The sequence below is a fragment of the Choloepus didactylus genome, chromosome 5 (genome assembly GCF_015220235.1).
Source record: "Choloepus didactylus isolate mChoDid1 chromosome 5, mChoDid1.pri, whole genome shotgun sequence".
In the NCBI taxonomy this organism is placed as follows: Eukaryota; Metazoa; Chordata; class Mammalia; order Pilosa; family Megalonychidae; genus Choloepus; species Choloepus didactylus.
The window spans coordinates 96,213,408-96,357,586 of record NC_051311.1 but is presented as its reverse complement, the minus strand read 5'-3'; the positions used below and the strand labels follow the sequence as shown (position 1 = coordinate 96,357,586).

At 36.0% G+C, this 144,179-nt stretch overlaps 1 protein-coding gene, 1 long non-coding RNA gene and 1 pseudogene across 5 annotated transcripts; 1 reads left to right on the top strand and 2 right to left on the bottom strand.

Moving 5' to 3' along the window:
- Window positions 1-24,152: 24,152 nt before the first annotated feature.
- CD36 (CD36 molecule) lies at window positions 24,153-93,349 on the bottom strand. 4 transcript variants are annotated; one of them, XM_037836518.1, is made up of 16 exons: window positions 92,960-93,349; window positions 70,826-70,906; window positions 63,453-63,546; window positions 62,759-62,967; window positions 53,074-53,234; window positions 47,934-48,081; window positions 47,337-47,516; window positions 45,885-45,976; window positions 43,711-43,757; window positions 38,665-38,734; window positions 31,774-31,961; window positions 30,813-30,931; window positions 29,634-29,707; window positions 29,011-29,065; window positions 28,197-28,361; window positions 24,153-26,332 (listed from the first exon to the last, which is right to left on the bottom strand). In XM_037836518.1, exons 4-15 carry the CDS (start codon window positions 62,876-62,878, stop codon window positions 28,197-28,199), a joined length of 1,419 nt encoding a protein of 472 aa, XP_037692446.1. In that variant the 5' UTR covers window positions 62,879-62,967; window positions 63,453-63,546; window positions 70,826-70,906; window positions 92,960-93,349; the 3' UTR covers window positions 24,153-26,332. The 4 variants fall into 4 exon arrangements, with proteins under 4 accessions (XP_037692446.1, XP_037692445.1, XP_037692443.1 ...); XM_037836517.1 differs by lacking the exon at window positions 92,960-93,349 and adding an exon at window positions 72,591-72,716; XM_037836515.1 differs by lacking the exon at window positions 70,826-70,906.
- Window positions 48,671-52,686, bottom strand: LOC119534765 (annotated as a pseudogene).
- A 4,089-nt stretch (window positions 93,350-97,438) lies between the features above and the next one.
- On the top strand, window positions 97,439-101,159 carry LOC119534318. The gene is made up of 3 exons (XR_005217006.1): window positions 97,439-97,557; window positions 100,417-100,543; window positions 100,946-101,159. It is a non-coding gene; the product is annotated as an uncharacterized LOC119534318 (long non-coding RNA).
- Window positions 101,160-144,179: the final 43,020 nt, after the last annotated feature.

Below are 144,179 nucleotides of genomic sequence, written 5' to 3'. Positions count from 1 at the left end.
GAGAGGAAGCCAATGAAGCAAGAAGTTGAAAGCAATGAAACCCAGAAGAGAAGGGAGAGACCAACAGACACCGCCATGTGCCTTGCCATTTGACAGAAAAATCCAGGTATCTTCTTGATGATGCCTTGATGTGGACATTTACATGGCCTCAGAGCTATAAGCTTATAAACCAATAAATCCTCGTTGTTAAAAGGCAGTCCATTTTTGGTATGTTGCAATTTGGCAGCCTTAGCAAACTAAAACAACAGGTTTGTTGGGAAAGTTGATCTCAGTGATAGGTTATCCTGAGTGATTGTAGTGCCAGAATCCATTATGATTCCCAAGTAGCTTTGCCTTCATCACATACAGAAGAAGGAAAAATGAGTAGGACACTCACTTGGGAAAGTACTTGGCATTTGGGTAGTTGGGCCTCTTCCTTTTAAGACTATTAAAGAGCCTGCAACTCAAACTGGCAGGAAGGAGACTGTTGAAACTAGTTAAGGAAGTAACTCTTCAGGCAGAAGTTCAGACACCCACTTTCAGAATACTGAAATGCCATAAAGGACTGACCAAGTAAAGCTCTGCTTCTGGTGAGTATCCCTGAGGTCTCAAGGTGAAGTTCTTCAATGCCTCAACTCTTCCTAATGGTGCCACAAGAAGGGAAATCACCAAACTGCATGACCTCTTTCACTTACCACCCCATCCCAGTCACACAGGAGGGTCCAATCTTTGCTTGATTATGGATAGAAGGAGAAAGGAAAAAGGTTTGTAATTTCAGTTGGGTAGGGGTGAGTACAGGAGCATATGCCTGTATATTAGTGCTAAGTTGGACTTTATAGGCTTCCTCAAGCTCATCAGGATAAGATAAAATGCAAACACTTAGGTTGTAGTTAAAGAAAACTAGTTAGGAGACTTTCTCAATGTCATAACATCCTGGTTACCTGCTTTTAGTTTTTAGGCATAAATATATATATATATATGTATATGATGCAAATTTGCTGTTGACAATTTTTTCTCAGCCAGAAAGAGTTACAGTTACTCCTTTTACACTTCCTAGCACTTAATTCACCCTTTGACCTGGTACCCATCACCACCTCTAAAACTGCTCCTCTCCAAGGTCTTCTAGAAGGATGGACAGCTGTTGATCACCAGTGTCTTAAAGCACACTCTTCTTTTGGCCTCCATGGAGGTCCTCTTCCTACTATTCTGGACATTCCTTTAGATTTCTTTGGAATTTTTTTTCTTTTCCAGCCCATCTTTTAAAGTTAGTGCTCCTTGTTATTCTGTTTCAACTGCTTTATATTTTCACTTTATAAATTTCCCTATGATGATTCCATACCTTCCACAGCTTCAATCCTATCTTTGTCTAGCTCCATCTCTAATCCCTTTGTATATTCTATATGCATCTGAACAAATTAGCACTTCTAAGTGTGCGCATCACTTTACCCAACCAAAACCTTTTCTATTTCTGCACTGCTTATGTTAGTGACTGTCACATCCATCCATCAAGCTGTCCAAACACCCAAATAAAAACCCTCTTACATCCCACAACTCAATCAACAGATCCTATTGATCCAATTCTCTTTAATACCGTCTACTTTCCTTCAAGCCAAACTGCAACCACCTTAGTTCAGATCACTAATATCTTTCACTTAGGCTGTTTTAACATCCTGTACTGTAGTCCATTCTCCACCCAGTAGCTAGAATAATCTTTCTAAGATATTGGGTTGCATCTACTGCCCACCTAAAACTGTTCAATGTCTTCACATCTGCCCTCAGGAAGTCCAGTGCTCCTTAGCCTGCCTTACATAATCCTTCCTTGTCTCTCTACCGTTCACCTCTTCAGCTTCAGCTCTTGCCAATACCCAACTTTCACTTGTGAATTCAGCCATACTAAACTTGTTTTTGTTCCTCCAGTAAATCTCTCTTTCTAAAGCTTTTCATATGGTGTTAATTCTGCTTAGAATTCACCCTGCTTTGATTTCATTACAGCAATTTTTTTTTATCTTTACTAGCTTTTTCCAATTCTCTCAATCTGAGTATTTCCATAGCCTTGTGTCCTGCTCTGATCATAGCAGTTAACAATGTATTGCAATTTCCTATTTACTTACTTTTTCCCCTCTAGATTGACAGCTACTTAAGTTGGTCTTGTTCACAGCTGGATAGATGATGGAACCATCACTAATAGAATAAAGGAAAAAGACAGGCTGAGGAAAGGTAATTAATTGAACACTTATCTATCTGCCTTCTCTAATCTCTCCATTATGCGCAGAGTATAATTTTTTGTTTCTTTTATATTAATTTATACAAAACTAAAAATAGTACATTTTTTATTTAACAAAACTATCAGATTGAACCTCAAAATCTGAAAAAGAATGAGAAACAACTGTTTGGGATGGGAGTTATGAATTTCATGGAAAAATATAATAAGAAAGGTTCAGTTTTTACTCGATGGTATGAATCAAATTTAATACAGCATTTTCCATATGTCACATGGAAATTTTGAAAGTGTTGGGACTTTAAAAACTACCAGGGGAAAAAAAGCTATAAATATCTTTTAAGAAGAAGGTTAAAAGAGGAAAATCAATAAACAAATGTGCTTGTTGATAGAACCCATAGGAAACCATTCTGTTTTTCTTAATTGGAAAATCAGAGTGTTCTTATTTTGAGAAATCTTATTTTTATCAGCTATTGTGATATTAATACAATGTAAACATATCAGCAGTCCTTCTTATGCTTCAGCTTGGAATAACTCATATTACTAATTTTAAATGCCCCCAAGTTTAAAAACATATCATACACATAGCATCAAATACTTACTTACATGGCTTATTTCCTGCTGGGTTCTATTAGATCTTGACGCACTCAATTAAGCCATTTATCTCCTGTATTATTAAATTTCTTTTGTGTTTATGTCTTATCTCACTAACTAGATAACTACTTCCTTGAAGGCAGAAATCTGGGCACTTACAATTCTTCCATTTCTGCCATAACAAATAGCATGGTTCCAAGCATATAGCAGATATTCAATAAATTTGCTTTGATTAATTGAGTACATTCAGAAGCTTTCTTCTGTTTAATGTTTGCTGTATTAATCAACATCTATAGCTCCATTGAATCATGGCCAGATAATTATATCAAAGCCAAAGTGCTACCTCTGATGATGCTTTCCTGCAGGCTTGTGCCTCCTTAAAACTTATCCAGGCTTCTTGGTCAGCTCAGGTAAGATGCCCATGCACATGTACATGTGAACACACACACACACACACACACACACACACACACCATTATTAGGGGGTTGAAGCTGGAAGATAAAACTGATATTATGGGGGCAAGATGGCAGACTGGTGAGCTGTATGTTTTAGTTACTCCTCAAGGAAAGTAGGTAGAAAGCCAGGAACTGTGTGGACTGGACACCACAGAGCAATCTGACTTTGGGCATACTTCATACAACACTCATGAAAACGTGGAACTGCTGAGATCAGTGAAATCTGTAAGTTTTTGTGGCCAGGGGACCTGCACCCCTCCCTGCCAGGCTCAGTCCCATGGGAGGAAGGGCTGTCAGCTCCGGGAAGGAGAAGGGAGAACTGCAGTGGCAGCCCTTATCAGAAACTCATTCTACTGATCCAAACTCCAACCATAGATAGACTGAGACCAGACACCAGAGAATCTGAGAGCAGCCAGCCCAGCAGAGAGGAGATAGGCATAGAAACAAACAACACGAAAAACTCCAAAATAAAAGCGGAGGATTTTTGGAGTTCTGGTGAACATAGAAAGGGGAAGGGCAGAGCTCAGGCCCTGAGGCTCATATGCAAATCCCGAAGAAAAGCTGATCTCTCTGCCCTGTGGACCTTTTCTTAATGGCCCTAATTGCTTTGTCTCTTAGTATTTCAATAACCCATTAAATCTCTGAGGAGGGCTTTTTTTTTTTTTTTTAATCCTTTTTTCTTTTTCTAAAACAATTACTCTAAGAAGCCCAATACAGAAAGCTTCAAAGACTTGTGATTTGAGTAGGTCAAGACAAGAGAAGAACTAAGAGAGCTCTGAGACAAAAGGCAATAATCCAGTGGCTGAGAAAATTCACTAAACACTACAACTTCCCAAGAAAAGGGGGGTGTCCGCTCACAGCCATCATCCTGGTGGATAGGAAACACTCCTACCCATTGCCAGCCCCATAACTCAGAGCTGCCCCAGACATCCCAGTGTGACGGAAGTGCTTCAAATAACAGGCACACACCACAAAACTGGGCGTGGACATTAGCCTTCCCTGCAACCTCAGCTGATTGTCCCAGAGTTGGGAAGGTGGAGCAGTGTGAATTAACAAAGCCCCATTCAGCCATCATTTCAGCAGACTGGGAGCCTCCCTACACAGCCCAGCAACCCAGAACTGCCCTGGGGGGACAGCACTCACCTGTGACATAGCACAGTCATCCCTCAACAGAGGACCAGGGGGTGCACAGCCTGGAAGAGGGGTCCACTTGCAAGTCTCAGAGCCATACACCAATACCAAGGACTTGTGGGTCAGTGGCAGAGACAAACTGTGGCAGGACTGAACTGAAGGATTAGACTATTGCAGCAGCTTTAAAACTCTAGGATCACCAGGGAGATTTGATTGTTAGAGCCACCCCCCCTCCCTGACTGCCCAGAAACACGCCCCATATACAGGGCAGGCAACACCAACTACACACGCAAGCTTGGTACACCAATTGGACCCCACAAGACTCACTCCCCCACTCACCAAAAAGGCTAAGCAGGGAAGAACTGGCTTGTGGAGAACAGGTGGCTCGTGGATGCCACCTGCTGGTTAGTTAGAGAAAGTGTACTCCACGAAGCTGTAGATCTGATAAATTAGAGATAAGGACTTCAATTGGTCTACAAATCCTAAAAGAACCCTATCAAGTTCAGCAAATGCCAAGAGGCCAAAAACAACAGAAAATTCTAAAGCATATGAAAAAAAACAGACGATATGGATAACCCAAGCCCAAGTACCCAAATCAAAAGATCAGAAGAGACACAGCACCTAGAGCAGCTACTCAAAGAACTAAAGATGAACAATGAGACCATAGTACAGGATACAAAGGATATCAAGAAGACCCTAGAAGAGCATAAAGAAGACATTGCAAGACTAAATAAAAAAAATAGATGATCTTATGGAAATTAAAGAAACTGTTGACCAAATTGAAAAGATTCTGGACACTCGTAGTACAAGACTAGAGGAAGTTGAACAACGAATCAGTGACCTGGAAGATGACAGAATGGAAAATGAAAGCATAAAAGAAAGAATGGGGAAAAAAATTGAAAAAATCAAAACAGACCTCAGGGATATGATAGATAAAATAAAACATCCGAATGTAAGACTCATTGGTGTTCCAGAAAGGGAAGAAAATGGTAAAGGTCTAGGAAGAGTATTCAAAGAAATTGTTGGGGAAAACTTCCCAAATCTTCTAAAAAACATAAATACACAAATCATAAATGCTCAGCGAACTCCAAATAGAACAAATCCAAATAAACCCACTCTGAGACATATTCTGATCACACTGTCAAACACGGAAGAGAAGGAGCAAGTTCTGAAAGCAGCAAGAGAAAAGCAATTCACCACATACAAAGGAAACAGCATAAGACTAAGTAGTGACTACTCAGCAGCCACCATGGAAGTGAGAAAGCAGTGGCACGATGTATTTAAAATTCTCAGTGAGAAAAATTTCCAACCAAGAATACTTTATCCAGCAAAGCTCTCCTTCAAATTTGAGGGAGCACTTAAATTTTTCACAGACAAACAAATGCTGAGAGAATTTGCTAACAAGAGAACTGCCCTACTGGAGATACTAAAGGGAGCTCTACAGAAAGAGAAACAAAGAAAGGACAGAGAGACTTGGAGAAAGGTTCAGTACTAAAGAGATTCGGTATAGGTATAATAAAGGATATTAATAGAGAGAGGGGGAAAATATGACAAACATAAACCAAAGGATAAGATGGCTGATTCAAGAAATGCCTTCACGGTTATAACGTTGAATGTAAATGGATTAAACTCCCCAATTAAAAGATATAGATTCGCAGAATGGATCTAAAAAAATGAACCATCAATATGTTGCATACGAGAGACTCATCTTAGACACAGGGACACAAAGAAACTGAAAGTGAAAGGATGGAAAAAAATATTTCATGCAAGCTACAGCCAAAAGAAAGCAGGTGTAGCAATATTAATCTCAGATAAAATAGACTTTAAATGCAGGGATGTTTTGAGAGACAAAGAAGGCCACTACATACTAATAAAGGGCAATTCAACAAGAAGAAATAACAATCGTAAATGTCTATGCACCCAACCAAGGTGCCACAAAATACATGAGAGAAACACTGGCAAAACTAAAGGAAGCAATTGATGTTTCCACAGTAATTGTGGGAGACTTCAACACATCACTCTCTCCTATAGATAGATCAACCAGACAGAAGACCAATAAGGAAACTGAAAACCTAAACAATCTGATAAATGAATTAGATTTAACAGACATATACAGGACATTACATCCCAAATCACCAGGATGCACATACTTTTCTAGTGCTCATGGAACATTCTCCAGAATAGATCATATGCTGGGACATAAAACAAGCCTCAATAAATTTAAAAAGATTGAAATTATTCAAAGCACATTCTCTGACCACAATGGAATACAATTAGAAGTCAATAACCATCAGAGACTTAGAAAATTCACAAATACCTGGAGGTTAAACAACACGCTCCTAAACAATCAGTGGGTTAAAGAAGAAATAGCAAGAGAAATTGCTAAATATATAGAGACGAATGAAAATGAGAACACAACATACCAAAATCTATGGGATGCAGCAAAAGCAGTGCTAAGGGGGAAATTTATAGCACTAAATGCATATATGAAAAAGGAAGAAAGAGCCAAAATCAAAGAACTAATGGATCAACTGAAGAAGCTAGAAAATGAACAGCAAACCAATCCTAAACCAAGTACAAGAAAAGAAATAACAGGGATTAAAGCAGAAATAAATGACATAGAGAACAAAAAAACAATAGAGAGGATAAATATCACCAAAAGTTGGTTCTTTGAGAAGATCAACAAGATTGACAAGCCCCTAGCTAGACTGACAAAATCAAAAAGAGAGAAGACCCATATAAACAAAATAATGAATGAAAAAGGTGACATAACTGCAGATCCCGAAGAAATTAAAAAAATTATAAGAGGATACTATGAAAAACTGTATGGCAACAAACTGGATAATGTAGAGGAAATGGACAATTTCCTGGAAACATATGAACAACCTAGACTGACCAGAGAAGAATTAGAAGACCTGAACCAACCCATCACAAGCAAAGAGATCCAATCAGTCATCAAAAATCTTCCCACAAATAAATGCCCAGGGCCAGATGGCTTCACAGGGGAATTTTACCAAACTTTCCAGAAAGAACTGACACCAATCTTACTCAAACTCTTTCAAAACATTGAAGAAAATGGAACACTACCTAACTCATTTTATGAAGCTAACATTAATCTAATACCAAAACCAGGCAAAGATGCTACAAAAAAGGAAAACTACCAGCCAATCTCCCTAATGAATATAGACGCAAAAATCCTCAACAAAATACTTGCAAATCGAATCCAAAGACACATTAAAAAAATCATACACCATGACCAAGTGGGGTTCATTCCAGGCATGCAAGGATGGTTCAACATAAGAAAAACAATCAATGTATTACAACACATTAACAATTCGAAAGGGAAAAATCAAATGATCATCTCAATAGATGCTGAAAAAGCATTTGACAAAAATCCAACATCCGTTTTTGATAAAAACACTTCAAAATGTAGGAATTGAAGGAAACTTCCTCAATATGATAAAGAGCATATATGAAAAACCCACAGCCAGCATAGTACTCAATGGTGAGAAACTGAAAGCCTTCCCTCTAAGATCAGGAACAAGACAAGGATGCCCGCTGTCACCACTGTTATTCAACATTGTGCTGGAAGTGCTTGCCAGGGCAATCCGGCAAGACAAAGAACTAAAAGGCATCCAAATTGGAAAAGAAGAAGTAAAACTGTCATTGTTTGCAGATGATATGATCTTATATCTAGAAAACCCTGAAAAATCGACAACAGAGCTACTAGAGCTAATAAACAAATTTAGCACAGTAGCAGGATACAAGATTAATGCACATAAGTCAGTAATGTTTCTATATGCTAGAAATGAACAAACTGAAGAGACACTCAAGAAAAAGATACCAATTTCAATAGCAACTAAAAAAATCAAGTACCTAGGAATAAACTTAACCAAAGATGTAAAAGACCTATACAAAGAAAACTACATAACTCTACTAAAAGAAATAGAAGGGGACCTTAAAAGATGGAAAAATATTCCATGTTCATGGATAGGAAGGCTGAATGTCATTAAGATGTCAATTCTACCCAAACTCATCTACAGATTCAATGCAATCCCAATCAAAATTCCAACAACCTACTTTGCAGACTTGGAAAAGCTAGTTATCAAATTTATTTGGAAAGGGAAGATGCCTCGAATTGCTAAAGACACTCTAAAAAAGAAAAACGAAGTGGGAGGACTTACACTCCCTGACTTTGAAGCTTATTATAAAGCCACAGTTGTCAAAACAGCATGGTACTGGCACAAAGATAGACATATAGATCAATGGAATCGAATTGAGAATTCGGAGATAGACCCTCAGATCTATGGCCGACTGATCTTTGATAAGGCCCCGAAAGTCACTGAACTGAGTCATAATGGTCTTTTCAACAAATGGGGCTGGGAGAGTTGGATATCCATATCCAAAAGAATGAAAGAGGACCCCTACCTCACCCCCTACACAAAAATTAACTCAAAATGGACCAAAGATCTCAATATAAAAGAAAGTACCATAAAACTCCTAGAAGATAATGTAGGAAAACATCTTCAAGACCTTGTATTAGGCGGCCACTTCCTAGACTTTACACCCAAAGCACAAGCAACAAAAGAAAAAATAGATAAATGGGAATTCCTCAAGCTTAGAAGTTTCTGCACCTCAAAGGAATTTCTCAAAAAGGTAAAGAGGCAGCCAACTCAATGGGAAAAAATTTTTGGAAACCATGTATCTGACAAAAGACTGATATCTTGCATATATAAAGAAATCCTACAACTCAATGACAATAGTATAGATAGCCCAATTATAAAATGGGCAAAAGAAATGAAAAGACAGTTCTCTGAAGAGGAAATACAAATGGCCAAGAAACACAAGAAAAAATGTTTAGCTTCACTAGCTATTAGAGAGAAGCAAATTAAGACCACAATGAGATACCATCTAACACCGATTCGAATGGCTGCCATTAAACAAACAGGAAACTACAAATGCTGGAGGGGATGTGGAGAAATTGGAACTCTTATTCATTGTTGGTGGGACTGTATAATGGTTCAGCCACTCTGGAAGTCAGTCTGGCAGTTCCTTAGAAAACTAGATATAGAGTTACCATTCGATCCAGTGATTGCACTTCTCAGTATATACCCGGAAAATCGGAAAGCAGTGACACGAACGGATATCTGCACGCCAATGTTCATAGCAGCATTATTCACAATTGCCAAGAGATGGAAACAACCCAGATGTCCTTCAACAGATGAGTGGATAAAGAAAATGTGGCATATACACACGATGGAATACTACACGGCAGTAAGAAGGAACGATCTCGTGAAACATATGACAACATGGATGAACCTTGAAGACATAATGCTGAGCGAAATAAGCCAGGCACAAAAAGAGAAATATTATATGCTACCACTAATGTGAACTTTGAAAAATGTAAAACAAATGGTTTATAATGTAGAATGTAGGGGAACTAGCAATAGAGAGCAATTAAGGAAGGGGGAACAATAATCCAAGAAGAACAGATAAGCTATTTAACGTTCTGGGGATGCCCAGGAATGACTATGGTCTGTTAATTTCTGATGAATATAGTAGGAACAAGTTCACAGAAATGTTGCTATATTAGGTAACTTTCTTGGGGTAAAGTAGGAACAGGTTGGAAGTTAAGCAGTTATCTTAGGTTAGTTGTCTTTTTCTTACTCCCTTGGTGTGGTCTCTTTGAAATGTTCTTTTATTGTATGTTTTTTTTTTTAATTTTTTTTTTTCATACAGTTGATTTAAAAAAGAAAGGAAAGTTAAAAAAAAAAAAAAAGGAAAAACAAGGAAAAAAAGATGTAGTGCCCCCTTGAGGAGCCTGTGGAGAATGCAGGGGTATTGGCCTACCCCACCTCAATGGTTGCTAACATGACCACAGACGTAGGGAACTGGTGGTTTGATGGGTTGAGCCCTCTACCGTAGGTTTTACCCTTGGGAAGACGGTTGCTGCAAAGGAGAGGCTAGGCCTCCCTATAATTGTGCCTAAGAGCCTCCTCCCGAATGCCTCTTTGTTGCTCAGATGTGGCCCTCTCTCTCTAGCTAAGCCAACTTGAAAGGTGAAATCACTGCCCTCCCCTCTACATGGGATCAGACACCCAGGGGAGTGAATCTCCCTGGCAACGTGGAATATGACTCCCGGGGAGGAATGTAAACCTGGCATCGTGGGACGGAGAACATCTTCTTGACCAAAAGAGGGATGTGAAAGGAAATGAAATAAGTTTCAGTAGCAGAGAGATTCCAAAAGGAGCCGAGAGGTCACTCTGGTGGGCACTCTTACGCACAATTTAGACAACCCTTTTTAGGTTCTAAAGAATTGGGGTAGCTGGTGGTGGATACCTGAAACTATCAAACTACAACCCAGAACCCATGAACCTCGAAGACAATTGTATAAAAATGTAGCTTATGAGGGGTGACAATGGGATTGGGAAAGCCATAAGGACCACACTCCCCTTTGTCTAGTTTATGGATGGATGAGTAGAAAAATAGGGGAAGGAAACAAACAGACAAGTTACCCAGTGTTTTTTTTTACTTCAATTGCTCTTTTTCACTTTAATGATTATTCTTGTTATTTTTATGTGTGTGCTAATGAAGGTGTCAGGGATTGATTTAGGTGATGAATGTACAGCTGTATGGTGGTACTGTGAACAATCGAATGTACAATTTGTTTTGTATGACTGCGTGGTATGTGAATATATCTCAATAAATGAAGATAAAATAAATAAATAAATAAATAACATTAACAGCAAAAAAAAAAAAAACTGATATTATTTTCTTTGGTGTAATATATTGCTTCTTCCACATATGGTGCTCTCCTCAATTCCTCTCCACCCATGCCTCCTCCCAAGGGATATCAATTGTGTAATAGGTTTAAATGCTTGTTTATCTTTTCAGCAAACATTTTTATATCTTTTATATTGTTTTTCTTCAAAGAATCTTGTGGGAGAGAAAGACAATTGAACTCATTTGTGACAAATGCTTTATTAAAGGGAAATAAATGACTTTTTAAGAGCACTTAGGAGGGACAGCCACCATATACCTGGGTGAGTGAAGTGGGAAAGAACAGGTCAGGAAACTCTTCTCTGAAGAATAATAGGTGGAAGCCTGAAAGACAAATAGAAATCATCCAGTGTTTGGTTTCCTCTTCCTCTTGACTGGGCTCAGCTAGGGGATCCAACTGAAAGACTCTATTGCTGTTATATCCAGATAGAGACTGAGGCTGGAATCATCTAAAAAATTTCTCCACTCACATGTTGGAGTGAGCTGAGAACAGTGGAAGAGTCAGGGCTCCACAGGAATTTTTCTATCCCCAAGTAGTTTCTCTATCTGGTCTCTCCAGCATCAGGGCTCCTGGGTAGCCAGACTTATTATTACATGGTGGCCAGTTGCTCCAAATGTACACGTCTTAATAGAAAGACAGAGCCAGACAGAAACGGCATCACCTTTTACGGCCTGTCCTTGGTAGTCACGCAGCATCACTTCCACCACATTCTATTGGCTAGAACTATTAAAAGTGAGTTACACTTACAGAGCAGGTTTCAAGTAAAATCATTGCAAACATAATCTTCCAGCTCTTTGTAACTTCAAATCATTTGTCTCCACTTGGTAACAAAGATATAGAAATATAGTGTGTGTGTGTAAAAGATACCAGAAGGTCTAGGTCTTGTGGGGAGACTTCTAGAAGCCAGTTAAAGTACCTACCATTCTTCCTACTTCATCCTGTTTCTGATCCTTTTGAACTGTGAAAAGCATTGGAAGGACTAATTCATTCTGAAGTTATCAAGCATGTATGCTTCAATGTAAATGCAATTTCATTAATTAGGATTTGATAGGTGAGAAAAAGAGGAAAGCTCAAATGCACGGGCAATTGATATAGAGAGAAAAATCACAGTGGATCACCTTCACCTCCTTCACAAATAAGGATAAGCACATCTTGATGATAACATTAATAGTTGAGAAGCTTAAGTTTAATTGTAAAAAAAAAGTATTAACAAAAAAAGTACAGGGGAAAAGTTTCCATGGCAGAACACACATCTCTAACAGCTTATAAGTGGTAAAGAAATATTATGTTATTTTGGAATTCAGAGTTTCTCACTTAGAAGCTTTGCAGATTGTGCAGACTCCCACTGTTTCTGCAGTGAATGGTTAGATCACCCTGTGATTAATGCTTTTGAGCCAGGCACCCCAATAAAAATGCTGAGTGCAGTGTGACCAGCACACAACCTCTACACCTTATTGTGCTAACCAGCTGCAGATCTGACAAGCTGCATTTTGTATTGTGTGTTATAGGTAGAGGTTCGAGTCAAATTATTTCTTTGTAATCTCAGACTGAAATAATTAATTTGAATCTTGAACTAAGTATTACAGCTAGGATGTGGTTTGTGTGTGTGAACCTATATCTTTCTTGCTGACATAACAAGAAAGTTGGGGCTCTTGCTGATTCTCTGAGTTACTGGATTTTAGGTACTACCAGGATGGAGGCATAAACTCTTATAAAGGATCCTAGAATAACAGAAGGAAGAGAGCAAGGACTACAAGTATGATCCTCTCTAGTTTCTGTCACATGGATTTGGAAATTTAGTAGCCCCAATAAAGTGACTTTGAAGGAGTTTTTGTTTTTCTCTCATGAGAGAGGCAGAAGAGGGCTTTAACCCAGAAAAGGACAAGAGCCCTTGTGATGAGCAACGTTAGAACCAGAGGCTGTTTTACCTGGAGTAGAGAAACATGGGAATAGCCAAGGCATCTGAGAGCCAAATATGGACCTCAGCCAGAATCAGTGAAAGCTGTGCATTCCTGCAGACTGAGGGCACAGAGAGGGATCACCAGAGCTGGGACTTGCTTAAGGAGGGCCCACAAGACTTGAGTTCCTCATTGCCACTATCTTAGCCAAGCAAAGGAGGGGAAATGCATTGAAATAACAGTGATCCATACCGTGTAGTGCTTTATAGTTTACAAAGCAATTTTCTATATAATCCTCCAAACAACCAACCAAACTGTACTATAATATACTGTACCCCCATTTTATCTGTGTGAACATGAGATTCAGAGAGATTAGATAACTTATTTAATTATAACTCCTTTGTTTGCTATCAAAACTATGACAAGGACCCAAGTCGCTTTTTATGGTCCTTCCACTATTTCAAATAATTTCCACCTTTGTATGTCTAGTCATGCCACTGGATGAGTTTTAAACACTCTAATCTATAGGAAAGGTTTCATATGAGGTATATCTATGTATATTAAATTCGTGATATTAATAAATTGAAAAGTATGCCAAAATCAGAGGCCCAATCTTTTTCCTAAAGAAATTGCTTTTCCCGTTTTCCTCCTCATCACATGCAATGTATTTAACTCTGGATTTGGTCTGCCATCTGGCGGAGTTTTGACAAATCACATGTAAAAACCTGAGGAATCTTTCCCTGCATTAGATTCTCCCATCTATTTGTTTCTGAAATTTAATCAGAGTCTATCATCTCACTTCCAATTTTGTTAAACTCTTTTATGTGCAGATTTTTTCTTATCTCCCAAAATGGTAAGTCTTCTGTTCTCCTGAGGGGTGGTATAACCTAATTCATGACTATTAACATGTTATGTGACCTAGGATAATTCTCCATTTACTTTTCCACAAAATGAGATAAAGTTGTCTGCCATTTACAACATCCTATGACGCTATGCTACCTGGTTACTTAGTAACAGTAACAAAGTAACAATCACTGTGATTTTCTTATCAACATTCTTCCTCCATTCCCAATACCTAACACTTCCCTACTCTTATTAAATTAATTTCTATGGATTCATGCGTTATAAGGCCAGAATTATGTGGGAAATCAACAAATGATGTTTTAAAAGATGGTTGACACATGCCACATATGTCACTGAAAAGAGCACAAAGAATATTCCACTGAGATAACCATTGAATCTACATAAAAATAACTTACATGAATATGACATTTTAAAATTTTAAGTGAACCATTCCATAAAATCTTGTTCTTTCTTCACAATAGTTCTGTGAGGCCAGCAGAATGGGTGGTGGTGTTATTATTTGCTGATGAGGAAACAAAGAAAGAGAAATATTTTGTGACTTGATCATTCTCATAAAATCAGGCAGTGGTAGAAAATGAATTAAAATGCAAAAATTCTCTCTTCACCTGTGCTACTGCCTAAAGATGAGCAACTTCAACATCCCCTTGGAGGTCGTGAGATGTGCAAAATCTCGGACTCCACGCAGACCTGTGGAATCAGAATATGAATGTTAATAAATCCCCTGGTGATACTATGTTCATGAAAGTCTGAGAAGTCCTGATCTAGCCCATAAACCTTTTACCAGAGTGAAATGCCTTTCAAGGATATTTTAAGGTTAACCTTCCCTGTTGTCTTTGAGGAGAGTTTGAATCATTTTTAATCTGAACTAAAAGCTTAGATTTGGAAAAATACTGTCTCCAGAGAGAGGTACATTTTCAAAATAATCAGTTATTATCAGATATTTAAAATAACACAATATTTTGAATAATTTCAACCAGATTGCTTTGGAAATGTGATTGGTGTTTTTCTAGAGTAACAATAACAATTTTCTAATTTAGTTCTGTAATGTCATATTTAGTTCACACTTTTTAAAATATCTAGAATTACAATATGAAAAGGATTTAATTTAGAGCTATTCTTTATTTACAGGTGAAGAAAATGGCAGTTAGGACTAACCTTGGAGCTCCCATCTGCTGGTCTACTCATCATCAACCAACATACTTCCCTATGTGTGAAATCCATCACCTATATGGATTATAATTTGTCTGGATAACCATTTCCCAAAGCTTGTTCTGCAGAACACTAGTCCTGCAAGTTGCTCTACAAAACAATATGTTCGAGAAATACAGTATAATACAGCCACTTCTTGATGATCCTCAACACATTCTCATAATAAGTGAGATAGCCACATGTAAAGAAATCGGTTCACTGCTTCACTCAGTTTACAAAGCCCTACATGAAATACTGTTTCCTCCTTCTCCAGCTGCCTTCATTCTCAAGCTCTTCTCTCTCTATGTAACTGGCACATTGGCCTTTTCCTTCCAAAATTCCATGCACATCCCCAACCAAGAGTCTTGTCACAATTTGTTCTCACTGCTCAGTATGCTCTTACCCTGGTGTTGTCCTGGCTGCCTCCTGGTGCTCAGATTTCAAGTCAAAGCCTGTATTTAGTTTTCTATTTCTGCTGTAACAAATATTTTACCATATATTTAGAAACTCAAGAACAACACAACTTTATTACCGCACAGAGCTGGAGGTCAGAAATCTGGGTGGGCTAAACCAGCTTCTTTGCTCCATGTCTTATGAGACCAAAATCAAGGTGTCAGCCAGTCTGATATCCTACCTGGAGAGTCTGGGGGACAATCTGAAGCCAATATCACTCAGATTGTTGGAAGAATTCAGTTTGTTACAAGAAAGACTCTCAGTTCCTTAAGGCTTTGCACATTCGTTGACTCATGGACCCTCCATCTTCAAAACCAGCAATGGTGGGTCCAATTCTTCTTGCTCTTTGAATCTCTCAAATGTCCTTTTCTGCTACATTTCTGCCTCTAGCCAGATAAATTTCTTTGCTTTTAAGGGCTCATGTGATTACATTGGGCCACCTGGATAATCTAGGATACTCTCCCTATCTTCAGGTATGTAAACTTAATACTATATGCAAAGTTCCTTTGTCACATAATAGGACATATTATAGGTTCCAGACTTCAGGGCATAGATATCTTTAGGAGTAATTCTGCCTACAATACATGCTAAATCCTTAGAGATGTCCTCCCTGGCTATCCAAAATAAAGGAGGTGCTCGGCTACTCTATTACCTCATCCCATTTTCATTCTTTGATGTGTGTATTAGTATTGTTGTTGTTATTGTTATTGTTACCATTATGGCCTATCTCACTTACTGTAACATTACCTAAATGAGAGCCAAGAAATAGTATCTGATGATTCTGGAATAATGCTTGGCACATAATAGGTGCTCAATAAATATTTTACTCACTGAATTTTCTTTAAGCCACTAGGTTTTTCAAACTTGTTCATAAAATTCAAGATATATGTGTATGTGAGAAACTTACTAACATTCTGTGAAAGGGGATATTTTACATTCTTAAATGACTGTGTTCATAAGATCATAAATACATGCACATAATTAAGGTTCAGGTGCATTGGGCACCCCACCCCAATTCTCCATTTACCTTTGACGCTTGAGTACAGCCAGATGAAGTTGAGTGGTGTCCTTATTTAAGGAGTAAAGAGTCTTCTTTTTTGAGGCAACATTTATTTTCCTTTCTTCCTTATATTGTATCTATTGAGTCCAGAGTTTTTGCTCTATATGGACTGTGCATAATCCCTCTATTACATAGCAGCTCAATTGAAAAACAAGTCAATTCCTACATGTTGGCATTTCCCAAATTGAAGTTCTGTAAGTCATTGCCCTAAATATGTAATTGATAAAATTGTGTTTCATAAACAGGTTTAAAAAATATTGAAATACAGAAAAATGGTGTCATGGAAACTTTACCATGTTTATATGTGTAGTGACTTTCCTAGAGGGCTTAGTTTGCAGTATTTCCAAAATATTTCACCACAGGATCATTTTTTTCCCATGTAATATTGATTATCCTATCTCCAAGTAGTGTTCTAAGAAACACTGTCCTGGCCCGCGGGACGATCAACGGAGGCTCCAAATCCTGTGAGGGAGGAATGGTATGGGACAAGAGACGCGAAGAACGACAGCAAGACAGGTTTCTGATCAAGCTGCAAAACTTTATTGAAAAGGCAGGGTATATATGCCCTGGAGGGAGAGGGGGTGGCTAATAGGGACAGGTAGCGGTCTGGGATTGGTGATTGCTGTTGCTAGGGTGGATGGCCAATGGGCGGCTACTGTTTAGGCGCGAACTAGCTACTGCTTAGGCAGGAACTACTGTTACTTCCTTGAAGAAGGCTAATTATAGCTTAAGCTGTTCTTGCATCAGCCCTGGCGGCCATGTTGCATGTTACCAGTATTGCTGAAGGTGAATATTATATATGCTACCTTAATTGTCCCCAACAAAACACCAGTTAGTAAACCAGGACATCTTAATGCTCAAATATCAAGATCTTCAAGGTTTCCAAATTTATTAAAACAAGTGTACACAGGGTCTTTGTGGCTCCAGTGACAGTCGGAGGAAACTTAAAGTCTTTGGGGAGATCTTTTTTAATGCCAAATTCTTTTTTTCACCATAATAAAACATAACTCAGCAAAATCCCCGTGGGTAACATGACAACAGTTGGATTCTTTCTCACACCTCATGCCTCAAACCTATGAGGCGGCCACTGTGCTGCGTAGTCACTCAGGGAGCTGAGCTGATGGGAGTCCACCGTCCCGTCTGTACTGGTGTCAGTTGCAGTAACGGGAAAAGGATCTGAAAGCTCCTCAGTGATTCCGAGGAAGTACTGGATGACACTTCCATTAACAGAAAAATGGCCATAATTTATTGTTTGACTCCTCCTAAATATGTCTGAGAGAGGCAGGATAGCAAATAAACTGTTTGGGAAGAACCATTATCTCTATCACAGCCAACAATGATCTTTATTTTCCTTTTATGAGCAAAATTTCCATGATATTAACAGATCGATGATTCTTGAATGTCGTGCTAGAGTAACATAAATATCATAATGTGGTGTATAAAGTTTGCTACAAAATGAGGAAGTACAAACATAAAAGAAGGTTAAATAATGAGCAAGATATCTGATGTCTAAGAATAGAAGACTGTCAGAAAGTTATGCCAGGCAATTAAAAGAATGCTTGACATACACTATAAAAGTGTAGCTATGTAGTCCAGGTATAGGTCATGTGGGACAAAAAGTTAACAAAATAAGACAGCGAGTGCTGCAGTCAGTTGTTTAAGGTAAAAGCATGTGAGTGAACTCCATAGAACAGGGAACACAATTACCATTTCGAATACTGAGCACTTTATATGTGCCTCTTTCTGTGCTGGGCATTTATATTTATGCACAGTGAAACATATGGTTATTTGACAGTGATTAAAAATTAAAAGCCTCAGCAATAAATTATGAGGAGCAAGCAAAAAAGAAATAGCCAATAATATTTTTTGAAATGTATTTTGCATTCCTAAGTAATTATTCTCAAAAGAAATCCATGGTCGTGAAACTTCAGGAAACACTGATTTGAGCACTTATTTTTCTCTTAGATTTATAACACACATTAGCATATTAAAGGCACTTTGTTCTTCCAAGAAGAAATCAGTTTAATGTTGTTTACCCAAATTTAGCAAACTTTTGTCATGTAGTTAGAAAGGGTCAAAAAATAGAGAATTTTAACTTGGAAAAAATCTATTCAGCATGGAGTACTATTGGGAGAGACAGTCTTCCTTGGGTTTTTTATTTGTCTACATGCCTTGCTGGGTGTTGCAAGAAAGAAAGGCCTTGATTGTTCTTTATCTGAGCCATTTCTTAGATTTATGTTTGCAGCTGGCAACCTGGAAGGATGGGTAATGTCTAGTGCTCCCCTTCACCCCACCCCAAAAAAAGCAGACTTGGTTACTGCTTGCTCTAAAAGCAGTGAATTCCTAAAACTGTGTTCCTCAGTTGAAATGCAGACCCACTGTGTGCACAGCATCTATTCCAGCCATACTGCATCACCCCTGTGGGATTTGGGGTCAAGGGGAACTGATGACAGATATGCTGATGATCATGCTTTATACTGTGCCATAAGTAATGAAGTCCTTTGTCTGTAACCCAGGAGTTTCAAGTCCTGCCAACATCTATGCAACAGTACAGGCTAACTTATTAGTTTGCAAGTAGGGTTAATTCAAATCCCAGACCTGAGAGTACAATGTGATAATAGTAAAATTTTGGCACTTTTGAAAGGTTGATTAATGTAAGGAACTTTTTCCAGGGCTACTACTTACCTTTAATGAAAAGAAACATGTGTTCTTAGAAAATCAACTGAAATTTGCTATGATTTACCAAATTTATGTGGTCTTAGCTAAGATTTGAGCGCTTATACTGTTTTATTCATTGCTGAAAGCACTTTACATGTAGGAACTCAAAGCCATTCCATGATGGAGGCACTATTATCTTCCTTTTACAAACGAAGAAACTAAGGCAAAGTGTGGGGTGTTAACTGACTTTCCCAGAGTCACATAGTAAGTGGTAGGCCTGGAATTTAAACCAGGACAACAGAACCAAAATTCGTATTCCTCACACTAAGAGAAAGGAGACAGAATCTACGAATTTTAGATTTAGCCACAGTAGAAACCAGAACAAGCATAACAAAAGTAATAATAAATGACCTAATTAAAGAAACACTTTTTGATATATAAAAGACCCAAATTTGCAAACGTCTTTTCACCAAAAGAAAGCCCATCAAAATTTTAATATTCAAGTATAAAGAGTATCTGGGGAGAAAGCAAGTGAATTTTGAACTGGAGGGGAAAGCCTCACAACTCAAGATATGGTAATAGTTCTTATTTAATCATTCAGATAATATCAAATAATATCTGTTTAACATTCAGATAATATCAAGCCCCAGTCAGATGGTAACCCAGGCCTCTAATGCCAAATTCACAAGCTCATTATTGTTATGCAAAGCGATTCAGTCAGCTAAAGAACATGTATTCTGTAAAATTCAAATTCTGGGTGACATATACTTTATACAGCCATGTTAGGATAGTACAATCTTAGTGTTATAGGAAACATTCAGGTTAATAAAGTCACTCAAATTAATTACCTCACAGAAACAAATACAAAATTTAAGTAACTTCTGGTACAGGGGTAGGCAAATTGTGGCCTGTGGGTCAAATCTCTGGCTATTCCTGAATTTGTAAATAAAATTTTATTAGAACCCTGCCATATCCATTTTCTGTACATTGTCTATGACTGCTTTTGTGCTACAACAGCAGAGCTGAATAGTTATGATAGGGTTTCTATGGCCCACAAAGCCTAAAATATTTATTTTCTGGTCCTTTACAGAAAATGTTTGATGATTCCTGTTTTAGTAGCTTTAAACATATTTTTATCAACAATAAATAGTTTATCCAACATGTATATAAAATTGGGTCAAACGTAGCTTTAATGTTTAGAAATGAACCCTTCTATAAATGTAAACTGAAGTTTGAGATTCTTTGTTTGTAAATATTTCTACAGTGTTGGCAATGAATTGAACCAGTTAACTGTAACTGTTTATCCCGTTTACTGATGCCAATGGTCAAATCCACAAATCAACTTGCCCATTTCATGCAATTACTTTTAGGGGCCTTCCCTTCCCCTGGGGATCCCTCCCGCCTTTAATATTCCCCATGATAAACCTTGCTTACCATTCATGGTCTTTTGTCCATACAGACCTTGGATTCATCTTCAAATCTTTCTCAGCCAAATAATTTCAGACAACTACCATCAAACAGTTACTAGAAATCATATTTGACATCTGGGCATTATACTGTATATTATATTTGTAATTTATGGTTTAATAAACCTGTTAACAGTTTTCTTCATATTCTGAGTGCTGCATTCCTCTACACAAACAGAAAGTTATTGTTTTCAATCCCTGTATAAGAACCGAGGTGTTGCATAGGAAATCACCTTGATGTAATGGGATCCTCCAAGCCCACTGTAAGTCAGGCTAACCTAGAGGTCTTGCAACAGAAAAGCACAGAGACCAATGTAAGATGTTTGAATAACACAGTTTATTAACTAATTTAAAACACGGAGTGAGAAGCTAACAGATGGGGTAGGCTTGCATGCTTAGGATGGGGTGTAAGTAGGGTGGAAATCCCTCTAAACTTCAATCCTGGGGTACACAATGTCAGTATGTCATGTCTCTCTCTCTCTGTTGTATCAGATTTCCTTGTTGATGGTGAGGATATGAAGGCCAGAGTTGAAGTTTGAGCAAGGGGGTCCAAAATACAGGAGGAGTCTGAGGCCAAAAGCTACCCTAACTGTAACAAAGAGACCTGGAGGCAAGTACAATTGGCCACAGCAGTAGAGAACCAGTGGCCTACTAACCAGTCAGGTGTGTGTGTGTGTGTTTGCATGCTTTAGATGGGGGACAAGTGGGAAGGAACACCTTCATGCCTCATGTTAATGTAGGTTATTATACATCTAGGGGCTTATGTATAATTAATACCAACTTGCTAATTCTATCCCTTTCTGTTTTCAGCAAATGCTCTACTTTGTATCCAACATGCTAGCTACTTCCTTCCACATTAGTTTCATCTATCCTTGTTATTTCTCTCATTTGCAGAACCAAAAAATCTTAAATAATACAATACACTTTAAAAACACAACAAAATAACACATTCTAGCAAGAAATTCTTTGCGGGAGAAATTTCCAAATCCAAGTGTTTATTTATTTTGTCATGCCACTGATGCTCCTCTGGTCCACTAGCATTTCTTCTACTAAACATGCTGTGTGTGTTGATGTCAGGGTAGGATGGGAAGGAAAAAAGGGGCAGATAAAGGGAAATTACTAAATTAATAGTCAACATAGATAGTTTCACAAACTCATGGGATCATTACTTTTAAATGATTATTCAGAAATTGATGGGGAAGTATGCAACATTAGCCTACATTGATATTTAAACATGTTCCAGAGAAGAGAAAGTTTTCAGAATTCTGCTTCCTGGTTTGTATCAAAAGATGAAGCTATTTAAATCTTTCTCACAGTCTGTATTTCCATTCTAAGATGGTTCCATAGAAGTCTGCAATAACTAAATTCTCTTTTTTAATTCATAGGAGATGGAATTTATGAAACTACCCACCATTCTTTCCTATTCTTCTCTCAGTTATACAGACCCATTCTTCAACTGTGTAGACTGAAGATAGAATTTGGGCTGGACAATCAGCTTGGCACTTTGAGCCTCCACGGTTCGAGCTTGGCTCTCTTTTCCACACTGGCCTTTATTCACTCGTATAATATGGAAGACATTCTCTGCTACAAATAGGCATTTGTCTTTCTAATCTTCTTCCCTTTCATCTCCTCCCTTGCCCTTGATCCCTAATTCACTCCAGTCACCCAGCAATCAAGCAATCTAGCCTAGTATTTTGCCAATAGCAAAGCTCTATAGTTATTATTACATTTACTATAATATGATTGTATAATATATAAAACTAGATCCTGAAGGGTCCCTTTACACAGGAGGATAATTTCCAACTCAGATAAATTCTAGGAAATATCTCCAGTTTTAATATTGCTTACCTGCACCTGACTTAAACCCTATTTTATGTGCAGTAAATAAGAATACTGTGAGGATAAAATATTGTCAAGCAGATCAAATAACCCATTCCAGAAAATACAAGGAGTATAAAGTTAGTAATACACCTTCTATACTGCCATATAGATGAGTTTTATCACCATCTTAAAACATCATTTGTAAGCTCAACAGGACAAATGAACAACATAAAGGAATATTTAGAGCAATATTTTCAAGCCTGATGGGTTTCCTCTCCATCTCAGTATGCTTATGTAGTTTGGACTCCTAAGACTTTGCATTGATAAATCAAACTAATACCAGCAAAGGCCAAATAAAATAAAACCACTACACCTAGTTCAACTTTGATATGACTTGAATCAGGGCTTTTCAGACTTTCATGTATATATGAAACACTTGGTGTTCTTGTTAAAAATGTAGATTCTGATTCACTAAGTCTAGGGTGGAACGTGAGAGCAGCATTTCAAATAAGTTAGGTGAAGCTGAGGCTGTTGGTTCACATTTCACCCACTTCAAGAAGCAAGCCTTGAAAACATACCAGTTTGTTCTAGCTATGTAACAGCTCCTCTTCAGGAGTATGTAAGATGGAGCATTACTGAAATGAGTAGACATAAACAACTAGTACTTGGGAATAGACGGGAAAAGAAAATAAAACTATTATGTAAATTACTCACAAATAGACAATACACAGATAAGGTAAAATTATAGCAGCAATATCAAATAAGGAAGTCAAATACATTCAAAAAATATAAAGAAAAATGGCAAAGTAGTTTTTCTGATAACAGCATTTATTTTCATAAGTATTTTTAAATGCAGCTATCTTTGAAACAAAAGGAAGAAGCAGAGTGTTCCTGTATGTATTTGATAGAAATAAAATGCACTAACTCATTTTCAGTTCATTATTTCAGTTCACTGCTAATGAAGTCGGAGAAAACCACTCACAGGCAATTCTGTTGGTATATGCAGAAAGCCATAATGGACTGTGATTATTTAAATAGAGTCTGAAATCGATTTTAAATGGTAGGTAGGCCAAGAGTCAGGTGAAAAGAGATGGCTACCATGTCATTAATACAATGGACTTCAAACAGAAAAACTGAACTGTGGGTTGGAGCACATCCAAAGCAAACTCTAGCTAGAAAGATAGTTGTGTAGCTTAGACATTATAACAGGTTAAAAGATTGGTGGATTATTGCACATGTACAAATTGTGACATAAATATTCAGCACTTTTACAGGGTGCATTTTCACAGATAACAAGTTTGTCCATAGCTGCGTTTCGTCCTGAAATGGTCCACCTTTCCCCCTTTTTTTCTGAGAACTGAAGGCTACACTGTTGATATTCTATTTCTTAATGCACTTGTAAGCAGCAAAATAAGCATTAAGCCATTTGCAGTTGTGATAGAATTTTCGAACCTCTGTTATGAATAACCACCACAGTTTTTGTGGTTCTATAAATATTGTGTTTTATTTATAGGATGTGTATTTTTATAGGATGTCTGTCGACCAAGTGTTGCTGTTTTTCTATGAAATAAAGCACACAAATTCATCCATATAAAAATATTTATACATTCACCCTCACTGAAAATAATACATTTTTACAGGGCAAAACAAAACATCACACATTTAATATATTCCCAAAAGTGTCCCCCTACCCTCTCCAGCACACACACACAAACACACACAAATCCAAACCCCAGTTTCCATATCAAAAAAATCTATCATCTATTTCTTAAAGAATAACTTTTCTTACCAGATGTTTTTAATATAATCCATCAGTTCTTGTGTATGGATTGCCTTTTCTCTTATACATTTTTTATAGAATTTAGGTAAAAGGAAATGCTGAGGAATGATGAAGATTAGATTATGTATGTATGTAGTTAAACAATACTTTTCTCTGAAGCCTAAATGTCATGATGTGGAGATAAAGTACTGTACAAAGATTTTAAGATAGAAGTCATTGGTTGGCTATAGAGAGCTGATGTGAGATGGGATATGTATTTCTTCACCCAATTCTTTCGAACAATTTCTGCTTTACATATTTCAGCCTTACATATCTCAAGATTAAAGGAATCTCCTTTATACTTCTTTTAGATCAGCATATCCACAAATAAACAAGTGAAAATAGAGTAGACTTTTCTCTTGATTATCAGAAAAGAATGTCTAAAATCTCATCTTGCTTATAAATATCTTCTAGGAACACTTTTTTTCACCAATTAAATGGAAATAGACTGAATCAGTATATTTCAAGTATCTACAGATTTTGCAGATAATTCCAAACTGGTGGTGTCTTAGTTTTGGGTTTTCAAAAGGATTTCTTGACATTTACCCTGGCAGCTTGCATAAAACGGCCAAGTTATTCCTAATTTTAGTGTCCAAACAAGCCAACTACCACATCTTTGTCCTGTGTCCTTATTGTAAAAAACAATACAGAATTTGGGCCAGTTTCCCTTTTGGTGCTGGAGTGTTTCATAAGATTTATTGCTCTCTGCAGTCTGTGAATCCCTCCTAAGGAAAGCAGGATTACATGTAAATGTTTGCTAATAAAAAGGAAACATTTTCAAAGTCTAGACCTCAAGTCCTGCTCTGTAAAAGATAAAACCAAGGATCTTTTTTTGCTTTTCCTCTAATTGGCTTTAAAAAATAGCATAAGACAATGTGGTCAACATTGAATTCAGAAAGAAATATTGACTCAGAAAGAATACTTCAGAAAGAAACTTAGAGCAAAAATTTTGTGATACATCAGCAACTAAGCAAAGCACAGGGATTTAAGGAAGAACATCTTTTAATGGTTGAAACTAGCCTTTCTGGGATGACTATGAAAGCGAGAAATATTATAATAACTGTTAAAGCACATTCTACTCTTTGTAACCTTCCATATGATAATTCCTTTATTACCGTTTACATCTGCTAATATTAGCACAGCATTCTGAGGTTGCCAAGTATAAACTGCTATGAGGAAAAAGATCAGTCTATTCAGATTTTCAGAATGACTGTAGAACTTTGGAAATGACAGTCCATAAGCATGAAGAGCTAAAAGGAGCTAAAATTATGTCCTTTTGCATGATCAGTGGTGAAAAATTATAAGTCCATATTGCTAGAAAGTAAAAAAAAAAAAAACAGTTATGATGCCTGTTGTCACTGTACAAAGGATTCTATAGGAAAACAAACTTAAGTCATGTATAACAAATGTCTCATAAACCAATCATTTCTTTTCCATTTTTGAATGTCTTTCAAAATATTTGGTGCACATGAAATGTGATGTACTGACAGTCCTCTGATCTGTTCTGTTGCAGCCAAACAAGGACACTGCCGAGGGCGGTGGTGCTTTCACTTTGATGAGTTCAGAGCCCAGGATTTGTTTAGAATGCCCACTCTTCTGATAAATTTGTCACCAGGGAACCAATTAGTGAATGAGTACCCGATAAAAGCAATTGGCTCATACTTGGGCCAGGTCTGTAGCAACTGAAATCAAATCAATGGTATAAATGATGAATTTTGAAAGGTGCAGGTTTTTTGTTCAAAGTATGAATTTTAATGGCATCTTAATAATCCTTTAGAAATGTGCTGCTGGTTATGGCAAAAAAAAAAAAAAGTGCTGCTGTTTCTTCAACTAAAAGGTAAGGTGTGTTTTGTAGAAATAAAGTATATTAAATCTTCATTTTGTAGCTCGATATTACCAAAGGTCCTGATGTAGCTGGTGCATAAAAGCAAAGACTCATTTGCTGTCTGTAAAGGAGAAGAAATATTACTACTTATCAGAAAGCAGTGGAATAATAAAAGAGTTAATTCTCAAATTCTATGTATCCAAGATAATGTCACACTTTCCATTATTCAGTCCACCTTCTCAAGCTGCAGAGAGAAATTCTCTGATGGGCTTCATGGATAAGGCAGTGTTATGTCCCCTAAGATGGACACAGAAGGTGGCTTCCCAACCCCCAAGAACAGCAAATAGCCAGACCAGGACTGATAGCTAATTAAACCTGCTACAGACAAGCATTTCCATACTCTACGTATTCTCTCTGTGATCTGTCCAGTAAAACCACACTCTTGTTACATTATCTTGTATTTCATTTCCTCTTGTATATCCGTTTTAACTTTTATCAATTGTTTTCAAATCTGCTCAAAGACGCAATTTTCAGAATATTCAAAACTGATGCTTGTTCAGGAAACCTATATCTCCTGTGATTCTTCTAAACTCAGTAAATCAAGGAATCTCCAAAGAAAAATTTCCTCTATTTGTAAAGAAAAAAAAAAGATACATCTTTGTAAAAGGGAGTCATTTTTCCTTATAACAGTAAAATGTAGAAGCAAATCAAATATATATGTTGACAAAGCTTTCAATTCTTCACCATAACATAACCATATTTAGCCCCAGGAATCTTACATTCAGAGCTCATAAAGCAGTTATGAAATGTATCACATAATTTTAATAGAGAACACTTACAGAAATTTAGAAAAAGTTTTGCCTTTCTGTGGATGATCTTTTTTATTACATAAATGGTCATGTGAGCATCTTTCTTTAATCATAACTAGGCTAATGACAGGTTATGCATAATTTCCTTTGTTTATTATAATATGAATACTTTAGGTTAACATTTTGAATACATTCTGTCCAAATAGATTGTAGCAGAATTGTTCAGTCTTTATTTCATTGATTCTATTTATGTACAAGGGGGAACAATATAGGTAATGTTTTAAACACAGAGGCCTGAATCAATTCTACAGCTTTGCCATAAACTCTTAGATATTATACACATTTACCTGTTTTTCCTTTAAACTCCAAATGATTTTAAGCAGCTCAAAAATTTGATTTGGTTTTACTGTGTTGAAAACTATTTCCCTTTTGTTTTTTACTGTCATATTCAAATTTTAGTTTATGACTTGTAATAATTCATCAAGCTTCCACTTCACATATCTAGGGGGCATACCCTGAATTTGAATAGTATATGGCCAACACGTCTACATAAAACAATCCTGTTTTTATATTAATATCTTATCTTTTACTTCATTTACCTCAGTTTTTATTTTTAAAATATTATATTTTATCTTATTTTAATTCTTTTTTGTCATTGATTTTTAGCTCTTTTATCATTAATTACTAACTTATTTAATTTCCCTTTTTATTTCCCTCTCATTAATAGAAATTAGATTTCACTCTTGTTAAATCTCCACCAGTTTTAACAACACATAACTTTTGCTAAGCATTGAGATATTAAATTGTGTATTTGTGAGTTTTTTGATTAGCTACAAATAACCAATATACAAATGTCAGAATTTTGGACAAAAGCTATATTTAGACTAATGTTACAAATGTGACAATTACATTTTCCCCCATTTCTTCCAGAATTAAAGATGCAATGTAGTGATCTGTTTGATATCCATAGTCCTTATTTCCTCATTCAATCTTCCTTTAGATCTCAATTTATATTAAGCAGCTAAAAAATTTGATGATGCATTAAAAAATGAGTTTGCTAGAGATGTCTATAATCATTTGTGACTTCATTTATAACCCCTTTATGACAAAATGTAAACAGGTAATATAAAAAAAAGCTAATGTTACTGAAGCAAGGGATTTTTTTCATATACTTACTTATTTTATATTCTTTGATCGACATGCACAGTATGAAATCATAAAAGCAACAAACATCACCACACCAACACTGATTAAGACCATTTCTACCAGGCCAAGAAGGTTTATTTTTCCGGTTACTTGATTTCTGAACATTTCTGCTTTCTCGTCACCAATGGTAGCAGTCTGTAATAAAGTTAATAATTAGCATTATTTGGGTAGATTAGTGAAGCAAAAGTCACCTTTTTTTCCAAACAGCCTGTGTATGTATTTGTTACCTATATCTATAAGAAAAGCCATTTGAATTCCCCTTGCATGATAGTGTATTTTAAGAGTGAAATATAAACCTTTCCACTTAAATATATTGTGTAGTGTTCTTCAATGCATTTCCTAATTCTGAGCTAATCAACTCAGTGGTTTATTCTAAAAATACCTTGCCAGGCAATTTAACCTGGCCTTTATAAGTACAATTGGCTTTTATTACAACTACAATATTTAGTGAGCCTTAATTTATTTGAGCTATATGTATGCATGCCTCTTTCCTAAGACAACCCTATGACAAGAAAAAGTGTTTAATAGATTCATTTTGATGATAGGAACAGATTTGCCTTCCTAAAAGGAAAAACTGAAAGCTAACACAAATACACTATTTCTGTGTGACTTGACTCTCTCAAAAAAGTAAAATCAATAATACACAAAATCATCAATATTTACTTATGGCAATGGAAATAAATATAACTTCAAACACTATACATACATATACTATTTTGACACAGGAGCCTTTTTATACAAATAAGTTTATTGCTTTTAATGACTAATAGATTAAAATACTAACCTCATTAAGCCAAAGAATAGGCACAATATAGTTACGCTTCAGATTCTTCAATGTTCTGCAATATAAATTAAAATGATTATGGAAACAAATACAAATAACAGATATTTTAGTAATTACTAGTTTAAATAAATGTTCAGAAGTCAGTTGTCCTTGAATATTGGTTAAGTTCCTTAATTTTTTTGTTCCCTGCAATGTATCATTTAAATTTTAATTTATCTGTTTCTCACACTTATTTCACTCCTATAAATCTTCCTAATACATTAGATTGACTTTTTCCATGCACAGATATTCCCTTTCAACAAATTCTACCCAGGGAAAGTAAAATGTGAATTCTAAAAATTACTGTCATAGAAATAGACAGCTAGCAATATGAAAAATGCCCCCAAATACTCAAATAGAAAACATTCCAAAATATATCTAAATACCATTTCAATAAACACTAGATATGATTCTAAATTACAAATGAAAACTATCATAATTAAATAAAGATTGTTCAGTGACATTAAGCTAAAAGAAAAATTGACATTTGATGCCTGTCCCCCATCTCTATCATAAATTTACTCACGTTCTTACAAGAAAATACAAAAAACTCATATACAGATAATCTTATTTAAGAGACTCACTCAATTTTTTTTGATGGCTTGACCAGTATATTGATCTGCAGCCTTTTTGCAAATTGTAAAGTGAATCCAGTAATCTAAAAAGAGAACAAAAACTAAAATAATGATCAGCTTTTTTAAAACATTCTTTATTAATATCCAAATTTCTTTTTATTGTAATGGAGGAAGAGGAAAATGACACAGAACTTATGGTGAAACAAGACTACTTTACATTTATTAAAAAAAACTATTCAATTATTAACTGTAATTATTAAATATATTATATACATAAGTGTACATAAATTAAATTTGATATGTGTATATATATATATGTAAAGAGATAAAAAGATATAGATGATAGAGACAGAGATGAGAGAGAGTAGAGAGAAAGGTAGAGAGACATTAGACAGATAGATAGATAGATTAGATAGATGGATAAAGATAAAATTTCTTTGCCCAACATAATATCAAGGCTTTAGTTAGATTTTCGATACTTACCTGATCTGGTTTTTTGGAAATAAAAATCAACAAGGCAATCAAAAGCTAATATAATTAATTTAATTCCTGAAATATGCATCATCAACTATATATTCAGTCAGAATCCATGAATAATTTGTTTAGTTATAATACCTCTTCTCTATCATTATTTAAACAAAAACATGATTATTAAATTCTGGTATTTCATTGCTCTTTTCAAAAAGAATAATATTAAAATAATTTAAGGAGTCAAACTATCTGTTATAGCAATTTTTATAGATTAGCTTTCCTGACAGTAAGTTTAATAGATCTTGCCCCAAATTCACATATATACAGATAAAATATCTTTTAATTCTTCATAATATACTATGACTCCTCATATAAGTAATACTTGCAGTTAAGTGCAAAATAAGCATAAAATAGTCCTTTTTATCACCTTGTATGAAGTTAATCAGAATCATTTCCATTATTGATACTCTTGACCCATGGACCATTAACAAGGCTTATAAATTCTATATGCTTAAAAAATTAAAATTGAATTATCCTGACATATCCTAGTACCAAAAGAAATCAATGTAACTCTCACTGAAATAAAGTTTCAGTATTTTATCAAGGAGACAATCTGATCAAGAAATTATAATTGACAAGGAGAGAACTTATTTTCTCTCAATTTCATTTTTAAAAACACAATATTAACAAAATGAGATAAGTAAGATATTTGCTTACAGGTTCCACATCCAAATAGGTCCTATGTTCTTCTTCATTTGGATTCAAGCCTTCAATAACCTCTGAAATATCAGGACTTGCATGTAGAAAATGAGGAAGTGAAATGTACACAGGTTTTCCTGAAAGCAGGTTTTAAGAGACAGTAGGGGAGAAATTATTTTTCTCATTTCAAATACTACTTTAAAAAGAGTTATTTGAAAGTAAAGCTTTTTAAATTAAAAAAAAAAAAAAAAAAGTTGGTTTTTGAATCCAAATCAGGGCATGAGGATGGGGTCAAATTATAATATCAGGTCACTAGTGCCTAAAAATAAGATATAAAATAACCTATCTTCCTACTACCCAATCAGTTGACATCTGTTGGTCATACTTTAGCTGTAAATTCAATGTGTGAAGTTTAGCCTCTGAATACAAAGCTTCAACCACATAATGTTCATGCATCAGGCAGTAATACGTCTACAGACTAAGAATTATTTCTTTAATTGAAGATCAATTTTTTTTCTTTCTCCATCCTCACACAACCCAGTATGAAAAAAAGTGAACCAGATAAGACAGACTCCAAACTTTGTGCTTAAGCCAATCCCTGTTTCAGAGACATACTGAAAATACGTTTATGTTTGCCATTTTCTAGAAAAGAAAAGGCTAGAAAAAGAGCAATGTGATAACTTGGGATACCCAAGTATTCTGGGAATTATTTTTATTTCACCTTAATTCCAAAAGTAGCACCAGGGAAATACAGGTGGGTTTTATATAATGAAAACTAAGTTTTGCAACACAGAAACACAATTGGAACTTCAAAAACAATGCAAAATCAACACCAACATTTCCTACCAATAGCCTTACATTTTGCCCTTATTTTCTTATTTTAAAAATTCTTTGTGGAAAGGAATTCAGGGTAAAGGTCACATTTTAAAGAATGGCACAAATTATGCCAGGGATCACGATATTGAGAATTTTCACTCACCTTCTTTGCATTGGCCAATGTCTAGAACACCATATGATGTGCAATTATTTGAAATAATTTTTTCTGTGCAAAAACAGTGGTTGTCTGGATTTTGAAATGGAGAGGCAAAGGCCTTCGATGGAAGAATAAATCTATAAACAGAGATTCCTTTCAGAGTAATTTCAGATCCAAACACAGCATAGATTGACCTAAACATAGATAAAAGAGTTTCAATTCAGGAACTTGAAATATATTCTAGAGATATTTTTCTTCTTTTTAGTTTTATATAATCTTTGCTTCAACTTAGAAAAATAGAATGCTGTTGTTAGAATTTCAAATTCTTGTTTAATCCTTAGGAAAACAAGTCTTGTGAAATTTTAAGACATACCACAACTCAACACCTGAGCATGAACTATTCTTAATTCTTACCCTTGTTCTCAAAAGCTTCTGAGAGCAATTGATGCTTGTGAACTACCATGGAATACTTATACTGAAGACACATCTCATAGTTAATTTCCTCTATGTTAAATACATAACAAATTCCCTCAAGTCCTTTATCTGTCCCCAGTTCAAATGAAATAAAAATAAAGTTTCCATCTTTCAAAACTGAATCCTGGAGACAGGGGCCATTCACTGGCCTGGACATGGGCATGTGCATGCTTGATGGATAATTCTCATACATGCCCATCATTTCCCTCATGCCCATTACAGCCAAGGCAATGTGCTAGGGCCCAAAACATGTTCTTTCTAATCCCTAGATAACACTAATTAAAGAAGCACTACTCTCTTCAGTTTTACAGATAATGAAAATGAGATTCAGATATGTAAAAACTTGCTTTTTTGTCTGTATCTTCTTTTGCTGCTCATGCTTTTGTTATCATAGCTAGGAAATCACCACCAAATCCAAGGTTAGGATTATTTTCCCCTTTGTTGTATTATGGTTTTAGCTCTTATGTTTAGCTCCTTGATCCATTTAGAGTCAATTTTTTTATATGGTGTGAGCTGGGGTCCAGCTTCATTCTTTTCCGTGGATGTCCAGTTTTCCCAGCACCATTTGTTGACAAGACCAATTAATGTTTTGAACACCCTTGTTGAAAATCAGTTTGCCACAGAAATATGGGTTTATTTCTGAATGCTCAATTCTATTCCAGTGGTCTACATTTTTGCAATAATGATTTAGCTATTTGGGACTCTTGCAATTCCTATGAATTTAATGATCAGCTTTTTCTTTTCTGCAAAGAAGGCTGCTGGGATTTTAACAGGGATTGTATTTAATTTGTATATCAATTTGGGTGGTATTGACATCTTAATAATATTGTCTTCCTATCCATAAACACAGGATATAGCCCCATTTATTTAGGTCTTCTTTAATTTCTTTCAGCAGTTTTTTTTTTAATTTTCTGGTACAAGTCCTTCACCTCCTTGGTTAAATTTATTCCTAGGTATTTCATTCTTTTAGAAGCTATTGTGGATGGAACTATTACTTTAATTTCCATATTCTGAATATTATTTGCTGTTATATAGGAACAAAATTGATTTCTTATAGATTCTTGGTGATTTTCTATATAAAGTATCATGTCATCTGCAAGTAGAGTTACTGTTTTACTTCTCTCTTTCCTTCTTCAAAATTAAAACTTTTGTATATCTAAGAACATTATCAAGAAAGTGAAAAACCTATAGAAAGGGAGAAAATAATTGCTAACCACCTACCTGATAAGGGCTTAATATACAGAATTTGTAAATAACTACTACAACTCAACAACAACAAAAAACGCAATTAATCAATAAAAAATGGGCAAAAGACTTAGATATTTCTCCAAAGAAGACACACAAACAGCCAATAAACACATGGAAAGATTCTCAGAATCACTGATCATAAGGGAAGTGCAAATCAAAACCATAATGGGATACCACATCACACCCACTAGGATGACTATTATTTTAAAAAAAAATAGAAAATAACAAATATTGATGAGGATGTGGAGAAACCATGTCCCTTATACATTATTGGTGACACTGTAAAATGGTGCAGCAGCTGAGGAAATCAGTTTAGCAGTTCCTCAGAAAGTTGAACACAGAATTACCAGATGACCTGGCAATCCCATTTCTTGGTATATACCACAAAGAACTGAAAATGGGGACTTAAAATATTGGTACACCAATGTTTGTAGCAGCATTACTCACAATAGCCAAAATGTGGAAGCAAGCAAAGTATCAGATGAATGGCAGATGAATGGACAGATGAATGGATAAACAAAATATGGAATGAACAAAATGGAATGTTACTTGACTATAAAAATGAATGACATTCTGATACATACTTCAACATGAATGAACCTTGAAGATATCATGTTGAATGAAATAGGCCAGACACCCAAAAAGAAAAATATCATATGATTTCACTTATATGAAATATCTAGAATAAGCAAATTTCATAGAGACAGACAGTAGATTACAGGTTACCAGGGCCAGTGGTAGGAGGATAAAAGAAGGTGGAATTATTGCTTAATGGGTGCAGAGTTTCTGTTTGAGATGATGAAAAAGTTGGGGTAATCAATGCTGGTGATAATAGCACAATATTGGGAATATTATCAATACTACCGAATTGTACACTTGAAAGTAGTTGAAAAGGAAATTTTGAGCAGTATATATGTTACTACAAGTTAAAGTTTAGAAAAAAAAAATGCATAAAGGAATAACAACAAAAAAAGTTGCCCTCAACCACACAGTCTTTAGGTACACAGATTCAAGCACAGTGCTGTGAGCTCTGATGCCTGTGTGGATCTACTGCGCCCCACCAATTTGAAAACATTCCGTTAGCATTGGTACAATATATTAATTAATGCAGTTTTGTGACAATTGTGATATCATCTCCAGACAAGTTAGAAAGATTGTGTACACTCTCTCAACTTGATTTTTCACTAAAGTATACTAACCTGGTGAAAGAAAGGAAAAACAGTACTCTTAAACAGAAATGACAAAGAAGAATATCATTTACATTATGCATAATATCCTGCTGCCATCCTCAATTGTTTAAAGAGGTCAATGAGCATTATGAATTCCATATAGTTGTGTTTATTCTTAAGAAGTCAAGAAAGAGAACCTAAGATGGCGGCTAGGTGAGACGGGGCAAAAAAAACACCTCCATGAAAAATACTAGATAAAAGCCAGAAAATGACCCAGAATACCAGTTCCAGTTATGCACCAGCCAGACAAGGTCTGCTAAATCTACAGGGACAATGCATTTGGTAAAACCGGGAGTCTGCATTCTGAAACGAGTGAGTGAGTAGGCTGAAAGTCCCGTGGCCACACTGCAGTGTGGGGAAACCATGGGTTGGCGTTTGGAGATGGACTAGTTCTTTTTTAAAAAAAAAAAACAAAAAAAACTGGAGCAGCTGTGGTTACGATGGTGAGAACAGTGCAGTGAAGCATGGCAGGAGCAGGCTGGGCCAATGTCTCAGTGTCTGGTGTGGAGGATAGCCCGCTGCTGATTGACCCGGGACCAGGGGGCCAGAGGGGAGCCAAAAAGAGAAAGAAACCACACCGCTAGCAGCCATCTCCCCGGCAGGCTGGAGACGCTCCTGCCCAGGCCGGAGCTATAGCCCAGAGCCACGCCAAGGGTCCCAGTGTGACAGGGAGTGTTTCTCACAGCACAGCACACGTGCCAGAATATCGGCCGTGGACAGTAGCCTTTAGTACACCCACAGCTAATTGTCCCAGAGCTGGGAGGGCAGAGTTGTGCAAAAAGGGGGAAATTAACACGCCCCATTCAACCATCTTTAAAGCAGGCTGGGAATGACCCTGCATGGCCTGGCAGCCCAGGGCTTCCCTGGAGGGCCAGCGCACACTTGTGACATGGCACAGCCTTTCCTCACCAGAAGTCGTGGAAGAGAACGGCTGAGAAAGGGGGGCCACTTGGAAATCCCAGGGACCCTATGCCAGTACCAAGGACTTGTGGGTCAGTGGCAGAGACAATCTGTGGCAAGACTGAAATGAAAGCTTAGACTCTTGCAACAGCCTTAAATCTCCAGGAACACCTGGGAGGTTTGACTGTTAAAGCTGCCCTGCCTCCCTAACCACCCAGACACACACCCCATATTCAGGGCACACAGCACCAACAACACACCCAAACTTAGTGTACCAATTGAACCCCACAAAAATCTGATCCCCACACACCACAAAAACAAAGTTGGGGAGAACTGATTTGAGGGAATAGGTGACTCGCGGACGCCATCTGCTGGTTAGTTAGAGAAAGTGTACGCCATCAAGCTGTAGATCTGACAAATTAGAGATAGGTATTTTTTATATCCTGAAAGAACCCTATCAAGTAAAGCAAATGCCAAGAGGCCAAAAACAACAGAAAATCTTAAAGCATATGATAAAACCAGATGATATGGAGAACCCAAACCCAAACACCCAAATAAAAAGATCAGAAGAGACACAGTACATGGAGCAATTAAACAAAGAACTACAGACAAACAATGAGAGCATGGCACAGGATATAAAGGACATGAAGAAGAGCATGGCACAGGATATAAAGGACATAAAGAAGACCCTAGAAGAGCATAAAGAAGACATTGCAAGAGTAAATAAAAAAATAGAAGATCTTATGGAAATAAAAGAAACTGTTGGCCAAATTAAAAAGACTCTGGATACTCATAATACAAGATTAGAGGAAGCTGAACAACAACTCAACCTCCTCAAGGACCACAGAATGGAAAATGAAAGAACAACAACAAAAAAAAAGAATGGGGAAAAAATAAAAAAAAAATGAAATGGATCTCAGGGATACGATAGATAAAATAAAACATCCAAATTTAAGACTCATTGGTGTCCCAGAAGGGGAAGAGAAGGGTAAAGGTCTTGAAAGAGTATTCAAAGAAATTGTTGGGGAAAACTTCCCAAACCTTCTACACAATATAAATACACAAAGCATAAATGCCCAGCGAACTCCAAATACAATAAATCCAAATAAATCCACTCCAAGACATATTCTAATCAAACTGTCAAATACTGAAGAGAAGCAGCAAGTTCTGAAAGCAGCAAGAGAAAAGCAATTCACCACATACAAAGGAAAGAATGTAAGACTAAGTAGTGACTATTCAGCAGCCACCATGGAGGTGAGAAGGCAGTGGCATGACATATTTAAAATTCTGAGAGAGAAAAATTTCCAACCAAGAATACTTTATGCAGCAAAACTCTCCTTCAAATTTGAGGGAGAGCTTAAATTTTTCACAGACAAACAAATGCTGAGAGATTTTGCTAATGAAAGACCTTCTCTACTTCAGATACTAAAGGGAGCCCTACTGACAAAGAAACAGAGAAAGGAGAGAGAGAGAGAGAGAGAAATTTAACAGACATATATAGAACATTACATCCCAAATCACCAGGACAAACATTCTTGTCTAGTGATCACAGATCTTTCTCCAGAATAGACCATAGGCTGGGACATAAAACAAGCCTCAATAAATTAAAAAAAAAAAAATTGAATTTATTCAAAGCACATTCTCTGACCACAGTGGAATACAAATAGAAGTCAATAACCATCAGAGACTTAGAAAATGCACAAACAACTGGAGGGTAAAAATGAGGGGGAGATGAAAACATTCCTGGATAATCAAAAGCTGAGGAACTTCATAACCAGTAGATCACTCCTATGAGAAATGCTAAAGGAAACTGAGCAGGCTGAAAGGAAGGGACACTAAACAATTGACTGAAACCACATAAAGAAATAAAGATATCCAGTAAAGATCACATGGTAAATATAAATACCAATATTACTGTATTTTTGATTTGTAACTCCACTATTTACTTCCTACAGGATCTAAAATACATAAACCACAATGACAAATCAGTGGTTTTGGACTCAATGTAAAATATGTAATTTTTGACAAGAACTACATAAAGGGGAGGAATGGAGGAGTATAGGAACATAGTTTACGTCTCATATTGAAGTTAAGTTGGTATCAAAGAAAAACAAGACTGTTATAGATTTACAACACTAAATTTAAGCCCCACAGTAAACACAAAGAAAGTATCAGCGAATATGACCATAGAGATGAAAAGTAGAGTATGGGTTACGAGAAGTGGGGGAAGGGGCAATGGGGAGTTGAGAAATGAGTGTAGGGTTTCTGTTCGGGGTGAAGGGAAATTTCTAGTAATGGATGGTGGGAAGGTGATAGCACTGCAACATTCTAAATGTGATTAATCCCGCTAATGGAATGCTAGGGAGGTGTTGGAATGGGAAGATTTAGGCTGTATATATGTTTCCACAATTGGAAAAAAAAAAAAAAAAGAAAGAAAAAGTCTAAATAGATAATGACAATTAAATGCCAAGGATGATCCTGGATGGGATCTGAGGATGGAGGAGAGGAGGCTCAAAGGGACACAGTTGGGACATAAGAAAAAAAAAAAAGGAAATACAGAATGTAAGCTTTGTATCAATGTTGAATTTCTTGAACTTCTTAGCTGTGCTTAATGGGATTGCATAAAAGAATGTTCTTGTTCATGGGAATTGTATATATGAATTATATTGTTTGTTCAAGGATGTGTGCAGCTAGCTCTCATATGATCAGAAGACAGAGCAATAGATGATGGATGATAGATAGGGAGGGAGGGAGGGAAAGAAAGAAATGGTGCTGTGACAGGATGTTAAAGTTGGTGGATCAGGGTATCAGGGGAGGAGGGTCGGGGTATGCTGGAGTTCTGTATATGGGGTTTGTATTGTTTTTCCAACTGCTCCTGTAAGTTTGAATTTATTTCAAAATATAATTTTAAAAAAAGTAAAGAAAAATTTTCCCAGCTTTTTTCCCCAAATAACATGATTATTAATTGTGAACTTTGTAGTCTGTATTTTCTCACTTTAGGAAAATAATTCCAACTCACAGAAATACAGCAGCCTCTTAGTCTTACCTGCAAATGTCAGAGGAAAAGAACTGCAATACCCGGGTCTTCTCAACAAAAGGAGGAAATGAGGCTGCATCTATGTAAAAATCAAGTCAGTGGCAGTTGATTAGATTTAACATGTGCTCTAGAAAAATAGAGAAATCTCTATTCCAGCATGGTTCAATAGAAAGAGCATGCAAACTAGAAATGTAATTTTAAATTTTCTAGTATCCACATGTGGTGGTTTGAAGCTGTATATACCCCAGAAAAGCACGTTCTTAAATTTAATCCATTCCTGTAGATGTAAATCCATTATAAGTAGTAACTTTTGATGAGGCTACTTTATTTAAGGTGCGACCCACCTCAATCAGATGGGTCTTAATCCTACTATTGGATTCCCTTACAACAGAAAGAAATTTCAGAAATTCAGATACAGAGAGGCAAAGCCACAGGAAGCAAGAAGCTGAAACAGAACCCAGAAGATAAGGAAGAGACCAGAGACCCCTCTATGTGCCTTGCCATGTGATAAGCTAAGGGCCAAGGATCACAGGCAGCCAGTCCCAGAATGCCACAGTCTTGGAGAGAAAGCGTCACCTAGAAGATGCCTTGATTTGGACATTTTTCTGGACTCAAAACTGTAAGCTAATACACTCCCATTGCTGAAACCAACCCATTTCATGGTATTTGCTTTAGCAGCCTAGGAAACTAAAACATCACATTAAAAGAAAAAAAAGTAAAAAGAAACAAGCCTATTTCATTTAACCCAATAACTCCAAAACATTATCATGTAAACATTAAGTAAAGAATAAATAAATAAATACATGCAAAATAAGACTGTACATTCTCAAAACCCAGTTTATATTTTACACTTACTGTACTTTTTATTTTTTTATCTTATTTTATTTTTATTTTTATTTTTTTGCAGAATTAAATTTTATTTCACATTGATAGAAACTGTGAAAAAGATTTACATTTTCCCACACTACAGCAAAACTTTTCAATGGAATAAGGTATCTTACAATAAATGTTTATTTGTATAACTGAATATAACTGTTAATATTCTTCAAAATAAAAGACACTGTGTTTGTAAATGATTGTTTAAAAGTTTTAAATCCAGACATAAACGTATGGCTTAATAATTAACATTCTATATAGTACACTGTCAAATTATTTCCATTATCAATTAGCACCCATTTATACTGATGCAATCTCATCATGGTTTATCAGTTGGAATATAGCCCCAAAACTAACAATTCAAAATAACAAGCATACACCTTAATTAAATATTAAACCATGTGGTAATTCTACTATATGTATCAAGTTCTGAGTACCCTTTATTACCTAGAAATTTGTTTTCAAATAATTTTAAACAGGAATCTGAAAATACTGACTATATAAAATCAAAGGATTGCTATTTTTATGTTTGCACAAAAACTAAAATATCATTTGATTAAAGTCAAAATTTCAAAGATGTTCATTGGCAAATAAAAACCAAAGCAAAATTTTCTGATGAATTCTAATTTTCCACAGTAGCTGGTTTCAAATATGTACAAAGTAAGTAAAATTAAACTCTATGCTACAAACTTACCATACTTTTTAATTCATACTAGCTATATTTCAAGTGTTCTATAGTCACATATGGCTACCTTACTGAAGAACACATTTGTACACTATACACATTCTTTGGCATTCAAATTCACATTAAAGTAAATACTCCACTCCTTAAAAATAAAAGAAACTTAAAAAAAAAAGGCAGATTCTTTTTTTTTTTCAAATGACACCTTCAGAGAACCTCTTTTGTTGCTCAAATGTGGACTTTCTCTCTCTAAGCCCAACTCTGCTAATAAATTCATCACCCTCCCCCTGACATGAGCCAGGACTCCCAGGTGAGTGAGTCTCCCTGGCGACGTGGGACATGGATTCCAGAAATGAGCCTGACCCTGGCACCAAGGGATTGAGAATGCCTTTTTGACAAAAAGGGGAAAAGAAAGGCAAAAAAATAAGGTTTTAGTGACTAAGAGGTTTCAAATAGAGTCAAGACGGTGTCCTGGAGGTTACTCGTATGCAAACTTCAGCTAGATATGCCAAATGGCTACAGTTTAATAAGCCCATGTCAACAGTAGTCCGGAAAACCTTAATACCCAGATCCCTATCTGACACTCTTCAAAAGTTTCACTCAGTAAGCTTATTCTTCAGACTTAAATCCTCCAGAGAGCCCCTGTGCCAGCTAAGTCCCAAAACCCAGAGGCAACAGCCTCTTCAAGAACATCAACCAGATGCAGCCCCTTTTCCCATAATGTCTACACTTCTTTTCAACATGAACAAGTTAGGGTGTTCACTGCCTAGACATCCCTGTAGATTGGGAAAGTGATTAAACTAGAGGAAGGGGTAGCAACAGATAAGACAGAATTTTAAAAAGGATTATGAATACTGAATCTGTACAGAATTTTCTTTTTCTTAGTTGCTAGGGTATTAGAATAGCTAGAAGGAAAGAACTGAAGTGGTTCAACATTCTTTGAAATTTACTGTATAGCTACTTGTTAAATTGTAATTTGAAAGTTATCACCTTTCTGTATATATGTTATGTTTCACAATAAGGAACTAACTGAAACTATGTTACTGTAACCTATAACATTCTTGGAAATTTCCTATATAGCTACTTATTAAATTGTACTTTGAAGGTTATCACCATTTTCCATATATGTTATATTTCACAATAAGGAAATAACTGAAACTGTGGAACTGTAACCCATAACATTCTTTGAAATTTGCTCTCTAACTACTTGGTGACTTGCACTTGGAAAGTTATCACTTTTATATAAATATTTTATATTCCACAATAATTTTTTTTTAAATGGCAGAATCACATGGCTAAAATTGTGTGTGACTGTTTTTTGAAACTCCCACCATCCACCCCATCAGTAAAGTGGCACTTTTCTTATCATGAAGTTCATTTAGAACTTCTGTTATATTAGTGTTAGCCTTCTTTCTTCTAGTAACTCATTCATCTACCACAGTGGTTGCTTAATATTTTAACCCATTTATTAAAATTCTCTCACTTAACAGAATTTCTGCAAATGCTTTGAAAACATATCCATCAAATTAAAAATGGCTTTTGTTGAGTTCACTCAATTTCTACTCTGCTTATGAGTCTATGGTACACCTTTGATAAAGGTATAACTGGATAACTCTTCCACCTGTTCTTCAAATTAACACCATCCAAATAAGTCAAAACAGTAAGACCCACCCTTCAATAATGCAGTCCAGATTTGTTTCCTGACAAGTGCTCCAACTTTGCAATTTTGTTATATTTCACATATAGTCCCTTATGATCGTTGCTCAATCCTGACACTTAAGATGACTGGATATTAAAGTCTAGCTTAAGTCTTCCCAGGTTCCTTTATGGGCACTGCCTACAACTGACTTCCCAACACCTTAGCAATTAAGGGAAAATAATACATTGAAAGACTTGAGAAATCACTATCTGAAACATCATTAAAGATTATGTCATTATTATATCCAGAAACTCTCATGGACAATGACCACAAGATAGCCATTATTAGAAGATTATTTTCAGAAACATTCTAAATGAATACCAATAATTTCATTTTCTGTTTCTTCAGACTTATGAAGAAGGTAGAACAAGCACTTCTAGATCATGATGAAAACACCCTGGAATATTTCTGTTTCATTAGTCTCTTTTCCCTAGTGCCGTAACTAAGAATCTCTCTCACAGGGATTGTCATGGTCCCCTGCCCTGTCCCATCTACCTCTGCTTCTAGCTTGTTTTACTCCTATTTTCCCTTAGTACTTTTAATTTCATGCCTGATGCTAATGGATTTATATTATTGTCATTAATAAATTTCAGCAGACAGAACTGTTTAATGATTTCATTTTTCTTAAACACTTAAATAATTTTATTATTTAGGAGCAGCAGTTTCTTTCTTTCCATATCTAAGGACTGATGTATTATGCTTAGTAATTATGCAATTACTATAGCTAGTATTAGTGGGGTACTTGACAATTTATATGCAAAAATGCTTTACTCAGAAAGGAATTTTTTCATGCACCCCCAGAGATCAAAAATCTACAAAGCAAATTAAGCAGTATTGTTGTCTTTTTTTCTATAAGAGAGTGATAACATATTAAATATGCATGGAAAACTCAACCATATTTTGGAAAAGTAAACATATCCTGGGTTTCCTGTAATTCCCGGCCTTTTATACAGCTTTTCATTTGACTTTCTTCATTTGTGTTATGTTGTTTTCCTATAGGGTATTGCCTCACCAACTTTGTAAACATCACACTCCTACCTCTGCTTCTTAATAGCTGAAAGCTCACCTCTGCTTTTAATCACATCATGGAATTAGATTCCCACTGCTTTTTAAAATCTTAATTCTTAAATAGGCATATTTATACTTTGCTTTTCTTTGAGGGGAGTAACAATCCAGATATAAACACACCCTAAATTAAAGTCATAATACCTTCTTTTTGCCCAGTTCTAATTTAGAATGCTCATTTTCACATACATTTTCCATGGTCATTAGACATCTAACCCTGTTTTGCCTTTTTTTTTTTATTTCTCTCTCATTCTGACCATCTTTTTCAAAATAGAAGGCTCTGTCTTGCAACTTCACTGATTCTTCCTTGGCTTTAAACCTCATTTAGATGTTTATTTTCCATTTTTAAAACATCTTAATAATCTAATCTTCCAATTCTAGACTGTTTTCTGTATGGGTTTACAAAAAAGTAAACAGTAATTATTTCTCTAATTTTTTAAACCCCTTATTTCTGTTGCTAGGATGGAATTTATTAGACCAAGTTTTACAAAGAAAATGTTTCCCTCCTAATGTAGTAAGGGCCAATTCTCCGTGGTGGCTCTTCAGAAAGCCCACCGCATTAAAGAGACATTTACCAAGCTCATATTAAAATGGAGATTCTGTATTATGCTGTAGGAAGATAAAGGCCAGCACATGGCCTCATCCTTCAGAACACAGCAGATATGACAGTAAATCTGTGGGAGCAGATGAAGTGGGTTCATGAGGATTCTTAACACAAAACAAGTGTCCTTACCTGTACCATTAATCATGTCACAATAACTTGGCCAATAGGAGAGATTCCTTAGGAAGAAAGAAGAAAGACTATGAATAAAGCATTCTAATTTCAAGAGCATCCTTCTCACATTACTTTTTTTCTGTTATTATTCAATACTTTTGCTAATATAATGAAGATTAGATGTGACAAGTGCAAAGTTTAAGAAATATTCTGGCTCATTTGGCGCATGTTTGTTTAAAGTTTTCATCTTGAGAGAAATTAAGTGCCTGATCATTTTAAGTGGCCAGATTATAAAACAAAAAATGCCAAATTCCAAGGTAATTAGGAAGAACTTGTAATAGGAACAGCTCTAAAAGAAGAAAATTGAGACACACTTATTAAAATCTTGGATCTCTACTTAGGTGATAATTTTTTTTCCATGGGAGAAAAGGATTATTTGGTAGTATTTTGGTTTCAGATTGAATAGGAAGAAAGTATCAACTGGGTAGCTCATGTAAGCTCAGTATGAAGTTAGAGGAGGACAGAGCGGAGAAGGAAAGAAAGAGAAGTAGATGTTTAGATGAAGAGAGATTAGAAATATATACATAAGGAAATAAGCAATTTATACATTTCCTCCCATTTAACTCTTGCATGAAATGGCATTAAAAGGGGACAGCATTTATTACTTTATGCTCTGGTGTCTAAATGAGCCATATATAAATGGAATTGTTAAAAAAAATAGGTAGTAATAGTTTCCATGCAACCTCAGCAACTTTTTGGTGATTAAAAAACAAAACTGGCTTTTTCCCATACCTAACATATCATCCTAATAAATTCAGTCCAAGCTGTTGCTGTAGCTTCTTTTTTAAACAGAAGGTATTATTCATGCTAGTTCTTGCCATGATCAGTTAAATCAACTTAATGAAAATCTTAAGCTGATGTGAAAAATCTTACTATAATTAGGATATCTTAGCAACTCTTCTCAGAATCTCTCTACAATTTTGAAATGGAGTGAAATGCTTGTTTTCCTTAAAACGCAAATGTTAATGTGATTTTTTTTTCCCAAAATGAGCATTTTAGAGATGTTTCTTTTCTCCACTATACTTTTCTGTTAAGTATTTAGCTATGAACTCTTTAGAAGAAAAAGTACTACATTAGTAAATATTTAATGGTTATAAAATATAGTTTTTCAGAAAAGAGCACAGTTTGAGGCAATAATTATATTAATAGAAAGCATTAATCTCTTTCAGTTTGTACTATTTCATTCTCTCTCTCTCTCTCTCTCTCTCTCTCTCTCTCTCTCTCTCTCTCTTTCAGGAAATAACTAGTCTAAAGCACATTTATTAACTTGAAGGAGAGGAAAAGATTGTTTTCTCCTCTAGAGTTTAATTCAATTCTTACTAAATTACATATATGATAAGCTGTGTATCTCCCAGATGAACAGAGTAGTTAGAAACAGAAAGCAATGCACAGTTAATCAAAGATATCTTATTCTTTTACCACTTCAAGGTAGCCATGCTCTTTATTTTCAAGTTAAATATGTAAATTTTAGAACTGCCCTTAAAATACTAATGCCATCTTTGCCCTGATGAAGTAAAAAACAAAACAAAAAAACAGCAAACAAACAAAAACAAAAAAAAAAGGTGAATTATCAATACAGAAAAAGATTTCAACATAGTTTTGCAAGTGGAACGTCATGAGAGGGCTGACATAGATTCCCTGGGATTCCATCTTTATAGACACGTTGAGATCGTGAAACTGGAATGCACAATTTTAATTTCACATGCTCAATTTACAAAGTAAATTAAAAACACAATAAAGTATAATTTTCTATGTAACACTAGACAACCAGACAATCCACTGCTGTATTGATTTTATCCTTTTTGTTTTTGGTTAATATAATTGTATAGATGATGTGTAAGTGCTGGTTGTGTGATAGAGAAGGGAAGGTCCCTTTGGTTTTCTTTATGTAAAAGTTAAACAAAATTCTGAAGTCTGCTGGTATTCAGCAGCTATGCACTGGTGTGTCCATGCCAGCTGTTAGGAATAAAGAGTTAATATCTGGCAGGAAAGCTCCTCTAGATACAACCAGGTCTGTTTAGTAGGTTGGTACTTGCGCCTGCGCTAAACAAATAACTTTCCTGCCTTCGAGTGCCCCAGGACCCCTCTCTGACACGTACAAACATACACCCTTACTTCATCTGGATACTTACTTTTTACCTTTATAAGTATCAATTATGGCAACTTTGCTTATGTTATCTTTTCCGTTGAAAACTTTATAAACTCCATCTACAGTATTGTTGTACTGAAAAGATACGTGCAAGAAAAATTACTTCTATAACAAATCCTATTTTCAAGGCTGTAAAATATTTAACTCACTTTCACATTTCTCAGAGACTAGATGTTCTTCCATATATGTTTAATGTTATTTGAAATGTATATGTAATTAAAGTTAAGTTTTTGCTCTTTTAAAATTTCAAAAGGATAACTATAAACGGTACCTAGAAATAAGTGCTAGATGCTGAGATAAAAGAAGACAGTAAAATATTAGAAGTTGACATGATCAAACTTCAGCATGCTAATCAAGTTAGTGAGGCAATTTTGATCACTGCTTCTATTGTACTGAGGAAAGGAGACATGAACAAAACCTATGGGAACGACTACATGTCTCTAGAGGAATTCTAAGTACTATTATCTTTAATCAATGGTTGCTAAAATGATAAAGATGAGGTATCCAAAACTAAAAACAGAATTAGCCGGGTCAGAGAAAGCATTATGAGTATTTGGACTAAAACAATAATAATAATAACTGAATCTCTGATTTCTTAAGGCTTTCTACAGTCATATTTAATTGATGTATAACCTTACAATCCCTAGCACTATCTAAAAGTAAAACAAAAACAATGAACTACAGAACTATAATCTCATATATACTGCCCAATGAAATCATATTTAAAATTCCAATTCAATAATCAGTTCATTCTATTTGCAATTTGGAACATTAAGCTATAACTAAGCCTGACATCAAGTTCACATTTTCCTAAATCTAAAAATTGCAATTTCAATTAATAAATTCAAAATTATTTGGAACCACTGGAAGTTCTTACACACAAACCCCATTAAAACAGGGAAAACTTACTTAACAATCTGGTTTTGATGTGCAAATTTAGGCTAAAGTTTTCATTTACATGAAACAAATTTGTAAGGGGTCTAGAGAAAGAAGAATGACATGATACATTTAATACATACTTAAAAATGGTATTCAATTTGATTTTCATGAGAAGGGAAATCAAAACCAAAAATAATTTTCAAAGCCTTACAGGCTCACAAGATAATTTTAGACCAATTGCATATTTATAAAAAGCAGTGTAGAAACCTGATTAAATCTGTTTTTTTAATTTTAAATTTAATTTTTAAATTCACATATGTAAATTTCCCTAACTAGGCTAGTTGAAGCCATGAGAGGTGGCAACATTTTTTTTATAATTAGGATATATAATCCAAATCATCAAAAGGTTAATATACTAAATAAGAAAATTGGGCCCTGCCCATGCCATTGTGTTTACCTAGTTAAAACATAGCAATTTATTGTATAATTATATCTACTATTATCTATAACACCTAATTAAAATATAGGAATATTACCATTCCTATTTGATACTTACAGGAAAAAATACGCCAATTGTGGTAGCAACAGGATATGGAACCAAACTCAAGAAGGGATCTTTATAGCCCCACAATAGTTCTTTCACCGTCCTGGTTTGGAACATCGAAGATTTTGATTTTTTGATAAGTGAATTGAGTATCGCCTGAACAAATGAGTTTGGATATAAATGTGGGGCAGCCTAAAAAAAAAAAAAAATTTACTGTTTAAGACACCAATACAATATCAGATTTCAACAAACAAATGGATTAAGTATTCAAATTGAGTTTAAATAAAATAAAAAATTGAATCTGCCAAATCTTAGCAGGACTAAAGTATAATTGGTCTAATCCACGGAAGATTACGTTTCTGTGCCTCAGGGTCAGCCAGATGAAGAAGATGTAACAAGCCAGCATCTATTTTTTAATGGCACACTTTCGGTGGTCTACTAATTCAGTCATCTTTCCAAATGATCATAAATTCATTCAAAATAACTAAATAGAAACACATTTCCATTAAAGTGGCAAAATAAATAAATTCTGCAATTCTAATGATGAGATTAATTATAGTGAGTTCTAGAAAATTTTGAAATAAATAATGTTGCTGTTTGTCTACTCACTGCTACAGCCAGATTAAGAACTGTAAAAGTATCATTCTCGGTTCCAATCGATAGTGAAGGTTCAAAGATTGCACCATTGGGTTGTACAAAAGAGACTGTGTGGTTTTCAGGGTCCTGAGTTATATTTTCCTTGGCTAGATAACGAACTCTAAAAAAACGGAAATAAATACAATTCAAAAAAATATCTCATATGAATGTTAGATCTCAAATGCCATTCATTCAACAATATTTTGAGTACACAGAATATGGCTGAAATTGTGCCAAATGATTGGGTTAATATGGTAAATATGCCAGTGTTGGGACTCAAGTAGATTAATCAGTGAGGGTCCTAAACTTTCAAAAAGGAAATTAGAATAGTAAGGGAGAAGTAATATGTGATATGATGGGAGTTTGGACAGAGTCCGTGGGACATGGAACCAAACTCAAGAAGGGATCTCGACAACCCCACAACAGTTTTCTCAATGTTCTGGTTTGGAACATCATCAAAAATTTTGATTTTTTGATAATTGAATTGAGTAAAACATGAACAAATATGTTTGAATATAAATGGCCAGCCTAAAAAATGAAATCACTGTTTAAGACACCAATGCAATATCAGATATCAACAAATAAAGGATTAAGTACTAGAATTGAATTTAATAAAACAAAAAATTGAATCACCAAATCTTAGCAGGACTAAAGGGTAATTGGTCTATCTACAGATGGTTACATTTCTGTATCTCGGAGTCAGCCAGATGAAGGAGGTATAGCAAGTTAGCTTTTTTTTTTTTTTTTTCCTTTGTTAATGGTACACTTCCTGTGATCTTCTAATTCAGATACAAATGCAGGTTTGTAGTGGTCATGGTGGAATTGAGGGATAAGACACATTTTGATAGGAATTCCACTTAAGTTGCCTGAAGGATAAATAGAAGTTTAGTTAGATTAAGTAAGGTAGGAAAAAGCATGTGCAAGATAAGAAGTAAGAAAGAACATGTGTTTAGAGAATCACAGATGGTTGGGTTTGGCTGGATTACAGTTTGCAAGCATGGAAGATGGTAGAATATAAAGCCACTGAAATAAGCAAATAAGCAGGGTCTCAGATATAAAAGAGTTACATCCCGAACTCAAATGTTTAGACTTGATCCTGAGGGAAAGAAAGAGACAGGAGAGAGAGTAAAGCAGGCGAATATTAAAGAGCACATTATATATAGATATGTATATGTGTGTGTGTGTGTGTGCATATGTATATGAAAGAATGCTCAAAGGATACTGCCTCTTCATAACTGACTTTCCATCTTCTCCAATAACGTAAGGAGAAATAGAGATTGCTAATAGAATACAATTTTCCATCCTTAAGGGCTACAGAACAACTTTTCCCCCTCCATATATTGAACAAAATACTTACTGGGTCTAAGTTCCTCTAATATCTCTAGGCTACAAAGTACCTTAACTTTCTAGGAATGTGGTAAAGCATGTTTGTTATGGGAGAAACTAAGGTATACATCCTTCATTGCGCTATCATATATTTGAATGTTTATTATGTGAGGGGAAGAAATATCTATGCTAAAAACTAAAAAAAGGGACAGGAATTGGAAAAAAAAAAATTTAGCTTGACCATAATAAAAAAAAGGTAAATAACTGTAGGGTACGGGTTATGAGGGATTTGTATCTCCAAGCACAGTGCAGGCACTGGTAAATTCTCAATAAATACTTGAGAATGAATATATTAATTAATTAATGGTTCACATCCTTTCGAACGGAAAGATGCTAAATTAATTGTATACCTGGATATGAATGAGATTTCTAAATCAGAAAGGTAACTCAGTTTTAATATAATTCCATTAATTCTTATTATTTACACTCCTTGGAGTACTTTAGACATACAAAGAATACAAAAAATCTGAAACAGCACCCAGGACAATCAAGTACTAGTATTATTTTTTCCTCAAATAACTGTATTTCAAAATTAGATTATATATTAATAAGATTTCAAATAAGGGTACATGAACAAAACCTATGGGAAGAATGACTGATTTCTATACATATTCTAAATGCTATGGCCTGTAATAAGTGTTTACTAAAATGATAAATTCCCCGGGACAGTTATGTATATGTAGTAATTACAGCAGCACAATAGTCCAAATTCTAGAGCTCACAAACTGTACTTACACTTTTACACCAGTTGATGGCACTCACTAAGAGAAAATCCTTGAAACTGAGGCCTGTATTTACAATGCACTTTTAAAAAAGAGAATGTAATCACTCACATTGTTTAAAAACTATATTGTCCACAGGTTTGGGAAACTTAGCATAGGAAGGAATTTACCCTAGATTTTGACTTTTGCCAAAGTAAAGGAACTTTTAAAAAGATGTATGTTGGATATAAGAATATTTTGGAGGAATTAGAGTCTTCATAGGGATGGTGTAGGCTGGAATGTAATTACAGTCTCAATTCAAGCAATTTCATGCTTTGACGCAAGTCACAACCTTATTAATCATAGTTTTATTGAATTCACTTTAGGAACCATTGGCCAAATAAGCAGACTGTGGTTCTATTTAAAGAGAGAGTCAGGTTCAGCTCAACACTTGGAATATTCTCAAATTATTATCATTTTTCTAAAAGGTAACTAGTTGTTCTCCCATTATTTAAGGCATCCAGGCAAAAACTAAAGACCCTATTTTGGTTACATCATGATCAACGCTAGTCAATCAGAAAGCCCTTTATTGTTATTTAAGGAATTCATTGTTTATATTAGCTACAAATCCAACTCTCTTCCATCTCCCCATTGTCTCTACAGGCAAATCAAGTATATCCAAAAGGTTCTAAGAATAAAATATATTTTAGCTGCACCTAAAAAGGGAGGACTACAGTCAATCATGTATGTTTTTGTTTCCCCATCCCTAAATAATATCCTTAAGAGTGATACAGACAATCCCCCTAAAAGAAACAAACACACAAAATAGAACAAAAGATGAGTTCTCAAATTTTGAAAACCATTCCTCCTACTTGTTCAATTCACTCAGGTTATGCTTTTTAAATAATCAGACTTAGAAGGTCATTAGTTCACATGTGAGCTCTAGGTACCCCTAAGCATGTGTTGCAGCTACAACACTCCTCTGGAACAAGATGTTAGGCTTTTGCTAATAACTTAAGTGATATAACAGCAGGAAAAAATTAAAAAAATTTTCCAAGGTAAAATTTTTCTTGAAATAATGAAAGCCAGGTCTTCTCCCTCAGAGTTGTGAATAGCTACAGATGTGCAGAGAGACGGGGGATGGGGAAAACTGCTAAAACAAAAGGTGCCAGGACACTCTACAGCTTATGTATCTTGTGCTATGACCGCAAGTACCACCTGTGCTACAACTATGATTACTTCATTACAGTTTGGGTGAGTTGTCAATCAGGAGATACAGTAATGCTTTAAAGAGAAAATTATAGAATTAAAGAATACCCAAAACAGGTAAGAGCCTAAAACTTATGAATCATAAAAAATCATTAGAAAAATGAAATTCTGTGAACTATTGACATGGTCTATAACTAGTTGTAATTATTATTGAGGGAAAAATCATGCATTTGCATAAAGAATGTTACCATGAGTATATTCCTAATCCTTGATTTAGACAGTTTTTTTTTTATTTTTATTATTTAAAAAAGCTTCATATATTTTTATTTAGCTTTCTGGCTCTGTGCTTGTGCCTTCAGTAGTTTCACAATGATTTTCTGCTCTTCAATCACGAAAGCATGCTTGATCCTGTCATGGACACATTTAGCACACATGGAACCACCATAGGCTCTGCTGACATGTTTTTTTTTTGTTTTAGATAACCTCATAAGAACTTCAGGCCTCACAGGACGACCCCCACAAAGTCAGCCTGGGCACACACCACATGCAGATTTTGGTGCTTTCCCAACCTTCTTGGTATAAAGGTGAACAATTCTGTTACCAGGGGTCTTGGACAGCCTAGTTTTATTGGAAGCAGTATTGTAGGACAGCCTACGATGGTATGTCAAACACGACCATTTTGAATGCTTCTAGATACCGTCCCGCTAGATAGTGTTTTTAGAACCCCAACTTCCCTGTTCTTATTTGGATAGATTGGGGAAAAAAAAAAAAAAAAAGGCAGTCTTCAATTTAAATAGAAGAAAACCAATAAAAGAAAAAAATCCAGGTGGTACTAATTTCTAGATCTGTGTGACCTTGGGCAAGTCACTTAACATCCCCTGGTGTCCATTTTTTTATCTAAAAAATGAAAAGTTTGCCTAATCATTCCCTCCTGGTTCAAATATTCTAAGATTCTATTCAAAATTGTGTTAAACTATTAGGGAAGGTAGGATAAAAGTATAGCAAATGCAGTCTCAGTACTAGAGAAAATATAAGAATAAACCTATCAGATAAATGTAAATACTATATGACCTGGGAATTAGTCTGAATATAAATCCTTAGTGGGTACTGTAACGATATAAAGTAAGAATAGGACCACAGTTCTCAAAATTGAATGTACAGCAGAATCATCCAGAGGATTTGTAAAACTCAGATTGCCGGGCACCACCCAAGCCCTCTAATTCAGCTGGTCCTGGGTGGGGCTGGAGAAATTGCATCTAATAAGTTCACAATTGATGCTAATGCTGCTGGTCTGGAGCCACACTTTGAGAACCACTGATACGACATACATATTTAATTTTAAGATTTAAATATTCTGATTTTTAAATTCTAATATTTTTCATCTTCAACATGCATACCTTAGAGAATTGTTGAGAAGAACTATATGCCATGAGCACAAAAACAAAAACAAAAAAAAATCACTACTTAAATGTCATATGGTTACTTGATCCTGGTAAATTTATAATAAAATCCATATTTCTTTTATGTACACTATCTAGTAATGAATATTTGGATAACTTGGCTCTACTTTTAGGTTCTTACAGATATATGTATGTGTATATAATGCTTCTCATTTATTCAAAATATGAAACACCTCATAATCATTAAATCCTTAGATGGCAATTCTACGCTGGTAGGAACAAAATATTTTACTGTATATTACTAGCAAGAAAATGGCAAGCGCATTTCAATTAAATGGCATTTGTCAAGCGGAAATCATTTGCAGAAATATTTATGGTCAAGGAAAGCATGCCACTTGTTTGTGGTACCTTACTCACCTGTACGTGTAAGGACCTTTTTGCTTAACCTTAATTCTGCTGCTGTTAGCTATCACTTCCTGTGGGTTTTGCACATCAAAGATCCAAAACTGTCTGTAAACTTCTGTGCCTGTTTTAACCCAATTTTTAAAAGCAATTGTACCTTCTTCAAGTACATCTTCCTGTGGCAGGGGAAAAAAAAAAAAAAAAGAGACAGGATTATTTCTTTGTAGTAAACTTAGACACTTTTGGGAGTCTGTTTATAAACTTTAGTTAGTCAAAATGAAAGAACCAAGCTCAAGAACCTTGCACATGAAAACCCCTACAACCTTGTCACTCTTGCAACAGAAATGTTTTCAACAAATTATTTAGCAACCTATGTTAGTTAACTTTTTACAGAGAGAATTAGTGTGCAATACTGCAGAGCTGTCTGTTGATTTTAAGGCAAATCATTGGCAAGCCTTACAGTGACCTGATGGCAATATTGCAATAGTATATTGCAATGGCTGGTAGCACAATTTATTAAACAAATTTTACTAAAGCTATTCTAAAAAGTTCTTACCATTAACCTAGGCAAGTTGGTCGAACAATGCAAGATAGAAAAATAGAGAAAAAGCTGGTAACATTGGAAGCTTTTTCCTTTTCTTTAAAAGTTGAATACTTTAGGGGATGTAAATTACATTTACTAAATTAACAAAACAAATGCTTCTGGATGAAAAATACAATTTTGGCTTCTGCCTTTCAAAATCTGTTCAGTTTGGCTTCCCTATCTCTCAATGTATTTGCAGCAACCTATTAATACGTGTTTTAAAAAACAACATTATCATTATTCCATCATACTGACTGACTACATTTTAAAGGAAAAGTTCAGATAAAAAAGTTGTCCTATTCCCTGTGTGGAACCCCTTTGTGGAATCCACTAAAAATTACTGATCCCCCTTGTATGGAAGATGGACAAGCAGGAAAACAACAACAATGACACAATACAGAAAACCCTCAATAAGAAATACGGTGCCTCTCTTTAGGAGCTGAGGGACCAACTAGAATGTCACCAACCTTCATTAAGGTGAATTTCATTGTCTTTAAATTGAAGGGGTAAACCTATGTAGATACTCTCCCAGTTTCCTTCCATGGCTTTCACTCTCTGAGCTGAAAATCAGTGAATCTGTGGAACCCGTGCAAACAAAGGTGATTTTGTAGCCGGCAGTGCTTCCAATTAAATACCCTGGGAAGAACTCCAACTTACTTCAGTGTACTAGAGGAAGAGGAAGAAATTATTTCGTAGAAAATGAGCCTAAAGAGACCAAGGAATATAGGAACAATCTGACCTGTTTCCTTCACTCGGAAGCATCAATTCATAGAAATATTGATTAAGAAATGACATTGGACATTACTACATTTTCTAGTCCAGTACAAGAGACCAAGAAACCATGGGCTGGCCAAAGGATAAGCTAGGCAAAAGCTAGTCTCTGACCTTTAGACTAGTTCTCTTTTACACAACGCTATCACTATGGTTTCTTTCTTGTCACTCTCCTTCGCCCTCTGCACTTGGTTGGTAGAAGTCAAATTAAGTTTCATATCTTCAAAATATTTTATTTCTTACTCAATGCAGAGAATAATGGAATTATTTAGAGAAGAACTGGACAAATTAAAATGTCATTACAAAACCCTGTGTTTTATACTGTGTACAATGGAGTTGCTAAAGTGATGTTAGAATCTTTATTACTTTTTTACAACCATTTGTCCTTGCAAATATTTTTATTTGCTCCCAAAAAGCCTTATTCCTACACTAACAAGGTCAATATTAAGACAAAATTCCACTTAGATAATTGAAGTATTATGGCTATTCTTCTCCAAATGCAAAACTCCCTTTATCTTTGAAGAGAGTGTTAAAGCTAAGTGCTATATATAAACTAAAATGTTAATTTATCCATTCAAAGGGATTTTATGGAGAGAAAACACACATGAACACATACCCACACATGTATATTACTCTCACTCTGTAAGGATCATAAGGCCTAATGCAATATTTATTATTTACCATGTACTTCTCAAGGTACATATTTTATTTCAGTTCTAAATAAAGGGAGCTCAAAAATGTTTACAGAATTGAAAATAGATTGTAACTGAATGTTTGGCAGCACAGGATACCTCTTAACTCTAATATGTATGCATCTAAATATCAAAAGACCTTGTAAAGTGTATCATGCCTTTCTTTTAAAGACCATGAGTCACTTTGCCTTATTTGTTGACCTGGACATATGTTAACAAACGGAAAGTTGAAACACCAAGAGTTGAAACAAATCCATTGAATTAGAATTACCAACTATTAGATTTAGACCATTTAATCTCCTCATTTTTTTTCAGAGAAAGAAAATGGGTCCTAGAGCAAACAGATGTTTGATTTAATATTATGTGACAATTAGGAGCAGATAAGATGAACTCTTTTGACTCCAATCTTGTGTTGTTTCTAAGGACACTATGATTCATACAGGGACAACATAAAATATTGAAGTAGTCAAAAAGAATGCAATTCTTCTGATATTAACAGTACTATATATATATTAGAAAATTGTGTAGATTCTCCTTTAGTACCAAATCTAAATATCTCACAAATTTCTCAAATTTTAAAAGGGGCAAGAGACTTCATGTCTTTTGTCATTTAACAGGCTTTGTTTTAAACTGGACATGAACTCTCTAGAGTGTTTTGAAAATCTTTCACTAAATTTGGAGTACAAGGCTGATCATTATGTGCCCAGAAAAGGTATTATCATTTACAATCCTCTCACTTAGCTGATGTTTACATAGGTATCTGTTCCTGATTTTAAGTATGTAGATGACTCACACCCAGCACTGGCTGGATTCCAACCTGCTGACTCTCACCTAACATGGTCTCCAGCTTGCTGGGTTAAAAGTCATTAACCTTAAAACTTTTATTTTCTCAAATGTGCCAGCACCATATCCCTATCAGACAGTTCTTGTGCCTGTGAAGCCCAGAGAGATTCATGGATGGTTTTAAAATAATAATAAATGATGATGTACAGAAAAGACTTTTCATTGTTATAAAACATTTCTGTGTTTCTCATCTTATAGTGAAGTAAGTCATGGCAAGGGTGCAAATTTTAGCCCTGCTGTGTGACCTTGGGTAAGTTATACAACCTCCCTGAATCTCCATTTCCTCATCTCTATAGTAGGGGAAAAATTTTCTTCCTTGAGGGTTGTGTAAACATCAAAGAGAATATAAATACTAAGGAGAATGCCTGGCCCATGGTAACAGCTCACTCAATGGCAGCTAGGACTATGATTATTCCCGCCACAGCTTTGTGAAGCAGAGCGGCATTCTTCCTGCTTTCCAGATGAAGAAATCAGAGCTCAGAGATATGAGTGACTGATGCAAATGAGTGGCAGAGCCCTTTGGGACTCAAACTCAGGTTTTCTAGGCCCTCAGTCCATTGCCCTTTACTAAAAACAAACAAACAAAAACACTTCTATTTTGCTAGGTTAATTTGAAAGCAGACATTTGGGACAGTAATATCTGCCACGTAACTGCATGCTTACTTGCTTATTGCTGACAACTTTAGTGTAATTATTAAGCTGTCCTTGATACCATGCTATGCATGGAGCAGGTAGAGTACAAATCTGGACAACATATGGTCTCATTTCTCAAGGATCTTATACAGTACCAAGAGACAGAATTATGTATAGCAGATTTTAATCTATGAGTTAGATTCCCTCACCTGACTGCCACCCTGACAAATTGTAGTATTTTCTTTATTCAAAGCATAGAGTGAAGTGGTTAACAATGAAACCAGATGCTATGAGTTTGAACCCAAGTTCAGTCACTTGCTAACCATGTGAACTTGAGCAGGTTATTTCATTTCTTTGAGCCTCAATTTCCTCATTTCCTCATCTATAAAATGGGGATGATAATAGTATTAGGTTAAACCATATGAACCATATTTTCTGAAGTAAAAAAAAAACTGATTATTGACAATTCCATATAGTTTAACCAAAGTATTTATTTTCATAGGTTGTTATAAGGATTAATAAAGATGAGCATTTAGAACAGTGTTAGCACATAGTAGGCATTCAATAAATGCTAGCTATTATTATTATGCAAATCCTATCATCCTTTAGAGGGAGAACTCTAATACATGTTTTTCCCCCAACCTTTCTGCTTGGTTCATAATATTTACTATGTAAATCATTCACGTGGCAATTACTCATGGAATATCCTGTGACAATTTCTTATCTGCTATTGAATCATTTTCATATTTATTCTCTCTCCAGTAAAATCAAAACAACCTTAAAAAGCATAAGTATAGAGTTCTGATAGAGTACTGAAAATAGACACCACCCCCTTCCATCAGGCCATGCCACCACCAAAATTTGCTTGGAACTGGTCTTAAACATTAGAACAATTCTCCCAGGTTCAAATTTTCTTTCTTGATTGTGTACATGTGTGTACATGTATGTGTGTGAGGGAGAGAATAAATTAGAAAATTAACTGCAGATGGTCTGAGAGTCAGAAAATTGACTTTAGTTGCAGATTATCAAGTCATCAATTGAAAACCAGAAACACATTGAGGTAGTAAACTTTAATACGTTTCTCAAATCCAGGAAATCAGCCTCCAAAAATTTACGTAAAAAACTAACTTGGATTTTGTAATTACACTGATGTTAATTTGGGCTGGAGTAAGAAAATTATATATGCTGAACTGCTACTTTTTGAAACATTCTTTTTAGTGACATATTATTGCAGTTAATATGCAAATATAAGTAGTTTAATCAATTTTATACCACTTTAATGTTTTTGTACTGTTTCATACTTTCATCTTATATCATTAAATATAAAATAAATTCCAACTTTTTAATAACTAATACTTCAGGCATTTCCCTTTGAAATTTCAGGTATTACAAAGTTACAAATTATTTTATCATATCTGGAAATGCTATAAGAAAATTATTAAAACATGAGCTATTTATTCAAATGCCTAGTCATTTTAAAAACATAAATTATTATTTCAACTTATTTCAGCTTTATTTTATCTAAAAGCATTTCTTACAAACTACTACAGAATCATTTCTTTCAAGAGTAGGGGGAGGAAATGAGGTATAGTCAAGCATTAGTCTTTTAATAGGGAAGAAAAAACCCTTTAATGCCCTTTTTGGTGTTCTATATGCTCTTTTTGGTGTTAAATTAAAATTTGTTTAAAATTACCAAAGTTACACAACATTCACTAAAAATTTTACTCGCTATATAAACAATGTTAAGTAATAAATTATCTTATGTAAATGGTGGCAGATCTTTGACCTTTTTCAAAATGCTTTGATAGTTCTTACTTTCATGGCAGCTCATGCCATTGATTTTTAGTCTTCCTAGCAAGACTGCAGAAACTGCTGGCTCCACACATTTCATACAGGATTCATGGTCAAAAATACTGATAAAAATTTCAGCTATAATCCATAAAAAACACAAAGCCCCTAGAAAACATCCCTTTGAAATAAAGAACACAAAACACAGCAGAAGTAAAATTCTGAACCACTTTAGACCATTTCAAACAATAGTCACAGGGTGCTGTCTTTTGTAACTTGAAAGTATCATAGAGTCCCAACTCTACTTTATGAATGAGAAAACAATAGGAGATGTTTTTCTGATTTTTTTTTAATGAAGTGCTTTAATTCTTTTTCTTTCAAAATGATACTTGTATACAGGTAGTAGCTTCCCCCTTCCCCAATATGCTATTAGTCAATTAAATGAAGAAAGTAATGTTCAAGAAGTTGAATAGCAAACAAACAAGACCTGACCAGTACCAAATTTCTTACAGATTTATAAAATAACAATATTACCCGAACACTCCTGAAGTAGGGGTAGTGTACTTGGCTCTCTGAGTTTAAACTTTATTCAGATATTTGGCTCCTGCTATATGCCAGACAGATACATATGTCATCCCCAGTTTTTAAAATACTTTTGTAAACTAAAGAACAACAATGACAACAAAAAGCAGTGCTACCTAAACAAAGAAAAAATCCCAGCAGCTTTAGATAACTGCAGTTGACAAGTTAACATGGCTATATGCAAACTGGAAAGCAAAATCAAGCTTAGCCTTAAATATACCACAGATCTTGCCCATTGAAGGGGTTCTCATGATAAATTTTAGTCTATGGATATGTAGCTGTCATACAGTGTAAGCTGTCACTCAACAGCCACAGCCATTCAGAACTCATTTGTCCCTCTAATTTCAGTTTTGTTCTTGAGTCTGGATCCATACTCCTCTGGAGTCATTCCCAAAGCCCTACTCTTTTTGTTGTGATTGATGTTGCTGTTTCCTTTTGACTGGTAAAAGACTGTACAGTTAATCCTCATTTTGCATACAAGAAAGAAAAGCACACTCTTTATTCCGTTCCCCTATTTATTACTTTTCCTTACAAAAAATTAACTTCAAAATCATTAGTGACTTTATTCTAACCATTATTCCCTCAACCTTAATCCACCTGAAAACATTTTATTCTCTGTTTCTTCAAGGGCGGACCACCTATTAAAGGTATACTCCTTTGTTTTTTAATTTCTTCAAACAAAATCATTTATTTTGCTACTTTTGTCTTCCTACCTCTGAATTGTGGACACATCTTGTAGTAATCCCTTGGCTCTTTCTGCTCTGCTTTCAAAACCTCTAGAAAGCATATCTGTTGTTTACTTTTGTCTATAATTTCTGTCGCAATAATCAAATCTGTTTGAGCTCTGACCTTTGAAATAGTTCATATCAAACTACTTATAAAATGTTCTGCTTTCATTCTCCTAAGATACACATTTCTAGCAATTGTTCACTGGACATCTTGCAGGTGTTTTTACTACTCACACTCTACTTTAGCTCCTTTAACCAAACTGCCATTGCATCCCATCATCCATTAGTTCTATATTTGTTTTATTTTTTGCTTTCTCTCCACTCCACCACACTAGTCCAGACTGGTCTTGTCATAATACATAGATTATGCTAAGATCTTCGTAAAAGGGGGTCTTAGAAGTAGTCATGTCCTACAGAGATTTTTCTAGTTTTCTTGTCCTTGGTATCCTCATTTTCCAACCTTTTCTATTGGAGAAGCATAATGTACAAAGGTGTGTGCTGTCTTGTCTCTGCCTTCAGATTGACTATATTTGGAAACTGACTCCTCCTCATACTGGCTAGCTGAGGTGCCAAGTTGATCAAACATCTTGTGCCTGTAAAATGGATAAAATAGTAGTGCCTGCTCATAGATATTTGGGAAGATTAAATGAATTGTTATAGGTGAAGTTCTAAGTAAGCACTAAATAAATTCTAACTATATGATGATATCCATTTGTAGATGTGGTCTTCTTTATGTCTCATACCTACTCAAAAACATATGCTAGCCACTATCATGTAATCAATGAATGCTTCTTCTGACTTATGTTCAAGGCTTCCTAAATCAAACCCCATGTTACTTTTCTAGACTAATCATCTTTCTTGTTAAGCCAGTATTTTTACCAGATTCTCTTCTTTCTTCCATCCCTCTTTACATCCCTTTCCACAATTTTTTCCATACTACTAATCAGTCCTTTGAAATCATTACTGTAGTCCTCTTTAGTCTTTGAAAATTATACACTTTTTCAAAGTCAAGCTCAAGTGCCACCTTCTTCCAGAAGTTTACTGAATACTCTGCAAGATTTCTCTTTCTAAATAGCATTTTTCTATATAATACCCTATAATCCAATTCTGGATGTTAGCACATCTCTATATTTTTTATGATATGTTTTCCCCAGTTAAACTTCACACTTGTTGAAATAAAAGGAACTCATTTTTTCCACTCTTAAACACTATATAAAAGCACATTTTGTTGTCTCAATACTTATTTTCTCATGATTAAGTATTATGAGCTTAGTGGTAATACTAAATAATTAACTTAAAATAAATACTAGCTCCTAGTATGCCATCTTATGGAGAATCAGTACTTTTTTTGTTTTCTGAAGAAGAAGAAAAAAATTAGATGACCAATACCCAGCTATTGGCCATTGATTATACATCAGACAAATGGTGTTAATCTAAAGTGTTATGCATTGGGAGATTATTGTGGCTCTTCTATTCAAGATTTTTCCAAAAGATAAGTTATGGTCTGTGTTGAACACAACCATGGATCCTACTCTCTCTCTGCAGAAAATCCAGGTGGGAGTCCTGGTTTATAGAACTGGATGATATTAGAACAACTGCAATTCCATTTCACACTGTTAGATACGCCTCAGCTCACCACCTCCTGTCTCTATTGGCCTGTATTGAAAATAGCATCAAAAAAAACACCGGGAATCCCAAGGCAGGGGATGCCATTCAAATTATAATAATATAGCATGCAAGTATAGGAAATATGACCTTAAAAACAGACTACTTTTCAGTAAGACAACAGCTATAATGGTTCAGTGAGAAGATTTTCTTTTAACTTTAAAACTTTAATATTTTTAACCAAAGAAATATCCTCAGAAAGTAGCAACTTCTTGTCAGGAGTAACTAGCTTAGAAATTAATTTTTCAAATAAATTTGTCAATTAAGTCAATTTTTCAGTTAAAAAAAAAATGATACTTGTTTATATTCCTAGTAAGAGCAAGATGTCAAACAGATAAGAGTCTTAGCAGTATAGAATTTTGAGTCTGACTTGATGGATCTAATCCATTTATTACTTGACTCTCCTTCTCCACTGTGGAGTGTGCTTACTAACCCTTTGTCTAGGTCATTGACATCCCAACCAGGCTGAGAGATGAAGCCAGACCTCAGATATGTTTTATTTGGCCAGCATCAAGTTGAAAGAAATGAACATACATGCCTTTGGGCAGGGCACACACTCTCAAGTTCACCTAAGTTCCTGCTATTCCTTCTATCTTATTCTTGGCAGCTTCACATTATTTTCATTATTTTTTAGCTGTCTACAAAACTCCTGAAGTCATTTGAATAAAAGGATTTAGGGTGGAAGATGAATTCTGGTTTGTTGTGCAAAGCCTGTCTATAGAATCAGTCTAATTTTCATTAAAACTTCAGCCAATACTTGAGTATGTCCTCTATAAAATATTTCTGAAAATATTTTCTAAGTGTAAAATAGAAAGGTTAATAGAGAAGAAACACTTATAAGACAATTGTAGATTATTACAATAATACAAAACAAGGAACAATTTTTACCAAACCGAAATAAAAGTACCAGTTTTACTGAAGTTTCCTTCTTCAATAATAAATATGACAATAATATTTAAGCTATATAAAATAAAATAAACTGTATGTATTTATGTATGTTTTATATTTTTTCTAATACTTTTCTTCAGTATTAACCAAAATGCAACCACTTGTATAAATGTATCCACACAAAATATACTTATTTCTCATTCAAAAATACATCAACACACTCCTTGGGCATAATAAAAAGCAATATTTCTACTAACTTGCATATCTATAACTAGCTTTTTTTCAGAATTTGGATATTTATAGTTAATATATCAATCTTTCATGTTAAACAAACATTTTCCATGTAACATTTCAGGCACCGTCACTTCTCTATTAAGTAGAGATGAAGTGGGTCATAATCACCTTTGTGTTGAAGCGCAGAATTGCAAGTTATCATGAAATAGAAAACAGACACTCAAAGTAAACAAAAGACAGAAGAGAAGATGACGCAGAATGGCAAGAAATAATAGCCTTTGGACAAGTTTTACCTTACGAATTGTATTCTCGATAATCATGTCTCCAACTGGCATTAGAATCCCTCCAAACACAGCCAGAACTGCACCAATCACAGCCCCAGCGATGAGCCCACAGTTTCGGTCACAGCCCATTTTCCTCCTTCAGGGGACGCAGGAAGGTTTAGCACCTGCCTCTTCCACACTCTCAGGTTTGATTAAAGTGGTTTCCAAGAGCTCTGATTCTATCAACCAGAAAGAGATCATAAAACAGAAGCTTAAATGTTATCAGTACAAAAAGATCAAAGTACAAAGAAAACACGCAACTGAAACATATCATTTTGCCAGTTATATTTAAACAAATGTTTTTCTTTTTGTTTTAGCAAAGTGGCTTTCTAGGTCCTTCCCCTTTGTCTTGCTTTTGACCACCTACCAGTGGCAGAAATATGTTGTCATATAGAGTACTTCTTCAAAATTCTCTTCTTTAGTTTTCGTTCCATGGATGATTAACATATTGAAATCTTATCTAAGTAGAACCATGAGTACACTCTCCCTTATCCCACCTTCCCTCAGCCTTAGACTGAGGGAGTTGCAGCCTGACTCTATCTGACTTCTCCATGCAAACACAGTCTTGACTCAAATTCTCCTGTGAAACTAGTGGGGGGTGGATCGAGGTCTTCTTCATCTAAATGCTAAGCAAGCATGGGAACAGGTGCCTTTCTTACTTTACCTTTGTTAGGAATAAACAGCAAGATACAGATTTCACAGGAAGTGATATGAGGAGCCTCAAAAAGAATCAATTCTTCTAACCATTTGCAAATTATCTGTTAAGACAAAAAGCAGAGGCAAATGGGGAAAGTATCTTGTCAGAAAATCAATACTAGGTACTCTTTAATATCATTATAATTATAATCACCTTTAAAAGAAAATCTCTTCATGAATACTGAGTTCATGTCTGAATTGTTTCTATATCTTATAAATATTCTTCAAATTGTTGGATTGCTTTAAATGAAGGATAATTTACACTCAAATTAATTGTTAAAACCTGACTTTTGGATGGACTACAGATAGAAAAATTTGAAGAGAATATATAATATAGAAGGTCTCTAGTTTTAATGCTATGCATTTTTTTTTTTACTACTCTAAGATTTTTAAAAAATATTTAACTGCAACTTTGTTCATTTTATCATCTGGAGATGACTCATGCCAATCCTGTCAAAATCAACTAGTTTGTGCTAATGTGTATTTCACCTAGTCAATCTTCACATTTGATATCTTTATATCGTATATGTTAATTACATAAATATTGGAGGAAACCACTGTGGGATAAGTGGATCTTATTGTAATAAAATTAGAAAGGATTCATTATTTTGGAACAATATTTGAAAACATTTATTTGTCCTTTTTGGTTATTATATAACATTTTGGTATAATGGGGTTTGCCTGGCATTAATAAATGGTCAGAATATGCTTTGTAGGGCATAAACAAATATTCTGTACTTCAAAATGCCATTGTCAAGGAAAACATAGATGCCAAGAGAACAGAAGCTACAGTTTAAAAAGAAGACATTGAAAATATATCTGCCAAAATTCTAAGTATAATAATACAAATTATATTTCATTATGGTCTCAGTTGTTCCCTCCACAGCTTTGTTGTCACAGAAGTAGCACTCTTAAGGGTTTATCAGTATTCATTTTCATTTGAGGAACCATTTAAGTTTTCAGAATACCACATGCATACTAAGAAAATAGCGATAAGAAAATAAGGAAAATGAGAATATCCCCATATTGGAGAATGAACAGCATTACAAAATTTGTCCGTGACACTATTATTTATTTATTTGTGACATTCTTTTTACCCTTTGGGATTTCCGTTTACCTAATCCCTTATGCCTAGGATACTGCCACCATAAATCATAAGATTCAAACTCATTCAACTCTGAGGTATGAATGTCTAAGCCACTTGAATAGTTAATTAGTGTCACCTGTTTTCTCACTGTAAAAGGAATACACTCAAGTCCGACAAGTGATTTGTTTTTCCTGTACAAATTGATGTATCACTGATCAAGTGGGGTTGACTTTTTACTAATTGTTTGGTGATAGGCTCGGAAAGATAGCTTTCCCTGCCTTCTGAAATTATGTAACATGCTACTTTCCATGGCTCAGGAGTGGGATGTCGTAATACAATGGAACAAGTTCTTTAAGACTGATAAAGTAGTTAAAGGATCAGATAGTATCAAATAGAATTTTCTTTGCCAAGTGTAATTGTAAAGCATGTTAAAATTTTCTTGTAACGTCTTTTAAACAACCACTATCGCTAAATAGAGAATGTCATTCTGGTGTTCTGTTTTCTGTGAACCAATAATAATATTCAGAGGAGGTTATTAAGTAATATTTTACTGAATGCACATTATATAGACTTCCCCCAACCCATCTGCAAGTTCTGCTTCAGGTAGAAATCAAAATCAGACTAGGAGATTGGAGAGTAAACCGAAGATTCATCTGTCACTCTCTTGCCATGTGACCTTGGGTAGACCACTTAATCTTTAGACTTGGGTAAGCCTCTTAATCTCTTAACCTGGCATAAGCCAGTTGAATTGGTTTATCACTCAAATTCATTAATATGATACCATGACTCTATTAAGAAAATACAACTCAAAATAAGTCTTACCACTTTTGGAAAGTTATTTTATCTTCTATATAAACTTCACCTAAAATAATTCATTCAAAGCTAAAGTCTTTTGCAACTCCAACAGAGAGATGGGACATAAAATGATTTAAATATTACACTCTATTGATAGAATAGATATATGTGCATACAGTTGCCCCTTTCTAGTTTCTATGCCACAATCTGGATGTGAAACTATCTGAACTTTTACAAAAGCAATCTCTTTTATTCAAATAGCTCCATGCAGTACAGAGAAGAGTTTCTTCAAGGGGCAGAGAGTCCTAATTTTATCCAGGGAGCAGCCCATGCTCCCTGCTGCTCCCTGTTTCTCTAGACCTGAGAATACATTATTATGGCTTCTATGGACCCTGGACCCAGAGCTGTTGAGCAATGGACAGCCCAGAGCACTACCTAGGCTCTGTCTGCTTTAAATCCAAAACTGTAGCGCACACAACCCAATACTGTTGAGTCAAGTTTACCAGAAAACAGAAGTCTCAAGTAATTTATTCTGTTGAATCATATGGATGGACAGTTAGTCTCTCATTGGTGTGGATGATATATAAGCAGATCAACGTCAAGTATTAATTTAACAGTACTTCATCCACATATTGATATTTTTGAAAGAGAGATTGAGTTTGTCTACTTGTTCAAATTTGCAACCGATCAATCAACTTTTGTGACCTTGAAATAACAGCTAGTGCCTTTTTTTTCCCCTGAGAACAGGGAAGATACTTGACAATACCTGGATTCATTTATTGTCTTTCAAGGAAGTACTTTGGCACTATGAGTAATTAAGTGCTACTATTATAATCATACTTTATCCTTAGGCTGCACACTACACAATTATAATTAGCTTTTTTCACCTGAGGGAAAGGAGGGCCAAACATATTATGTGAGACATGCACTGAGTATAAAAGAGAAAAGTCTAGGTTACACAGCACACTTAATTCAACAGCTTTCCCATCCACATTTACCTTAAGAAAAAAAGTATAGTTTGTCCCCACCCTTCCCTCAAATTTAGCTATTTATAAAATGCAAATTTATGTCTTGCATACTTGGTTTTCTTAATAACACAGATTCAATACCTATATAATAGGTAATTTATTTTCACTTACTAATTCTGGATGAAATTTTATTCTTTACTATATGTTATTTGTCCTTTATAAGAAATAGACAAAATATTAATAACTGCAATAATTTACTGCCTGTTTAATGTACATAAACTTAGAAAGCAAAGAATAAGCACAGGCACAGGAAAGAAACTAATAATTGAAACATGTATAAACAAGTAAGGGGAAATAAAAGCATGCTTTAAGATGTCACTAATCACATACCTCTGCCAATCCTATAGGTTGACCAGCTCTCTTCTACCCACTTTATAGATTATGAACCCTACTCCACTTGTCTAATTTATGAGTGGCTCCTATCCCCTTGAAATGTCTTTGAATGGAGGAAGTGCAGAAAATTTTTTGTCCTTTTCTTTGCCGTCAAATCCACAGGACATCTCTAGAACATTACTCTCATTATGTCCTTTCACTATGTTGGGAACCTGATAGAAACTGAGTTTGCAAGGCATGTGGTAGGATGAGTTATAAGAATACTCCCCAGGACATCAGAGCAAATTCCCAGAGAATCTATAATAATTCCCATGTGTGTATAAAACTGTGTTCCCTAGGAAACTCTACCCAGAAGAGGCATGGCCCAGAGGTAAAATTTCCTGGGGTCTGAACCATGAAAGTTAAAAAAAATGTTCAGATTTCCAGGGTGCTCATACCATAAATGAATATCAGGATCTGGATGATAGTTTCTAACTAATCAGTGGATATCTAAAATTTCCAATTTTACCTATAAGCCTTCCTTCCACTTTTCTAGAGGAAAGAAAACCAGATCACACACTCTGTTCTGCACTCCAAACACTCTACCATTCTTTTGAAATGTAGAAGACTTCCTCACCTAACAAATACAGCACCTGCCCATAAAATTCACTTTCTGGAGTTATTGGGGATGTTTAACAAATTGAATATGAGTGAAAGAATTTAGCATTCAAATTTAAACTAAATTCCCTTTCACACTCTTACCCTACACCATATCTATGCGCATCTACCAAGTCATGGTTCTCTAGACATGAGTAAGATGGGGATTTGAATCTAAGCTAACTGAAATGGGTACAAGTCAATCACATAGATCTGGTTGTTTCATCATCTGGAAACAGAAGATCAATAGACAAGTACTTTATAAATTCCTCTTTACCAATGGAAAACTCCTTTTAAGCTGAATTTTTATGCACAACCTCAATATATAAAGTCAGTTAAAAGAAGAGCTATTCTGGTAAAAGATGGGAGCAAGAACTGTGCCCCTTCATCCTTCACCTTTCTAACTCACTTGGTGTGCCACTTTGAATGTATTGTGTCCCCCAAATGCTGTTATCTTTGATTTAATCTTGTATAGGCAGACATAATCAGTGTTGATTAGATTGTAATTCTTTGAATGTTTCCATGGAATGTGCCCCACCCAACTGTGGGTGATAACTCTGATGAGATAATTTCCATGGAGGTGTGGCCCCACCCATTCAGGGTGGGCCTTGATCAGTGGAGCCACATAAATGAGCTGATGGGCAGGGGGAACTCAGTGCAGCTGTGAGTGACGTTTTGAAGAGGAGCTATAGCCAAGAAGGACACTTTGAAGAAAGCACAGGAGCTGCAGATGAGAGACAGTTTGAAGATGGCCGTTGAAAGCAGACTCTTGCTCCAGAGAAGCTAAGAGAGGATAAATACCCCAAGTGCAACTAAGAGTGACATTTTTGAGGAATTGCAGCCTAGAGAGGAATGTCCTGGGAGAAAGCCATTTTGAAACCAGAACTTTGGAGCAGACACCAGCCATGTGCCTTCCCAGCTAACAGAGGTTTTCTGGACACCATTGGCCAACCACCAGTGAAGGTACCCGATTGCTCATGTGTTACCTTGGACACTTTATGGCCTTAAGACTGTAACTGTGTAACCAAATAAACCCCTTTTATAAAAGCCAATCCATCTCTGGTGTTTTGCATTCTGGCAGCATTAGCAAACTAGAACACTTGGACTCTGAGTTATGCCCACTGAACCCAAGGGCTCCCCCAAAAAGTGTGAAAACTACTAGGCAGAAAATCACAACATCTTTTCTGGCAGTTATCACAATTATTTGATATATTTGTATATGCATTTATCTCTGTTCAGAATATATGAAGGTAAATATAGAATAGAAAAAATATTAGATACCTATAATGTAAAATGATAATATATTTCACTAAATTATGCTTGTCAGATATTACCTTTTAAAATTTATTTTGGTGATAGACTTAAAAATTTAAAACAATAAATTCATTGGACTTCATATATTATATTAAGGATCCTTCTAGAAACCAGACCACCTTTTGGAGGCTTATGAAGTGAAGATTACTATAGGTTTGAAATGATTTCCTTACAGTCATATTGGTTAAGATAGAATTTTCTAGGACCATTCTTAATCTTTGAACCCCAGACAGGAGCACTATAGTTTTCTGGTTTTTCCTACCCAGAATTCTAATATAAATAGATAGACATTGTAGGATTTCAATGGTTAAGGTTCTGTGCTATGAAGTCAGGCTGATCTAGATTCAATTCTGCATCTTTTTATTTCAGTTTTTCTATGGCTCAGTTGTCTCTAAAATTGGTATACCTCAAGAAGGTTGTAAGCATTAAATAAAATTAATTGAGATAATGTATAAAAATTCCTATTGTTATTATGCAACATTGTTATAAAATGTTATAATGAACAACCATAAAATAACAGTAACTGTTATTTCATGTTGGCCAAGTAAAGTTTCACTAAAAAAGCATATATTTTACATAAATAGGATTAATTATTTGTAAAACACTTATATTACAATAAAATCTGATGAACTCATTTATTCTTTTTATATACAGGACCTTAAAATATCACACAAATGAAAAGGCAGCTACTAGCTAAGAAGAATGCTCCTTGAAAGTTTTAGTCATATCTTGGGCCAACAAGCTAAAATATTTCATGATTTATTTAGAAAATAGTTGCAGAATAGCAACAACATTCCTTCAGGGGAAAAAAATATCAAGATTTAAATGTGTGTGAGTAAATGTGGCAAAAATTCTTACAAAAAATTAGGGCGGCAACTCTAACTTCTGAAGTAAATTCCAAAATTTTCAGTATACCCTGTGTACCTCTCCAACTATAATAATAATATGTTTACTGGGCTAACTTGCTATCTGATCATTGTGTTTGATTTATTGTACTGTTGCAATAATGATTCTGATAAATGACAGGATTCCTACATTCTTTTTCTCCCATTTCCAAAGGACCAATGGACTCTCTACATTACAAAAATTTCAAATATTTCTGATTACCTTGTAAACCAATATTAAAGCCATGTTTTCTTTTAGCTTCAGGTGACATTACTGAGTTAAAACCACATAGGAAAGGACTAAAAATATCTTAAGACATAATATTTGATAATTTCAGAAAATATTTGAGATTTGCCTTAGAAAAATTTATGCCGTTTACAGTTATTTATGAACTCACCTACAATAATTTCAGCCTTTCAGTTAATTTCTCTAGAATGAGTGATCCTTTTTTTAAACTAAGTATCATTTTAGAAAATAATTCAATGATGTTTGTAATAGGCAGCTTAATTAGTCAAAAATATTAATTTGGGGGTTTTTCATTCTGCTACCAAATTTTATACTAATATATGCTAATTAATTACATATAGGATCATTATTTTCAGTTAATATAATTTACCATTCCCAGTAGCAATTACAATATCTTCGGTCATTTTAAGATGCTTGCCTTTAAAGGACACAACCAAAAACACACACTGCATTAACCACGTAATCAAAGTTGGGTAATCCAAAAGTTGTACAATTCGGATTGAAAATTAAACAAGCTAATAACTCTATAAACTAACAAGTAGTTAAAAATTGCATACTAGAGAGCATATTACCAAAGTGCGGCAAGTCATCTACACAATTAAATATCAGTATATTGATCTTCAATATTGTTATTACTTTAAATTAAAAATCATAGGCAAATAGCCTAAGTATACAATGAAAGTTTTACAATAATCAAAATTGGATTTTGTAAGATCTTTTACATATCCACAGATAAATAATATTTGTAGATAAAGATGAGATTTTAAACATCAAGATGTGAAGGACAAGGTTCCTTTTAAAACATATAATGTAAGAAAATTGATACTTGAAAAACAACACAAAACTGACTTTCAATAAAGCTCAGTGACTTTAAGAAAATAATTAATGCTTTTTGTTTATGTTGTTATATAACTTCTTAGAGTATTTGTATAGCAATGTCATTTCCCATCACTTGGGAGACAGAAATTTTTTTTATTTTTTTTTAATACTAACAAATATATAACTAACATGACTTACCTTTTAAAAGGCTAAGACGGATTTTTCAAGCAAATGCTCCAACATCTGAACAGAGTATTCTTAATAGGACCAAATGGTAATCTGCAAAAAAATCCTGCACTGCAATCCTCATTACATAAAGTGTGTGAGAGTTTAAATAGGCTTAAAAAAAAAAAAAAAAAGAAGAAGAAAGACTACAACGTCAGATCCCAGTTTGTTGCCAGAGGAAGACAAAAAGAAAAGAAAGCACACCACACATAACACACTACTGATATGGCTCATAAGGGTCTATTTTTATAGTCTGCTGAGGACCCATTCCTGTATCTGAAACACACAGGAGATCTTTTTTAATTTGGTCATTTTTCCACCAAGTAAGTCAGAGGCCAGAGAGACAAAGGGAACTAACTTGCTGAGCCACCCCTAATATAGTCTGTTTTACTTCGCAATCTTTACTCCAGATGCTGGAATGGGGTCATGGGATAGGAAGCATAAATTTGGGAAAATAGTCAAATCTCACTTCCCTACTACATTTTAGCTTGCAAAATCCATCTCATAAAGTTTAAATGAAATCTCTTTTCTATACAGTATTAATCTGAATTGCTTTGAGACTAATAATTTAAAAAGTAGTTAGAGATCCTGTCAAACAACAAGGTTGAAAAGCAGACTTAAAAAAAAAAAAAGGAACTAGCTTTTTGGTCTAGCTGGAAATTCTTAACAGTTTATCATTTTGTTGGTTTTACAGAAATCTCATGAGCACAGCAAATTCCCTCCAAAACTTCATAGACTTCTTCAGCCAAAATACAGCTGTTAAAAAACACTTAAATTGAGTTACTATTTAGTACTATTTACTAACACCTTTAATTTAAAAAAGTGAGTACTTAACTTACTTTAAAAGAAAACATTATTTTTCTATCTAATCAAAATAGAAGGCCTTTCACTAATGGAAGATGCAATCTCAACATTGAGATATCATTCTTACAGAGAAATTCTCAGAATCAGTCAGGCAAAATCTTCAGAAGGTTAAACTGTTACCCCTCAGACTGACCAACTGGATAAATGCCTCCAACTTAACCTTGAAGTAAAGCCAGCTAACAATAACGGCAGAAATATACTTAGTTCATTAGATCATATTTAAACCAGTCCTTATCATCAGATTGCTCATGCTGTCTCTTCTGAATCCTTTCCTTTCTAAGCGGTGACACAGAACTGGAAAGGAACCTAAAGCAATCTTTTTCCTCAAGCATTGTTCCCCTCCCCACCAGAATATTTTTGCTGAAATATTTATCTCAAAATTAATAAGGTGTACAATACTTTAAGTGAACTGGGATTTTCATTCAAATTTCAGACCACTCAATTAGGATAAGGTAGAGATGCCCTTGCAATAAATCATTATGGTTTATTCTTTTCATTTTAAAAGAATAATGTATTGAAATTTCAGGTAACTTCAAAGGTGATCCCCTTATTACTGTGAACTCTTGCTTTTGTTGTATCATTCAAAAAGTAATACAAAGGATTGTTTAATAAAATTTTTGATTAAGAATATCTTCTTTACTATATAATTAAGCTGCTTTGGTGTATTTTCTGCTCAACTTTAATTCACACACACACACATGCACATGCATTCCAATATGATGATTCAGAAATAACTCCCCCACACAAGTCTTAAAGAGCCTATTTTAAACATATTGAATGGATAGTTATAAAATTATAATGAGAATATGAATACTATTAAAGCTATTTCAAAAAATACATACAAAATAGGTGCCTAGATAGGCACTGAACTTACTTGGATCATTATTTAATCTCAGTAGTCTAATGTCATCCAAATTCTCTGCTCTCTCTGGAGAGGAAATTGTCACACACTCCCAGGAGCAGTCCAAAGAATAAAATGTACATTCCCAGAGGCAGCTGTTAAATGTTCAATCCCATGGACAACATTTCCTGAGTAGCTTAGCACACAAGACCCGGAAAGCCTTGAGTAAAACCTTTAACCATGTATTTGGGTTTTTAATGAAATATACACCTTGAACAATTAGGGAGCAAAATGCTGCATGCATTTTAGAGTAAAGAATGTAGGATTTTCATTTTTAAAAGATTATCTACCCACGATTTTCTGAAGGAATGTGTTTTATGTGCAGGTATACCTTGCCTTGTGTAAATCACCATAGCACTAGATACATTTACCAGAATAGAAGGAAAAAATTTTTCCATATACCAAAGTCAGCCTAAGTTAATTCTTTGGGGACACTTCTGCGAGAGACCACATAGGATTTGGAATCGGACAACCGTAAATTTGAATCTTTGTGCTACCAGATGCTAGTTATATTAATTGGCGACTTACTCTTATTTTCCTAATCAGAAAACAAAGAAAACTAAATAAGAGGGTAGTAGTAAGAACATCATGAAGTAAATTGGGCGCAGCACCGGGCAGAGGGCCTGAGGGGTTCTAGGCCCTCAAACAATGCTCCTCTTCCCAATTTGCCCCTTTCCCCAGAGTCCCTGCCTCTTTCCTCCCTTGTCTGCTTTGTTCTCCACAGATCACTTATCACCATCAGACATACTCCACGTTTGACTTACACTTTTGACCTGTCTTGTCTCTGCAAGCTCTAGAATGGAAGGTCTGTGAGGAGGGTGGTGCTTGTCTGTTAGTTCACAGCTGAATCCCCAGAGCTTTGAACAGGCTTCTAGTGGGTTATCAGTTCAAATAAGTGCCTGAAGATTATTACAACCATAGTAATATTTTGAAAGGAGAATGAACGGAAACCAGAGGCTATTATGCTGTTTGGTCATACTTCGAATATGCAATTGTTTGAGTGGTATTAAGAACATCTGCTACGAAAGTGAATGAACCTAGGTTTCAATCTGGAATTTATGTCTTCCTAAGCATATTACTTTCACTGAGTACTTTACCTCTCTTGGCCTCAGTAGAAATATCTTCTTCACAGAATAGTTTTAAGGATGGATTAAGAGTGCCAACATAAAGGGTCTAGCACAAGGCTGACATACAGCATTTGCTTGATAAATAATTTCTATGGTTATCCTTGGCTTTTAAGCAAATTTTATCTTAGGGAATTAAAGTAATAAAGGCAAACGAGAAATATTGAAGATTATAGTAAAGATTAAAATGAGAAGTCTCTTTCAACCCCTAATTGTGTCTTTCAGAACTAACCAATATCAGGTAGGTGTACTCTTCCAGTGATTGTAAGAATTTTTAAAATATGTGTATGCATATGGGATAATACATATTGAATTATACTTTCTGCAACTTGTCTCTTTTCCTATTATGTGTTTTGAAGATATTCCCATATCAGGGTAGAGTTAACGCTCTGTTTCCATTATTGCAAAATATTTCATAGTAAATGATATATTATCTTTTAAATTATAGTTCCCTATTTAATGCACTTTATTATTTCTAGTTCTTTGCATTTTTTCCTTATTCTTCTTTTCCTTTTAAGTATTGTGTCATGCTTCAAAAAAATATGAAAAATAATAAGCAGACTTTCTTCTAGTATTTTTATGTTTTTAATCCTTTATGACAGTAATTTAGATAAGCTGATTCATAGAATTTAACACTTGTAAAGTAAAAGAGGAAGTCTAGAGTAAGTTGAGTAACATATATTGCAAGATATTTAAGATGATAATAATATGCATCATAAGAGTTCTAGAAGAGGGATCACATGGTACAAGTTCCCATAGCTTTATTAAAAATAGGATGAGTGAACTGGGCAAGATATAGTCATGGTAGTCCTTATTTCCTTTTTTGTCAAAAGGATAAACACAGAATCTCAGATGGCAGATTCAAACATAAAAATTTAAAGCTGTACACAGACGTAAGGGACTGGTAGTTACAGGTCAATTTTTAATTTTAAATAATTCAAATTTTTAAAGTTCAGCAAATGATAAGCATTTCAGTACAGCATACATTGTAACTCTAGATTGAAAAGACTTATAAATTATGGAGATGATAATACAATAATAGAGTTAACATACATTGGGAGCTTACTGTCCACCAGTTGTCAAGCCAAGTATTTCACGTGTATTACCTAAGTTACCAGTCATTCCACCTTATTAAGTTATTTAGATAATTGGCTGAGGTCACATAGCTAATCTGTAGTATAACAAGGATTAAAACCCAGGCAGACTGACTCTTAGACACTGTGACACTGTACTCATTTTGGACAAAAATGGTAAGTTCTTCATCAACACCCAATTTTACATATTCCAAATAACTTTCAATAACCTTATCTTGTGCTGAGAAAAGATATCCAAATATGGCACAGAAGTACTGAACATTGACCATATTCTGTAAGTGGCAATTAACAGAATTAGTGTGAGAATAGATAAAACAAAAATGCATTCTAAAGATCTGTAAATTATCTCAAAACCTTAGTTACCAATGAAAACTTAATGGCAAAATGTTTTTTATTGCATTACTTGCATTAATTCTTAGGAGATAACTAACTATGGAGATTATATACATGTATGTGTATGTGTGTCTTTATATATATGTGTGTGTGTATATGCACACACACATAGAGAAAGAGATTTTAAACTAGTAGCTTATTCTCATCTCTTTTATATTTCTACCTGCTTTATGTAGAGAGGAGGCACCTCACATGCATAAATAAAATATATATATATATAAAATTTATAAAGACAATATTAAATGCACAAGACAAAAATATAATGTAATTTCAGTGCAGGTGTGAGACACTAAGATGGAAATTTCTGCTATCATCTTTAAAAGAAAATTTCAAGGACATTATTTAAATAATGTCCTTTAAAAATGCAAAATATCAGGGTAATTAAAGTTTAGACTTAAGTCACATAGCCTAAGGGATCAAAAGACAGGATAAAACCAAAACATAAAATAATCTTATTTTAAAAACATAAACTAATCTTACCTATGTGTTTAATAGAAGCCATGGTAGGAGCTGTGTGTAAAAGAGATTAAAGAGACAGCACCTCTGTATATGTGGACAGAATACCCAAGTGGGCAGAGCCAGATCAATATGTAAATTTCAAAGGCCATCTAAAAATGTTGCTTCAACAGTTTACAAAGCTAACTTGAATCTCTATGAGAGGAAAAGAGGTCAGCATTTAAATGATGCTCAAAAATGTAAGGAAATGTTATGATCAGCATATTCAGGTTAAAGTGTAACTAGAACCAAAGCATGGTGTGGTGAAATCACAGCAGGGGAAAAAAAAACCAACAATTAATAACCAAAACAAGCATTTAGTTGATGAGTGCCACATAAAAAAATTGATCATTAATTTGAAATTTCACAGGGTAGAAATACAGAAAATTCAATGTAATTGAGGGTAGAACAAATTTTAATGTTGAGAAATGTTTTAATGGCCCTGAAAGTGAGATAGTGCTGATGAGGGGCCTTTAAAATAACATAAACAAAGGAGTTTTAAAAAAGGGTTAGAAAAATCAGTTTTCATTTGCATTGGCTTTTAACTTGCTCAGAATGATGTTTCTTAAAATACTAAAATAGTATCATTTTTTTTTCTATTTAAATGCCAATGAAAAGCTGAAGATCATGATGCAGGTATAAAAGACATACAGAAGTCTGATGGCTGATGAGGTTTAAAATGATTTTTGTTCCATTTAATAAATAAACATACTAAGCTACTCTGTCAATTTTGTCTTTTAAAAACTTAGTTAAATTGGCAAATACACCATCTAATTATCTGTTACCTAAATTTAAAGATACATAGCACTTGGGCAGCAGCTTTCTGGACGAGATAAACATACATATACGAGTACACACACAACACACACACACACATGCACAAGCACACTTGACCAGGGGCATACAATAAGAAGGCCTTATTATATATATTTTAAAAGCTGGAAAATCTGGTTTTTTAGAAGCATGCTGTATAAAAGTAATTTATTTTTTAAAAAATCACAACTCAGGAAATAATATATTTCTAATGCTTTTCTATTTCTGTTGTGTGTGTATGTGTATTGTTTTTTAAATGGAAAAGTCTGATCTTTTGCCCTGGCACTCAGATACTGGATTTGAATAACAAAACAACTTCTGCTAGAAGTTTTGAAGTAATGTAAAACAGTCTATAAAAACTCACTGGTGAAATAAAAGATCTTCCAGGTTTGCTCTTGGACAAGCCTAAAATTCTGTCTCCCAAGAGACCAAGAGGTGTGGTTTGAAAGGCTATTTCTCAAACAAACATTTGGAAGAAGCTGAAATATATTCTTAAGATTTCCAAGAATCCGCAGAATTCAAAGTAGAAACATCTTCTCTTTTTTTTTTTTTTTTTTTTTTTTAATCATCATTTTATTGAGATATATTCACATACCACGCAGTCATACAAAACAAATTGTACTTTCGATTGTTTACAGTACCATTACATAGTTGTACATTCATCACCTAAATCAATCCCTGACACCTTCATTAGCACACACACAAAAATAACAAGAATAATAATTAGAGTGAAAAAGAGCAATTGAAGTAAAAAAGAACACTGGGTACCTTTGTCTGTTTGTTTCCTTCCCCTACTTTTCTACACATCCATCCATAAACTAGACAAAGTGGTGTTTGGTCCTTATGGCTTTCCCAATCCCATTGTCACCCCTCATAAGCTACATTTTTATACAACTGTCTTCGAGATTCATGGGTTCTGGGTTGTAGTTTGATAGTTTCAGGTATCCACCACCAGCTACCCCAATTCTTTAGAACCTAAAAAGGGTTGTCTAAAGTGTGCATAAGAGTGCCCACCAGAGTGACCTCTCGGCTCCTTTTGGAATCTCTCTGCCACTGAAGCTTATTTCATTTCCTTTCACATCCCCCTTTTGGTCAAGAAGATGTTCTCCGTCCCACGGTGCCAGGTCTACATTCCTCCCTGGGAGTCATATTCCACGAGAAACATCTTCTCTTAAATGTATTTTCAGTTTGAACAAAGCCTCAGACAACACACACACACACACACACACACACACACACACACACAATTTGATGCAACTTCCAGAAGCAAAATATTATGGGTTAAGTTGCTTTGTTTATATATTTCCATGAATATATTATAGAAATCGTCAACATTAGAATTGAGACAAACATAAAAATGACAGTCTATAATGCATAAAACATATGCTATAAATTCAGAATAATTCTAAAATAATGAAAGCCCGCAACTGTTCTGCATGTGTCTTTGTGATAGCTAGTTATCTGCTTGAATGAAATAAATTATAAACTTGTTGGAATTGCCACACTTGAATTTTTAATAATAGAAACTTCTGACTTACCGATTCAGATTTACTTCACCCCTGAAATTTTGGTAGCAGCATTAAAGATTTCTTCACATTATGGAGTAATGATGATGGACTTAATAAAGTACTCTACTTTGTGGTTAAATAGAAAGGAATTTTCAGCCTTCTAACTCTACTAGGCAGGTTTACATAGAGTCAACTCAGTCTTCACGCAAATGTCTATTATCCTCATTGTTCTCGGACAAGCAACCAAGTGCTCAAAACACGTTTATTGTGTCATCCCACTTCAGATTCCTGAATGTAACTCTTCAGGTTGTGATTTAAGTACCCAATAGTAGGCTATGACATCTGAATTGCTTTGGAATGTCACTCTCAAAGGACTCTACTAAGTCTGCTACTTTCACGCTGTTCAATTGGAACACAGCCTTGGAGACTGCTAGGACAAAACTATGTTTTCTTGGCTTTTGGAGCCCAAGGTCACTCAGTTCTGTGGTATTTAGGTAAACAAACTATCCTACTCCACAGTTTCTCCAGGTCATGGGTAAAGATACAGATGTGAATTGTGATGCTGATGTTGTCAGAGTACATATCGGTGCAATCTGTAATACTCCTTTTGTTTAACAACATAGTGCTTTCCTGTTGAGAGTGAATAGGCTAAGAATATCATTGTTTTCCCAGGTTGCATGTACAAGGCTTGGAGCAGTATCCTCCATGTATTCCAAGCACTGAAAACATTTTCTGTACATGCACTGAAAACATTTTCTGGACATGATCCAAGATAATTGCTAGGCCTGTTTTTCCTCTCATTTTCTGCAACTCCTTGGGGAATACTGAGCAATCCCAGTAGGTTAGAGGGAAAAGGACTACAGTGAGTAAAAATTTCTCTTTGAGGTGAACTAAATACATAAAAATGCAGAAAGTGCCCCCTATTATGTGACCCAAAATTTAAAAAGCGTTAACTATTTTCCATATCAGAAAAAAGCACGTCCCAAAAGATTGATTTTACAATAAACTTTCATTGCCAATTTCTCTCTTTCACAAGCTTCTTTTATTTTCTCTTTATTTTCTTCCTCAGTTTCCCTACATTTATCTCCTCAGGTTGATTTTTACTTGATTATTTGACATCTCACTTAACCTTTCTTTCCAATTTCCTTTCAAAATGATACATGGTGTAGGTGTGTAAACTTTAAATTGCACTCAAATTAACTTACTGCAATTGCACTTCCAAAAGCACAGATATCCCTAAATCAGAAGAAACCGTGCTTTTCTGGTCCTTCACTCCTTTTGTAGATAAGCACACTGAACAGATATAATACTGTTTTGAAAGTCATCCATCCTCTATTGACAATTCCAAACAAAATAATGGCTTTCCAAACACTATGAAAATATATTTTCATCAAATCTGAATCTTATTCTGCTGAGTAATCTTTTTTACCAACCTATGTAAATTACAATAAGTAAATTCCTCAAACTATTAAAGCTCAAAAAAGGAAGATTAATTTTGTACTACTTATTAAACCTTATCTGGTTTATCTGTATGTCATTTAGATTAGGGGAAATAATACTGTAGTGACTTTCTTTTCCGTAAGGCTTTCAGTGCACCTTAATTACTTGAGAACTCTTTTCTTTCCATGATACAATGGCCGCTACAGAATATGTCAGCCTTTCAGATAATCTTCAACCGATCTAAGGTGAATAAATTTAAAACTGAAAGTAAATAATATCTTTTTTCAGAAAAATTCTAAGACATGAGTGTTAAAGACATTTTGGGGGATTAGCTTCAATATTTAGTTAAAGATGAAGTTTAGTGAGTGAATCTGACCAATTTCAGTCTCTCAATAAATCATATTTCAGGGATCCTTCAATGTGGTTAAGAATTTCCTAGAGGAAATAAAAATAATGATGTTTCCTCAAGAACTTAATATCCTCAGGTCCTCAGGGTATCTAGTGCAGGGAGGAGCACGCTGAGTTCCACCTGCCATGTTTTTGACTTAGCGTCTACAGATGCCCCTTAATGCTGCGTTCAGAATGAAAGATTCAAAAGCTGCCTCTATATTATTATTTATAAAGAATGTGCAGATATTAATACATTACAGCTTCTAAAATTGCCAATGCTCTATTTTACATTCTCTTTTGTTTAATTAAATAGGAAATATTGTGAGAATGTACTTTTTCTCTCAGGACTCTCTAAATCTATGCCCCTTTGTTTACCATTGGTGGGACCAGATTTCTTTCTACTGTCATGTCTCCCTCATCCAAACAAGGGAGCATGTATTCATACTGCTGTGTCCATCTTAAATCCTGAGGAAAATCAGCCTGTGACAAAGCCAACACCCAAATAAAGGGACAGGCTGAGCCAGTAGAGAAAGATCAGCACTCTTATCCAACTGTGCCTGAAGAGTGCCAGCCCTGGAGTTTCAATTATGTGGACTAACAAATCCCTGTATTGGTTTAGCTAGTTTGAGTCGAGAGTGCCCAAATTAATAGCTTGACATTCTTCGTAAAACATGGATTTATTTAGATCACAGGTATTTTAAACATTTAAATCATCTAACCAAAGTTCTAGCTCATTAAATGAGCTACAAACGTCTGTACAAAAAAAAAAAAAAAAGAAGGAAAAATATTCCTGTAATATAATTTTCCACACTGTTTGTAAGAAATATAGATGTTACTACTATACAGAAATATAGTGCTGTGTGGCTATATTCTATTCATCTATACGTTTTGAAAACAATTGGTTCTCTTAGAACACTTAGTGTCCTACCCATAGAAAGTAGTCCAAAAAATACTTAATTCATTATTCATTTATTACTCAACTCATATTCATGAGTTGGGGAGTATATCACAATGAAACTCCCCATAATACATTTGGTGAGAACCCCTTGCTGGTGCTTACCATTATATCCCCAGAGTTTAAATAGTGTCTGACTCATAGAAGGTGATCAAATATTTGTTGACTGGATGCTGAGTAAACTACTATAGGATTTGCAGAATAAATTTAGAAGAGACATGGGTATGTTAAATATTTGATTGATGATGAGGCAGCTTTACTTTTCCAAGTTAGCTGATATCAAAGCTTAAAAGGACTGATGATTTTCCAGATACGCATTTTGTAAGTTTAATAGATACCATGCAGGTAATGGAATACAGAGTAGATGTTGTCTGCTTTAAGCAAAAATCTGAATGTATAAAACTGATAGTCTGATTGTTCCACATTAGAAAAATATTCTTATGAAGAGATTTAATTTTTTACTTCATGGATTTTTTTTTAAGCAATTGGAATACAATGATGAATGACAATAACTTTTCCCCAAGTATTTCAAATAATCTAATGTACCAAATGTGTTTATATGCTCACTACCTGCAATAGACATATCGATTAAATGATTTTTTCCAAAATTTATGAAAATAATTCAATTGTACCAAAAAGCATGATTAAACATTAAGTATAGAACATTAATAAGTGGTTTTATTGATTTTTCTGCCTATTAAAAATCTTCTCCAAGTCATCTAAAAGGTCTACCATTTACTTTTTTTACATGCCAATCCAACAATCGAACATAAACTAGAATAGAAGTGAACCTTGCTAATAGCTTGATTCCTGTGGGTTTTTTAGTTGATTCACTCTGGACTGCTCATTTATTTTGTTAAAAAAATCAGTGGGCCTTTAGCTCAACTACAAAAGGCATCTCTGTTGATGGGGCCAGTATATTCAAGTCACTGAAGCCTTAAATATGGACCCCAGGGAGCTAGATTTTCTGTTCTGATGGCATCAAATTCAAGGAAATTGGCTGCAGGTCTGTCATTGAACTCGTTTCCATCCATGAGATGTAACATATAGTTCCCAGGGGCACTGCCCAGCTGAACTGATGAGCAAGAGGATTCAAAAAATTGATCATGTGCATAATTCTATAGAAATGGATAAAGTACAAAGAAAAACCAAAAACATCACCAAACATATCAATGTCCCATGAAAACCTGTGTCAGACTAATTCTTTTATCCCCAAGAGAACCTTTAGTATGATGAACTCTTAAATATCAAAACAAAATGCATAAATGCCAAAGCCCAGGAGAAAAGGAAAATAAATAGAACCTTTGTAGTAGCCCTGTCTCAAGAGAGACAGAGGCTTTATCTCCACTATTGACTGCGATGAACATACAAGTTGGAATCAATAGGGAGACAAAATAAACACAACACGTATTTATGAAGAGGTACATAGAAGATACGGTTTACATATAGCCTGGATGTGTAAACAGATAGGAAATGTCATTACAATCTGAAAACATGTCCTAAATCAGAAAGGGCATAACAGTTGAAAATGTATTGCAGAGTACAAATACTCAACCCAAACATAAGAGAAGGTTTCCTAATGTCTTTTCCATTTTTGAAAAATGAGCTTCTCAAATAAATTAATTTTATCATACATTTGCAAATCAGATTACACAGTATATTACTTAAGTCATAAGATTATAAAGAGAAATAATATGATAACACATCTCATGTTTATATGATCCACAAATTAGGAGTTAGCAATGTAAAATTAAAATATCATGAAAATGGACAAGATATATACATATATAGGTAGATTTATAGATTATATGGATAGAATTATTCTGAGAAACAGAATTTAAATAGCTTTTGTATTGTCCATAGATAATGTAATGTGCCAGTCTTGTTTTCTTGTGCTTTTAATTTAATGCAAATCACACACACACACACACACACACACACACACACACACACACACACACAAATAGACTTAGCCAAAGGGGTACAATCCAATAGACACAGTAAATCTGAAACAACTAAAAGTGCACAAAGAACTTAAGCTTAATTTTCATGCTGTTGCCATCTATTATAAATTGCAGTGTGTCATTTTCAAAACTTGGTAAATTATAATATTTAGCATAAATGTAAATAACAAAAATACCAGTACAGTAGAAGAACTGATCTTACCAGCAAAATATGGAGATTTGGCACAATGCCAGCTAAGTCAGTTTTGCATTCACTGATAAATTGGGTTGCCATAGCAAGCTCATAATCACTGAGTTTCTAAGCAACCTAAGACTCTGTAGACTTGCAGATACTGAGGAGTCCACTGAACTTACATCATCCTTAAGGAAGAAATATAAAAACCTGTCGTATCAAACACAATAGAGGATCTCCTGATTACCTAATAGAGCAGTGGCCCCTATAAAATGTCCCCTGTATTTATTTAATTTATTAATAAATAATATTTGTATTAGGAATTATACTCTAAGTGCTATGGGGATGAAATTAGGTATAGAAAATGGTCAATACTTAGTTTATATTCGGCACACAAATATCTGTTGAATGGATGGACAAAATGCCTTGCATGATCCAAGTCTCTAAAGACAAAGTTATTTACATAATGCTGGCCTTCATAAATTCCTTGCCTTTTAATATAAAAATTTATCTGATTGCCTTACTATATAGAATATTATTTCAAATTTTATTTTGATTTTCTAATGATTGTACATTTAGGCAATATAGGTAATTGAAAACAGTGATTGCTTTGGATCCTGTGCTGAAATATTCAAAAGTATGGTTTATCTCAGAATGCTTAAGTAACAATATTAACTACCCAAATGACAAATAGAATTGAATAGATCTGAGACACAAGCAAAGTTATGAATCATTCCTTGAATGTGTTTATACTAGCATTCTCTCTTTCTGCCTATTACAAACACTTCCTTCAGTCTCCTATTTTCATGAAATGTCCACTGAGGCAAACCATTGTCTGCAGCATTCCCATGTAAACCACAGGGCTCAGTTTCCAACCAGGTTAAAATAATCACAATGAAGTAAAATTGGGGCATACAAGTACTAATTTCTCCTACATTGTATCACAATACAGATAGAAATAAACCAAAATGGTTACATGTGACCAATAAAACAACTGTGCCTGGAAAACATTTTATCTAGTTCCAGCTTTCTAATATTCCCTAATATCCTTTAGCTCTAGATGTTTTTACCTTGAAAAAACATCTTAGGAATTTGCAAGTTGAAAACTAGTTTTGCTTAATGATTAGTTTTTTAACACTACTTCCTATATCCAGTTGGCTGCCACATCAATTTCAGAAGTCCAATCATGTATATGTGATACAGTGACTGAATTCTCTAAGCTGAGTTTAAAATAAAGTTGCAAAGTCACCTCTCAAACAAGTCACAGTAGCCACCTGTTGACAAAAGCCATGCCTGGAATGCCAACATTGGAGACTGCCTGTGATCTCTATTCTTTACCATTGACCATCAGAAATGGAGGAACATTGAATCTTCTTTCTATAAGATTGCAAAGAAACTACTCTTTTAATGTATGAAATATCAATGTTCTGCCTCTATTCTGAACAGAAGAAAGTCAAAACTTCCATAATTATGTTTATTGTAATTGCATCTTGATGTAAAAAGCAATCATCTACAATTTAACAATCTTCCTGGAACATACACATTCTTAAGAATAAAAGTTAGTTAAACACGAATTTCCCCTTTTAGTGTGTCACTCTACTAAGACATTCCTCCTTTGTTGCATGCATATGTACGTTGGAAGGTTGGAATAATTTCAATTATTTTTTTGAATGCCCTCTTAATATTTAGTACTGTTTGTCATTACTGATAATATGGCAAAGTTACTACACCTGACAAACTCCCTCCACTTTCTGTTAGATATAACTGTTTATCTAGAGCTTGGGATGGGGAAACTAAATACCTACACTACGCATTATACTCCACTCCCTGAGAGAAGAGAGAAGTGCAAGTACCATTTTAAGTGGACAAGAACAAAGCAAAAATTAGACCAAGTAAGAGATTTTAGTATTACAGGCAACAATCTTGAGCTCTACATCATTAGACGAGTAACTTTACAGCCATTACACAGTCGTAATTACCAGTGAGAAGTCCGACGAAACAACGCAAGGCCACGGATGCTAGTGCACTTTCAAAATGCTGGCTGGAAGACCATGGAATTAATTCTGATGACTCTGGTTGTGTTTGCCCCAAGTGCTGGGTCAAATCACTGCTGTACATCAGTCAGTCCCACCTCTAAGTATCCCAGAATGGCTGTGGAATTTTGATTGACACGCCAACAAAGCAGTGGAATTCCTAAACCAAAGTAAACTCTGCAACCAGTGTGTGACTACCTCTCCAGCTTGAAAATGAGCTGCTCTTCACCCAGGTTCTTTCCTTTCTGAAAAAAGAAACAATTACTCTGTGATGTTTAAAAGAACACAGAAGCAGCTCACTCTCCAGGGATATCCCTACTTACTCTGTCATAGCAATTCTCTTGACTATTTTCACCGTGTCTCTGTAATAGGACTTTACAGTCCCCCTAGGTACCAAATAACAACATGCACACCAGTCGCTGGAGTAAGAAGCAAAGCATCAGTGACTATTTATGGTTTGTGAAAAGCTGGGGATGGGGGACAACATTGGGTGCAGGCTTGCAAAACTAAGTCCAGGTTTACAAGAGTTAAGACATTCCTTCACCATGTGAGAGAACTAAGAAATATTTGATAGGTATACTATTACATATACAACCCATAAGAACACCCCAAATTAAAAATAAAATAAAAAGAAACCTTAAAAGGAAAAATAAGGCAATTACAGTATAGGCTAAATAAGACAAAAAGAAAGATCTTTCCCCTGACTTTTTAAGGCAATAATTCTCTTGGGATTTTTATCACTGATACACATTCACACACACACACACACACACACACACACACACACATACACACTCAATGAATATTTACCTGTGGCTACTTCGTGCCCAAACTCTGCCACAAAGGAGAAGAAAAATGATCTCTACTATGAGGTTATCTGTAATGTACTTCAAATACTTCAGCATAAGTTATAACGTGTATGTGACTCGAGGTACTTTTAATCTACCTCCTGGAAGCAAGCAATTCCCTGGTTGAGAATATTCATTTTAGAGCTGGTTACTTAGCATTTACTCAAAGTCCACAATCATTATCTTTACCTTCTAAAAACTGGAGATTTGCAAAACAAATGTTAACAATGGGATTTTCAGAGTGGAGAAATTAATGGTGACAGAGTTATGAATTGACCATATATATTACTAGCTAACTCCCTACCCTTACATAACAGAGTATAAAAATCCAGCAAGCTCAGTCACCTGTCAGCTAATGCTCAATTTACAAACACTCCGTGCTCTAGTTATTAACATCTTCCTTGTTTGCCTGACTATGCCTGGATGGTTAGCTTACCTAAAGTTAGAATGTTAAGTGTATGCATTTGATGAATCTTCCCTGCTACAACTGTTAGGATCCCTAAAAGGACAGAGAGCAGAGACTATTCTAGTGATGTTACATACATACACAAGACAATTTCACATAACGATTCATCAGCAGAAGATTGCAAAGTCCCCTGGGCTCATAGGACATCTACATTTTCTCAGATATAAATAGCCTGTGACATTTAGTTCAAAAACCTTTCACCCAGTTCTATACATGGCGCATTTTTTCTCATTCCTTCCCAGCCTTCGTATTGCAAAAGAGCGTAGCACCAAAAAAAGATAACTCTTATGACTTATCTAGTCCTGAACATTTAAGAGATGAGGTTTTCAGGACCCACGGAGTTACAGTCACTTTTTCCAAGTTATCCTAATGGTTATTAAAGAAAAAAAAAAACCTCAACTAAAATATAGCTTCTGACTTCCAGTCAAGCACTTCACATTCTGTTTCTCTGGTATTTCTGGTTCTTCTTAATAGTGAATGAACTACTTTCTTTTTTGTCCTTATTTTTCTGTTTTCTCCACTTTTCACCTCTTTTCATATCTCTTCTCTCGGAGTCATTTTTTTTTTTTTACGTGTGATTAATCCTCTACATTCTCCTTTAGCAATCTAGTCAATTTAATATTGTTTCCAGGTGATTGTAACTTACCTCTTTTTGAATCCCATACACTCTACGCTAATACTAACATAATGTTAATTTTTTAAAACTATTCTACTTTCAATATTCTTTTGATTTTCAAAAAGTACACTTATTTTAAAGGAAATTCTACTGTAATTAATTTATTTAACTTCTGTCTTCTTCTCATGTGAGACAATCTGAAAAAGTCTAGGAAAGTTTAGGGAAGGGGAAGATATTTGTTCACATATTACCATGGATCTGGTGTCATGATAGATGCTTGTGTTGTTATTTAATTCTAAAAAAAAAAAAAAAAAGCCTATAATTTTTTAGGCAAATTTTTACAGATGACATGACACAGGGACGAGTTAGGAAAATTAGATAAATACGTTCAGAATTAGTATGATTTAGGTGATCCTGAGTTTATGAATTCACATAACAAGTAGTATCAAAGATTTGTAGGAAGACATAAAGATACATGGTTAAGTACAAGCACTTCCTTGCTTATAGCTAAATCTTTACATTTTGTCAACATAATCTCTCAAAAGATGCTTTTTGATATGCTTCTTTGATGTTTTAAAATTATTTTTCATCACTTTTATATGTATATTTAAGATAAATCAACAATTTGATTGAAACAATCATTTTATTTAATATAGTAACTCCTTCTTGGTGCCAGATATTACTGGTTCTAGTAAATAAAACCATGACAATGTAATGAAAGTGTGATGGTTTGGATGTATTATGTCCCCCAAAACACCATGTTCTTTGATGCAATCTTGTGGTAGCAGACATATTAGTGTTGATTAGCTTGGAATCCTTTGATTGAGTGTTTCCATGGAGAAGCAACTCAATCAACCGTGAGGGAAAAGTTTGATTGGATTATTTCCATGGAGATATGGACCACCCCATTCAGGGTGGGTCTTGATTTAATCGCTGGAGTCCTATAAAAGAGCTCACAAACAGAAGGACCCCAAAGCAGCTGAGAGGGACATTTGGAGAGCAGCTTAGAGAGACATTTTGAAGACAGCCATTGAAAGCAGAATTTAATTGATGCTTTGGAAATGCTAGCCCAAAGTTTGCTCCAGATTAGCTAAGAGAGGATAAAATGCCCCAAGAGCAACATTTTGAAGAATGCACAGGAGCTGAGAGAGGAGCTGGAACACAACCTGGCAGATGCCAGCCACATGTCTTCCCAGCTAACAGAGGTTTGGATGCCATTGGCCTTCCTTCAGTGAAGGTATACTCATGTTGATGCCTTAATCTGAACATTTTCATGACCTTCAGATTGTAAATTTGTAACCAAATAAACCCCCTTTATAATGGCATCATTAGCAAACCAGAACAGAAAGTTATACAGACATGTAGAAAAATTACTATAAAATAGCACAATAGATGCTATAATAGACATTTATGGGTCCCACCAAGGAGGGAGGTTCTAGAAGAAGAAATGGTAAGTCTCATAGAGGAAATGACACTCCAGCTCCATTTTGAATGATGTCAGAGACCAATTAGCAGGTGATTGTTGACCCAGAAGAAGGGATGGAAGCAAAATACATTTCACCATCTGCAGAAAGATTTAGCAATTTCTACCACAGGCCAGTGACTTTGAGCAAGAAAATATAAAAGTTGTTGCTGTAACTTCAAAGCATATGATTAAAGAAAATTCATTTCAAATTAATTAACCACATATTATGGTCAGGCACTGTTACAAAAACAAATGTAGTTTTCACCTTAGAAATCAGAAGCAATTAGTCTTAAACTGCCAAAAATTCTAACCTGACTTGTAAACAGAACCACAAGTTAGAACCAAAAATTCTGCTTCAAAGCACAAATATTTTATTTAATGCTGAAAAGATGAAAACATACTGGATGTGTTGGTGGAGCCCAGTTGGCACCTGAGGTGAGCTCCGGTGCAGGCTCATTTTTCTTTTCTCAAGAAAGAATTCAGGGACAAGAGGAATAGTGGCGAGCAGTCAAGTTTATTCGAAAAAACTGGCACACATGGGGAAATAGCAAAGTTTGGTAAGAAGGAATACATGTTTGCGAGGTCAGCACAGGTGAGCCCCAAGAGAGGGGCTGAGGCGGCTTGAGCTATGTCCAGGTTTCATATGTTAACCTGTTGCTATGCTTTAGGCCAGGGTTGGTGGTGGAAATTCCCATTCTCCTCCCACCCTGGCTTAACCCCTCCTTTTCCTCCACCTGGCTATCTCAGCCGATTCTGAGAACTGGGGTCTGGTTCTCCTTCCACCCAGCCCCTCCTTTCTCTGGTTGTTAATTATCAGTGGTAGGTCCGTTCTGATACAAGCTTGTGCATGGAGAAATTTCTTCCACCTCTGCCTGTCTTTCTCAACTGGTTTTGAGAAGTAGGGTTTGGTCCTCCTTTTGCTGTCCTTTTTGCTCTCCATCTGGCTATCTATGGCTTGATGCTGACTCTCCATTTGAACTGACCAATGCCCATGGCCTGCCCAGAGTGCCCTATTTTAGCCTGCCTCAGTTCCCCCTGAAAGAGTAATATACCCTTAATCTTAAGGAGAGGCTGAGGGGCAAAGGTCAGACTTCTGGAGCTTCTTTCTACTGTTATGGGCAGTTGTCCCTGCCTGTTTGGGTGTAGAACTCTTTCTCTATCCTAGTAGAGGCAGGGAGGAGTTGGTTTTGCCCTGTGAGGTCAGCATATTTGTTAATCAGCATGAGTTTATCCTGAAAAGCTTGTAGCCCATTGAAGACAAATTTGACAAGAAGATTAAACAAGCAGGGTCCAAATAGGAGGAGGACAAGTAAGGGAACAAGGGGCCCTACAAAAGGAAGGACCCAGGATAGCAGGTTAGGGAAATTGGTAAAAGGCCAGGTTTTATTAGCATTTTCTCTCAACCTTACTGCTTGATCCTGTAGGCCTCCGACAGTCTCAACCACTTCGTGGGATTTGTTCACATAAAAGCAACCTTCTTCTTTTAGAATAAGCAAGTTCCTCTTTGAGGAGCAGTTTGCATATCTAGTGCCCATCTGTTTTAATGCCACAGAAGCTAGAGAATCTATTTGGGTTGTAGCAGTTGGAGGGATTGACTGGTTGTGGTGAGGCTTTTTGACAGTTCTAAGGGTAAGTTACCATAGACTTGTTGGGCTCTCACTATGCCTGCAGTTCCTGTTTCAGCAGCTGTCTGTAGCTGTTCTATGTTTGACAGGAGACTTCCCATCAGTGAGCAGCCCTCTTTCCCTCCAGATAGCAGAGCGAGCAGACAGCATAAGAAAAGCATACTTAGAGTCAGTGTGGAGGTTAACCCTTTTCCTCACTGCTAGCATTAACCCCCTAGTACTGTCTCTTTCTTGGGAAAGGCGGGTCTCTCCTATACTGAGTTACAAGAGGAGGGACATGAATTGCTTTCCCTGGCAGGTCTGTTTCCCAGACTTTGGGATACACTTGATTTCTTAACTCTGAGGGGAGAGATTCTAGAGTGTTCTCAGTCCTAGTTAACACCATACTTAATGCTACTGTACTTTCAATGGGGCTCTTAGGTTTTGGCTTTGGCAGATAGCCTATTACTTGGATTTGGGCACCTAATACTTTCAGTAGATCCCTCCCTAGAAGTGGGGTGGGACACTCTGGTATTACTAAAAACTGATGACTTAAAAGAATTCTACCAACTTGGCAAGGGAGAGGTGGGGTAAAGGCTCGAGCCTGAGACTCCCCATCTACTGCCACTATGGGACAGGTTTTAGAGGAGAGAGGGCCGGAGTGAGAGGTTAAGACAGAATAGGTGGCTCCCGTATCAATTAAAATATTAACGATCTTACCCATCACATCAAGAGCCACCTGGGGCTTGACAATCTCAAGGTCCTTCAGTGAGATCCAGGGAGCCATTTGCCCCAGGCCCCTTCTGTACTGGTCAGGGGCAGCCAACAGGGCTTTGGGAGAGACCTCGCTCCCCCTTGGGGGCTCGATGCACTCTCGGGCCCAGTGTCCTGCCTTCCCACACTGTGAACAGGGCCCTGGAGGCTCTCTCCATCCTCGGAGCTCCTTTTGTCCTTGGGGGCACTCTCGACTCCAGTGCCCTGTCTCTCTGCAGTGATGACAGGTTCCTGGTGGCTTCTGCATTGAGTGGCCCTGAGGCCACTGCTTATCATTTACAGCTAAAGCTGTGAGCCTCTCCTTATTCCAATCCCTCCTCGCTCTCTCCTCCTCTGCAGTCCAGCCCTGATTATTAAAGACAGAAAAGGCAGTGTGCATAAGGTTATTCCATAGATGTGTGTTTGAGGTCCTGAGGATATTTTTTGCAGTTTTCTCCTTATGTCTGAAGATGACTGTCCTATAAGGTAGGTTTTTAACATGGCTATCCTTCCTCAGAGTCTGGGTCTACATTGGTAAACTTTTTCATACTCTCCACTAGCCTTCCCTGAAACAAAGCAGGGTTTTCCTTATCCTCTTGGGTTATGCTCTGAAGCATGTTGTAATTTACAGGCTTAATAACACATTTTTTCATACTTTCTATTAGGCAAGTAATTATATGGTCCCTTGCCTCCAGATCTCACTGTCCCCTCTGATAGTTCCAGACAGGGTCAGTGCTCGGGACAGCTTCAGTCCCAGCCCTATACCATAAGGGCTGTTCCCCTTGCAGTGTATCTGCATGTCCTTGGCCTCTGCCTAGATCCTCTGCTTCTCATTGGGGGTGCAGCAGGAGTTAAAAATAACCGGAATACCTCCCCAAGTAAACTCGTAAGTTAAAACTAGATTTTTGAACTCCTCCATAAATTTTGAGGGGTCCTCAGAGAATATCCCCAATTGTCTCTTACACTGTGCTAAGTCTGTCATAGAAAAAGGGACATGAACCCTTATAGTTCCCATATCCCCATTGGCTACTTCCTGGAGAGGATATATTCCACGTCCTTTTGAACCTTTCTCTTCCTTCTCCAGGGGGTTGTAAGAGGTTCCACTGTGAGTGTGTTCAGCTGGACTTGAATAAGGAGGGGGTGCAGTGGGCCTGGAAGCCTCTCCCCGTAAAGGAGGAGGGTTAACAGGAGCCTCAGGCCTGATGGGCTCAAAGGGTAGGTTTGGGGGAACTTATTTCTGAGCCTTTTTGATGCCTCAAATTGTGGAGGCCTGACTAACAATGGGTCATTTAAAATATCTGAAAAGGTATCTAGCTCCCCAGAGGGGAGAATGCCCTGGAAGAGGTCAGTAGCAGAATAAAAAGTGATGGAAGAGGCTCCTTAAACAGTCTTCAGGCCTTAGAAGAGGGCATATAATGGGCAGGGCCAAGCAGGTGTACAACATAGCTCCCTAGCCACAAACCAAACACAAATCCAATTACTCCTTCCCAGCCCGTGGTCTAAGGCTGGGTGGGGAGGTATACTGATGAGTGACAACAAAAGGAGTCGCTGACACTTGGAGTGAAGGAGGAAGCAGAGAGACGGAAAGACCTATGGCACAAAAGTCTGGAGCTGGCATTCCCACCAGAGGTCAGAAAAAGACAGATGGTGTAAACATGTTTGATTAAAAGGAAGTTAAGATATGCATGTCAAGGAACTCAGTAGGAGTTTAGAGTAAGAGGCAGATAAAGGGTACAAAACCCTTCATTTTTTAAGGATTTGGATAATAAAGAGCAGGCAGTTACATTCTACAGCAGCTAAGAACTTACAGTACCATGGGACTGTCCCCAACCAGGCTCTCAGTTCTCATCTCTCCTAGGGGCTGGATGCTTTCTGGAAACCTATGCTCATAACCTTATTTGAAAACCCCTCACAGACAGAGGATCAGGAGAGAGGACACTTCTGTCTCTGTAAGCGTTAAATCTTGGTTCAAGAGGAGGAAGATGGTCAGTAACAAGGGAAGATGCTCTCTCTGCCTGGGGGCTATGAGGTCTGTCCATACATCAGGGAGAACAGGGAGGCAAATACTCGCAGTTTGGAGTGGCCCAAATGTCAAGCGGGTAGCAAATGCCCATAATAGCAAGAATAAAGAAGGGTACAGCACCAAAGAGGAGAACGATTTGGCGGCACTGCCAAGCAGTACGGCAAGCCTCAGTGTTGACAGGCATACCTCAGGCTGTCTTCTCACTCACAATCAGCAAAGATGGGCTTCTGGCCAGAGAAGTTCTCCTGGGTTGAATAGGACTAGTCTGAAGAATTTCCTGAAGCACAGTTTCAGTGGGCAGGTGCCGTCCTGTGAGGAAGATGACTTCTTTCCTGGTCCTGCCACGGTCACCAGGGAGATGTTGCCGGAGCCCAGTTGGCACCTGAGGTGAGCTCCAGTGCAGGCTCATTTTCCTTGTCTCAAAAAAGAATTCAGGGACAAGAGGAATAGTAGCAAGCAGTAAAGTTTATTTGAAAACGCCAGCACACATGGGGAAACAGCAAAGGTTGGTAAGAAGGAAAACACACTCGAGAGGTCTGTGCGGATGGGCCCCAAGAGAGGGGCTGAGCCAGGTTGAGCTATGTCCAGGTTTTATATGTTAGCCTGTTGCTATGCTTTAGGCCAGGATTGGGGGTGGAAATTCCCATTCTTCCCCCACCCTGGTTTAACCCCTCCTTTTCCTCCATCTGGCTATCTTAGCTGATGCTGAGGACTGGGGTCTGGTTATCCATCCACCCAGCCCTTCCTTTCTCCCTCCACCTGTTTATCTCAACTGGTTTTGAGAATTAGGGCTTAGTCATCCTTCTGCTCAGCCCCTCCTTTTTGTTCTCCATCTGGCTATCTACGGCTTGAAGCTGACTCTCCATCTGAACTGACCAATGCCCCTGGCCTGCCCAGAGTGAGTGTCCTATTCTAGCCTGCCTCAGATGCATTTTACAAGTGTCTTTCTTTCATTATTTGGTAACTCTTTATAGATAAAGAAAAGCCCATTTAAATTAGAAAAGGAAGGTAAACATATTGATTGTTACAAAAAACAAATATAATTTAATTTGAAAATAATGAATAATAAATGAAAGGTGTATATATAACTTTGTAAGTGCTTTCATGATTATAAATCTGAAAGCATTTAGACAAAAATACCAAAAGATATGTTGTTTATGACAATTACAGTTATCTTTGCAGTTTTAAGTAATGTAAATTTAAAAAAAAGATCTTGGTATATTTGTATGTCTCTTATTATGGATAAAAGCATGTCATCTTATTGATAATGTCAGGGGGTTAGAAAAAGCAAACATTCATATTCAGGCCCAAGGGAATAAGAAACCAGAAGCTGTATAAATAATAATTCACAATAAACTGGGAACTTAAGTAATATGTTCTTATGTAAAAAATTAAACACAGAGGAAAAATTTATTTCCATTTGGAAGCACAGAGAAATAAGTATTTGTAAATGAGCGGTTCTTTATTCTTCTATTTTTCACCACAAAGTACTATTACTAAAATATGGATAGCTAATATTTTAGCACTGTCATGAAAGTTGGTATGAGATACTGATTTTCCTCTATTCTCCTTTATTTTCCTCACTTCGAAGCTCCACCAACCTTTTCAAAAGCAGAGGCCAATGTGAAGTCAGCACATTCCTTCCAGGCATAATCCTCATTCTGGTCTCTGCTGGGGGGTTTGTCCTGGAGTCTCTCTTCTCTGCTTTTCTACTCAACTGGATTAGGTAATGAGAAGCAGAGTCTTACTCTCCCCTACCATACAAGTATCTCCTAAGGGCCCTGCAGTAGGCACAGGGCTCCTCCTAAGCAGAACTTCATAGAGCTTCAATATTTAAGCCTATTAATGAATGTTCTGCTACAAGGGCAAACCTCCTAGAATGAAGCAACTGGGAAATGATTATTTAAATTTAGTTATAAATAATACAGAAATGGTACCTTGTGCCCCTTCCTCCTGCAGGCTAGGTAGAACCAAAGCTGCTTCTGCTGGGTGCTTTTAAAAGTCAATGCACTTGTCTCCAGAATTCTATCAGAGGGCAGGTGATACAGTCTTGTTGAATGTTGACTGACTTTTTAAATAATCACATTGCCATTTTTATCCCTTGTAACAGCACATCAATTTTTAATTTATGAAATTAAAATAATCTTTTAGAAAGCACATTTATTGAAAGAAAAAAAAAAACAATTGTTTCATGTTATACTGACGGCTAACATTTACTGAGAACGCTTACCCCATGCCAGACATCATTCTGAGTCTTATGTGGATCTTCTAGGTTAATCTTTACAACAATGCTTTGAGGTGAGTACTGTTGTTTTCCCAGTTTTATAAATGGCAACAGTGAGGCTTGGAAAGGTTAAGTACTTGCTCAAAGTCATACAGTGGTGAGCTAAGACTTAAACTCTGGCCACTGCATTCCTTTAACCATTCTTCCATCACATTATTATCTATTACTGTCAACATGAAACTATGAAAAAAAGGAAAAGCATACAACAAATTTTTTAAAATTTCTCAACATTATACATGAAAGAATAAGTATTTTGCATGGCAGAAAAGAGTAACCATATCCACATGAAGAAAATAAAATCCTATTCAAATCTAAGTCCTTTTATGAAATTAACATAAGCATGGCCAACTTTTTGCATTTTAATATCTAATCTGCCTTGTTTTTGTCCAATTACAAAACTCCAGATGATACCAGCACAGATAAATTAAAAAAGAAAATTAACTCTATTGTGAGAAAAAAACCATAGTGCCTGATATATCTTTGAAGACTTTATCTTCCTAACAGCATTTTCCTTTTATAAAAATGATTTTAATAATGAACATATTCTATTTTTTTTTAATATTGATGTCAAATAAATTGAATAGGACTCATTGTGGTAGACATCACTGTCACTCCTATTTCACCTACCCTAAGAGTCCTGAGTTTGTATTTCAGGTATTGAATGTCCATGTACATTCTCGTTTGCTAGAGCTGCCATTGTGCAAAATACCAGAAATGGATTGGCTTTTATAAAGCGGGTTTATTTGGCTACAAATTTACAGTTCAACAGCCATAAAAGTGTCCAAACTAAGGCATCAACAAGAGGATACCTTCATGGAAAAATGGCCAATGGTGTCTGGAACACCTCTGTCAGCTGGGAAGGCACGTGGCTGGTGACTGCTGTTCCTTTGCTCCTGAGTTGCAATTCAAAATGCCTTTCTCCAAAATTCTCTGTGCTTGTCTTTCTTAGCTTCTCCAGAGTAAACTCTGGACTAGCATCTCCAGACATCTCCAAGCATCATTGTCAGCTCCCAAGCATCTCTCCAGAAGTCTCTCTCAGCTGCTCTGAGCTCCTTCTGTCTGTGAGCTCTTATAGGACTCCAGTGATTTAATTAAGATCCACACTGAATGGGCAGGGTAATACCTCTATGGAAATAATCTAATCAAAAGTATTACCCACTGTTGGATGAGTCACATCTCCATGGAAACAATCAAAATTTCTACCCAACAAGATTGGGTTAAAAGATTATAGCTCTTTCTGGGGGACAGAATATATCCAAACTGGCACAATATGATTACAAGTCTCCTCCCAAGTGTCAGAGGTTAAATGTTGATTAGTCTAAAACAATAATTCTCCTTGACACTAAGAGGTGTATACTTGAGCATGTAACCAAATGCTGACCATCAGAGCACAAGGAAAGTCAACTAGTGAGCTGTTGTGACAGTTTTTCTGTTTTAAAAAACTGACAAAATTCAGGAATTTGCCTCTTCCTGTCATTGGACTTTGTTATGTAAAGATGTAATGGTTGGAATTGCAGCAGTCACTTTGCACCCATGAGATAAAAGCTAATATAATTACAGAAAAACCAACCCAGACTCTAACATTGGTGAGCCTATGAATTGACCAGCCTGAAATCATCCTGTCTCCTGCCCTTGCTATATGAAAGAATAAACATTTTCCATTGTTCCATCTATTTTTATTGGAGTATTCTGTTACTGGAAGACAAAAGCATCCCAACTGATAATAACTGTAGACCTCATAAAGCGTTTGCTGGAATTTATTTCCTTAATATTTGTCAGATACTAAATATCAGGTAATAATTATCCTTCCAAAACTCTGGAGCAATGATTTTTAAATATTGGGCTATCATATCATCTTGATAGCACAATTACTTTCTCAGATTGCATACATGTGTTTGTTTATGCAATCAACTCAAAATAAATGCCACAGGACCTCTTATCACCTAAAAGGGTATATTCATTTAAGGGGAGGAACTGCAACATGTTGAGTTTTCAAAATCAAATCAAAACCTAATAAACGTTCAAAATAAAAATCAAGTCTGTGTTTCTATGATTCCAGGAAACAGAATTGTCTATCCTGACAAAGGAGATTGTGAAATATAAAATTAACTAATCTGAACCAAAGGAGTCATCATAGTAACCTGGAAAGGGGTGGCTGTATATTACTGAAATTGAATTGAGTTTCGTAGTTGTAAACGCAGGTGTGCAAAAATGAAATTTAATTTTTCCACATTTTACTTTTACCTCACGTCTCCATTATGGCTGATCCAGGATATTTCATATAGTCACTTTCAAGAAACTATTAAATTCTGATATTTCTCAGTCATTGCAGGTTTAAAACTCAGTTATATTTTTCTCAACCAGGTCTACATCCTGAGGAGGAGAAGAAACACCAAACCTGTCCCCTCTAAACTTGTGTCTGTGACTTTCTCTTGTCCTGGCCATGAGCACTTTGTTGACAAGTTTCTTTTTCTCTGAGCTGACTTATACAGCCTTTTTGGTAAGCACAGTGCCCTTTGTTCACAGGGTTACAAGAGGCTCCATGAATCAGCTTCTATACATATCTGCCCACACACCACACACAGCCACTGATACTCCATTGGCTCTTGTGCCATAATGGACTCAGTGCTTTCTGAGGCTTGTTCTCTTCTGAACCACTACTCTGCTCTGGGATCTTCGTACTTGCCTAGAGGGTGGAAGGGGAAAATGAGCCTTCCCTTATTGATTAGGAGTGGGCAGATGACAGTAGCTCTCTGGGACTCACACACATCTAAGCTCATGTGTTCCTGATTTTTCTTCATCCATTCAAAATGATGGCCCTTTCATCTATTTTGGAGTGGGGTTGTGATCAGTTTTAGGTTAATCATAACTCCTTTCCAAATCTTTGTTAAAACTGAACAGTAGCATAAATTTAATTCCTTGCTTCCACCAAAATTTCTTCCCCAATCCACAGCTTTACATCTCTCAGGCCAAACAGAGTGAGAAGAGGATGGGAGGCACAAAATCACAAGTACTAATACCTCACAATATCATCTTACAAAAATTATAAATTGTAGGAGACAAACATGATAGTTTAGCTGAGGAAAAAGATCAATGTAGACTGAAATCCTAAGATAATACCCATAGAAAGCTTAGATATTTAATTCTGCCCAAGAAGATTAGTTGAGTTTAAGTAGAAAGAAGTAGAATTCTAAGCAAATAAAATAAGTTAATTACATACAGCACTTAGCATTGTAGTTGGTATGGTTTGAAAAAGGGCATGTGAACAGCATGAACCTATTTTGACTTGAAGTCTCATGTCTAAAGCAGGAAAATATATCTCAACAGTATATTAGGACCAGGTTATAGAGGACTTAAATGCCTGATCATATTTTGGCAGGCAGAAAGGATTAAACAAAAATCAAGAAGACTTTTAGGTTTAAAATCATGACCAAGACCTGTAGTTAAATTGTGGCAGTTTGAACACATGTGCTTATTTTTGCTTCTTCCTGAATAGTAAAATGAAAGTAATAGAATTGAAGTAAAAATGAACACACATATTCACTCCAAAGGTTTAGACAGAAAGGAGAAAAAACAAGTCAATATTTACCAAGCACATGGACTAGTGTTAATAGCTCGACAGACTCTAGAAGTGTCAGATTCTAAGCACGTCAGGCTGTTGCAGAGACACAGGAAGAAGCAAACAGAATCGGCCACATAGTTCCAGATAGGCTCAGGAACTAGCCGCATGGGGTATCCTGGAAATCAAGGCCCAGCAATAGACTGAAAACAGCAGAAACAAACTTGGTTGAATATCTTCAGGACTTCTAAACCCTTGATCCTCTCCCCATGCACTGAACATAGCCTGGCCACCTTCCTTCCTCACCCTGTCAAAAGGCTAAGTGTTTCCTCTTTGGTGACATTGAGTGAGAGAGACTCTAGACATAAGAACAAGAGGCACTGTTAAGGGCACGAGTGAATCCATGCTGAAACAAGGTGAGGCAAAAGTCTATATGCTGTGTCCTTTTCCATCACCACTTCTAGAACTCTAGTAACTGATGGACTAGAGGATTTCTTTCTGGAGAAACAGACTATTGCAAGAAAACAAACTTGTTAACACTGACTTTTTAGTGGAGGAAGGAGGAGATGAGGGAGGATAATGAAATGGTCAGGAACTCATCTGATCACTCTCTTAGAGCAGCACTGTCCAACAGGAATATAAAGTGAGTCACATGGTACTTTAAAAATTTCCAGGAACCACATGAAGAGTAAAAAGAAACAGCTGTATTTAATTTTATAGTGTTACTTCAACACATAATCAATATATCAATTATTAATGAGATATATTACATTTTTTATATGAGTCTTGGAAATCCAGTATTTATTTTACTCTTAGAGTACATCTCAGTTTGAACTGGCTACATTTCAAGTTCTCAGAAGCCACATGTGGCTACTTCTAATTCCTTGGTTCCTAGAGTTCAGTGGCTAGAGTAGAGCAGGGTAGATGACTACTGTATTGGACAATTCAGCACTAGAGTAAGACCCTCATTTATTGCTCACAGTTTTAAATCCATTTTTAGAGTGTCGTTTCAAATATGAATGGGAAATCAACAGACATTTGAGAAACACCTCTAACATGTAAGATAAATTTTAAAAACAAATAAGCAAATGAAGAATAAGGGGAGCATACAGGAAAAGAGAACCAAGAAAGAAAAGAAAAACCTAATAAAATATTGCATTCATGAAACTAGTGAAAGAGAAAACCATGAAGCCATGAATATCAGAGAAATAAAAGACAGCAAATGGAAATATTTAATCAATGATTATAGAAATAACACCATCCACAGAATTGTTATATTATTAGAATAGCACTATTAGAGTAGCAGGGGTGCAATTAGAACAACACTAGAGCTGGGAAGCAGATCCCACATCCACACAATGAGATTTCCATAGAAAATAAAAGAAAACAAATGAAACAAGGGGGAAAGAAGGAGAGAAGGGAAGAACATTTTCCAGATCTGAGACTCTGGGATAAGTCTCCAGAAAGCAAGAAGCCACTGAGCCCCAGCACAATGAATTAAAAGGACCACACATCATGGCCTACCTGTCTAGCTTCACAATGTTGCAGGCTATGAAGAATAAAAAGAACATCTTAACACTTCTGGTGGGGTTGGAAGTAAGATTACATACAAATTAGAAACTCAACTGACTTTGACAGCAATATGGGGAATTAGAAGTCAAGTGTGCGGTCTCTTCAAAAGCCTAAGGGAAAATGATTTCCAACTGCTATTCTAGGTGCAATCAGACTTTCAAGGATGAGGGTAAGGCTTTCACTATATGCAAGATACTAAATTGTATTTCCCTGTCACCCTTTCTTAAGAAACTCCCAAAAAATAAATTCCACCCAAACGAGGAAGTAAACCAAGGAAACAGAAGACAGATGATTGAGAATATAGCTGATCTGACAAGGTGAAACAAAGGGAATTTCCCAGAAAATGTTGAAATAAGTACGTATGTGGATGGATGTGGTGGTGGTGAGGGCGGGTGGAGTGGTCTTGAGGGTGGTATTACAAGAGCTAAGTCCTCTCTTTGACACAGGAAATCAGAGGCTAATATAAAAAACAGAAAATCAAGAAATAGCAGTATAAATTTGTTATCTTGAAAGAGTTCGCAGAGTCTTCTCTGGGAAAGAGACATGGGGAATGGGAGAAGGTTGAGGAAATAGGGCAGTTCTGGGTTATTTTTTCCCCTAACCTTTGAAATACTATTTGACTTTTTTGGCAACAAATACTTGTTTAATAATAAAATACACTTTTAGATAATATTATTTTTGAATTGAGCAGTGCTCAATAGTTGCTTACCAATCCTTTTCATTTTTCTCCGTCTTTTCACTCTTACTTTCACTCTAGTGGTTCTACCTGGAAACCTGTCTTCCTAGGATACAGCTTTATTTTCTATGTTTCTACATCATTGAAGATTGAGGCCATTCACTGCAGAGTCTCAACATCTCTACAAAAATCACCCTATAAATCAAATCACCTAGGAATAGGGATCACTTAGAAAACTAAAATGTGGACAGAATATGAATGTAAGAATTATAGTTTTCAGAATAGGGTAAATAAATTTAAATGGACTAAATGTAATATGCCCAAAGGGCAGTGATGAGTGTTAGTTTCAATTCTTTTGTAATCTTTATAGAGTAAGGTTGCAGATACTCAGGAAGAGGAAACGATGGATATGCTGAATGGTTTTGCAATCTCTAATCTCAAGTTCCTAAAACTGAGGAATGGATGTGATTGAACTTTGCCTCAGAGTCAAATTTTCCTTTGTGTACTTATTACTTTCCCATTAACACTAAGGTAAATTCAGGATTATTTGTAGCCTCCAAGATTTTATAATTTCTTTTGCATTTGTTACAGCCCTTCAATAAATTGTCATTGCTTTTTCGCAATATTTACAAGTTTTTAAAATACTACAAAGTATTCTTACTGTGAAATAATTTGGTTAGATACTATGTGAAATTAAAAACATCATTGAAGTTGCTATATAATTCTATACATCAAAAAACCAACACACAATATATGTGTTTCAGCCAGTTTCTTACTAGTTCCCTATCATTTACCCTGTAAATCTAGAGGACCTTCTAGATTGTCTTAATTTTTTTCAAGAATTTTGAAAACACAGTTTGGATTTGTCAGTATAATAGTACATACAGAAGAGAGGAAATACAGAATCAAAGATTCAGATTATAGAGGACACATAACCTTAGCACTGAAAGATTCTTTATAGATCATCTGGTAGATCCTCCTCATTCTATAAACGATTATAGTAAGAAGCAGAGATATGACATTAAAGTTACTTGTTTGAAGACATAGACAAACAAGAAGAGAACAGGGGACACGTCCCCTGATTTTGAAATCTGAAATCTATTTCACATTCTAAAAAATTGGGATGAATTTGTTTATGCACCTATGAAAAAGAGAGAATGGTTTGTTACCGTAACACTGTTTGGCCTGATTATGCTTTAAAGGCAGAAAAAATATAGCCTGAAGGGTTCAATAGAAAAAGATATTGTGTTACAGTTAGAGTTGTTCTGCAAAAGAGAATAGAAATGGGAGGAGATGATGTATATTCAATCCTTTGTCTCTCTCAAAAGTATGTTTCTGTATTCCTGGTTTTGTGTGTGTGTCTAACTTTCTATTTGTGTCTGTCTGCTTGTTCAATGTATATTTTCATACCCCTGAATGGTAATAGAAGATCAAGAAAAAAATATTCTTAGAGAGAATATTTTAATTGCTTAAAGATAAATAGGTGCAATGTAGATCAGTACTCCTGGAGTCCCAGAGGTGGGGGGTGGGGGTGGGGCGGAATCTAGGCCCCAGGGGTTCACAGCATTAGTACTTGTAATTACTGTAAACAAACCTGGACATTGGAAAAAAAAGGCTGCCTGGAATTTCCTGAAGGCAGCAGAGAGTTGCCTTGGGAAACAGCAAATACTTTTTATTTGTGCAAGTCACATCTTTAGGTGAAATAGACCTAATAATTGGAAACAATTAAAAGAAGGGAAAAGGAAGTTTCATCAATACTAAGGCCACCTGAAGGGTCATAAATACCACTGCCCTCATTTAAAACTTTTAAAACCAAATTCAACAGATCAGGCTTAATTTTTTCTGTCTCACCTATTCCTGTCTTCAGGGCCTCTTAAACTTTGACTAAATATGAATGAACCAGTTCAGGCAGCAAGAGGAGAAGTGATACCTCATTAGTAATATAATGGGGTATAGGTCACTTATAGGTTAAAGTTTGTGCATGGCATCTGGGCCCATTTTGGTTGGAACCAGCTCCATCTATCAAGATAGCCTTGGGATTGGGATAGATTCATTCTGGGCTGACTCAAGGCCCTTTATTAATAAACATTAGGGTCTGTCTTTAGTGGTCATAAGACTCTAAAGTTGAACAACAGGATAAGGGAATGTAAGTGAGGGCCAGTCACAAGGTTTTTACAATCATAAGATAAAGGCTATGTCATCAGCAATCATTATCAGAGATCAAGGCAGTTGGATTACAATTCAGAGATTTCAGGTATTTCCCCTTGTCTATTCTAATATACCAGAACATAAAAAGGAATATCTAAATAATGATTCAGTAATCATAATCATCCCCTAAATACTAACTTCTTGGTTATAATAAGCTTGTCTAAAGGAGTATGGTTTTGTTGTAAAGTAAAAGGGCTAGTTTTAATATGTAAGACAAGAACTGAATGAATATGGAAAGCTGCAGAAAGTTTGTGAAAGTAAATTCTCTCTGTTGTAGTCAATGCTGATCAAAAATTTGATAGGCTTGTTTACAATATTTTTTAAAAGAGCTTTTGTGTCAAACTGTATATTCATACAAAACTGAAGTGTAGTTTTCTCTCTCTTGAGATAATTGTGGATTGTTAATCTGCTCCTGATGAAAGGTTATAAAAAGTTTTTCTCAACCATCTGAGTACTCTGTCTAAAAGACAAAGATTCTATATCATATAAGAATAGTATCCATGTTGATGTTTATGTTGACCTTATCATCCTTTATTTCAGAAGACAAGTCTTGTTGCTTTTAAAGGCAATCAAACTGTTGAAAAGGATTTAATTCATTACTCAAAAAAAAAAAAAAAAGAAGAAAAATAAAATGAAAAGGAACATCTTGTAAAAGTGAGGTGCTAAAATGTTTACTATATTACATAGGAAGTGGTTGGGATGTGTTATAGTAATTCAAAAGAATATTCTATCCTTTTGTTAGTTAAATTTGTATGGGTGAAATGTTATTCATTTATTTAGCAATTGTATAAAATTCCTAAAGACTTGACAGTGTTCTCACTGTCATGTTATATGCTGATAATTATCTGCATGAGGTCAGAAAACAGTATGATGTTGTTAGTCATGGTTTTAGTTATTTTTAGAAGTTATTTAGAAATAACCAAATTTCCTTGTCAGTTACAGTACTTTACTATATTGCTTCCTAAAAGTACATGTGGCCAGCTATAAGTTCTTCAACAAAAAGGGACTTTAAAAGTATATAAGTTATATTCTCCTTGTTAATTAACATAACCCTTGTAAATGTGTAAAGGTGAGACAGGACACCTTCTGCTATGGTTTGTGGTTGATGACCCCAACATAAGTCAACCGCCAAATGTTTTTATTTTTAAAAATAGCTGCATTTAGAAAATGCTTATAAGAAAACCAGGGCCTTGTTTATAAGCTCTTACAGCAGTCACATTTATTCCTAAGCTTTAACTGTTTTTTCTTAATTCTGAGATACTTTGCTCTTTGTGTATACCCTGGTAGCTCCCAGGAACTTTGAGAATTTGTATGACCAGGTTAGCCCCAAGACCAAAGAACACACAGGCACTGAGTCAGACCTAAGCTGAGTTTAGTTGAGAAAGTTCTTTTCAGTGGCAGCTGGCCAAGGAAAGACGGAGTTAGTGCCTCCCCAAAGCAGGGGGTACCGGGGGTAGTTTATAAGGGTTAGGACAAGGAAGGTGTGAGAACAGAGTTTTAGCAGTTTCTTGTGACACAGGGGTGTGGAGATTTGTTATCAATAGTGATCAGGGGAGAGGAGTTTCAATGCTTTGTTGATGATACACTTTTTCCTCCCCTGGGGAAATCTGATGACTTTTTAAAATGCAATTTTATTGAGACATGTTCACATAACCTACAATCATCCAAAGTATACAATCAGTTGTTCACAGTACCATCATATAGTTGTGCATTCATCACCATAATCAATTTTTGAACATTTTCATTACTCCAAAAGAAGTAAAAATAAGAATAAAATAAAAATAAAACAACAGCCAAAACATCACCTACCTCCCATCCCTATTATTCATTTACTTTTTGCCCCCATTATTCTACTCATCTGCGCATGCACTGGATAAAGGAAGTGTGAGCCACAAGGTTTTAACAATCACACATTTACACCATATAAGCTGTTTACATTTTATTTAGCTATACAATTTTCTTCAAGTAACCAAACTATTGGATTGCAGTTCAACAGTTTCAGGTATTCCCTTCTGGCTATTCTAATACACTAAAAACTAAAAAGGGATATCTATAATAATGCATAAGAATAACCTCCAGAATGACCTCTCGACTCTATCTGAGATCTCTCAGCCACTGAAATTTTATTTTGTTTCATTTCTCTATCCCCTTTTGGTCAAGAAGGCTTTCTCAATCCTACAATGCCAGGTCCAGGCTCAAACCTGGGAGTCATGTCCCACGTTGCCAGGGAGATTTATACCCCTGGGAGTCATGTCCCATGTAGGGGAAGGGCAGTGACTTTACCTGCCAAGTTGGCTTAGAGAAAGTAGCCAGAAGGTCTGATGACTTTCAATGTCTGTCCTGGTCAAGTAGGTCAGCTACATGAAATAACTCATTTTCACTGTGGAGGGGAGGAGGCCTGGGCAGTAGACTGTTGACTATAGGACAGACATTGCATCCATATTCCACAAAAAAACAGTATAAGAGACAACAGAACACTAGAAGTCCCTCACACAGAGATAAGAACCCCACAAAGCCATTCTGCCATGGCCGAGAAAGGGAATTAAACCATTTAGATAAGGGGTCTACTGATAATGCTGAATTCTGCCAGGCCAGCAGGGTATTCCACACAGTCCATTCACTGGGGTCACAGTCCAAGGAAGGCCAGTAGTGCCTGAAGATGGCAAGTCTGTGCAAACCCAACGTTGGGTTTTATTGTGGGCATGAATTACTGCTGAAGCCGAATGTAGGAAGGTATTTGCTAGGGCACTACAGGTGAAAAGAAAGATGTTTATGGGGAACAATAAGGGATAATTTCTGCTGATTTAACAATATACATGCTAGAGTTCCACTGGTTGATAACAAGGTACCAGACAGAGGAACATTATAGAGAGGTTTTAAAATACCAGATATTGTCCCCCTGCAAATCTTGAGCATTTTCTACTGCTACATTAGTTGATAATCTGGGCATTAGATGGGTCCACAGAGTCATGCATAAGGTTCCTGTGGGAATAGGAGGCCCCAGGTTGGTGACAAATATTTTCTTATTACAACATTTGGGGTAATTCCTATTCCCCAGGGACTTAGGATTCCTAACCAACACGGCTGTATAGCCAACACCAAGGCCAATTGACCTCATTTCCCCCATTGTGTATGGTCTGAAGCACAAGCAACAACAAATTATTACTATTTCCCAGCTTAGGCTGTAAGGCGGCCGGCCCTTTAACTTGGAGTCTCAATACTTGTATTGGTTCTGCCATTAACATTTTAATAGGAGCTGGGGCTGCAGCACTTGGTGTGGAGTTCAAGTGGGTTAGGGCCTGATAGAGACTTTTCCTTTAAGAAGCCATTCATTTTTTCTATAAGGCCTGCACCTGAGGGGTTATCAGGTAGATGCAAAGTCCACATTACATTATATTCCATAGTCCATGCTTGGGTCATCTGTTCAGTGAAAGGGGTCCCCGATCACTGTTTATTCATATAGGTTCACCACATATAGTGCTCATTTTTTCCAAACAGCAAATGGTGTCCCTCTGTTCACCTTCCCCACTGGGAAAGCTAATAAAAGTCCTGTAGCCATGTACACAGCAGTAAAAGCATACCCCACCCCCTCTGAGAGTGGAACAGGACCCATTTAGTCCACTTGATACTGGCTCACTGGGATTTGTGATTGGCCAATGTGTCCCATCTGGTGTGGTAACCCATGTGGTTGACACAGGGAGCACAAAGGGCACTCTCTAGTGATGTCCACTAGCTGCTGGCAACAATTACCTTTCCTTGTTGGCAGGCATCCCAGATGTTTCTCTACAATTCTTGTCCCCAGAGGGGACAACCTATGATTGTTCATTGTTCTTGCTTCCAGATTGCTATCCAGGTCTCAAGGCCTTCGTAAATAGCCCAGCTATTGGTACAGACAGCACATCTCCTGGTTCATGCACTGTTACCATTCACACTGCTTTTAACTCAGCCTATTGACTGCTTTGCATTACGCCAGTCTCCCATTATATAGTGTAAGTACTGGGTTGCACTGCCACAGCTGTCCATGTGGGACACTGCCTGCTAGCGGACCCATTAGTGTACCAAGCAGACTTGGGAATGGTATGTGCCTTCTATAGCAGTCATTTCAACAGCTATTTCAGGAGCAGCAACTTTAGTTGTTGAATCTTCTATATAGGGCATTGATCTGAGAATCTCATGCATTCCTGTGCTCAGAGGGCTGGTATTCAAAATGATGTGCTGCAGTAGGTAGACTTCCATTTGGTCACTGTGCCTAGCTGGACACTGCCAGAGTATGGCTTAGAAGACCTGTCAGTTATCTACCCCTGAATAGGGATGGCCATTTTCAAGGTGATGGGGCATCTTTGCATCAGTCCCTCCACTTGCAATAAGGCATTATACGCAGCACACAATTGCTTTTCCGGGGGGATCTCAGTTCTGCCCCTTTCCAGAATTGTCACCATTGACTGCTTATCCTGACTTTTATGGTGAGATAGCAATGAGACTATGGCTTTATTTTTTAATTCTGAAAGTGAGTTACTGATTAACATGACATCATCAGTGTCCACTTAGTTAAATCCTACACAACCTTGGGAAAGCACAGTATAAGTCAATTGTTGGCCTCCCCAGGAAAGATGAATGCAGGCTGGCTTGATCTAGGGAGATACTAAAGAAAGCATTCTAGGGAGATACTAAAGAAAGTATTAGCAAGATCCAAAATGATATTGACACAATTGGGTAATAAACCAGTAATGGGACTGCAGCATACAATGGTGGTGTTACCTTATTTAACTCCTTATAATCCACTGTCATGCACCACATTCCATCAGGCTTTTGTACTGGTCATTCAGGACTATTGAAAGGGCTATGGGTGGGTATTATTATCCCCACTCACTCCAACTCTTTGATAGTGGCTGAGATTTCTTGGTGCCCTCCCTGAAGTTTATATTGTTTTGTAGCCATGACTTTCCAAGGCTGAAATACTGTTACAGGGAGCATTTTGCTTGCCCCTTTAAGACTGCTTTGATCACTCTACAACAGAGATGGAATTCCCTTATTGTAGTTGGCAACTTGGCAGTCTATAGAAGATCAATTCTCACAATGTATTCTGGTAGAGAGGAAATATATACCATATAAAAAAATAATTTTAACAAACATGGTTTATTCCATAGCATTTTATATGCCTATCATTTTTAATTTCCAGCCCCGGTTTTTAAAAAAAAAATAATTTTAAACTACCACCCCCCCCATCTTTCTGCACCCAGCACTTCCCTCACAGTTGCCTTGGGTGTTTAAGTCTTGCAGGCAGGGATAGGTGAGTCAGAAAGAAATAAGTCTATCCTGTTGAACTTGGATTTAAATGTTTTAAATCAGAGCAGTGATATTGGGAGTTTCTTTGCCCTTCTATTAATTATTTTCAATTACTTGATCTATTTCACTTAATGCTGTGATCTGGACAATTGGAAAAGGTCTTTGCCTTTTTCAAAGGCAGCCTTCCGGCAGCCTTCTGCTGCCATAGGGAAATTCCAAGGCAAGGGGGCAGTTTCTTTTAATGTCCAGGTTTGTTTATAGTAATTACAAAACTAAGGCTTTGAACCCTGCTTCAAAGAGGGCCTCTTTTCTTTTTTCTCTTGGGACTCCAGGAGTATTAGTATACAGATATTCATATAAGTGCTTATTTATTTTTAAGCAATTCAAATAGAGCTCTTTAAGAATTTTTGTTTATTTGTGATTACCATTCAGAGGTATGAGAACATGCATTGAACAAGCAGACAAGACAAATAGAAAGTCACAAGAAACAGAAACACAGACATACTTTTGAGAGGAACAAATACAGAATTGAATACATATCTTCTCATCCCATTTCTACCCTTTTTCAGAACCATTCTAATTGTAATACCATGTTCTTTCCATAGAATCATTCCTCTCCTGATTCTAAATCATATTGAGGCCAGATTGTGTTACAGAAATAAACTTTTTTCTCATAGGCTTATAATTAAATCTTTCCAATTTTTTAATACAGCCCAAAGGTTCCCATTCTTCTTCCCCTTCTTCTTCCAAGAAGGAATCTATGGGGTCCCCTGCTTTGGGGTCCTATCCCAGAGTAGCTAAAATTCTCTGGACTCAAGCCCCAGGCCACTTATGGCCTTTGACTCTGGCATATCTGCATGCCAGAGTCTCTAACTGATCATCCACTCAGAGCAGGCAATCAGTCAGAGAGTCCTGGGCAAGCTGCATGTCTCTTTGTGGTTTACTTTCTCTTCTAAATGGTTTGCAGTACCTTTTGCCACTTGCTCTGCCTTGGCAGCCATCTGCAAGGCTCCTAACAGGGGCCATGCTATGGCTGCCACTAGTTGGTGGGTCCCTTTTCTTTTTATTTGAATTCAGTTGTCCTGCTATCTGTTGCAAAACAGCAATCCTGTCGGAGTTTTCAGGGTGCCCCCATACTCTCACGGTGGTCCCCATTCATCTAGAAAGGCAGCCACCCCTCCCCACATGGATAATATAGGCCAATATGGGATTCCCCCCGCAGATTCTCCCTTCCCAGAACTCAGGCCCACTATGGCCAGTGGCTCTTCGTTCTCCTGCCTGGCTCACCCGTGGCTCCAACCCAGCGTAGCCCCAAGACTGAAGAACATGCCAGGCATGGAGTTAGACATGAGTTTAATGGGACTTACAGGCAGGAGAGATGGTTATTCTCATTGGCAGCTGGCCGAGGAAAGGTGGAAGTTAGCACCCTGCAAAAGCAGGGGGGTACCAGGGGGTGGTTTATAAGGGTTAGGACAGGGACATTCCATAGGCTATGAGAACAGAGTTTTGGCAGGGTCTTGTGACACAGGGGTGTGGAGACTCATTATCAACAGTGATCAGGGAAGGGGAGTTTCAACATTTTGCTTACGATACATTTTTTTCCTCCCCTCAGGAGGTCTGATGACTTAATGTCTATCCCAGTCAAGTAAGGTGGCTATGTGAAATAACTCATTTTTGCTGTGGAGGGGAGGAGGCCTGGGCCCTGGGACCCCATAGACACCTGAGACAGACTCAGAGTTCTCCTGCTCTGGATGTAATAAAGGAGCAACATTACTCCATACAGCAATTGTTTAAAAAAAAAAAAGCTAAAAAAAAATCAGACTTCAATTAAGGATGTGAGTGAAGCTGATCTAGTTAAAACTAAAATAAATCAGAATACAGGGTAAAAGATGATATTGTCTATATTTTAAGACTTTAAATTCTGTATGAAACCAAACAAGGGGAGATTTATTTTATCCAAAATTTAAATTTTCTGTAGCACACTAATTTAATCTGCCTGGTCAGGTTATTTGAACAACAAGACCTTCTTATCTTAGTTTACAATCCTGAAGCCTGGTACCCCTGCACATAACCTCCTAATATTATTAAAGTAACATGTATCAGCCCACAATTCACAACTTGCTCATCACCCCAAGCCTACCTGCCTCTGTTTGAATACTATAAAACTATCCAAGTTTCTGCAATTCGAGGAGACTGATCTGAGGTTTTACACTCCTGTTCTCCTTGTGCTGTATACAACAATTAAAGCTCTTTCTCTCTTTAAAATCCTGGTGCCTCAGAATTGATCCTTTAGCACATCAAACAGTGAATCTGAGTTTTGTCTGGTATCAACCTGCAATTATGCGAACCTGCTTTTCTGTGAACAGACTGTTTATCTTGCTGGGCTGTGAGTGCATAAGATAGAAATGGATTATGATAGTTTAAAGAAGTATAAGATAAAAAGGGAGCCAACCTAAGCCTAAAGCCAGTGAGAAACAGAGGAGATTCTCTGAGATAAAATCTGGGAAATTTTTGTAATTAAAAACAATTACCATTGCTTGTCCCCAAGGTGAGTATGCTTTGGAGAAACAAGGATTAGATGTAAGCAAAAGACAGAGATAGAGTGGGAGAGGCAGAGGGAGAGAAAGCTGCAGTTTATACTGGCTTAATTTATATAACTTTTTAATATCTGCAATGTATAATGAGCTTGCAGAAACATACTGAGTGCAGGAATATGTCAGGTATGAAAACTGATATTAATTCTCTCTTATTTTCACATCAAATAGGTATCCGCTGCTAAGCTGAACACAAAAATACCCCTTTTGACCATCACAAAAACCAGTAATATATGCTCATCTGTAGCAGTCTTCTAGACAGTAATATTAAAGAATATACAGATCCAGAAGTATATAAGCTAACTATATGCAATTTTGGCACTGCATAAAATAAGAGTGTATTATACTTCAAAAGCAATATTTTATCTTCCCAAATAACTAATGGATACTTTTATATTTATTTGCATAATTTCTATTTTATTACTGTTAATGAGGAACCAACTCAGGTGTCTGAGTCCTGCTCTAATTTAAATTTTAAACATTCAGATTTAGGGATCAGAAGTGCTACCATTGGTTGTATAAGACTTAAATAAAACCTGACCACTGACAGGGATCTCTAATATTTGAAAATATTTAAGCCTCCTTGTCAGATTAAGAGCTAAAATATTTAACTGGAATTTTAATTTCTCAATTTTAGTTTCCTATTCAGTACATTCTTATTTCTGGCTCACATAAAATAATGTTTTAGTTGAAAACAGGAGAGATGAAATAAGATCATGCAAAAGAATATACCTTTAGGAGAAAGTGAAAAATTAACACCTTTGTTTAGATCATATCCTCAAGAGTAACTAAAAGACAAACTCTATGGGTTCAATCAAAATAACTTCTCTTTATTAACAACATAACATAATAAAGAGAGTGGATGTTGGAAGCAAATCACTATTTCTTTTGTATTGCCTTTATTGCATTTTAAGACAAATCAAAAAACTTTAAAGGATGTAGAAGCATAATTTTATGTATGGGATTGAAATTATGGGACTGAAATCTTGAATTTATTATGCCTCTCATGTTTAAAAAGCATATGTGCATAAATGAAAGGAAGTGGCATATTTAATATTCCAAATGTCTTAAATACTATAGTACTATAAAGGAAAGGGGTTTTTCCATGCCTCACATATGGAATCAAGTTTCTTAATTTATAACCTTATCTTATCCCCCACACTTCCTCTTCAGCTGATAATAAGTTATAAATGAAATTATTAGCATGAGACGTTTGTCATTGTTTCTACTCATTTTGAATCCATGCATTACTGAAATGCATTGATTATTGTTCAGTCATGAACTTGAATCACTTACTAGATGTTCTTAGCTTTAAGCAAAGCTTAATGGAAGTCTATTGTTTTGTAAGAGATGAAATAAGATTATTCCATTTATTTTAGGAGATATCTAGAATATCACTACATTTATAGAGGTTCAATATAGACACATATTTTCAGAAACATGTTTGTTTAAGATAATTCCCAACTCCAAGTTTCTACAATCTCTGATTAGCTATATCTCTGTGTAGTAAATGGTCAGACCCTTTAATTTCTTCACAAATAACTTTTGCTAAGTAAAATTAAAATTTTATTCCATTTTATTTCTTATCTGCAAATGGTGTATGTTGTTTCATTTATATATAACAAGTTATTTTTTATGGTGTAAGTGCAGAATGAAACTAACCAATTAATTTGTACAAGTTATACCTAGATTGAGCTCCTCTCATGGTTCTTATTGATCATCAAATTGCTAGCATAATGGGAATGAAATTTTATATTAGCTATACCTAACGTGTTGAACATAACCATAGGGGTTGGCGGCGGGGGGGGATGGGGGGTGCAGTATTAGAAAGGAACTTCACTAGAACCTTATTTCAACAGTTACCAAGGTAGTGGAAGTTGTATTTCATTCAAGTAAGTTTACTTACTGCAGGAGCAAAGGACTTTGCCTTTGATAAAGAGGAAAGGAACCCCTGATCTGGAAGAGCTGGCTTGGCACTGAGAGCCAGGTCTTGATATTGCTGGGCACTGTCCTGGCACTCACAGCTAGACCTTGGTGTTCTATTGAACATCAACAATTTCACAGAACATTAACTTTACACAAGGCTGCTTTGCCATCACAACAGATCAAGGCAGAAAGATTACTCTGTAATCACGTCTGAACAGAGACCAAGTTTGAAAATTGTCCAAGCCACAGATACCACACATCCCACTTTCCTGGCTAATGAATGACTGCTGCAACTTTACAAATTACAGCTTTACTCTCAGTATAGTCTCTCCTTCTCCTAGATAATATTCATGTAAATACTCAAATCATAAGGTTACTCTGCTTGCTTACAACATCCAATTCAAAGAAAAGCCGTCTTAAACCCTCCCCCTAAAGCACCCAACTGAAGTCCAAATTTTATGCTAGGGTCTTTTTAACACCTTCTTACTGAGTCACTCCCCGTTACTGTAATGTGCTTCTCCCTCTCCACAGCAAGAAATGAACCCAACTTGTTTAAATACAGGTATGTTTTGGCCGGTTTTTGGCTAAAGTAATAAGGCGCCAAAAAAGCTTGACTCCTGATGTCAGTGTTACCAGGAGGCTTTGACATATTTGGTGGTACAATCCCCCTGATATTTAGAGAATACTAAAGAGAATGTCAAACAAGAAACATGAGAAGATACCATGGTGACAAGGAAGGGATGAGATTATTATGCTTATGCAAAATGACACTGGACAAAGTCTTTGAAGTTAGAGCAGCTGTGTCAAGTACAGAAGAAAAGATCATTCCAAGCTGAGGAGCACGCATCTGCTGAAGGGCCAAGAACTTCAGAAAAGAAGAGAGGATAATTTTAAGACTGTATCATCAAAACTATGGGGAAGAAGTCTTATCAGCCACTACATGGAAGATGTTATAATATTTTTATGTCTGTAATAGAGGACATAAGAATACCATAATATAATTGAGCAACTGATGACCCTCCTAGAAAACAGCTATCAAGATAATAGGTGAATTTTAAATAACTTCTTGGAAGGGATTTAGACAAAGTCTGTATTTAGAAGGGATTAAAATCCAAGTAATCAATGAGGTGAGTCATACAGGGTACAAATGCAGATTAGGAAAGCAATAAGAGTACTAATGATGATAATTAGGACAACAATGAATTTCCTAAAAGCCACTTGATGAGTACTGAGCTAAACGTTTTTGGTTATTCTCATGCATAGTGATTTTTGAGAACTACTGTGCTAAACCTTGTCTGTTAAAACTGAGTTGGGTGGCTTTGAGATTAAGACTTTCCAGCTCTCACTTGCCAGTTCTTATTTTCCAAGAGAAGGAAGGATTTAAAACAAGATCTGCCTCTGACCTTGGCTCACCTTCATGGTGCATGTCCTGCTCTAATCTTATCTTGCCCTCAACCCTTCGCCTACATAGCAAGCACCTGCTGAGGTGGGACCTGCCTGCAACCCAAACCAGGCTCTAATCCAGCTGCCATCCCCAGCATATCTCAACACAGAAAACTTGCAAGCTCCCTCTCCGGCTTTTTTGCCATTATTATTCTGCTGATTCTAACACTAGAACATTTCCCCTATCAAACTCTTTCTCATTCTTGAAGTCTTCAGAATAAATTTGAAGTTATTTTTCTTTCACGTTTGAACCATTAACTTGGCTTTTCATTTATTCATGCTTTTTATCCCTCCAATGACATTGGCAAATGTTTCATTAATTCACAGCACTTGCAAAAGTCAAATAAAATTAATTCCTTAAGCCTCCTTAGCCTGGAATTTAATTGGGATAAAATGCAAAAATCTACAAAACAAAAACCTGATACTGACCAACAATAGCAACTTTCATCTCTCACTGCAGATCAACTATGCTGTAAGTTTCAGGAATTTTCTGATTTCAGAATTTTTTGTTTAAGATTATTTTACTGGCACTGATTTCTCCACGAATCAGGGAACTGCTTAACTGAATGTAGGTTGTTGAACTTCTAAGTACATTAATTTCACTCCCCTAGACACTGAGGAAGATGAAGAGAAGTTGGAGATGCAAGTCATAAGAAAATGGTCATGAATTTGAAAACTAAAGAAGGGACTGTATTATCAGGGTTCTCCAATGAAACAACTGATAGGATATATATGTATGTATGCAAATATTGTAAGATTTATTATAGGAATTGGCTCACATGACCAGGGGGATTAGGCTTACAGTTCTACAGGTAGGCTGCAGTTGGGAACTCTGATGAAGGTTTTGATGAACTCCCCAGGAGAAGCTGATGGCTGAGAGAGAAATTTTTTCTAACTGCTGAAATCATCATTGAATAATGATTTAAATCCATGAAATATCCTTGCAGTAACAATCAGGCCAGTTCTTGCTTGACCAAACAACTGGACACCATAACATAGCCAAGTTGACACATGAACATAACCATTGCAGAAACTAGATAAAGAAAAGTCAGCAAGTTTGTTTATGAATCAACTGTGAGATGGAGGGCCACTTCAGAGCAGACTTGTGGGATCAGCAATTTCTTTTTAATAGCCAACCTTTCTCTCTCCTTCATTCTGGTTTGCCCCTCTCATATGCCCTGGGTTTTTACATTTTCAATTGTCTCAAATCACAAAACACTTAAGAAACTTCCAGGTAACTTAATTTCATTAAGTTTCAAATGACTAAATATCTAAAATAAGATTATCTGAGCAGGGTTAACTATTTTAAGCTAAAAGAGAGCTCAAGTTACCAATCTGTGGTGAGCGGTAATATTTTGGAAGTGAGAGGGCAGCGTTACTTTATCCTGAAAAATCACACACACAAAAAACATGAATCTGCTTTCTCACTTCCATATAACATTGGATCTGGTAGATGGTAAGGGCAGGGAGGTGGACACAATCAGGAAAATTAAAGACAGTCATTCAATTCATGAGGTCTTTCTTGTGCATTTGTGGTACATCTAATTCACTTTCCCTAATTACCCTCACACAAACACACACATGCACCCGCAACATGGACACTGTTCTTTTCTCCCTAGTAACTCGATAGATTCTTGGTCTTAAACTTTGTCGTTGAATAGAAACTCCTCCTGTCCCTTTCTCTGGTGGTATACTGGAATCTTCTTAACTCTCAAAACAATTTTTAAATTTTTGAAAAAATGATTAAAAGCCCTGGTTTGTAGCTTTCATGGTGCCTATGGTCCACCACTCCCACAGTGGTGGCTTTCAAGCTGCCAACATGAGGTCACTGGGCAGAGTTGGAAGACTGTACCTTAGGCTCTGGGCAGCCAGTATGAGCCAACTCCTCTACCTGAGCTGAACTCATAGGGCTGACATTAGATTGGATCCAGCCTTTGTTTATACAACCTATCAGTGAACACCTTTCCTTTCGATGGGTACAGTTCCACAGTAAGTTTAGTTTCTCTGGTCTAGGTCCCACCAATTGTTTTTCTTTCTACGGCTTGGATTTATTTTTTCATGGTGTCTCAATCTGACAAGCAGGATCTTTCAATTTTGGTCTAGTCTAATTAATATTTTTCTTCTTCTATGGTTATTGTTTTCCATGACATAGGAAACCTTTACCCACCCCCAGGTAATGTAGATATGCTGCTATGTTTTCTTCTAAAGCTTATAGTACAGCTTTTACAATTAGGTTTATAATCCATCTACAATTAAATTGTGTGTGGTTGAAGTAGGGGTTAAAGGATTCCATTTTGAAGAAGGATGCTAGAATTCTGTCTTTACATGTCATGTTTCACTTACAAGAGATTATTTTCCTTTTTGATCATCTGATAAGGTAAACTCTTAATAAGCATTATTGAGAAAAATGTATTTTCTAACAGAGAGCTTGCTATGCTAATGTATCCATTTAATTGCAGACTGTAGTTCTATAATCTGAGGAATACTAGGAATTTGAATAAAATGCTTAACTTTTATTTAAAATAATGTAACTCATCATGTGCTATTAACAAATCTTCAGACTGATGCAGTGCAAAATCAGATTCTTTGCCCAATGTGCTCAGTGACCAAATCTGAGACACCAGGATTTCAAACAGAGAAAGAACTTTAATTATGGTGCACAGCACAAGTTGAACAGGAGGTTACAAACCTCAGATCTGTCTCCCTGAACTGCAGAAATCTGGATAGTTTTATAGTATTCAAATAAAGGCAGGCAGGCTTAGAGTAAAGAGCAAGGTGGTTAATTCTGGACTGTTATATGTCACTTTAATAATTATTAGGGGTTAAGTGCAGGGGTACCAGTCTTCAGGGTTGCAAAATAAGATAAAAGTTACAATGGAAAGTTTCATTATCCAAACATTCAGGTATCTGGGTTACAAGTGCTTACTGTTTCAAAGATTATCAGACACTAAGACAAGATAAGAGGCAGATCCCGTTACAAGTTTTTAAGAAGTGTTACATTTTTGAAGAAACTTACATTACAGATAAGGTCTATATATCTACTTCATAAGGCATTGTTATTGGAACAGCCCTGCATCTGGCTTGCAGTTCAGTGCCTTACAATAGTTACAGGCTTTTGCTTCTGGCAACTTTGAAAGTTACAGACTGCAGTTCAGTGAGGTTTTTTCGTATTTTAAGTGTTTGTCTTCCGGCTACATCAAAGCTAGCACACTTTTGGAATACAGTTCATTTAGGGTTTGACTATTCTACTACATATATATCAAGAATATAACATGAATAAAAGCTAGGTTTATAAAATAATTCAGTTGCTAATAAAAGGTAATATGCAATTGTGGTTATGTGGTTTCAACACCACACACACTCAGGCCAAAATCAGAAGACTGGATAAATGACTAATTACGCCAGTAACTTTCAGATTCTAAATATCTTGCCTTGGCCAACAAACAAATAGTTTAAAAGCCACAGCTTAACCATATGAGGGGGAGTTAAGGGCAATCAGACAATTTGTTCACTGCCTGGGATAAAATTTAATTCTTTTGAATATTTCCAGTGGGGAAATAAAGCTTTAGGATGGCTCACTGCTCCTGGAAGTTGCCCAGAGTTCTAGTGTTCACCAGTGTGCTCTTAAAACAAAAAAGCACACATTTATCATGGGCCTGTGATGGGCAAAGTATTATATGAAGGCCCAGTTGTTGTCGTTGAGGAAAGGCAGCATAAAGTGCTGGGCATAAAAGCAGAGTCTGAAGTCAGACTTTCTAGGTTTGACTTTTACCAGCTGTAGGACCTTCAACAAGTTATATAACCCTTCTGTGCCTCAGTTTCCTCATTTAGAAATGAGGGATCATGATGTTACCTGCCTTCTGTAGGAGGATGAAATGAGGAAAAATGCAAAGACAACAATAAACAGAAATAGTACAAAAACATAACAGAAAATAGAACTATACAGAAATAGTAGGCACCATACTGTTATGCTGTTATGGTTTTTATCGGTGCTTTGAGGAGGAAACAAATGTAAATAGCTAATGAAATAACTTGGATTCCCATGAAAATGATTAAATGTCTAGGATAGTCCTGATTTTGATCCTGTTGTTTCTATCAGCATATACTTTCATTTGCCAGAAAACATATCCTAATTTTTGGTTGGATCATGCTGTCACCAGGACCATAATCCAAGATAGAATGAAAAATGCCATACTAAGTAAAATACAAATAGTAGGATTGCTGTTGTTTGGGGAAGTAGTAAAGACACTTGTATCTCTAGGCTACTCTCCTGGCAACGGAGAGAAATTCTGTGGAGTAGATGACAACAAAATTTAAATCATTCCTTTATTAAATATATAATTGATGTACCTACTCTTTGTTGGATACTTGGCTAAGTGCTAGGCATATAGAGGGGAATATGATATAAGAAACTCTTGCCCTCTACCTTTAAAGGGCTTCATTCCATTGCAGTTAGAAAATAAAGTAAATAAACACGTAAAAACAATTTACAGTGTTTGATAAGTTAAGGTGATGTGGTTAAGAATACCAGTGTATGTGTGGTAGGAGGAGGGGGTGCCAGTGTTAAAAGGTGAACTGAGAAGGACCTTCTGCAGAGGTAACATTTCATATAAACCAAAATATGGAAGGAGCAGGCTAAGGAGTTTTCCCTCCAGAGGGAAGAGAGAAGTAGCATGTCTGATGTGGGGAACTGCTAAGTATATCTGAAGATGTGAAGGAAACCTGTTCACCAAGTATAGCAGATGATCAAGGAAAAGTGGTGCAAAATAGGATGAAAAATTAAACTGGAACCAGATCTTGTGTGGCCTTGCTTGCTTCAACTAAGATGTTGATCTTATTGAGGGCAAAGGAAAGCTTCTGTAAATGGGCAGAGGAATGTCGTGTACTGCATATTTAAAGTTCATTTAATTCTCAAAATAACAATCTGGTGGTAGATGCAGAGACTTATTTGTAAAGTGGTGTTAATTGAAAACTAAGGCATTGAGAATTTCAGTAAGCTGCTGAGGCCATGCAATCAATATCTGAATCAAGGCTTATCAATTCCATCTCCTATGCTCTTTGTGTTCACCCCTCTGTAAGAGATAGGAGTAAGTAACAAGACTGTTTAAGCAGAATTGAGAGTTAGCATGTAATAAACCCTAAACTCAGAGTTGAGTTGTGTTTTAGTTTCCTAGGCTGCTCAAAGCAAATTCTATGGCTTAAACAATGGGAATTTATTAGCTTACAGTTGTGAAGCCATGAAAATGTCCAAATCAAGGCATCATGGCAATGCTTTCTTCTCAGAGACTGGCTGCTGGTGATCCTTGGCTCCTCTGTCACATGGTAAGGTATATGGTGGTGTCTACTGGTCTCTCCCTTCTCTTCTGGGATTTGTTGCTTTCAGCTTTTGCTTCGGTGGCTTTGTCTCGCTCTCTTTCTCTGTATTCATCTCATTTACAAAGGACTCCAGTAATAGGATTAAGACCCTTCCTGAATGAGGTGAGTCACACCTTAACTGAAGTAGCCTCATCAAAAGGTCCTATTTACAATGGTTTACTTCCACAGGAATGGATTCAATTTAAGAACATGTTTTTCTGATGTACATAGATCTTCAAACCACTGCAAGTTGTTTTTCCTCTGAAAACATTCAACTGTTTTGGAAGTAATATAGTAATGAAGAAGAGATGGAATAGTTTGGCATTCAAATGTTAAGTCTTGTAATGGAAATCGAAGACACTCAGCCCCTTGTAAGCATCTCCCTAGTGAAAAGAAAAATTTCAAAATCACTTATTTCTCTAATAAGAAACAAATGCTAACATATCTGTCATCAGAATAAAATTGATAGAATATCCTAGTTTACTTGATCAGGAGTCCTAGAGGTCGCCTGGATCTGTACCTACTGTGGGCTTATCAATAGCAAAGGGGCCAAGCAAAAGACAATGGAGAATTAAATGGGTGAGGGCTCTAGACACAGAGATTTTCCTCAGTCATTATTGAGCATCTATCTCTCCTCAGTATAGAGCACTTCTGATAAGAAGGAAGAAAATCAAGACCATCTTCCCAGTAAAACATATATTAAGCAGCATATATGCACTATTCAGTGTGCCTTGCTCCCACCTGGACCCCACGTTCCCATAGACTGTGTATGTGGATAAAGTGTATTTGTTGCTGACTAGATAACAAGAAACGTACAAAATGCTTTTGAATGATGAGCTGAGATGCCATTCCTCATTGTAAAGGAAATACCATGCAATAGGTTGGTTTATAAAATGGGAATTGATTGAATCATGGTTTTCAGGTTAGGAGAAGTCCAAAATCAAAGAGTCATCAAGACAATGATTTCTGTCTCCCAGAAGACAATGGCATTCTGGGGCTGGCTGTCAATGATCCTTGGTGCTTGACTTTTCTGTAAGATGGCAATGCACATGGCGGCCTCCCCTGGCTTCTCCCTTCTCTTCTGGGTTCCACTGGTGCTGTTTCTGTCTGTTGCCTCTGGCCTTCTCTCTCTGTCTCTGACCTTCCTTGTAAGGCCCTCAGTAACAGGATTAAGACCCCCTACCTCAGCTGGGCCACACTTTAACTGAAGTAATCTCATCACAAGGTCACATTTACAAGAGTTCACACCCATAGGAATGGACCAAGTCTAAGAGCATGTATTTCTTGGGTATATAGCTCCAAACCACCACAGACATCATTCATTCAGCCGAAGGTCTTAAGAGCAAAACCTGAAGTTTCCTGGATAAGAGCCTCAAGATTCCTACCTGCTGATCTGTTCTACAGATTTCAATCTTGCCAGCCCCCACAATTACATATTGCCTGAACCAAATGCCTTGAAATAAATCTCTTTATAGGGCATAGGGTGTGTGTGTGTGTGTATGTATGTATGAATCCCTTGCTTAGTTTAAAAGGTCTAGTTCTCCAGATGTTGCACACTTGTTTTTAACTCTTTGTTTTAATTGAAGATATCTTTAGTGAGTTAATATAGTATAGATCTTAGAAATCCCCCCAAAATCATATTAAACCTCTCATTTTTTCTTTTCATGTAATGTGTAAAACAACACTAATTTCTAAGATAAAAATATTGGGGACCTAAATGGATTAAGAGATAGAGAAGAGAATAAAATGGGGAAAGATACTAGAGAGAACCTGGTTTCCATAGTTGGTACAACCACTGAACTGCTGAGTCACTTAGTTCATTCACTGTTTCATTCATACATACAAATATCTACCATGTTCCAAACGCTGCACCAGTGCCAAGAATATAGAAAGAAATAAAAGCGCATCTCTCTTTCCAAGTAGCTCACAAGATATCTTGGAAAACAGATTATTAAACAGACAATTATAATCCATCGTTACACCTACATCCAGTGGAGGGAGTGAATAGTGGGGAGGGGAAAGGTATTTAGGGAGAGTCGGTGGAGGAAGGTGTACTTACTTGAGGGTTGGATAATAAAGGCCCAGGTGAAGAGGGTGGGAAAAGGGGTAGGAGATCAAAAGCATTCCCCAAATATATAGATACATAAGAGAGCACACAACCGGGGAACCATAGATGTTTTGGTAAAGCTTTGAGTGTAGGGTATGAGTTTTGGCAAAACAAGACAAGACACAAGGGTGGGCACCAATGATATCAGGAAGCCTTAACATACCACATAATATACCAGACTGAGGTGTGTGCTTTGAATACCTAGGAATTAGCATTCTCTCAGGAATCTGCCTTAAATGAAATAGAGAACTACTTAAGGAATTAAGGGAGAGAGTACATGACAAAATTGGGTTCTACAAAGATGACTCTGGCATCGGGGTGGAGAAACATTGGAGGGAAGGCCAGAGGAAGCCTGGTGAAAATAATCTAGGCAGGAAATTACATGGTCTGATTTAAGGCAGTGGCTGAGGGGGGAGGGGAGATATTCAGAAAGTAGCACAAATAGCTAGTCCTTGATAAATAATTAGGTGGGTAGAAGGGAAAAGAAAAGGCTTGGGTTAGAAGATGAAATGAGGTACTATCAACCTGGAGAGGATATAAGAGGACCAGAGTTGGGGTGTTTGGAGGGTGGGAGATAGGGTGAGTACCATCTATGTTTAATATTTGCATTGTCCCTAACTACCTTCAAGATCCCTGGGCTAATTTCTTAATCTCTCTGGGTCTATTACAAAATTATTGAAATTTAAATAATAGTTGTAATAATAGCTAACCATTCTGTAGCACTTACCATGTACAAGCCACTTGTCTAAGTATTTTACATATATTAATGCACTTATTTTTCACAATTATCCTATGAGGTACGTACTTTTATTATTCCTATTTTACAGATGAAGAAGAGGCACAGAGAAGTTTACTAATTTGTTTAAGTTCACAGTGCTGGGAAGTAGCAGAACCAAAATTCAAACCCATGAATTCTGGCTACAGAGTATGTACGTTAACCCTAACCAATAGTTTATAATGCCTTTCATTAAATACTAGCACTTTGCATATTATCATCAAAGTGTTTTGTGGGCATCCAGTAGGTGATAAATAGCTAATATAATTTAACCCATTCATTTATTTTAAAAATATTTGCAGAGTACATGTTATATACATATATTTTACTGAATACTAGGGTAGATTCAAAGCATAGTAAGAAACTCACCTATCTTGGGATTGTTTACAATTCAGTTTCAAACATAAAATGTACATCATGAATCAGAACACAATGATAAGGTTGTTATGTGTTCAAAGAGTTTAGATAATAATTTCAATTCAAGTCATCTCTGCAACATCTGCATATAAAACTTGACCAGTAGGCACATAGATATGTAAGTTTGAAAGTCAGGAGAGAGATGGAAGTCATGCATTATATATTTGGACCTCTTCAACATAGAGTATAGCTGAACACACGAAAATGGACATGATCACTCAGGAGGTACTGGGGAGAGCAGCCTAGAAAAACTGCAAAAAAGGGGAACCTGGGAAATGGCAGCCTAATGGCTAGGCCAGGATATAAATGCTCACTTAATTTCTATGAGTCTCTGAGCTATCATGTGTAAAAATCAGTGGATGTTGGTTTAAGAATGTGCTAAGAACCATTGCCACATCTAGTGTTTGCACATTTTGCTGTGGACAAATGTGAACATTGAGAAAGCAGCTGAAAGTAGATTTCCAGCCAGTTAAGCCTCAGAAAAAAAAAGCCAAGCTTCATAGCTGTTGCTTTGCCATGGTAAACAATTATTAAGTACTTTTCTTTATCACAAAAGACCATTCAGATAGTTTCAATTGCCTTTATTTATTCTACGGTTTTTCAGCTTCAGAAATGCTCTAGCTGTTACTATGTACAAAAGTTCTGCATGGGAGACTTTAGAGAGGAAAAAATGGTATCTTTAATACACAAGAGGAATATTAATGGGATAGAGACAATATTGAGAACAATTATAGTAAACTTCCTTTCTGTTTGCCTCTTAATATCATCATTTGCTGTTTTCCTTGCCTAATATTATCTTCCTTGACTTTATGTGGTAAAGCATGTAGAATTTCATTGAACTTTATAGGAGAACGATGCAGTAGAAAGAAGTGTGGAAGACTGAAGGGGAAGATACTTTCAGAGGCTCCCAATGAGGTCATGAAGTAACTATGATAAAGGAATTGAGACATTCAGACATCAGTGATATAAGGTGTAATGAATGAATGTCATTGATTGATTCACTGAGAAATTCTCAGTGTCCATGTGAGATTACATACTTAGGGTAATGTGAATTATAGATTATTTTCTCTATATTAAATTTCATTATTAATTTTATGGCAAAAAAACAGAAATGCTGGGCAGAAAAGGGGTGGTGCTACTGGTGGTAACATTCCATAAAACTACCTGAGAATTTCACACCAAAAAAATTGCACAGATCTATGCATTACTTTATGGTAGAGATTTATGTATATTGGGGATATTTTAAAAAAATAAGAAAAGATTAAAAATACTTAAAATTGTTTATTGTTTAAATGATTAAAACAAAATTTTAGTCATAGTCCTTAGTGGAAGGTGAACATTTTGGGTTAGAAAAGAATTAAATGTAATATTTTAAATAAATGAGTAAAATCTATCTATTTAGGGCTTACTATGTGCCAGGCACTGAGGTATTGCTGATACTAAGATGAGAAATTATAAATGCCCCTGTCTTCAGGGAGTTTACAGGCCAGCAGGGAAAGTGAACTCTACGCAATAGCAAAGGTTTGCAAGCAGAGTTGCCCTTATCGCTGCATATTACCCTTATCACAGCTCATATCAAATTACTTTGTAACTGTTTGCGTACGTGGCTTCTAAAATGTAACTTTAGCCCAAGCAGTTCTTAGAAGGATGGGGCTCATGGAAACTGGAGGTACCACTAAGTCACCAACTTCACATTTGGATGAGAGTTTGTTCCCCTTTCCAGTTCAACAAGAAATAAATTCAGTGAATTATCACACCTAAGGCTTGCAGGAAACAATGTAGTTAGGTTATTTTCTCCGGAAAGTTTTTAGTGTTCTGTATGTTAGCTGCTCATCATTTTAAGAGTAAATCGCGCATTTGGAAAAGGCAATGATAGGACACTGAGGACAGGCAAAGGAAGCGGTTCTTCGGCCAGTATCTTCATTCTACTCATTTCCGTAAATATAACTGTCACCCTTCTGGCCAATTTTTGGCTGGATTCTGATGGTTCATTAAGAGTCTGTGTGGAATAGTGGGGAAAATGTCCATAATTCAACCTATATCGTTATTTTCTAAGTAAATAACATTTTTTTTTACTTTCATCAAAATAGTTCACCATTTAAATTAAATCTGGAATGACCACATATAAAAAAATCCTGGATCCTTATAAACACCTAGCACAATACTCTTTCTAATAGTGCTCTGAAGTGCCTACTGTAGTGTCTGAAACACAGTAGTTGCTCAATAAATATTTTTGAACAAATCTGTGACTGAAGAAATGAATCTGAAAGACAGCTACTCCAGCATGTATTTAACCAAAATAGGATTTTGGTCTTCAGGATTCACCATAAAAAAGATGCAGTTTACTCACTAAAAACTCACATCCACTCTATAAAGACAGCATGCTTTGGGTTCGTGCTATGGGATCAATTATCAGATAAGTGAACTTTTATTCTGTCATTTCTAAAACACCATGGAGTAAGACACAAGAAGGACACCTTGTAATGGCATTTGCTACACTACAAATAGAGTAATAATGAGGTCCCAGAATGGAACAAATGAGCCTCCAAATGAATTTCAATTAGACTAACATGCTTTTAATTTGAAAAATCATGACATGGCTACTAATATTCCTCTCTGATTTCCTACAAATAAAAACTGGAGAAATGTTAAGATTTGAATGTCTCTGAATGAGAAATAACAACCTTAAGAGATGAAACTATAATAAATTTTTAAAACCCTGTCCTTATTTCACTTTTAGCTTCCTCATTTTACAAGCACTGACTGACAAACAATCCTTTTCCATTTCAGCACATTCTGGAATCCGTAGTGAGTGTAGCCAGGCTGTCTCCTATGTCCCTTCTCTAATGCTTGCCAAATTTCTGTCATTTCCTTCTTTAGATTATAGTGTTTGTGGGACAAAGGTTTCTGGTTATATTTCAAAACATCTTGAGCTATTTAGCAGTGTACCACCAAGCACCTAAGAGTGTTCGTTATTTAATCTCTACATGACTTAATTTGTCAGAAAACGGAAAACTCTACCCTTCTCTATAAAAGAAATGGCTGGAAAGCTCATGGTGGAACCAATGGCACTCTAATTACACTTCGTAAAAAAAAGGAAAAAAAGTCTCTTAGCCAATTTCTGTACTTTGACATGCAACACACAAAATAGAAAAACTAGTTCTTATTAAACTATACTGTTTTTATGTTCCTGGTGCACTTATACTGGTTTTAGACTGTTTACTTTTCCTAAAGGACAATTTGATTGTGATTGAGAGAATCATTTTGGATTAGGCATTATTTAGAATTCCTTTAATCTGATTCCTGCATTGCTCCTCCTCCTCTGTTACCTGCCTGCTCCTTATCCTGTTAGGTGGCAGTAAAGTGGTGACACAATGTACAATTCTCTTCCAAAAAGCAACATGTGATCTTAAAGGAAACAATGCATACATATACATATAAACATTTCCCTTTTCACTCATTTCTCATTTTACAGTTTCTTTTGAATTTCAAAATTTTGTGAAAATTATTTCAAAGAATTTAACTATGAAGCTTACCTTATAAATACTAAGAATATCAGACTAAATTCCTTAAGTAGGAATCTAAATCAAATACCAACAATTTGCACTAAATGCAAAATAAGTCATAGTCACATCAACAGTCATATATTTTCACATATTTCTTCGCTCTAAGAAAAACATTTTCTTCCATTTAGTGTAGTTTTAACCATTGATTTATTGTCACTTTAAAGCTTTTATCTGCCTCCAGGAGCTTATCTTTTTTCCCAGGTGAAATTGTTTCACTATCCTCAGGTGTTCATTTTCTTAAACTCTCAGAACGGTTATTTACAAAGTTGTCCTTTACAAAAGGATCTGATTCCAAATAATTAGTGTTTGTGTTTTCCGTCATTTGAAAATATTTCTCCATTCCTCTTGCCAGGATTACAGGAGCCTTAAAAATTGCCCCACAAATCCCACTTTTATTTTTTAGCCAGGTATACCAGTAAAAGAGTTCAAAAGGGAATATAAAATTGTTAATATTTACAAAATTAAACCAGCCATTCTAAAAGAGAAAGGGACAGGTTGCCCATTTCTATTCATCTTATCCAGGACAGACCTGAGTTCTCAGTTCTCTCATAGGGAGTGAAAAAGAAGTTGACACTTTTGTAAGCGTCAACGCAGAACAGATCATAACCCCAAGCAACCATTCTCCAAAGAATAAAAAGAACTAGCCCTCTTTTAATGGTAAAGAATCACATTCTATTCTTTCCCAGGCTTTGAGAGTCAAAGAGAGTTGTCTTTTTTTTTTTTTCCTGATATCAGCATTTAATTTTGTCTCTTAATAGATATAACTTTCATTATACTTTCTGAATAAGCCACTACTCTATTCCTTGCAGTTTTTCCTGGTCTTACATGTTATGAAACATACCACTTACCAAAAATTATGCTATATAGGAAAAATTTCCCAAAATAGTAGATATCTAATGCCCACTGTCAACAATTTATTCAACGACTAATGATCAGTATGTCTTATTTATGGAAAGATTTTTGTTTTCTTCTTTCTAGGAGTCAAACTGTTAAGAGGATTGGCACTTTTAGATCATATTTTCATGTCTGCCTTGACAACAAGTCAGAAAACATTTTCAGAATCCCATGAATGAAAGTCATTCAACTCCTAGTTTCATTAAAAATGAAATTTTCAATTTTGAAAAAAAAAAAATAACTAATGGATCAGAATTTTAGAGTGTCCTTTTCAAAAGGTAATATTCAAAAGAGACTATATGAAGGCAAACAGAAATATAAGTTAAGTAAAATAAATCCATCAAGATTAAGACATGCCAGGTCAACTTGGAGAATCTGAAGAACTAAAAATTTCAACTAAAATTATATTTGAGAAATCAAGAGAATTTTACATTGTTGATACCTTCTAAATAAAAGGCATACATATGTGCAAATGGAAATTTCACAGAATGAATTTAGAGACTCATGAAAACGTAAAATTTAAATGTTAAAAGTCTATTCTCTTCACCAAATCCATTAAAAGGGGGACTATAGACTAAATTATTAAACCAGATAGTATTTACTTTCTTAGAGAGTTCAAAAATAATTAATTACTTGATTATAGTGCATCAACAACAGGGACATTTCTAGCCCCACCCCTAAACAAAAAAAGAATTCTGCTCACCAACTTCTAGAGGAGCTTGCTTGCCCAGTTGTAGGATCTTAAGACTGACTTCAGGGAGACTGTTGTAGGAGGAGACGCAGAAAGTAAACACATGCCAACTGAGAATGCAGAAATAAAGCAGAGTGTCTTGCTCATTCTTCTGTCTGCAAGAAGAGCCCGACATCTGAAAGCCAGTGACATCCTGAGATTTCCAGCACTTCGGACGCATGCCTCACACAAGATAAATATAGATCCCTGACACCTGAGCTAGATCAAATGAAAGTTAACCCAAAAAATCTCACTCATTTTGTGCCTCAATTGAGGAAAATAAAAACTCTTAATCCTTTTCCTGCTAAAACCTGTTATACTCCTTAACAGATAGCTGCTGTGCTTATGAAACTTGGAAATTCAAATAATTAATCACTGGCAGTTTACCTATCTAATTCAACAATCAATTGACTTCTGTCCTTGATTACCAATTTCTGTGATACTGTGGAAACAGTCTGAAGTTTTCCTTTTCTGATTAAGTAAAAAGCAACATGTAGTCGTGAATATTGGCTATTATTAAAGTCAACAAACAGGTTTTTGTTCAGTAATTTTTAGTGTGAGTCCTTGAAATGTGAATACCTCTTTGATAAAGTTTCTTAGTATGTTTTCTCTATTTGTGTTTTCAGTAGTCACGTCATCTTTTTTGTTTGCCTCAATTAGTTGGGGCAGGAAGTGCCATGCCAAGGTGCTATGGTTTAAAGTATTTGTTTTTCTCTTTTTTGGTAAGCTGCACTATGTAGTGATTGAGATAGAAGTTTGCCTACTACTACTGGTAAGTATATGAATAAGTCTCCAACCTTAGCAGACCCTGTGATCAAAGTTATTACTCTGAAAATAAAATGGCAAAATTTCTAATAATAAATCACTTTCCAGGCCTCAAATATTAAAAATCCCTAATTCTAACTTAAAACCAGTGAACAGAGAAATGAGGGAAAAGTCATAATGCTTTCTCGAGATCAGCGGGTGAGGGTGAGGGTGAAGGGTTGGGGGGGAATAAGTATTTTCAGTTAATATCATTTCTTACAGAATGGCACTGAAGAAAAATCATGGATTGTGGAGTTAACATTCCTAAATGAAACTGGTCTGTAACCAATAGTTCTCAGTGTCCCAGAAAAAAAGAATGGCAGTTTTGTCAAATACATAATATTTTAATAATTGGTCCCAGGTATTGAGCACTGTGCATGTGTCTGACGCTTTGCTAGGTAGGTATCGAGCTATCTCATTCTCTTTTCCTAATCCCCAAATAGCCTTTCACATCAAGTTCAAGAATGCTTCAGACCCCATTCTATGGAAAAGAAAATTGAAATGCAGAAGGATGAGCACTGACAATGAACACAGTTAAAACATGACCCCTTTGAGAGTCAAACCCACAGAGTTTTGACTTGAATGCAAGTTTTCTTTCCTATCCTACAGTATGGTGACAAGTTGAGAATCAGTCAGTTTCCATCTAGCCTTTATTTGTATCAGATTAGCCATACTATGAGCAACTCCAAGGCTGCTTCTTTTTTTTTTAAATTTGAACAAATTTATGGTAAACACAGAAACGATCCCTAAGGAGAATTTCTATGATACCAGGAAAATCCCAAAAGCATCATATCCCTAACATAAGAAAATGATGGAAGAGCTATGTCACAACTCTAACCAGGACTAAACAACTGCATTTATATTTTCAACTTCTCCTTTTCAACTTCTCCTTCTCATTCAACTTCTCCAATTTTTATATGAAGAGTTTGACCTGCCAGAGCTGGCTGCCCACTTGCTGTCCAGCAGGACAGCATTTTGGCAGCTGGAGGTCTGACAAGTGGTACAGGTGAGGGACATCCGGGTGGAGAGGGGTCAGCCAGTCGGGTCAGGTGGTCATTACTGGGAAATGTACTTGAGAAGGAGGGCCACGTACTCCTAGTTATCACAGAATGCAGCTCTACTCATTATGGAAAATAAAATGTCCCATGTGTTTAAAAAGTTTTTCTGTTACTTGAACTAGACACTTGTTAAACCAAAAGTTTTATCAAAGAAGCATGAAGACAAATGTTAAAAATTCAGTGACAGCAGCTATAGATAACTTCCTATAAACCAAAATAAATTTTGTAAAATCTCCCTGACATTCTAAGCACCATCGTCTCGGACTATGGATTATATTCTACAAACAAGAATAAGGAATCCTGAATTTCCTTTCGATGAAAATATGCACTAACATATATACGACCTACTGGGTTGGTGGGTGGTGAGGGAGGGTGGAGGGTAGTGCTGGATTGAGTCAAAAGAGACCATAGTTCCTGGGTAACTAACCGGACAGGCAATCATCAGAAATCACTTTCAACTCTTTTCAGAACTGAACATTTCCTCACAGAGTACCAATTAATATATCTAGGACCTTTTAGTCCTTCTCTGCTTGCCTTTCAAGGGTTTATGGACATAAAGTTTTGAACTAGGCAAAATCAAAAATTTCTCTGCCCTTTGCTCCACAATGAGTGGCATAACGGTAAGACATTAATGTTGAGCCAACGGTCATGCTGCTAATAGCAGCTGCTGCCAGCTATTGATAAAATGTTCCCGGAAGACATTATTGTGAAACTTCCCTTCCTGTGCAAAAATCTTTTTTCTTACCAAGCAATTAAATTCATCCTACACATGCAAATTGTCATCAATACAGTGTCAATAGTGTATTGATATTCTCTCTCCTTCCCAACAGTTAACCAACCCTGTTTCTCTGATGCCTTCTGGATGCTATCCCTCCTTCAGATATCTTTCATCATCCTTCAACCAGCACTATTCAGTGTGCTTCAGCAAGTATTATTAACAGATTTCATTTAATCCTTATGTATGACATGTTGAATACATTTAGGACTTTAAAATGAATAATACGATTCTTTTAAAAAAAAATCCTTCCAAAGTAATCCAAAATTTAAATCAAATATTTGGCCTTTATTTGTACAATCCTGTTCACTCTAAAAGAGTTAACATTACACTGTTCTTGAATCCCTGGTTCTGTACCATAACAGAGAGGGAAGAGTTTGTGGTCTTCTAAGGAAAATTTGGCATAAACCTCTCTACACTTGAAAACAATGAGTAATATTCACCAAGACACTTATACACATTAATCTTGTTAATTAGTCTTGTGTTTAGGAAAAACACATTTGGAAAACACTGTTGATAATTATCGGCTTGCTTAATGTGTGTATTTAAGATGAAAGATATTTGAGGGCTACTTTATAGCTGATTCTATTAGCACTCTCTTCTTATCAGGGCTCTCTGTTCATTTACCTGTTTCATTTGTTTGTTTGCAGTGTGTTTTTGTTTCCTAGCTGCTAAAGCAAGTATCATGCCTTGGGTTGGCTGAAGCAACAGAAATTTATTGGCTTCTGGTTTTGAAGCTAGGAGAAATCCAAAATTGAGCTGTCAGCAAAGGGATGTTTTCTCCCAGGAGACTGTGGCATTCTGGGGCTGGCTGCTAGTGATCCTTGGTCTTGGTTTTTCTGTCACATGGCAGTGCACATGGTGGCCTCGCCTGGCTTCTCTTTGTCTGATTTTCACTCTGCCTATAAAGGACTCCAGTAATCCAGATTAAACCCCACCCTGACTCAGTGAGGCCACACTTTAACTGAAGTCAAATCTAGAAGAGATGAGTCCACACTCACCAGAATTCGGACCAAGAACAAAAACATGTCCAAACTGAGGTACACAATTCAATTCACCACACCATGTAAGCATGAAGTTAAAATTTTCGTTCAAAGGCATTCTTCCTAAGAAGTGTGTAACCTGCCAGAGAGTTGTGAGAAAGGCTTAATATTAATCTTTGCTTAACTTTCTCTCCTCAAATCTGTACATGAGTGGCATATTCTTATCCTAGATGTCAGTTTAATATAAAGCTTTTAATGCCATTTCCTCTCAAAACTGACTTTAGGGTAGAGAGCTCACAATGTGTTTGCAGTCCAAAAATAAGGAGGATTTGTGGAAATCTATACTATTAAAAATAATTAGAGTAGTGCTCTTAAGTCTTTGAAGTCTAAAATTATTGATAAACTTCATATCCTTATTTTTCCCTGCCAATATCATCTTCATTAGCCATAAAAGTCTTATCAAGAATTTTCACAGAATATTGTAGCCCCAAAGCAGCATTCTTCCCTTATGAGGTGGATGGATAGTCATTTAATAACTTATTAAATAACAAATGATTGAATAATAATTTATTCATTTGATAGTGAGATATATTAAAATTCTTTTTATATGTACAGCATTGTGCCAGTCCTTTGGGGAAACATGTTAAATAAAACAGCCAGGAGTTTGTGCTCTCAAGTTGCTTATTGTTTGCTGAAGAGAGGCAAGCATTATTTAAAACTTCCTATAGCATTATCCTGAACTGGTGTAAATCGTGAAGGGACATTATATGCAAAAAGCTGAGGGGTCAGAGAGCCTTCCCTGGTTAAATATAAATATTTATATATTTGAGCTAATATATAAAAATGTGTAGGTTTTAACTGGCAAAGACCTAAGAATGAATTCCAAGATAAGGGACCAGAAATAACAAGGATCCTGTCATGGACTGGAAAGAGCATGTTGGATTCAGGAAACGAAAGCTCAATATAGCTAGAAGAGAGATAAGAGGGATGAATAAGAGATGATACCAGATGGTTGTCTCATTTGACATCTGTCAAATCCAGACGTCAAATGAATTTGTAGGGTTTTATCCTGAGAATAACGGGGTGCTCTTGAAGTGTTTTAACCAGGAGAGATACATGATTGGATTTGAATTTCATTTAAAGAAAAACTCCTCACTGCATTATGGTCAGAGGATTGAAGAGACCTCAGAATGAATGTAGGGAAACCAAAAAGGCAACTATTGCTGATTTTGATGGAAGCATGCATGAAAATGGATGCAAAAAAGATGCAGAGAAAAGCATGGATTTAAGAAATATTTAGAAGATAAAATAAGTAAGTTGTGGTGGTGGTGGTGCAGAGGGTGTTTGAAGAAAAAGGGAGAAGACTTCAGGCTATTCTGGAAATCATTCTGCTCCCTGATATGAACACCCTTTCTTCAGTTAACATGTGAGAAGGCAGCTAGCTCAGGGGTTATAACATATGCAGGTTTGAAATATATTTCCTGAATGAAAGACTGAATACATGGATGAGTGAGTAATGGAGTTGAACCCACATGAACACAAGTGAATAAAATTATATTGCAGTATCAATGTATCTGTTTAATTTGGGGTACCATTGGGAGCTTTCACAAAGCTATGACAGGGGAATCACAATATTCCAAGTGACGCTTTAGGAACTGGGAACCTGGGAAGATGCTACTCACAGAGGAAGGACCAAAGGAAACAGAAATAACCCAATACTAAGAGGAAAAAAAGTCATGCATGATTTACAGAAATTGTGCAAGAGTCTTGCACATATCTGGCTATGAGTATAGAGTCTGTAATCTAATGGAAACTTGGGTCCCCCTGGACCAAGAGCAAATAATATCCACAGGACATAAAGTCCTTCTTCCAGCACAACAAAACAATAGGCGGGGAGCCAATTACGGTAGCAACCAAGCAGATGTCCCACTGGTTTTTAAATCAGACGCAGAGCCTTGGTTTGTTATAATTATTACTGCCATGCTGCAGCATGTTTATCAAATTTTGTTTGATGTTATCAGCTAATAATCAGACAATTCTCATGAACTTTCTTGGAGACAGATTGTGCAAAGCATTGTCTAGGGAACTGTAGTTCTAGCCCCTTCAAGAGAAACATGGGAAGATTAATTAGAACAGTCCTGAGTTGATCAAAATATTCGATGGCAAAACTCTTGAACTGAGATCTGCAGTCCTTACATCTCCAACTTCATGTATGGTTCCTCCACATCTGCATATTTTTGCAAGTAAAGATCAGATACCCTCTTCTTGGCTGTCCTTTCCCTGCCTACATTTTGTGTTTCCCTTGCTTTACCTGCATTCTAAATGGAGGCATTTGTCAAGGTCTAGTCCTATTCTTTTTTTATTTTGTTCCTACATCTTCTCTTTCTTAGAAATAATCCTACTTTCCTGGATTAATCTCACACTTCTGCACTGTTAATTCCCAAATCTATTCTTTATCCCTAAATTCATCCTAACAGTAAAAACAATTAGTATTTTTGAGCATTATATATACATTAATATAGTGTATGTATTATCTCATTTATTTTTTTTATTCTCTGAGATAGTACTAATACATCCCATTTTACAGATAAAAACAGAGGTTTAGAGAAGTTAAGTAATTTACTTCACTATCAAACTTCTCCAAGGGGCCAGGTTTGGGTATGGATCCCCATGGTTCCAGGTCCTAAGCTCTTAGATATTTTAGTGTGAATGATTCATTCTGGTATAACCATATTTCTGTGTGGAGTGGACATCTCCAGCCAGGTGCCTCAGACACACCTCTCTTTCCCTATCCCTAAGTCTGTGTTTCACATAATACACTCCAACCAAACTATATTTGCCTTCCATGAATATGCCAAACTACTCCCCACTTCCAGAACTTTCACTGGCTGTTCCCTCTACTTAGAAACCTCTTTCCTGAGATACTTGCCTGACTCTCTTCACTCAGCTTCTCTCCTCAAAGGCTACCTCTGTAGGGGCCACTGTATTTCAAAGAACAATCCTTCATGACACTATTTTCTAACTCTGCTATATTGCACTGATTATGCTACCTAATTATAGTGCATATTTATTTGTTTGGCTTTTTAAAATATTTCAATATCTATCTTCCACATGAAAATGTAAGCTCCTTGAGATCAGGAAATGTTCAGTGACTTGTCCAGTGCCATGTGTATCTGTTTAGAAGAGTTCCTAGCACATAGAAAGTATATGATACATTTTCGTTGACTAGTTCAGCAAACTCTTTCCATGTAGTTATTTATTGCTTCAGTCCACAATGAAAACCATGTTTAGGATTTAATGTTGAACTTTAATTCCATGACATAATTTCTGTGGGGATAAAAAATCTAGAGTCTAGGAAATAGCTTTCAGATTCCCTGTCTTGGAACAGGAAATGGTAGTAATTAATAGCAAAACAAAACAAAACAAAACAAAACAAAACAAAAAAACAAACCAGAAACCAGTTCTTTACTGTATTAGTTTTCTATGGCCGAATAGTGAATTACCATGCACTGAGTGCCTTAAAGCATCACCCATTTAATTTCCCACTATTCTGTGTCAGAAGTCCAGGAATGGGGTGGCTGGGTTCTCTGCTTAGAGTGTAACCAAGCTGGAATCAAGGTTTCAGCACAGTTGTATTGGCATCCGAGACTCGGGGTCCTTAGGTGTTGGTTGGCAGAATTGAGTTCCTTGTGACTATAGGACTGAGATTCTACTTCCTTGCTTGCCGCTGGCCAGGGGACGTTCTCAGTTACTAGAGGCTTCACTTGGGTCCTAGCTCCGTGGCCTTATCCCGTAATGGCTTACTCCTTTAAGCCACCAGGAAAATCTCTCGCACTTCAGATCTCTGCTCCCTTTTTTTTTTAATTTGAGAAGTTGTAGGTGTTCAGAACAATCATGCATAAAATACAGGATTCCCATATACCACCATATTATTAACACCTTGCATTTCTGTTGTACATTTATTACAATTGGTGAAAGGACATTTTTAAATTGTGCTATTAACTATAGCTCATGATTTAACTTAGGGTTCACTGTTTGTGTGGTGCAGTTCCATGGATTTAAAAAAATATTCTATTACCTATATGCAACCAAACGTTTCCCCTTTTAACCATAATCAGATATATATTCTGTATATGCTGTTAGTTACATTCACAATGTTGTGCTACCATCACCACCATCCATTCCAAAATACTTCCACTGCTACAAATAGGAATGCTGTATATTTTAAGTCTTAAACTCCTATTGCTTATTCCCACCCCATCCCCTGTTAAACTATATTCTAGATTGTTACTCTATGAGTTCTAATTATTTAATATAGTGAGATCATACAATATTTGTTCTTTTGTGCCTAACTTAAATCACTCAACATGATGTCTTCAAGGTTCATCCATGTTGTCGCATCCATTTTTACGGCTAAATAATATTCCATTGTGTGTATATAACACATCTTGTTTATGCATTTATCAGTTGATGGACACTTGGGTTACTTTCGTCTATGGGCAATTGTGAATAACGCTGCTGTGAACATTGGTGTGCAAAATCTGTTTGAGTCCCTGTTTTCAATTCTTTTGGGTATATACTTAGAAGTAGACTTGCTAGGTCATATGGTAATTCTATACTTAGCTTTCTGAGGAACTGCCAAACTGTCTTCCGCAGTGGCTGTACTGTTTTACATTGCCACCAACAATGAGTGTTCATATTTTTCCACATTTTCTCCAACACTTGTAATTTCCTGCTATTATTGTTTTTTTTTCAATTGTAGCCATTCTAGAGGGTAAGAAATGGTACAGCATTGTGGTTTTTTTCAAAGCAGTTTTATTGAGATATATTTACATTCCATTCAATCCATACAAAGTATACAATCAGTGGTTCACAGTATCATCACATCATTGTGCATTAATCACCACAATCAATTTTAGAATGTTTTCTTCACTCTGAAAACCCCCAAACATCCCATACTCCTAATTCCCCCTATTATTGACTCTTAGTATTGGTGTGGTACATTTGTTACAATTGATAAAAGAATATTACTGTTAATTACACCGACCATAATGTGCTACCATCACCTCTATCCATTTCCAAACATTGAATTCAATGTAGTTTAAAATTTTGCACACATTAGGCACCTGCGCCCCATTCTCTACTCTCGCTCTATCACCTGGTAAAATATATTCTAGATATTAACTCTATGAGTTTAATTACTATATTAGCTCATATTAGTGGGATCAAACCATATTCATCACCCTCGCCTTGCGCCCTGGCCCTGCCACCAGAAGACTTGTCGTGTACTCCATGTTGAAGTAAAGAGGACTGAGTGCTGATGAAAAGAGAGCCTGCATGTTGGAAATATTTTTTGAGATGAAAGATGTATTTCAATTAAAAGACATGGAGAAGATTGCTCCCAAAGAGAAAGGCATTATCAAAGATCAGGGCTACTGGATTACAGTTCAGCAACTTCAGCTTCTTAACAGTTGTTGTATGGAGTAATGCTGACTTTCAGGGCTACAGAACTCTAACTCTGAGTCTCAGGTGTCACACAGATACCCAGTTTTCCAAGAAACCATGAGGTTCTACACAAAGAGCACAGCATTGCAGAATTTAGAAATAACAGTTAAAACTCAGGAATAGATGTGACTGCTGTAAGAGCTTACAATCTAGGAACCTTTACAATAAACCTTATATGAACATTCTGTACTCCTTAATCATTGATTGCCCAATCTCTGCCTGCTCTATTCCGTCATAACCTATGTTCTTGAATTCAATTCTCAGAGTTTGCTCATTAAAGTTAGTTTATATTAGTGAGACCATATATTTTTTGTCCTTTGGTTTCTGGCTTATTTCATTCAACAGAATGTCCTCAAGGTTTACTCACCTAGTTGCATGCCATGTGACCTCATTCCTTCCTGCAGCAGTTCAATATTCTGATACACCATGGTTTGCCCTACTGTTCAACTGTGGATGTGCTTTAGGCCACCTCTATCTGTTACAAATCGTGAATAATGCCGCCATAAACACCAGCATGCAAATGCCTTTTCATGTCTCTGCTTTCAGGTCCTTCAAGACTTTGCCTAATAATGGGGTTGTAGGATCATGTGGCAACCTTATATGTGGCCTCCTGTGGAGCTGCCACACTGCCTTCCAAAGGGGCTGCACCATTCTACTTCCCTACCAAGAGTGAATAGGTATCTCTCTTTCCACATCTTCTCCAGCACTTTTACCCTTCTGTTTATTTTTTAAACAGTTTTATTCACACACCATACAATTCATCCTAAGTGTACAGTCAATGGTTCCTGGTATAATCACATAGTCACCACCACAATCTATATGAGAACATTTTCATTTCTTCCACAAAGCAAGAAAAGGAGGCGAAAAGGAAAAAAGAAAAGGAAAAAAGAAAGGAAAAAAAAAAGGAGAAACAACAAGAATCCCATACCCCTCCCTTATGTCCCCCTCTTATTGACTTTTAGCTTTGCTATATTGCCTTTGTTACAATTAATGAAAGAACACTACGATGTTACTGTTAACCATAAATCTGTATACCATCCTGTTTTAACACCTTGGTGACATTCAATTGTTCTCCCTCAAGTATAAACCTATATCTATAAAAAAAATCCATATTTGTCCTTTTGTGTCTGACTTATTTCACAGAACACTTGTAATTTTCTGTTGTTGTTAATAGTAGCCATTTTAGTAGGTGAGAAATGGTGTCTCATTGTGGCTTTGATTTGCATGTGCCTTTTGGCCATTTGAATATCTTCTTTGGAGAGATGTCTATTTAAACCCTCTGCCCATTTTTTAATTGGGTTGTTTGTTTGTCTTTTTGTTGTTAAATTGAGAGATTTCTTGCCTTTACTTTTGTTATATAACATACCCTAATCACTAGAACGAAATGTATCAAAGTCACAGCCCTGCCCACACTCAAAGGGAAGAAATTATGCAAGAGATGTGCACCAGGGGGGCAGAAATCTTGAGGCCATCATGGAATTCCGCCTACCATACCTAATGTGCTATTATCAACTTAAACCAAAGCTGTTACCCTTCACATTCAGAAGATAAGTTGGAGAAATGATGCTTATCTTTATGGAACTGGTATACCTATTGAAGCTTTCTACTGTATCTTTTTTAGCAGAATAGTGCTACTAGAATTCCAGTATCTATCATTCTCAGGATTAAAAATCTTTCTCCCATCTTAAACTGATTATTTTATTTGAGTTTAGAAACAAGCATATAAATAAAGGTAGCCATGGACATTAGAAATTTTACTTGTTACTAATACTATACACCAATATATTTTGGGGTAATATCTATAACCGAAACAGATGCATTCTTATCAGTGATTTTAAATAGGAGTGATGCAATGCAGATCTCTCCTCTTTGACAAGAAATCTGTGCTATTTTAAGACATGTCCTTATTCTATTGGAACTTTTGATCTGAAAATTGATATTATTTGGTTATCAATTGATATTAATTGATATTATTATTTAATGGTCAGTTTCTAAATGTAATTCAGCCTATAGTAGTTTGTTAGGGCTGCATTAACAAAGTACCACAAACTGGGTGGCTTTAAACAACAGAAATTTATTTTCTCACAGGTCTGGAAACTAGAAGTCCAAATCAAGGTATTGGTAGGGCTATGCTTCTTCTGAAGTCCGTAGGTTGTGGCAGTGGCTTTCTAGGAATCCATGATATTCTTTAGCTTGTGGCATAGCTCAATCTCTGCCTCAGTCACATGGCTTTCTTTTTTTCCTGTTTGTTCTCAATTCTCCCTTCATTATAAGGATACTAATCATATTGGATTAGGGCCCGCTCTAATCCTGTTTGGCCCCATCTTAGTTAATAACATCTTTGGACACATCCTTTCCAAATAGGATCACATTCATGGGACTAGGGGTTGGGATTCAAACATATCATATTGGGGGACACAGTTGAGTCCATAACAGTCTGCCCTGTGACCTCCTCAAATCCATGTCCTTTCCACGTGCAAAATACATTTAACCTATACTAACAACCCCAAAGCCTTAAGCCATCCAGCATAAATTCTAAGTTCCAAATCTCATCTAAATCAGTTATGGGTACTGTTCATACTGGGGAAAAATTCTTCTCCATCTGTTGAACCTGTGAAAATATAAAATAAGTTATCTGCTCCCCAAATACAACAATGAGATGGTCATAGGACAGACATTCCCATTCCAAAAGGGAAAAATTGGAAGGGGGAAAGAGGACATGGATCCCAAGAAATATGAAACCCATTAAGGCAAATTCCATTAGATTTCAAGGTCCCAGAGTAATCTTCTATAGCTCTATGCTCTGTTCTCTGGGCCTGCTGGGAAGTGTCCCCACCGTCTTCAAATACCAGGTCAGTGTCTCCACCCTCTTGTTCCAAGAAACAAGAACTTGGGCTCAGAACTTTGGATCCATGGCTTCACCCTTAGAATCATTCTTCCGTCATTTCATCTCATCTGTATCTCTTTCAGTCCAGCCTGGCAGTGCCTCTGCTGATATAAAATTCTCAAAATTCTTTTAGGCCTTCTCTGCAATTCACAGAGATCCATGCCATCAGGAAAAGGGTCCTCTGCATATCTTTTTAGGATAACTATATGTTTATTCCTAGGTTCTTCTGAGATGGTTTATTAGATCCATTAGTCGTATACCTAATATCTTTAGCAAACGGTTTTCCATACACACTGGTGGCCGTGTTTCCAGAGCATGTAGTCTGGATAGGGTGAGAATTTTCCAAAGAATCAATTGCTACATTCTTTTTGCGTGACAGTTTACTCTTTACCTCTTTTCCTTTTCAGGGACATAATTCAAGCATAACATAAATACATTTCCTCCTTTTAGAACAGCATTCTCAGGCATATTTGTTGAAAATAGTAGGAAACACTCAATGAATTGAGACCTATATAATTTCTTGAGTAAACCATAGATATTCCTAGCCAAATATAATACAATAAATTAGAATGATGACAGTGATTTGGGGATTTAGGAATGAGAATATTAGGAAGATTTTCTGAGTTTTTGAAAACTATCTGGATAATAATATATAATTCCCTCCATTAACAGATAAATGCTTACATATTTATTGATGGTTCATTATATTGAATTTTATAAGGATATTTTAAAAATTTGGTTCAATGTATTATAAGAGAAAAAGATGTCATGGAAGACTAATGGTTTAGATCTGAGAGAAGAGTGTCAGAATTCAAATCAGGTCTGTCAGATTCTACAGTCAATTTCTTCTCCACTAAATCTTCCCCACCTTCCAATTAATGTATTCATTCAAATACTTGTTTATTCATACATTAAATTTCTGAGTTAATGTAAAGTATTAATTTATGATATTCAATTTTTAGCTATGTTTATTCAACTAACATTTCCAAACATTTTCATAACTGTCCCATTTTTATAGCTATATATAAATTTTCTGGTGTTTAAAATTATTATTCATTTATATCATGAGATAAAGAATTTAACTTTTTAAAGTAGATTAGCACATTATTAAAGATTATGTATTCTTTAATAATAGCCCCAACAGAGAACTAAATTTCAATTTTTCCTACTAACAAGGAAATTAACCCTCAAATAATTATGTAATAAAAAGTATAACTTGCCATAATATTATTCATAGTGTTATGTAAAGCCTTTAAAAATGGGTCAGCTTTGAACAAGTGGAAAAGAACATGAAGGAAAGGGCTTCTAAGAAGAGTGAACGGTGTAAAGAAAGACTTGGAGGCACTTAAGTGTGTTTTGTGGAATGTGTACAGGAAATAGCTGTTCAATTTGACTGCAGCAACTACAACTCAAGAATCAGGAAATCATTTTTAAAAGGTGGGCAGAAGTAAAAGCAAACTGGAGAATTCCCACAAAAGAAGTTGAATGCTTGACTAAAATTTTTATTCTGCAGGGAGTGGGGAGATATTTAAGATATATGATAGAGGTTGGTGCAATTTATTCCCTTCATGTTTGACATATCATGGCTCATAATTTCCCTTTGCTTTGCCATTTTCAACTATCCTTATTTTCCTTCAAAGTTATAAATGTTTTGGGCTTGCAGAAAAGAACATTAGAATGATATTGGAACGAACCATACTATGTTTTACCTCATATTATTATTGTTGTTGTTATTATTATTAAATTATTATTATTGTTATTTTAAACTTTTGCAGTCCCTTACTCTCTATGATTCTCTATTTCTAATGCACAAACTGACATTAAATTGCAGGATCTCAGAACTTTACCCTGCAAATCTAAGCTTATAACTGGAATATTCTTTGCCATACCATTTGGTGGGGATTATCTAGGTACCTATAAGAAATACTTTTATTTTAGGGATTTTTATTTTGTTATGACAATTTATGATAATAGGAAGATAAGGAATAGTCCATGTAGCTGTTACTGAATTCAGATCATGATCAGTGGTCATGCCTCTGATTCAGCTGCTAACTTACCATATAGCCTGAAATCAGTCATACATATAAGGGCACAGAAGAGATTTCCTATCTATGAAAACATTGAAACATTTTTGGCATAAAGTTTAAAGGCAATAATAAGATTAAAAAACAAGATATTTTCATATCTGTGTATGAAATAAAATTCAAATAACTATATAATTCATCACTGTAGCTTCTCTTGTTAGATGATAAAAACTGTATCTTGGCTGATTATACTTGTTTGATTTATTATTGAATTCAGGCACTAAAGTCATAGATTCTTGAAAGATATGAGCTAACTGTGGTCATTTTAATCTTTGCCCTTATTTTCTGGGTAGATGAAATCAATAGCTGCTTTTTGTCCTGTATTTTATGTCACAATTTTTGTCTTCACGTTGAGTTTTTCTAACTAAAATTAGTATATAGACATTGTTTAATTCGAGTTTATTATCGTAACTTCTTTACTTGATCCACAGTCTTTTGAAAATCTTGTGCACTTACAGAACACAAATGTAAGCATTCTAGAAGCTTCTAAATATCTGGCTTGGAGATTCTCACTGATAATTTTCAGTTTGTTTATTTTCTGGAAGTTATGTGCTTTGTTTTATTCTGTTCTGTTTCGCCTTTTCAAGCACAAATAAGTAGATTGACTAAATTATGCACAGTATTCAAAGGATGTCATTTATTATTGCTGAAGGTAGTTAAAATGGATTTATGAAGCAGTGATAATTTTTGACTCAATCCTATTTGAAGTGTGCAGACTGTAAATGGCAAATTTTAAGTAATGTTTGTAGATTTACCATATCATTCTGTTCAAGAAAGTCAGGTAAAATATAAAGAAAGATCAAATATAGAAGGCTAGCTAGGTTATCATCTGAGCAAAGGTCAAAGGTTTGGAACTGTTGGATCAACACTAGGCATGGAATTGTGGAAAATTTTTTCACCGGTGCCACCTGTTTTGCTAATGTTTTCATTTCTAGGACTGTTCATTCAGCAGCGCATTTGATGTGAGTCACTAGTATGGATTTAACCTTAGGACCCTGCAACCTGCCCTTGGGTGACCTTTTGTTCCGAGGTACCTAATGATTGTGGAACTTGGAATATTTTTTTCTTTAACGTTGCCCCAAATATCTCAACAGGTGGCCAGAGGGAATGGCAATACACTGGGTGGGGGTCAACATGCATTTTGTGTGTGTGTCAATTCTATTAAGAACACATGAGAAATTGGTCTGCATTTGCTGGCCTTTGAACTCTGCTGTTCAGCTCAGACATCCTGTGACACTCAAATCTGTTTGCTCAATTCTAATCTGTGTTCGTGATATTCTCACCTCTCTCACCTAGCTCTGAACAGTTCTCTGATTTTAACCTCAAGCATGAACATTGGACTTGGTGTCCATAGGTTCTCTGCCTGGAATTTAGATCTTGGCTTTACTTATAATCTTTGCATAGGCTCATTCCCTCAGTAATTAGTTTCTTAATTTCTTGAGTAGGGTACTTTTTCTGAGGTCTTGGCCTTGAAAGAATCAATCTCCACCCCACCCTCCATCCCTCAGATGGTGCCCAAGATGACTACCCTGTGTGCAACACTTTCGGGTTTAAAAATAAAGCCTACTGAGGCCTTTTAAATTAACTTAATACCAAAAAAAAAAAAAAAAAAAAAAGTTAACACCAATTAAAAATGCATTTTAAGGGGAAAATTGGGGTGTTTAAAGGAATTTAAAAATATTTATATACTATATATGGGTGTACAGATTGTTACTTGAATAAACTCATAATTTTGATGAGACTTCCAAGAAGTTGGCTGTCAGCCCTATAACACAGCACTTGCTTGTATTGATATTTTTTCTTTTGAAAATGCTGGTTCTAAATCTAATGAGATCCTGATAAATTGTTTTCTAGGCAAGAAATATTATATAATCACTTGCAATGAGTTTTAGATTAAATACAGAACTCTTAGTAATTC

Coding starts and splice junctions, on each gene's coding strand:
- CD36 (XM_037836518.1), bottom strand. CDS start 62,878: ATGGGCTGTGACCGAAACTGTGGGCTCATCGCTGGGGCTGTGATTGGT. Junction 29,708..30,812: donor CCTATTTGGATGTGGAACCT/GTAAGCAAATAT, acceptor TTCTCTTTTTAG/ATTACTGGATTCACTTTACA. Junction 28,362..29,010: donor CTATTCTTTGGCTTAATGAG/GTTAGTATTTTA, acceptor ACTTTATTACAG/ACTGCTACCATTGGTGACGA.